General features: G+C 40.5%; 1 protein-coding gene across 22 annotated transcripts; it reads right to left on the minus strand.

Moving 5' to 3' along the window:
- Nucleotides 1-66,073: 66,073 nt before the first annotated feature.
- On the minus strand, nucleotides 66,074-118,394 carry Cpeb2 (cytoplasmic polyadenylation element binding protein 2). Of its 22 annotated transcripts, none has more exons than XR_015636713.1 (14): nucleotides 116,559-118,394; nucleotides 114,058-114,339; nucleotides 113,236-113,325; nucleotides 107,242-107,332; nucleotides 92,741-92,791; nucleotides 85,654-85,677; nucleotides 77,179-77,349; nucleotides 76,125-76,214; nucleotides 73,907-74,025; nucleotides 73,651-73,765; nucleotides 71,592-71,773; nucleotides 69,960-70,077; nucleotides 68,020-68,134; nucleotides 66,074-66,213 (listed from the first exon to the last, which is right to left on the minus strand). XR_015636713.1 is itself a non-coding variant. In XM_087583811.1 (13 exons), the coding sequence occupies exons 1-13, from the start codon at nucleotides 118,182-118,184 to the stop codon at nucleotides 66,206-66,208; spliced, it is 2,967 nt and encodes a 988-aa protein (XP_087439937.1). In that variant the 5' UTR covers nucleotides 118,185-118,394; the 3' UTR covers nucleotides 66,074-66,205. The 22 variants fall into 22 exon arrangements, 16 of the variants coding, with proteins under 16 accessions (XP_087439937.1, XP_087439939.1, NP_001433892.1 ...); XR_015636712.1 differs by having other exon boundaries at nucleotides 114,049-114,339; XR_015636714.1 differs by lacking the exon at nucleotides 85,654-85,677.
- Nucleotides 118,395-132,363: the final 13,969 nt, after the last annotated feature.

Below are 132,363 nucleotides of genomic sequence, written 5' to 3' on the forward strand. Positions count from 1 at the left end.
CACACCACCAAAGCATCTCCATTATTCTCTGCTTCTGTCCTCTGTAATTTTCCATTTCTCCACACCCTACTGCGTGACTCCGATGTCATCTACACATCTCCAGTCACGCTTTGTTCCTTCACTGTTCTCCCTTTAAAACTCTAGCCACTTTCGCCTTAACTACAGTTGGATTCAGCTTGCAGTGGGATTTCTCTCCTTTGCGGCAATAGGTAGAATCTTGCTGCCTTCAACAAATATCTGGCTCTGTTTCTCCCTGGCCATACTAAAAAATATGTGTCTACAGATTAAGTGGGATAATAGAAGTAAAAATAAGGTGACCCACTTCAGAGAGTATAGTCAAGGGCTGAGGAAAGAAAGCGAAGTAGCCTTCCCTGGAGTGTCACAAGTAGTTTGCAGGTAGAGGCAACGCGACTTTTTGGAGCTGCTGTTTTGAGAAACAACTAGGAGACTTGTGTGGAAAAGCACCGAAAGGGGAACAAATGGTGGAAAGCTTGAGCTGTGGCTCAGGAGGTAGCTGGGGGCTTACACTGGGCTATACTTAGCCATCCTTATCTCTACCTGGAACCCTGCAGTCATCCCGATAATTTATAATCGCTGTTCATGAGTATCTAACTCCCTTCCTAGGTATAACCTTGAAGAAGGCAAAGGCGGCCATACCACCACTATCTCCCTGTGTTCTCCACATAGCCCATTCTTAGTAAGCGCTCTCTAGGTAACTATTGTTATGAGTGTTTTCTTATTCGGTTTCTTCCACAAACTTGATGTTTAAGACATACCTGAGATGTAGCAGATGTCCTCCTGTAATTCTTTGAGGGTTCTTAGGTGGTATGGGAAGAAAGGCTGAAACTGCAGACAAGTTCACAACACAAGGCCAGGCTTTGGAGCGAAGGGTCTCCTGTTATCACATCCTCTGTCCCTAGCACCAGTGTTCCTCCACCTAAATGTTCAGAGAGCTTAGACTCAAGAACCTGGACGGAATGGCTCCTGAGCCTAAAACACCACAGACTCCTAGAACCCCAGGCCTATTTCAGAGATGAGCTCATACCATTGGTGCTGCTCAACATACTCACTGATAACCTTAAGTTTCTCATCCAAGCATAATTAGATGACATGGGAAAGAGGGGACAGAGGACAGTTTTTACCAGACTCCCTCTTCCCATCAATAAACAAAGTGGGATAAAACAACATTGAACTCAATAGGGATTTTACATTCTTAGAATGAGAAGAATGAGGCATGAGGGTCTGAAACTTGCTGTTTTTCCTACCATTGAATTAGTGTGCTGACCAGAATCACAAGACAGAGAACTGGGAATTAGGTTTCTCCCCAAGCACAGAAGATAAACTGAAGTCTTTGTCTATCTTAGCCCAGAAATTAGGTGTTGTGACAGATGTAGCTTTTCACTTTGTACATAAAGTAGAATATACATACATATATGCATTTTGTATATATGTATTTTGTATATAAAATAGCATACACACAAATTCAATATATATTTTATCAGATATCAATATATTTAAATTTATAAATAAATATATTTATAATATATTTGCTATATTAAACATATTTATAATATATTTGGTATATATTAATAACTGATAAGATATATTCAGTTTCAAGGATTGAACCCAGGCCTTGCACATCCTAGGCAAGTACTTTACCACTGGCCTATACCTCCCAACCTTGCTTTGGCAATTTTCCAAAGGAACAAAATTGTCCTTAGCAGACTGTTACTTCCCCATGGTTAAAACTATCATTTGAAAACAAACAGAATGTATGTTGATGATTTCTTTTTATTGTTTTCTTTTCTCTAAATACTGAAATAAATTGATTGACAAATGCCCAAACTCATCCATTTAAAAACTGGTTGGTTATGTCTGTCATGAAGCTTCTTCTGATTTATCCAAGAAGATTTAACCTTTCTTTCTTTTGACCTCACTGGGTTCAATCCTCAAAACTGAATATATCTTATCAGTTATCAATATATATATCAAATGGATTATAAATATACTTAATATATAAAATATTTGTTAAATCTCCTCAGTCAATAAAGACCTTTCTTATGGAGTGGCTTAGAGCACTTCTCTGTAAGTTCAACTAAGCCATTCATACTTGTTTGGTGATTAACTGATGTTGAATGGCCTGAGTAATCTTTCCCAAGGATCTCTGATATGTCATATAGAGGAAAGGATAGTAACTGGGATTCATAAGCAATGATGATCTTCATTAACATTAGTCAATACTGTGCATCTGCTCCCAAGAGTTTGGCTCTAGTTGGGAGAAATTTCTTCTTGCATCATAGTTATTGTCCCATTGATACTGATGCTGCTGTCAAATGAGACATCAATGGCTACCATGGAATCAACAATGAAACTATTAGTTGATAAGCTTTCTATAAGACAAAAATCATTGAAAATATTATGCCTTGTGTGGGAAATAAAAACAACAGTACAATTTAGATAGCTGGAATGATTATTTTCTCACTAACTTTGTAGCTGATTCCAAGACAGAACTGGTAGGAATACTTGGCTGTGTCATATAGAGTAAGCTGGGGGTGGGGAGAAGACCTCTCAGTTTAAAAAAATGAAATCTTCTGGATTCCAGTTTTATTCCGTACATTCTCAAAAGAAAATACATAGAATCATCCATAGAACAAAGAAACATACACGTGGTTGTTTTTGTGTTGCAGGAAACAGGGCTATCACAGCCTTTAATTTCGTTATAAGTAGGAGAAAGAGGAATTTCCTGCATAGCCCTCACCTATGCTTAAGACAGTGAAATAGAAGAGGCTCATGAGTCCTGGAGAAGAGAAGAGGGTGGCAGAAAACTTAGATAAAGTATAAGCATAAGAAACGCAGGACGAACAACCCAATACAGTGTAGGGGAAATGGTATCCTTCTCTTCAGTGGCAGAGGCACTGGTGAGTTGCCTCATGCTCATGCAAGCAACTAAAATTAAATTCAGTGAGTTTAAATACATTGAAATAGAAAGAGACTTGTTGGTAAGACAATGCTTAGTGCAAGAGAGAAGGAGATAAGAGAGAAAATGTTGGTAACTATGATCAAAAATTGTAACACACACACACACACACACACACACACACACACACACGGCACTGTTAAGGAGTGGACCTCCCAAAAATACCTAGCAAGAAAATCAATAAACAAGAACCAATTGGAAAGCAAATACAGCGCGGACAATATTGTATACATATTAAACACCAAACTATCAAGTACCCCTGAAAAGGGAATCAAATGAAAATTTAATGAAGATCACTGACAAAAACTATCAGAATTCAAAAGCTTTAAAATGACAGGAAGCACAAATTAAACAGGCTCAGAAGGAAAGTGATTGAAGTACAAAGCAACTGTCAAGCAAGGTCGAACACCCCTACAATTGTCATCCCTGAGGAAAAGTATTGAATGGACAGATAGTACTCTTCTTCAATTCTTTTCCCACCACGCTGATAATGTATTCTGATGAGAACAGCCTAAGAGAGGGAGGGTTTATTTGGCTCATTAAAGTCTATCATGGCAGGGAGGTCATAGCAATGGGAGCTTGGGACAGCTGGTCACATTGATCCCTAATCAAGAATAGGACCCAGGCCATGGGAAATGTGCCACTATAGTGAGTGGCTCTTTCTACCCAAATTAACACAATCAATATAATTCCTCATAGGAATGCCATGTTTTATGCAATTCTAGATTATGTCAAGTTGACGATTGATAACAACTCCACGGAATTAATATTGAAAAGCTCCAGAAGTAAAAAAATAAGTTTGAATGTAAACATGATGGGATCTGGAAGAAGAGTTCTACATCTTCTTCTGAAGGCAGCTAGTAGAAGACTGACTTCCAGGCGGTTAGGGTGAGTGAGGGTCTTTTTTTTAAGGTTTATTTATTATATGTAAGTAGCTGTTAGAGCAGGGCATCGGATCCTGTTACAGATAGTTGTGAGCCACCATGTGGTTGCTGGGATTTGAACTCAGGACCTCTAGAACAGTCAGTACTCTTAACCACGGAGCCATCTTTCCAGTCCCTAGGGTGAGGATCTTAAGTTCACACCCACAGTGACACACTTACTCCAACAAGGCCACACCTCCTAATAGGGCCACTCCCTGGGCCAAGCATATACAAACCATCACAGGTAGTGATGACTCTTTACAGCTCCCCACACTGAGGTCTCTTACTTAAACCCAGACCTCACAGATTCAGCTTGTCTAGCTACCAGCCTGCTCCAGGGATCTTGTGTCACTTCCTCCTGTGAGCTAGGATTACAGGTTGGCCTGGAGGCTTGCCAGACATTCACATGAGTGTTTGGGATCAGAATTTAGTCTTCACCCTTGTGTTGTAAGTGCTTTACTTGATGACATATCCCCCCAAGCACAGTAAAACAGGTCTCTCAAGAGTGAATATAGAAATGTCTTTCAAATCTGATATAGAAAAAAGTTAAGTAAAAAAAATAGAATATTAGTGAAAAAGGAAAATAATTAATGCTAGCAGAACTATTATGCTGTAACGTTTCCCCAATTTTTCAGAAAAAAGACATTGCTCATAGAGATGAAAGTATAATCAATATAATAATACAAATATATTTTAATTATGTAAATATATACACAATGTATAACAATAAGACAAAATTGAGCCCAAGAACATCACTCATGTCAATGGTATGAATGGACTTTTTATTTAAAGAGAAATATTTCAAATTGATTTATAAAGCCAAGCTCAACTCTATACTGTATGTGAGAGAAGCTTTTTAAATGAGTGTGTAAATAAAACCATACTTGTAAAGGTATAGGTAAGATTGATCAGGCCAAATGAAAGTACTCAAATACAGCCCCTCGTAGGAGAACCATTTAATGGGCGAGGCTCCAGCATAGGCTGATTTCATCTTTTGCTACTTTATCATTCACTCTGTTCTAGTCATGCCAGTTGTCTCCCTGTTGTTTTGAGATGTTTACTATTCCTTTATTGCTTTCTCCTCCAAGTACCTACTTGTTTTCTATTCCTCCCCTTAGAGAGACACGCCAACCATGTATAGTGAGATGGCCATCCCTATCACTGCAATATCTATGGCTCTTGTCACCATGTGTCATACATTGTGTATTGGTCAGTTCTGGTTGTAACAACATTCCTCAGACTGAGTGACATAAACAATAGAAACTTATCCATTGCGTTTTTGGAGGTTAGAAGTTTCAGATCATGGTCACCTAGTACTGGAATATTGAGAAATACTGTTGTCCTGCCGTGTGCACTGCCACCATCTTGTAGCTCATGTGACCTTTCCTTTGACTGTGCCTCAAAGGAATTTCTTCTCCTGTAAGGTCATCATTCCTTATCAGTTGAGGATTATGACCATGCCTATGACCTCGTTTAATCTTAATGTCCTAAGCGTCTGTGATAATTAATCTTAAATGCCAGCCTGATTGGAAGGAGGAATGCTTAGATGATTAGTAGAGCTCACCTCGAGGTGTATCTGTGAGGAATTTTCCAAGCATGACTAGGTCATGAGGACTCTGATCCAATATTAGGAGTTTAGCAATACGATGGTATTATTGGGAAATGGTGTACAAAACTGTCTGATGCTTGTACAAAAATGATATAAAGAACATGTTCCTATGGCCATATTATTCTTCCCAAATAATAAACAACCAGGATCTGAACCATCTGAAAACAGGAGCCCGAGTAAGCAATTATTCCCCCTAGTTCTTTCTGTTAGGCAATGTGGTCAAAGCTTTCAGAACTAACTTGCGCAAGACCTGTTTCCAGGTGCACTCACATCATGGGCTATGGCTTCCTCACTGGCCTTTTGGTAGAAAACAACTTGGTTTCTGTCATGACTTATTTGTTTACCATCTACCTGGTGTGGGCTCTACAGCTGCAAGACTCTTCATTCTGTTCACTGCTTTTGTCTCTGCTTCCTCAAACATAGCCCAACATAAAAAACGCTTCCTAAAAATGGTTCTATGTCAAAATTACTCCCCGAGTATTGTGTGTCCTTGTCCTTGATCCTTTCTCTCTTATCTCTAAAGCACAGACAATATATAAATCTGATTCACAACTTCGTTTGGGAATTAAATGCGACAATTCAGGTACAAGGCTCCATACTTAATCTGACATATTGTAAGGTCACAAGATACCCTTGGTATCATCACTAATATCACAATTATATTAGGGTTGATCCTTACCAACATTCTGCATTATGAGCAAGCTGGACAATTAATATAGTATAGATTTGAACTGGCTCCACATGATCTAAAGGGACAATCATTGGTTCTACAAGGTGCCACACACAACATTTTCGTTTTCCTTTGTCTGCACTTTTAAACACTTTTAAGTGAAATTTGAGATGCTTATGTGGCTTCAGAACAAAGCGATCCATGCCTTTTGTTTTATAGCTTGTGTGGGTAGTTAACATCCTGTTCTGACATCCTGTTTCAAGTTTTATAATGGGACTGCTTTCTGACCCACACACGGCTCAGTTTCCTTGTTATGTGGGAAAACTCTTAAGTTGACAAGGGAGGGAGATAGGACTTTTTGTTTAGTTCTCCACACAGACCCACCTCCTCTGGAATGACCTTGCAAGTTCTAGACTTAGCCATAGCTAGAGGTAGGCACCCCCTTGGGAACCCCTGAGAATAAGAAACCCACCAATCTACTTCTCAGAATTCTCTCTATTTCATTTTTACCTCCAGGAAAAGAAAGCATTAGACCACCATCCTCTTATCACCACTTCTCTGGTCTCCATCCTTACTAACACAACAATGCCTGCAGAATTCTTGGTCCAAATTGAAACTCCCATTGAATCTTGACTCTGTGAGCTTCCCTTTTGGGTAACAACTAATTGCCACATGAGACACAGTCAGGCCTGTAGACACTAGCATTCCAGCCAAGTTTGAGCTGAGTCACTCATTTGTGGTGGGGTCAGAAAGAGGAGGCTGTCCAACACCAGCTGACAAAACAACTTTATTGAACATTCAGGTCCATGGCATCTCTTCCAATCACCTAACCCAAGAGGGAGAGCCTACTTCTCTACAGAGAAGGCAGCTGCAGACGCATGGGCTGCCTACACAGATACACATGTAATATGCTTGACGAGAGAACTTGAAGCTTCTGGATCCCCATCTGATTTGTGTCTCTTGTTCTTCCTTTGAGAAACAAAGGAATCGAGAGCAATATAATTCTTATGACGAAAATCCAGAGAAAAGACAAACCTTGAGCTATATCTTTAAAAAGAAAAATGAATGAAGCATGCTTGGAAAACATCAGATAGGCACCGCTATTGCTTACGTCTGCCAGAAGATGGGGCCACGTGCACTTGTCTAAAGTCCTTTGCAAACTGCAGAGGTTGGAAGGGAAAAGGGACATATGTGAAATTCATACCACAGGATGCATTTATGGTAGGTTTTCTTTTTTTACTCTCTCTCTCTCTCTCTCTCTCTCTCTCTCTCTCCTTCCTTCCTTCCTTCCTTCCTCTCTCTTTTCTTTCTTCCAATCACTGTGCATTCTTGGGAAACTATCAGAGAGTCCCCACTTTCCTTTTATTTTTAAGTATATGTAATAACAACCTCTCAAGTTTGGCTTTGAAAATGAATAAAGCAAAAGCCATGGCCCTTCCTCTAGGCTGTCATTTCAGTTTTTTAATCCATAAAAATAGAAGTTTAATGACATCTACTATACGCATTTGGTGGAGCCTTATTTTAAGCCATAGAAAGCCTCAGAAGAAAGGTAAAACACCAGCCAACAAAGAGGTATTATCTATCTTCAGGGACTGGCTTGAGAGATTTCATTATCACATCACTCCCACATCAGGGAGGTAAAACAACAAAAGGCAGGAAGCAAGGACCATTTGTGAATGGGTAGAGGAGGGCTTTGAAAGGATGAGCTAGAGGCAGGGGGAAGTAAGGAGGAACAGGAAAATGGTACGCCTTATTTTCTCCAGCTTTGTAATTTACTGTATTCAACCTTTGATATGCTCTATTAAGTATCTGTTTTCTTCCTTTATTAAAGGACTAATTTCCCCCTCTTACTCAACTTCTCTGCTTTAGTCTAAAGAAAAAATTGATTGCAATAAAATACAACGATAATTTCCATGACAATATCGAGAGTTTCAAAATCAAGCTCACAACTTCTGAGCGCAATTATGTCACAGCTCCTGGAAAATTGGCCTCACAGAACAGATTGTGCTAAATCCTAAGCTTGTTCCTAATCAGGGCACAGCATACAGAGTGCCTTTGTCAGCAAAGGGGGTGATTTTGATGAGCTCCATTGAGGGTTGGACCATCTTCTCTCAGACATCTTGTCAGTCCTGAATACCAGGAATTTACAGATTTCTGTAGTACACTTTAGCATCTGGTTAAGGTTCAAAAGCAAGTGGTTTGACCATGACTAATCTTACTTATTTTAGAACCATTGTCTGGAGAGAATCTGATATACTGTCTCTGGTGGAAGTTGTCACCCAGTTCACATGCATGTACACACCAGACAGACAGACAGACAGACAGACAGACAGACAGACAGACAGACACACACACACACACACACACACACACACACAGAGAGAGAGAGAGAGAGAGAGAGAGAGAGAGAGAGAGAGAGAGAGAGAGAGATTTGTACAGTTGTATATAGGATATCTACTGGCTAGAGACACTTGTCTTTTGTCTTAGTATGTGGCTGCCTGAAAGAAGGATTTTTTGGGGGGCTCAATTCAATGCCAAGTTCTGAGTCATGCTGTAGTCTGGTGGTGAGAGCAGTAGTGTTGTCAAAGATGCTAAAGCCTGGGATGACCTAGTGAGGTCCCCATAAAGCCCAACATCCTGCTAGCTTACTGACAACATAGTCACAGTGATAAGAGCAGCCACTCAGCCAGGAATGTTTCAGATGAAATCCTTGCTCAAGATTTCAGATGAGATAAAGGTCAGCTGGCTTGCTGAGCCACTGTCACCAACCAGTTATAAAAAAGACTGCAATCGCTTTCATTGTCTTCTTTCTACCAAAGGGTACAGAAATGAAAAATGTTCCAGTTATTAACAATCGTCCCTCGAGAATGCAGGGCACGGTGCTATGTTGGTTATAAATAACCTCATCCCACCTTTTGGTTTCATTTGGGACATCCCGATGGGGTGTCATTAGTATAAGCCTGTATACTTTCCTAAAATGGCAGTGACCTGAGTACCTGTAGCTAGCACAGTGCCAAGCACAAGGCGAAGACACTCAATACAGGTGAATCATTATTATTCTCCTCATCTCCTTCAACAGATTAAAGCATGGAGAAGCTCCGGGACACAATGGAATCAATCAACTCCAGTAATTTTCAAGTGTTTTAAAGTCATGAATAACAATGAACAGAAACCAAAGTGTGATCAGAAGCCCAAACTTGTAGAATAGACGCAAGAGAGATGTTTCTGGATAACATAACAGGGACATAAAAGGTAAAGGATCTTTGCCTTCGAGGTCTTTGTTCCCTTTCTTTTGCCCTGGAATGCTGCTGAAGGGGTTTCTAGAACCTTAAAAATCCCAACATTGGCATTCTGATAACCATTCATTTTAAACCTAGCCCAGATCTTGAATCAACAGGCTCTGAGAAAGAAAGATTCATACAGGAAGGAAGAGGCCATCATCTGCTCTATTTTTGTGGTAACAACACCGAGGTGTATATGATCACAAGGCTTGGTCGCAGGCAATGTAAGTCCCTCAGAATGTATTAAGCCGGTAGCAGAGACAGACATCTTCATAGATATAATGACTAAGGCATTCTTGGCTTAGACTCAGATGTGTGGTCTAGAGAGTCTTACAGGGCTCAGAAAGTGCTAAGAATCTAGACAGGTTTGTGGGGCAGCTTGAGGGAGACATGGGAAATCATGACCTTTCACTCAGAGGGACCTCTTAGGGAAAAAGTGTAGATCCAAGAATTTGTAGAAAGATAAGAAAACTGTATCTCTACCAATTTGCCAAGGCATTATTAGTCTAGTAGAGACATCATGGGAAGAGCATTGACACTGCAGGGCAGGGGAAGAGATGGACTTCTTCAAATGAGATACTCTTGGAGACTTAGCATAGAGAAAGCAATGCTAAGAGCCATAGAGACAGGTTCTGGGAAGAGTAATCAAGTTCTAAGCATAAAATGAAGGGCCTAGTGCGAGGAAGCAATTGAGAGATGATTAATGTAGTTCAGCAGGACATGACAAAGCCTCAGGATAGATAGGTGTTGCAGCGGAGTGGGAAGGAAGGAAAAGCTGTGGAAGCAACAACAACTTGATTCAGAGAATAGAGTGGGAGAGACAGAAGACCTGAGGGTGAGGGCAAGATGAGAAGCTCACTCCGCAGGCCAGCAGGTATTACTGACATTCACAGAGAAGCATGGAGGTGGATTGGGTTTTGATCTGTATGAATGTGTGGGGATCTTGGGATACTAAGTAGGTAGATGCAGAAGATTCTAGCTTCAGGTTGATTCCAGGGTCTATCAATCCCGCCACTCCTAGCTTGGTGACTTTGAAAAGATCATTTAATTTTTCTTCCGACTCTTCTGACAGTTGTGCAGCTGAACTCAGCAAGATAAGACTTATCAAATGTTTAGGTCAGTGAGCAGTACGCAGCAACTGGATATTTTCTGTCTCATAGACCCACTAAGTTTGGAAGGATGGAATCATTCAAATTAAGGAGTTAAGATGAACATATTTAGGTCACCTTGCAGATGATAATTGATGGTATTATGTTGAAAAGGACAGAGATGACAAATCTTTAAATTATACAGAGCTGTTTATTGCTGCCAGCAGTTACCCATGGGACTCAGGAGAGATTCAGAGCCAAACCACACAGTTTACTAACGCAAGAGGTGTGAAGAACAATATGAAGAAAGAAATAGAAATAGAAAACTTCGGCGATTATATATCTGGGTTTCAATTCCCATGAGGACTCCACAGATGATGAAGCACGACAGGCAGGAGTTTGACTTCTCCTATATCAAAAACAAGGGAGTTGACAATTAAATCAGTTGAATGCTTTCCCTTTGATAGTATTCTATGATCCTGAGCCTCTGTTTCAGTCCTTATCTTACTACACAAATGGTAATTAATATAGAGTAAGGTAATTTGGACCTAAGAACAGAGCTGCCTGAAATACCCAACTCTGTACTGGAAGCTAATGGTCATGCTATCACCAATGTCATTAAGAATTCAGGGGATGGACAAATATGGAAGAAAGGAGAAATGGGGTCATTTATGTAGTTAAGATGCTGAGGCTTTAGTTGTTGTTGTTGTTGTTGTTGTTGAATGTCCTTGTATTCAAGTGATACTGACAAATTATGTCCTTGGAAAAAAATCATTTCCAACTTCATCTTGGCAAGGTGGGCAGCAGAAGTATCTTATAGTAGCTTAGGTCACTAGGCATTGGGTCACTGCTGCAGAAGAGCAAGCATACCATATAGCACAATGATAGACATGGGAAAGGAAGTGGCAAGAGGTGGCCAGCATGGACAGCATGAGAGGACTGTAAGAGACCCCAGGGAAATAAGAACAAAGAAATGGTTGTTGGAGAACAATCATTGTTACCAAGTGCCCCCACTTTGCACTTTTACATGTATTAGGGGTTATCACCCTTGGTTTTCTTTTTAAACCCTTGAGCTCTATTGTTCTAGGACTATGGCCTTGAAGGCAGATTCCTGTGACACCACCCCCACCACGCACCCCAAATTTGGATGTGAGCATTATATATCAAGTGTAACTGGAAGCCAATTTGAATCCTATCACCCTCTTAAAGCACTACACACCATTTCTGATTTTCTACTTACAGCCCATCATGGTTTTGACCATTTTAGTATTTCCCGGAAAATTTGAATAAAAATGCAATAATTATAACAAAAGAATTACAGCAAAAAAACTTATTGAGTTTTAGACAAACTTTTACTCAGCTTAATCATAATTTTACTTTATAGGTCATATGATTTAAAACATAATGTATCTGGAGATTTGGCCCAGGGGGAAGACTTCTAAGCTAGGATTCAGAAAATCAACTCTAGAGTCCTATACATCGTTCTTGCTTTGTGACCTTGAACAGGTAAGAACTTCTTTGGGTCAGAGATTTCTCCATGATCAGCGAAGTGGAGAATCTTTCTCCTGCATCTGGTCTGAAATGTGGTGAGGGACAAAAGAGATAAAAGCATTGAATATGATATAATGCAAAGATTTACTATTAGAAATATACAGAATGTAAACAGGGCTGTTTCTAAGTTATGATTAAACTTTGGGAGTTCTTGAGTTTGGGGAGATGGTATGGTGATTAAGAATACTGGCTATTCTTCTTGAGGACCCAGGTCCCATACTTAGCACCCACATAGCAGTTCATAGCTCTCTGTAACTCCATTTTGTTGGGAACCAACATCCTCTTCTGCTAGCACAGGCTCATATAAGGAAAACAGTCAAAATATATGCAACCAAAATAAAAATAAATGAATTAAATTAAATAAAAACGAAAATAAACATTGGTAGTCCTTACTAGTGTAAGCAGGCATTCAGTTTCTTGATAGATCACTTTTAGTAAAACTTAAAATACTAATTTCTGTGGTTAGCAACAGATCTACCAAAAATTATTTTAGATAGATTTTTCTAAGAAACAAATATAGGGTCTTCAAAAAAAAGTTGATTTCCTGTGGTGTTGGATGTTCATGGGTTCAACTCATCACTCAGGTGTCTAGACTGATAGAGTACTTAGAATTTATGATGTGTTGGTCAGAATATGCGAGTAAACATTACTCTGAGGCTCTTCACTTTTCAGTAGGATTCCCAATTTGAAATGACATTTCTTACTTCTATCCATAGAACCAGGGAATGCTGTTCTAGGGAGCTAGAGAACTGAAAACCTTTAGACATCTATAGCTAAAGGTGCCTTTCATTAACTTGGTGTAACGTTGGACTCCGATTATGTTGATGGAGTCATCCTGCTTTGTGTTGTAAAACTGACGTTCATTGAACACTGTCCTGGTATTAAGAATGATGACCAATGTAGATGCAAACAAAGTCTTAGCAAGCTCTTTGCTTTTGAATACCACCAGAAATATACACTTGATATTCTATGAGCTTCAACTGATGTGGGGGAAATAGATCCCTGGAAGTAGCATGATCTTTGGAGCTGTTGCCCGTGAAGAGCCAGAGGAGGAGAGATATGCTAGGCTATGAAGACAGGCCGGTATGCAGCAGAACTAGGCAAGAGCTAACCAGCTAAAGGTGTGTGCCCTCCCAGGCATTATTGACTATACTGCAGAACCAAATATGAGGTAAGATGGTTGGGAAGACAGCATCTAGGTAGACAGACAACCAGTTACAAAGTACTGGTAGGGAAGGTTGCTATTGGACAAAGAAGGCATCAGAGGAGAAGAGTTAGGCTCAGGAACTCTTCAATGCTGGCCTTCAGCTCTGAGATTCTCAGAGCAGTAGAGAACCAGAGAATAAGGGGGTCACCTACAGCTAGTGAGAAAGATCTGTTACTCTGTCTACCTGCTCAGGCCTGGATTCAGCCTAACCCCTACCCCACAATGACTGGGTCACCATGGACAAGGTTTTTACCTTCTGTGTACATGAGAAAAGCTTTGGCCAATCACCTTTGTCTACTTGATTGGATTTAGAATCACCTAGATGACGTATGTTTTCGTGTACCTAGAAGGATGTATACAGAGATTTAGCTGAGGAATGAAGACCTACCCTGAATGTGGGTGGCACTGTGCCATCCTCTCAAGTCCTGACCTGAGAAAAAGGAGAAAACCTTAATTACTCACATTAGCTGTCTGCTTCTTGACTAGTCCATTGTGACTGCTGCTTTGTGACCCTGGCTCTATGTCTTCCTAATGACAGATTTTAGTTTAAATTCTGAGTTCTCCAAAAAAAAAATTCTTTAAGTTGATTTTGTCATATAGTTTGCCACAGAACCTGAAAGGTTACTAGGAGGAGGAACAGCAATAGACAATTACTGTCTGAAGTACACGGAGTTAACTTGCACAGAGAACTTGATGCTGGGTCAGCGGTATCCTGCCAGGGCTACAGAATATGGGGCCATGCTGGATTCTGGGGTGTGGGGAGGGGCCTTCTGACCTTCCTAGTTCAGCCTAGCCTACCCTGCAATGTCACCTAGGCAGCCTCTGATAGAAGCTTTTGCAGACAAAGGACTCCGTGCACCCAGGGGACCTGAGCAGTGTCCTTTTTTTGTTTGCTTCACACAGCTTCCTTTTCTGGCCACAGCTGGCTGGAGGGTAGGCGGGCTCTGAGTAGTGAAGCTCCCCCAACCCCCACCTCTTTTTACTGCTGAGTCATCCTGCCAACCTCCCCTGGCTGGTGTGACTGAGTTCCAGGAGGAGGAGCCAGTTCGGCAGCAGTGGAAAGTTAGACTGGGTGCTGCCTTTTTATTTAGCAGGGGATCAAAACTCCTCTGATGTAACAATAGAGGTGGGTTTATGGGGAGGGTGGGCCTTTTGCCAAAGCTTGTTCTGACAGAGCATGCCGGGAGAGGAGGGGCTGTTGTCGCTGGGGCCTTTTGCCAAGAACTCACCTCAGCAGTTCTGAGCAGGAGGCAACAGACTAAGGAGGGCTGTGGTGGTGATTTTATAAGGATGACCCCCGTGGGTGGTTGAGATTCTGTCTCTCTGCCTCAACTCCCCAGCTCTGCAAGCTGATGCAAATAACTTCAGACTTCTCCAAACATTTGGTTCGATCCAGGCTCCATATAAACAAGCTTTCAAAATGCCCTGCCATTTGATGCCGACCAATTTAGACCCGGGTTTCTTTTTCTTCCTATTTAACCTGTGTGGACACTGAATCTCACTGAGGTCATAAGAGGGCACATTACAGAGTTGGGGGACAGTTAGCAACACAAGGGGTAGTTCTCTGGAGGTTGCCGTGACAGGGTTGTATCTGACAGTGAATCTCACAGGCAGTTGTGTGCAAAGTCACAGGGCTTACGTACCGCATCTCCCCATTGGTGCTATTCCTGTGATTTAGTCTTTCAAGTCAAATAGCACAGCAACACAATCTAACATTAGCCAACTGGACTGGTATAAGTGATCAGAGATTCCAGACATTATCCTGGCTGTTCTTGCTTCTGAACTTCCTTAGGCTGACCCTGTTTTGTAACAGAATGACCACCAGTCTCTGTTGCCTTATTTCGTGGTTTAGAAAGCCAGTGCAGCCAGTGCATAGGGCAGATGTTTCACAAATTCCAGAAAGGCTTACCTCATTTAAAGTAAGGCTTTCAAGTGTTTTAACACCTACAGTTTTTAACTCCATGTGGGTCAATCACTTGTAATTCCCGGAAAGAATCTTCTCTAAGGCAACCCAGAGCTGGGCCAATTTGCTTGCCCAACTGGTGCCCTGGTTCTGTGAATGTTCCTTGGTGTAGCAACTTAAGAGTTTCCAAAATGACCTTTTTCCTTCTCTCACTCATGAGAACCCGATCAAGCTGTGGAAACCCAGTGTGTGTGTGTGTGTGTGTGTATGTGTGTGTGTGTGTGTGTGTTTCCTTGCTCACCATCACAATCAAATTACAGGGAAAGCAGGTGTTGACAAACACTGGCACTATACAAAATTAATTATTTAAAAAAAAAAAGTGACCCAGTTTCCTGTGGCATGTCATTTCGGGACTCCCAGTCAGCCCTTCCCCCCTACAGAGTGAATCTGAGACTCCAGGGGTGATGTCAGTTCATTCTGCAAGCGACAGGGAGATGGGTTGGCAAGATCCGCAGTGTGCGGTCAGGTCTCCCGCTGCCATTTGGGCTCCTATCAGCGACACCGTCGAGACCATTAATCTTCAACTTGGAGCCTTCTTGGGGCTTTTGAGTTTTCTTGTTTTGTTTTGTTCGGGGTGTCATTCAAGATTCCTTCAGAGAAACCTGTGTTGGAGCAGGAAAATGCTACGTGAATTATGTCCTCGTGAAGTCACCATCTGGACAATATTCATCTTGCTTAACGAAATACCAAGGATATCTTGCAGACCAGCTGCTGCAGGGCCAGAATGCAGCACACTAGTGACCGCAGCCATAAACCAACATGCAATCAAGTGTAATTAACGCGCCTGGTGCCATTTCAGAGGCCAACCCCCACAGTCCACTCACACCTCAGCTGGCTTTTCTTTTTATCGGATGTGACTAGGCTTTCTGTTTTTGTTTTACTTTGTCTTCTCACTTTTCAGGTTGGGGGATCCTGCTCTTTGGCTTTTATCGGCCCAGCATCTAAGCCGTAAGTACTATCACGGGGCTGGTGGAAATGGGCGTGGTTGTGTGCTGAAGGCACACAAACAATACATCACTGAGCTGCATTCTGTGGCCAGAAAGGGCCTATTGTCCTGGACAACCGAGTCTGCTCTGCAGATGCCTCTCACTGGCTGGGCAAGGCCAGACCAAGGAACTGGACTGCATCGTGTCTTGTAGCAGATGAAAGAAATGGAGGGACCCCAGCACCAAGCCTAGTAAAAAATAGACCCCCCCCCAAACAACCTTGACATTTTCATCAGCAGAATTTCCCAGCTCTTGCTTCTCCTGGACACGCCCACCTGCCCTTGAAGTGGTGAGAGAGAGGGCATTAAAGACACCTGCCCCTGAAACTGAGATTCTGAGAGCTGTAAGTACTTCTTTGGACAACGGTCAGTTAGTGCTATGGGCTAGGAGGTGGAAGTGCTGATGAGCTAGAAGTAGCAGTGGTGGTTACCTGCCCCGCCCCAGAGCCTCCTTGGAGCTCAGTAAACCCTGGAGCCCTGTAAGGCATTGAGAAGAAGAAATAGAAAGCCTTACTTAGCCTGAGTTCAGGGACACCAGGGAAAGACACACCTACTCCTCCAGAGCTTTACAGCTATGTGCACGAGGGAAGCACATGCTGCCCTAGTGACCTTGCTGTGGTCACAGCAGCCTGAGGCATATGGCTGTGAGAGCTTATCCACTCTGTCACTTCTACTCAGAAGTAGATTGGAGGCAGCAGCAATTAAAGGTTTCCAAGGCCCCTGAGTGTCGTTAGGGGCTTGTCACTGCCTTTCTCCAGCTCCACGATGAATGGCTCCCAATTGTCTCCTATCAAATTAAAGCTCCTTATCATAGGCTGTAGCATCCTCTGCTAATTGGTTCCTTCTTCCCTAATTCATCTTTTATTCCAAAGCACCTTGTCCCTTCATCCAAGAGCTGGGTCTCCAAAGCCTTCTAATTGCTAACCCTCTTCAAATCAATTCTATTCAACAGATGTGCCTTGGATTTCCTCTGCAGAGTTAGGCCCTGAAAATGGGAAGGTAGTTAGGTAAGTGAGTCAGATGTCACAGGCTTTATAACCAAGACATTTTTATATTGATGGAAGCAGGAGACTTAGGTTTGAGTCGTGGTCTGTCTTTAGAAGCTGATTCCTGAATTTTTGTTCAGGAAGCTTGGGCCTAATGATGTAGACTTGCTGTAAAAATTCAAGATTTTATGTATGCATGTATGTATGTCTATATTTACCATCTCAACTGTGTTTTATACCAATTTTATGTTTCACCTGCATATTTTACTAATACATCATGAGTGAGTATGTGTGTGTGTCCCATAAGAGCCTATCATCACTTTAGGAAGGGCTAGTCATTACTATCTACAGAAATCGATTAAGCCTTCTTAGAGGAGGAGAGAGTGAGTGGACTTTTCCTGCTCCTTCGTGAACCAAGGAGGCAGAAAACAGACAGGCGGGCCAGTGAGCTGGCTCAGTGAGTAAAGGCACTTGCTGCGAAGCCTGAGAATCTGAGTTTAATACTGGCCTCGAAGTTGTAAGAGAGAAATAGCAAACTCCTGAAAGTTGTCCTGACCGCCATATACTTATTCCCAATAACTAAATGCAATATAATTCTTTTTGGGGGTGGGCCAAGGTCTCCTGTGTAGTCCTAGACAACCTGAAACTTGGTATGTAGATCAAGCTGGTCTTACCCTCACATAGAGCTGTCTGCCTCTGCCTCCCAAGTGCTGTGATTAAAGGCCTGCACTGCTAAGTGTTACCTGTCTCCTTGTCTTTGTTCAGCATGACCCAGGATTTGAACCTTTCCCTTTCAACAACCTTTCAGCAGCCCTTGGCCTGTGGAGCAAATTCTGTACAATTACTTGATGCCCAGTTGGATACATCATTAGCAGAGGATCTAGGGATGGGGACAGGAAGCAACAGTCTTAGAGCAGCTTAACACAGGCAGAAACCTGACACCTTTTTTCCAGGTGACCTCAAATGAGTCATCAGGACTTTTGATCCTCCTCATATATCACAGCACAAAGGCCTCCTGTTCCTTGGGAGATTCTGAGAACTAGGGAGGTGGAAACACAAGAACTTTCAGGGAAGGGTGCAGCCAAGAGAGAACCTTTACTTCTCCAACTGGAAGAGCCTGTCCCGTTTATATTGGCTTGTTTGCCTGGAAGGGTCTGGAGCCTCTAGAGCTGTACACCTTCCTTCTTCCTGAGCAAATAAAACCTAGCTAGGCCATTGCCACATGCCACATGCCACAAATGTCACCGTTCCCATTCTGGATAGCAAGAGGTGGTGTGGATAGCAGTCAGGAGCACAACTCTAATATAATGCCTGAGAGCTCCTGGGAGGACAGAAAATACACTCGGAACATGGACACCTGCCAAAATCCCCCTGACACTGGTAATTAGGATCGAAGTTGAGCTTGCCTGCTTGCTTGCTTTCTCTGTCTGTCTCTGTCTCTGCCTGTCTCTGTCTGTCTTTCTCAGTCTCTGTCTGTCTCTTTCTCTAAGCTCTAAGTCTCTGTCTTTCAGTCTCTCTCTCTCTCTCTCTCTCTCTCTCTCTCTCTCTCTCTCTCCCTCCCTCCCTCCCTCCCTCCCTCCCCCCTCCCTCCCTCCCTCCCTTTGCACTGAGTACACTTATCTCACCCAACTAAGATATGCTCTGCACTCCCAAGCCTGAAGCATTCTGGTGAGAGATGGGAACCAGACACAGCAGGGGAAAATTCATGGAGAACTGATTCTTGCAAGGCACCATAGGGAACAGAGAGAACTGAGATCACAGTGGTGACCCTTTGGGTGAGAGAAGACTGTGTGTGTAGTTCAGCACTGGGTGTTTCATGTTAAAATTGAGACTACTGTCAAGATGAAATTCAGGGACACTGGAGATGAAGGGAGGCTATGTTCAAGGCTATAAGTCATCAGAAAATAGGCGTAACCAGTGAGTATGTACATGAAAGGCATATATGGAGCGTGTAGTGTGTGAGAAGTAAGGAGGGAGGCAAAGCAAGAGGTCTTGGCTGTAGAGAATGTGCTCTCTCACTAAGGACTCTCATGTGTCTGGGAGGGACATGAGCTTGGAAGTCTGATTCTAGAATGTTTCGCAGGTCACACTCTCACCAGATCCAAGTGGCATGAGATGTCTTCATCTTCCATCCTGTGCCTGTCACCCATGAACAACTAACTGACCCAAGAAGGCTGCTGGATGTTGTCCCTTCTTTCAGCCTTCCTTTCCCCCTCCTCTTTCACCCCCTCTGTGTTCATATCCCAGAAGGGGCTGCAGCAGAGCCTGAATGCTTGCTCCTGTCTGCTCTCTAGCTGCTGCTGTGGTGTGCGGCATCTGAGGTGAGATCTTTTGGTTCATCACAGAGGAGCAAATACCACGGTCTGAGACTTCTCTTGAGTTCAGTCTTTCTCCTCTTCTTCCCCCTTCTCCTGTCCCCGCCTCCTCTGTATTGTCTCTCTAACTTCATCATGCTATTGCAGTCAAAGTCTCCTCCTGCCCGTTTAATTCCTCGATTTATTGAACACTTCTGCCCACAGGATAGGAAGAGGTCAAAGCATTTCAGAAGAAAAAGATGATTTAGAAAGTCAAATTTTGCAATGGAAGACATGTGACACCTCATTCATGAAGGGGCCTCTGACTTCTGACTTTCTGACCTCGTGACCATCAACTCTGCTTATGTGAACCTTCAGTTGGCTCCTGTTCGTTTTTCCCTCTCTTACCAAAGCAGCTCTATAAGATGAGCCCTAGCCTGGTTTGTGTTTGAACCTGTGCACACAGAACAAAGGATAGGGCTTTTAGAGTGCTTGCCATGTTAAATATGTTGTAGAAGGCAATCTAAGATAATTTGCTTTTCTGTTGCTGTGATAAAACACTATCTGAGAGCAACTTATGGAAGAGAAGGTTTATTTCTTTGTTTGACTTACAGTTCCTCATTAAGGAAAGTCGGGTCAGGAACTCAAGGCAGGAACCTGGAGGCAGAAAACTGGAGCAGAGACCATGGAGGAATGCAGCTCACTGGCTTGCGCCTCATGACTTACTCAGCCTGATTCTCCTGCCTGGGAGGTCATACCATCCCTGGGTTTCCACATCAGTCACTAACCAATAAAACACCCCACAGCTTTGCCTACAGGCCCATCTGATAGGGGCATTCTCATGACTGAGGTTTTCTTCTTCCAGTTGACTAACTTGTGTGAAGTAAACAAACAAAAAAAAAAAAGAAACAGGAAAACTAAGAATATTTAGTTGTTTTCAAAACTAACACAAATCTGGCACAATATTTCACAAAAATGTCCTGTCAGAATACAAACATTTCACATTTCACAACATGGACCTTTCAGCAAAGCTGAAAATACACACTCTCCCACTTAGCCACTTGACCCCATGGTGTCATCTCTAATCTTAATCTCTAAGTACAAAATATAGGGAATAAGCTTACTTCATAAGTTTGTGATTCATATTAGATCAAACTGTCTATGTTTATAGTATCAGGCCCATAGGAAATGCTCAATAACTCAACAATTATCTTGTTTCTATGAGGCAGAGTGGGAATACAGGGAAATAACGTCTACTCCTAATGGTTAGGGACATGAAAACAGCTAGTGTTGACTGACCTTAGCAGTTGTGGGAAAATAATACTAAACACTTGGTGTAAAAGTTTTCCATCACTGTAGCAAAGTCTCCAAGAGAATCATCTTATGAGCAAGAACAATTTCTGTTGACTTGCATTTTGGGGGATTTCTGTCAATGGTCAGTTGGTTCCACTGCTTTTGGAACTATGGTAGGGCAGCACACAATACTGGAGCACATGGAGTGAGGAAACTGCTCACTCCCTGGCAGCCAAGAAAGAACAAGGGAGAGGGGGAGGGGACTGGGGTCTCAAAATTACTTTTGAAGGCATATCAGCTATGACCTAACTTCTTACCACTGGAAAGGAAGGTTCTATCTAAATGCTCAAACTACCTCCTAAGGGTTCTAGTGCCATGTTCTGAGGACAGCATGGACCTTTAGGAGTTATTCGGACCATAACACTTGTCACATTCTAGTACACAGAATATGCCTTTTCTTTGAATTCTCAGCAGAAGTCTTCAAGGAAGTAATTGCTATTTCACATGTCAAGTTGAAGAGATCAAGGCTCAGGGAACTTACACAAATCTGACAAAGGACACATAACCAATAAGTCACAGAGCTTATTTTCCAAACCCAAATTTACTTGACTGATCAGTCTAGCACGGACAAAGGAACAGGAGCAGGAGTGTCGTGCAGCTCGAAATAGAATGAATGTGAAAGGTAACGTGGAAAATGATGGGAAGAAAAGGCAATGGCCTGGGAAGATTAGTGTAGGCTGAGGAATGAGGGTTTCTTCCCACAAATACTAGAATATTCCTTCTGGAATCAGTATAGAGAGGTGTGGGAAGATGCAAATTATATCCTGTTTCTTGTCCCAGGTAGTTAAATGCTCAATAGGGTCCCACTGCAGGGAGCAGGGATAAGCAAGAAAGGGACTGGTGCTGGCTGGCTGTTGTCTGTGATCATTGGTGTTGAGGTTTGGTCTTGCTGTATATTGTAATGTTAAGTGTGGACTCCTATGACCTGGAATATGATTGCAGACTCAAGTGACTCTGCCCCCTCCCCCAAGTTTCTGATTGGTAAATAAAGATGCCAACAGCTAATACTGGGAAGAAGACACATAGGTGAGGTTTAGGTTTCCAAGGTTTGGGGTCAGAAGAGAACCATGAAGAGAAGAAGAAGGGGCAGGAGGAAGGAGAAGCCACCAAGGCCTAGGTGAGTCATGAAATGTGGCCCTGAGGACTGGCAAATTGGAATTAAGAGCAGCCCAGATGAAACATAGTAGGTAGTACGTAATAATTCAGGGTTATCAATAGGAAGATAGATTCTAATAGCTTAGAGGTAGGTATCTGCCCAGCTCTTGTGCTGTTTAAGACTTATTGTAAATATAAAAGCTGTGTGTATCTTTTGTCCTGGAACTAAATGGTCAAAGGCAATGTAGAAACTCCAGGATGGGATTAAATAATTTCTACAAAATATTGGAAATATTTTTTTGTCTTTTGTTCATGACTGGTGTTTGTAGGATTCCCAGCTCAAATATTAGTGTCTGGGCTCTCTGCAAACAGTAGGTGGGCTCTGCTGGGAGGCAAATTCTGCCCAAGAGAATGGTACTGACAGTGTTTGATACTTCTCTGAGAGAGTGTCCTGGGCTTGCTTCAGACAGCTGCTCTGGGCTATGAACTACTGCTGGGCTTAGTACTCCCATCCTAAGAGTCTGTGTCCTGAGGTTCAGGGGGGCTCTCCCAGAGTTGAGATACCTTACACAATTATCTGGCCTTTCAGAACTTCCATTTCCCTTTGCAAAGTGGGAAGAATTCAGAGGGATTTGCACAAACTGTTTGGAAAGATTGAGGCAGCACCTGTTTGTGAACAGCTTGAGATGGCTTTCAAAGCCTTCCTCTTCACCATCTCAATAAACCTCTTCCTTCTACTGCTACCCCAAAGTAAACACAATTACAACAGTAATTAAGTTTAATTGGGGAAACACATGTAGGATACAGAAGTAGGCACCGGGCTTATGGAAGTAAGTTTTACTCTTATCTCTCTCTTTTCCGGAGAGGAATTCCAGATGAAAACTAAAACGACTACTAGCAATTCAGGTCCCTCCACGCATCCACCTCAATAAAGCTTCTATGGTGGCACGTTACGCATGCAGAGCACTGGTGTCTTCTACTCTTGTTATTTTTACTAATCTTTAGAACGATCCTGTGTCAGAAAAATGCTTCCAAGGCCGCCTAGTCACTGATGTGGAACAGGCAGAAGTCTACTTACAGCCCCCAACTTTGAAGTAGTCCCTCTGAGAGCTAATCTAATTGTTAAGTTCAGTATTCACTCCTTCCAGACATGCTGTTTATGCAAGGTCAACCCCATGTCAAGGCCTTTATCACGGTGACTTTTTTTAAGTAGTCAGTGTCCTGGGCTCCTGCAGCCGTCTTGCTGTTTCCTAACTCACAGCCATCCATCCTTTTATGGCCACCAGAGAAAATGTTCTTAATGTCCCCCTCCATTTTTATGCCCTACCTATACCGTTCGATTGAGAAAACAACAACGTTGGTAATGCCTTCCTTGGATCTCTGAATAAAGATTCTATTCTCTCTTTCATTAAGGGAAATTCATACTCATGCCTTGAAATCTGTGGCTCCTACATAAAGCCTCTTAAAGCCATTACAAACCCGTCATTAGTAGTGTCTTCTACAGCTGTAGTCACAGTAACAGAAAGAGAACATGGTGATCCATGACACCTAAGCGTTCCTGGCATGAAAAGGTGGATTTTTAGCCATGTGGTTAATACTGAGGTCATCTGAGCTGGATTTTAGAGGAAGAATTGAATGCGTACAGTTCACAGTACCCAAGATTCACAAATGTCACCAAGAGAATGCCAATACTAATATCTGACGAAGTAGAAGAAACATCGTCTGAATAAACAAGGCAAGGTGGTATCTTTTGTTTCTGCAGACTGGGTTGCTGTCTGCTAGTTCATCTGGCAGTGATCCAGGCATCCTTCTGCACAGTGACATTTACTTATTATGTTAAAAAAGCTTTTATTTTAAGTGTGTATGCCACAGGTATGTGCATGTGAGTGCAGGTGCTTTTGGATACCAGATGTACCTGTTCTCTCTGGAACTGAACTTATAGGTAACATGGATGCTGGGACGAAAGTGGGTCCTCTAGAAGAGCAACATATGCTCTTCCTGCTATTTCTCCAACCCCCATTTCTTTCTCCCTCTTCTCTTTCCCTTTGAAGAGTGCATTGATATTTTTAGAGACCTCGAGGCCTAATCAATGAACTCCAGGTTTCAGTGAGAGACTGAGAAAAACGACAAGGACAGCTCCTTAGGATTGACACCAGAGGCTGACCTCTGGCTTCCATGGACATCACACACATCATGCAGAAACACCCACTATCAGACCAAAACTAAACTATCCATTCCCTGTTTGTGCCTTGAGCAGCCCAGGGCTCCCAGAAAAAAGACATTATCAGGGCATTCCCGCTGGGCCACTACAGTTGAATTCTGTGAGCCTCTGCCAGTCAGAGCCAAGGAGAACAAAGGAGCCATCACTATCATGACTGGCACATTGTCTTCTAACAGCCTCTCTAAGGATACTGGACACCATCTTCTTTTTGGTCCTGTCCAACTTCTAATTGTGCCACCAGACAAGCTGTGTCAGGAATCAAGAGTCTCCATTTGTGCAATTCTTCCTTCAACCTCATTATTACCCTTCTTTGGACCTCACCCACCTGAAACCTTCCAGCACACACCTTTCATTCCAACCCTTTCCTTCAGATGAAGGACTACTAGCTTTGGGCACTCTTTCTGTAGTTTGCATATGTTGAGACTCTATTTGCTCTGCCTAAAACATGCCTTTGGGTCGGGGAGGTTTATTTCTTTTCATTAACCTGAGTTTTCTCATTTTATTCACAGTGCTCTGTCCTTTTTAGACTGTGGCTTTTGCTAGAAGGCTTATTAATTCCCCGCTGCTAAGAGTGGATTAGGCCATCTGTCATGGATGTTCACCTGATAGAGACAACACGAACAGCAGCAAGGGACACTCTTGATCTGCCTACTATTACTGTCCTGACACTAAATCCCATTCCAGACCCAAAGTGTCTGCTTCATTTCCTGTTGGAAAGATCCAGAAGGTTTAGTGGTTGCTATTGTTACCAGCTCACAGGTATGAGGAGGATGAGGCTCCAAGAGCCTGGAGGGCATATTCAAGGTCAGTTAATAAATGAGAGAACCTGCCTACCTCTGACCCAACATGCGGTATTCGTAGCAATAATTTACTTTTTTGCCAAAGGATTTTTTTTATTTTTCCTTCTTTATAAAAAGCACAATAAATTTTCATAAGCACAGGAAAAAAATGCGACCCCCCCACCTCAAAAAAAAAAAAAAGAACCGAAACAACTGAATAAACAAACAATAACAACCACCACAACCACCCTAGTTATTCTCTAGCTTTCCTAATACCTCTCAGGGATGTTTTCTTATTTGGATCCATTCACATTCATTTTTAGAAGCTACACTTTGACAGGCATCTCTACAACACATTTTCGTGGTTGGTTGGAACTGCAGCCGCCTACCAGGTCTGCCATGGCCTGACTCTGCTCCTCTCAGCTTTCCTGGCATGATTGTCCTTATAAAGCAGCCTCGTCTGGGAATGGTGTGCATTTGTTAATTACCTTTGCAGAGCCAGCAGATGGTGCAGAAAGCTCTGTATTGTCGAAGGACCCGAGCCAGAAAAAGAGACGAGGGAGCGAGGGTGGCATCTGTTTATTTGTTTAATTTCTTTGCAAGAAAATGGTGGGTATAAAAATAAAACCAGTCATCACCAGGCATTTCAAAATGAGGAACATTCCCTGGTGGTTCCAAGTAAACTTCTATTTCAGTCCCTGAAGTCTTGGTGACCCAAAGAAATATTTGAAACTGAGAACTGGCCATGCTGGAGTCAGCGTGGAGCTATTAGCCAGTCTTAGAAGCGGGCCAGGTTTACCTGTCAGATGGGAACAGAACTGCTCCATCACATTCCTGACCCTCCTTCCATGTGGAAACCACTCAGCAAAACAGGCCCACGGATAAGCCCCACTCCCAAGGCCAAGTTAGCTTCAAATGAAAAGAAGAGTGCCCTATCTTCTGTGAGTTTTTCAATGGACCAATCTGTAGTTTTAACTTTTTAATCACTGTCCCTTGAAACAGAAGATTCCAGGTGGAGGGATCCTTAAGATCATCTCCCTTAGACCATCTTCATTTTAGAGACTAGGAATCTGGGACCAAGAGCAGCAGGAAGTAGACTTTACTCAATTTATTGAGACTTTCAGTGACTAGTTCCCACCCCCAACCTTTTTAGCTGCTGTAATATCTGACATGAGGTAATGTATTTCTTTATTAAGAATATTTTTTATTTATTTTCCGATGATTGCATACATGTAGACAGTGTATTCTGATGATATCTACTCCAATTTCTTTCTCCTATTCCCATAGGAAAATCTTCAACATATCTTGCTATTCATGTCTTCCACTTTTTTTTCTTTTAAACCCCTGGAGTTTCAGTTAGTGCTGCTCACTGGAATGTTGGCTGATCTTGTTGATTTGACTTGTGGAGGTAACTATAGCTGTGAGGGACCCATGGGTGCTATGACCCTGCCATGTTCAGAAGACGTTTTATTTTACAACACTTTACCCCTAACATTTTGCCCTTATGTTCTTTCCTTTCTCTAGTCCAAATCGTACCCCAAACCTTGTGGGGATTGATAAAGATGTATCATTTAACACTAGCCATAAGTATAGTTATTTATTCCAGCCACTTTGACTGTATGATTCAGTCTTCCTGTCAGCTGTTACCCACTGCTGAGAGAAGCTTTTCTGGCCAAGGTTAAGAGCAGTATTAATCTATGGCCAGGAAATAGCATAATTTTTATTCTAAGACGGTTTCTTTGTGTAGCCTTGGCTGTCTTGGAACTTGCACTGTAGACCACTTGACCTTGAACTCATAGAGATCCACCTCCCTTTGCCTCTCAAATACTGGTATTGAAGGCATGCCATCACCACCCAACTGAGATAGGATAACCCATAAAGACATTTTGTAAAGAAAATTCTGGAGGCTGGAAAGCCTTAGAGTTTAGAACCCATGGCTGGAGAGAAGCTTTGTACTGTGTCTTAATATAGAAGGACAAGAGCACACTTGAGAGAGCTGGAGTGAATTTGGATAGTAATCCCACATGTGAGATCATGTTATCAGTCCACGAAGGGATATGGGGCCCAGGTAACATATGCATTTTTCAGGTAAAACCACCTCCAACACACTTGGGATGAAATTTCCAATGCATGAAAGGCGAGGGATACACTCAAACTTTACCAGTGGTAAACAGAACTAGAAAGGGCTTTCTCTGGTATAGATGTTATCCCAGACCCACAGTGCCAGGTAAGTGAAAAATAAAGAGATCCAGTACAGTTTCAGAAGATGCTAGCAACATGCAGGAATAAAATGTCTGAAAATCTGCCTGTTGGAGGAAAGAAAAAAATGACCCAGTACCTGGAGATGATAGCCCCATGACTTGAGAAAGTGGAGATAAGCTGGAGTGGAGTGGTAAGATCTGGGAATAGGAAAAAAGGTTGTTTGGGACTTGACTCAGAAGAACCTTGTCTTCAGAAGTGTGGCATCAACAGAACTAAGTGGGAAAGAGTTATGGCTAAGTCTTGTATTGATCACGACGGTGATGTAGGGTACAGTTGGCAAAGGACAGTAAGTTGGGTATGTCACAGATGAGAATCATTAGTCAAGGGAATAGTAGGCAATTCCATAGGATCTTCTTTAACTCAGTGTCACCAATGGTCTTGGGCTTGTCAAATCCAGCAATTATTTTTCGATCTCATCTTCTGTGGCACAGTTGTCATGACTGTCTTCATGACCTCTGTTCCCTTAGCTTCCAAGTTGCTGCTTTATTTTTCTGCTTTCATTCCTTCTTCCCTAGCCAATTACCCTCCATTGTTTCACTTTCCTCTGCTATCTCTAAACATTGGAGACCACAGGACTCTTGTTTTGGCTCCTGATCGTCATTTAAACTCATCCTAGAGCTTACACATCATCATTTTGGGGGCACCTCCAAAAGTCGAAATTTTATCTCTCTAACATTAGTATCTGCCATATAAATTTATAATATATACAATTATGTATAAAACTACACCTATAACTTAATACATATACAAGATGTATGTGCATTTATATCATTTGCACATATGCACATACACATGCATACATACATATGAACCCCTTTGGAAATGAAGTGGATCTCTAAAGCTTAGAGCTGAATGAGCTAGAAGACGAAGCTCATGCCACATGGCCACAGTTGACTGGTGTGATGAATACTTCAGGGATGATTCATTTGGTATGTTCTCTCCGGCAGAAAGGGCTGCCTTTCTGACATATCTCATTAAAGACATGAAATCCATCCATGAGGATGTGCTCTCATTTCCTAAGCAGACCCTAAAGTCTATTCTTCTAATGTCATCTCAATGGAGGTTAGGCTTAGCTATTAATTATATATTAATTGTATTACTCTGCTATGGCCACAGTCATTCAGGCAACAACAGTGGCTACACCACCTCCTACCTCTTCTAGCTGTGTACATGAATTCTCTTTGTTGCATGTCCTTGCCAATATTTGACATAGTTTGACTTTTAATAAACTGTACACCTAATTAAATATAAGAAGCACATGTACTTATGTGCTGTGTATAACCAACACATTATATTACAATGCATTAGATCTTCATTTGTACTTTCCTAATTAATGATGAAATTGACCAACACTTGAAAAGATTGATGATTTTGAGTGTTTTTCACTAGGCATACATTTTTATGTCTTTTACCTGTTTGTCTTTCGTTTTGCTTATCATAGTGTCATTACATTTCAAACATTTTGATTTTATATGTTAATTATTTGTTGCATATATGTATATATAGTTCAGTGCACAGCTGACATAATTTTCTTTAAGTATTCTTTGCATCAACAAAATTTAATTACAGCATACTTTGGGTTTATCAATATGCTATACCTAGTGGTTTTTGTGTCTTAAAAATATTCTAGCTTGCCTTAACATAAGAAATATATATTCTTTATTATATCACAAGAAGATGGAGAGCTTTTATTACAACCCTGGGTGTCAAATGCACCTGAAATTTATTCTTGGCCTTCTTCAGAGTCTGAGTAGTAGTTTTGTTGTCAATCCTTAATGAGTGCCTTTTCATTCTCCTCTAATTGCCCATGCCTTCTCATTCATGTATTAAGTTCAATGCATTTGTATCTCGTTCTGGGAGGTGGGGATGTCTCTGTACTGTCCAATTGGAAGTACACATTTAATTGTCTTGCCTTATCCGATCTACTTTTCCTTTCATTCTGGTGCCAGATTCTTTCTCTTCTCAGATGTTTCCTATCTTTCATTGCTGTAACTCAAATGTGTCTCGTGCACATATTGAAAAAAAACTTACTCTTCTTGGGTAGTACTAAGAGAAGGGCTCTTCTGGTAATGGTACCATTCTCATAGACAGAGGCATGCCTTATGAAAAGACTGTAGGAAACTATTCCTCAAACTTTTTCACATGTCTAACTTTCACCCAGTGAGGATACAGCATCTGTCCCTTCTGAAGCAACCAACAGCAGGGTGCCATCTTGGACATCCAAACTGCTCTCACCATTTCCTTGAACTTTCAGAGTCTATAGCTATGAGGAATATATTTCCTTTTCAGTGAATTACTCAGTCTCAGGTATTTTGGTATAGTAGCAGAAATGGATTACACGTCTGCCATAAGCTAGGCTCATTAGGGTGCATTCTTCATTCTTTCAATGAGGGGATGAATTGAGTTGAAAAGTGGTTACCTGGCCTTGAATAACCAGGAAGCCAATGGAAGATGCAACATGGCTGAATGGGAATAGAGGGTAATTCTTTGATGTGAACATTGGGTCCAGCCATACGTGGGGCAGATGATCCTTTGAACTGCTTAGTGACCTAAACCAGTGAATGGCCCTCTTTGTTAAGCATGCTGGGGAGGGCTTTAACCTTTTGCAGTGAACAAACACAGATGGTCAAGATAGGTCTAGCTGGCAGTGAATCAAGGGACTATCCATGGCCAGAGTCAATATTTTCCTCAGATAGTCGGTTTTTCTTTGCTCCCACCCAAGGACATGTGGCTGCCATGATACATAATCATAAGCTTGGAGACCTAAAGCAATACAAATGTATTCTTAGTTCAGTCACCCGGCATCAAGGTGCGGATGGGGAAATACTCTCTATGGAGAATCTTGAGAGCCTCTTTCAGCTCTTGTGGCTGTTGGAACTCCTTGACTTACGGCTCTGTTTTCTTCTTCAATTAACTTTCAGATCCATGTATCTTTTGTTATTGGATTTGAGGTCCATGAGGGATAATTTAAAAGTATATAAGACTTTAATTATATCTGCAAAGATTCTATCGAAAATAAGATAACATTTACAGATTCTAAGGGTCAAGGTATGTACATATCTTTTGGAATGCTACCATTTGACCTGTGATAGAGTCTAATTTTGCCTTCTTTATACTGAATCTCAGAAAGAATAAGATGAGCTTTAAACTCTTATAACCAATCATTAGTGAAGCTGGGATTCACATCCTGGTCAGCCTGCCTCAGTGCAAGCACATAGCCATCACTTTGTTGTTTTAAGACAAGGCCTTGCTATGCAGCCATGGCTAACCTGGAACTTGTTATATAGACTAGGTTGGCCTTGAACTCACACTAATATATTTGCCTCCCTATGTCTTTCAAGGGCTGGATCAAAGGCATGCTCCACCATACTTAGACAAATATATATATATATATATATATATATATATATATATATATATATATATATATATATAGAGAGAGAGAGAGAGAGAGAGAATTTCATACATGCGTTCAGTGTGTTTTAATTAAATCTATGCCTATTACTTCCCATCCAACTCTTCTCATTTCCTCCCGTCTCTCTCAACTTCATGTACTGTTTTTTCCTTAAACCACTGAGCACCATGTGGATTAAAGCTACTCACATTCTTGTTTCCCTCTTTTGTCTTCATTCATTTCTAAATAGTATTTTTAAATTTTATATTAATGCATTTATTGGGTGTGTACATATGCCCTCATGTATGCAGTCACATGTGCGACCACATGCTGACACCTAAATGCGGAGGCCAGAGGACAGCTCATGAATGCCACCTCTCTCCTTCCATTGTATGAGTCCTGAAGATCAAACTCAGGTCATCAGGCTTGGTAGGAAGTACCTTTACTTGCTGAACCACCTTGACAGCTGTGCCTGCATTCCTTACCATGACGTGGTGGGACCATTGGACTTACTGAGGTTAGACTTTGTCTTAACAGGTAGTCCAGTATTGAGTTAAAGGCTCTGTCGAGAATGTTTACCACAATCTCATCCTTTCTAAGACATGTATGTCTTCCACTTCTGCCTTTTGTTGTCCTTAAACCATCTATTCTTATCTCTAGGACCTTGCCTTGAGCCATTTGTGGTATCCATGATACTCTGGTCGCAAAAATCGAATGACGCTGACCTTAGAATTCACGATTTTACTGTAGATCAGTTTTCTACAAAATACTAGAATCATAGGCACCTCTCTCCCTCCTCTTCCTCTTTCTTCTACGGGATGGTGTCCTCAGTTTGCCTAGGTGGATCTCAATCGACTCTCCTGTCTCTTGAGGAGTGGCTATGATCAACACTGTTTTAGGCTGACATTGGCATGACTCTCCAAGTCAAACGAGCCCTAGCCAGGCCTGGTCCTACTTGATCCTTGGCTTGGGTGGCATTTCCTCTGTCACTTGTACCTGACTCTTCTTTCCACTTGGGATCTCTGTTTAAATTCTAACTCATCGGATTTGGGTGAACTAACGATTAACATTTTTGTTGAGAAGGTAAGATGAATTTTGGATACAGTTTTCAACTTTGAATAGTATTAAGGGATGCTTATTTTAAAGAGGTTTTGAGGAGATCATTACTTTGGATACTTTTTTCTTATTTTTTAAATAACGTAGTGCTGCCCATGTATAAACAAGTGTGACATCATCTGCTGGAGCATAGACAACTTACCAGGAACTGTATTTTAATATTTTTTTATTTTTTGTTAGACATACTGGTGATGACAGAAATAAAGTGATAGATTTTCTATAAAATAAACTAATGACAACATGAAATGTATAGGAAATATAAGAGAGGTAATAAAGCAAGGTTGCAAAATGTTAATGACTATGGAGGATGAGATACTTGAGGGGGATATACATGTATATGCATGTGCATGTACATGTATATTCCTGACTTTTGTGGGTTTATTTAAATATATGAGGATAAAGCCATGAGTGTGTATGAAAAACTAAATATTACATTCTCCAAACCATTTATAACCACTAAGTTTCAGGTGTGTACTTAGCCATTCATAAATACCTTTCTAAATTCTCCCAGAACCCTCCCTGCTCCATATTCCAGTGTTTTCCTACTGATCTGGGTAAATGTGTAAGTCAAACTGTAGTATTTTCTTACATTAGTGCTGCTGTAATGTAAGCACTGTCTTCTTCACGTGGAGGGTTCACATTATGAGCGCACAGACTATTTTAACTGCTACTCATGGATACAGAGAAGCAGCTCTAAGGAAGGAGCAGCGCATGCTCAAAGACCAGAGGTAACACTGAATCTACACCTTAAACACCCAGGGACCGAGCCCACATACCATACATCAGCATGATACTTAACATAGCCTAAGTGCCTTGAACTGTGTGTTTAGGAGCAGGTTATTAAGTGGCTTCTCATGTGCTCTGGGCTACACTTTATAGAAGGCTCACTCGTGTGTCCTGCTTAATAAATGCTGTATGTGAAAGCAATTTGGAAATCATGAAGGAAATCCTGGCATCAGGGTTGCACTGTAAAAACACTTTTAGGAATTCCTAAAGTATTCCTTAACTATTTTTCTTATTCGATTTTAGCTCCTACCCAAAGCAACGCATGCTTTTAAGGTTTTAAAGATTGAATTTCAACACAGTTGAGACCACCAATGAGTAACGCAGCCAGATTGGGTTACTTCAGAGGACTTCCAATAAAAATTTCCTGATATTTGATGTGTGTATTCAATTCTTTCTTAAAATGTACTTTGATGTGGAAGGCCTCCTTTTTTGTTTGATTTTTTTTTCCCAATTCAGGTGCACTCTGATCCTGTTGCATAGGATTGAATGTGCATATGTAATGCACACAGTGTTTATCATGAACCAGTTAGGGAAGGTTGACATGTAAGACATTATATCATGACAATAATCCCAACACAGCCAGTTTCTTAGCCAAGAGTATATTTTTTGAAGGGCCACCTATCTGACTTGGCTACTTAAGTTTATGGTAAGGAAAATGGAGGGGTAGTTAAATATTAAGAGCAAGCCAACTTTACAACATTTGGACTAGTTTTCCTAGGAACACGTGCATGTGCAGACTCTGAGATGAACTACTGAGGACCTGCCAATCCTTGGCAGCTATTTATCTGCATCAAAAATAAGTTTCAGTTCTGTGCAATAGTAACAAAATCCAAGAGCAGATACACAGCAAAGCCTAAGGAACGATGTCACCTTTGTTTGTGCCCTCAAGTCAATCAGAACTAACTCATTGTGTTTTCAGTTATCTTTACCTACCCGGCACAGATTCAGTGAGTTTATAGTAGCATACGAGTTATAATTTTAAACATAGTTTGCATATTTCTTCACTTTATAAGATTTCATCTGTGAATAATACCTCATGGCTGAACAAAGCAGGAAACAGGACGATGGAGCTAATACAGAGGTTAAAGGTAGATGGAAAGACAGTCTTGGGTAGAATTCAAGCTGTCCCGAGTATGGTCTGTGTGTCCCACAGCAGTACTTCCTCAGTGCTTCCTAACTGATCATGATTTTCGCATGTCCTTATCTCTGATAAATCGGCTGCAAAGCTCTCAACCCCCCGGGATCTTCTGAGCTCCTTTTGTTTCAGGAAATGTCTCATGTGGGAAGATACTACCTTGCAAATTAATATTCCAGTTATGCTCAAAGCCCAAAGGAATTGAGAGAACAAGGAACAGTGGCACACAAACCCTTGGTATCAGAACTACTGGGTTCTAAGCCCAAGTGGGCAGCACAGCTCTTTGAGGAGTTCTGTATCCTCACAAGGAGGTGGTGGGACAATGCTGGCCTAATACTAAGTCAACTGACCAGACCTTTCCTCCTGCCACCTCCAACCCTGTCCTCCACCCCCCAAGCTTTGGGCACTGCCTGGTAATCTACCAGGGACAAAATAACAAAGGCCAGTCTATTTCTTTCTGCCCTGGAGATGCCATCAGGGGGAAACAGAGCGTGTTTTCTTCAAAATCCAAAATAGTCAGCTTTCAGCCAGAAGGCCAAACTTGCTAAACTCGGAAGGGGTGGGTTGAGATGGGTTGGCAGGCAGGGAGGGTGTCTATAGGTTTTTCTGACTTTGGCTAGAGCTTGGGTTCCTGGAGCCAGTGGGGGTGGGGCTTCATCAGGGGAGGGAAGGGAACTTTGCCAGAGCTGGCTGCCTTAAATCAGGCACATTCTTAGCAAAAAACCCAAGAAGTTCTGGTGGGGGGGGGGATGTCTTTTCTGTCTATGTATTTGTAAAATGTGAAAGGTAATCACGTGCTTTATTAGATTTTGAGCTAGAATGCCGATGCTCTGCAAAAATGGAGCTGGACAGCAAAACTGAACTCTCTGACCCCAGCCATCAGGAGTGTCCCCTTGGCTTTAACAATCACATTTCTTCTTCACATTTTACTTGTAAACATGACATCTACCTTGCTGTCATGCTGGGGTTAGGCTCAGCCTCGCTGACCCCAGGATCATTCTCTGCATTTGCTCTGCCAAGAGTGGCCATCTTTGGTAGCATTTTTGAGGAATTATTTGCTGGATTTAGCTTTCTATTTCTCCCCGTTGATGAAAAGTAAGTGTAGGGTCTTGATCTTGCATTCTAAATATCCTACAATGTATTCGTAAAGTTCTTTCTCAAACTTAATTTTACTGTGATTTTATAAGCTTATTCAAATACAGATTGATTTGTTTCCCCTTCTCATGCTTCCTGCTTTATAAAGCCAGGTCTCACATCATGCTGGCCAGACCTCTCCCAATGGACTCCTTTCTTTTCATTTACCTTCCTTTGCATGTCCAAGATCGATCTGAACTAAACATTCACTTTCACCAGATCCACACTGCAGTGCTACAAAGGCTTCATAAGCAACATCTACTAAGAAACCTTTCTGTGGATTTGCCTTTCAACCAACTGTAGAACTCTGTGAGCCTCAGTTGACCAACCATTACGCAAGAAAGTTTACTGGATTCTGTGGAATGCACTTGAGAAAATCTTATGCAATTGCCTCTCACATAAGTCTGTCAAATGTTCCCTTCTTCTTCTTATTCCTTTCATTTATTTAATGGTGACCAAAACGCACGTATATCTTCATTCTGTCTCTGAGACCTTAGAAAGCCTATGAAAACTTCAAGTTATATATATATATATATATATATATATATATATATATATATATATATATATATACACACACACATATATATATGTATATGTATATATGTATATATATATGTATATATATATATATGTATATATATATATATCATTATATTCTACCTGATTCCAAAAGGATCTGGAAAAGTACCTCTAAAACTACTAAGAAAGTTTTGTTTTATTTTTGAATTTCTTTCCAAATCATACTATCTTGTGCTTACATAGATCTTCAGAGTTTTCAAACTATCAGCCTTATTTGGTGACCACATCACCTTGGATGTTAGAGAGAAAAGACTCATATAGTAATGAAGAGGGACCACTAGGCTGATGTCATGGTCATTGTGGAAACAATGCAAGTTATAGGGCCTAGGTTGATATTTAATAAGAACATACAAAGTGAATGGATGAGAGAAGGGAGATATAGTCCCTTTAAGCTGGGTCCTTAATTCATAAGAAGTTATAAGAGACTAATATTTTTGTACAAACCTCTTCAAATTTTTTTCTGGAGGGAGGAAGAGGAACATTCCAATTTTGAGAGAGGTACTATGTAAATTTGCAGAGAGAGAGATGTACTGGCTTCTATAAATAGGAAACACAGAGACTGAATTCCATTCTAAGAGGTGATTTAAGGTGCAGGTCAGGTCAGCCCCCCATTTCCCTGCTACTGTCCAGCATTTCTCCAAGGCAGTCTCCCAACGCCAATAGGAAAACAGAGCCAGTTTCCTTATGAAGGTCCCAATAATAACAGCTAACAACGGCATAGAACTATGCTGGGCTTCATCAAAAAATCTCTCACCACTCCGTCTTAAAACAGCACTACAGCCATTTGGAGAAAAGTCCAAGTACCTGTGAGTATTCTGCAGTGGCAGAGACTATTGTCCTCTTATTCCAGCTCTGCAGTACCGGGGGACTCTAGTAGCTAACTCAGATTAAGTACTTATCAACCATCAGCACCCGATTAGATCTTTAAACCTATGTATCGGCTCACTGAGTTCCAGAAGCAGCTATGTAATGGGGCTCTTGTTCCTCTGGAATTGCAATCCAAAGTAAACTCTCTCTCCTCCAAGTTACCTTGGGTGTGGTGTTTTATCACAACAACAGAAAAAAAAATGTAAACCAGATGTAGTTTTACAAAGTGTTTTAAGGTCTTTTGGAAGAGAGAGTAATGTGATCAGAAGGAATAAAGAGCTAAGCTGTTTGAGTTTCATGCCAAGACACTTGGGAATGCTTATAAATCAGAGGAGAGTTCATTGACTGCTTTAAGTAAAAAAGAGCCTAAGCTTTCCACTTGAGAAGGATGTAGAAAAGTTTGCAAGACAGAAAGATGGTGGGTTGCCTTTCCCTTAATGGCGAGGTTGGTTTAGCTTCAAATGCTCTGTGTTGATTAATTTTTATTGTCAACTTAATACAATCTAGAATCAAATGGGAACAGGGAACCTTAAATTAAAAGATTACCTCCATCAGATGGGGCTGTGACCATGTGAGAATGTGTCTTGACTGGCAGCTGATATGGTAGGGTCCAGCCCATTGTGGGTGGCACCATTCCTAGTAAGTATAAGAATTTTAACTGAGAATGTGCCAAAGAGTAAGCCAGGAAGCAGCATTCCTTCATGATTCTTACTTCAGTTCCTGCTTGCACTCTTGCCTTTGTTTCCCTTAGTGATGAGCTGTGACCTGGAAATGTAAGGTGAAATAAACCTTTTCCTCTCCACGTTGCCTTCAGCCATGGTGTTTATCACAGCAGAGAGCAAACTAGGACATCCTCCCAATTTCCTCTTCACTAATCTTCACAAAGTGGTTGGTGCGAGAGGATTTACTGTCAAAACTGGTTAATGGACCAAGCAAGCTACCTAAGCAGCGATCCAGCCACTGCAGATGCCACAGCTGCAGAGACCACACTGACATCTGGTTTGTATTCACCTAATCACAGGGTTGTGATGGGTTCCCCAAACATGACTCCGAAGGCTGAAACATGAAAGAAACCAGGGCTAAATGGCTGCATCACACAAACTGGGTTCTGAGTGGTGAAAATAATACAGCCAAATTAAAATATCAAAGACAAGCTGGAGCCTTTACTTCTTTTTCAATTAAAAGGACCAAAGCCTGTCTTTACAAAATAATTTTTATCAGTGAAAAAGAAAGACATAACCTCACAGGGGCAGACAGAGAGTATAAGCTGGTGATTTTCAAATGAAAAATATGTGCCCTTGATAATATATTAATATTATAAACATATTAATATCAGTAATGAAAAGATAGGTTACTATGAAGCAATAATGAGATACCTCTGTTTGCTTACTATACTGGGAGAGAAAGGGGAAGCATGGCTTCCTGGTGTTAGCCCAGTGATGGATAAATGAGCAGTCTCACAAAGTGCTTTCCACAACATCCTGGAACAATGTCCATATGTATACGTCTATTTTCAATTAAAAATTCACTTCTTTGGACTAATCCTTAAGAAATGTCTAGGCAAGTGTTACCTCTATGGGTACAGAAACATCTACTCTAGTTTATTTACAAAGGAAAGAATTAGAAACACCCCAAAATTCGAAGCCCACAGGTTGGTTACAAGAACTATGTTGTAAAATTTCAACTAGCCACCAAAAGTTATGATCTGAATAGGTATGTGTAGAAGTGCAAGGACATGCTCAATGTAGGTGCCAGGGAGGCAAAACCATGACAGGAAGTGAGTCACATGTTACGAATCTCATTTTAGCAATATGCAGGCTCATAATGTCCACACAGAAAAAATTTCCCAAAGAGTGTCAGCCAGATGTTTTACAGAGTTAATTTTGGATGCTTGGTTTTCAGGTGCTTCTTATTTGTTTGTGATACTATAACAGAGGGCCACAGACTGGGAACTTTATGAAGTACAGAAATTTATTATTCACAGTTCTGGAGGTGAAATAGCTCAAGATCAAGGTTTTGAAAGTTTATAAGGAGGACTGCTTCCTGCCTCTCAAAGACTGGCTCTTCGCAAACCTCGTTCATACCCTTGATTATTGGAAAGAAGACTCTCAAACCAGGGCCAGGTGGTTTTGTTTTTTAAGGACAACTTCAAGTCATATCATTTGCAAATATACTTTGACTTTTGGTTTTGTTTTGAGGTGTTTGTCTCAGTTTATTTTTGATCTTTTGGTTTGAGTTTCATTATTAGTTTGTTTTTTGAACTTTCAGGGGTGGGGAAAGAATAAGGTTGGGTAGATAGGGTAGTAGGGAAGACCTAGGAAGTGTTAGGGGTGGGGAATAGCATGATCAAAATATGTTGTATGAAAAACAAATTTTAAAGAAAAAATAAAATGTAAAAGTTCATCTTCATATTAGAACTCCTTTAAAAATGTTAAGAAGATGGTGCCATCTGTAGTTTTGCCACACAGAACTGAGATTTCATTTTAGATCCCCAGTGCCCATGTAATTGTGACATTGTGACAGCACATGTCTGTAATGCCAGGGCTGGGGAGGCAGAGATAGGAGGCTGTGGGGCTTGCTGAACAATACTAAGGTTGAATCAGGGAACTCCACATTGAGAGACACTGCCTCAAATGATACAGTGGAGAACAAGTGAAGAAAACACCCAGTGCTGACCTCTGTTCTCCACCCCACCACACATGTGCCCAAGTATCCACACACATATGAATTACTCACATCAATGGATACACATAACATACACTAATTCCATGCAGATACATTAAAAACAAGCATACATTTTAACACAGTCGATTCTGATATGAACAAACGGTGATGACTCTTGGGCCAGAGATGTAAGGTTAAGCTAAGGAAAGCTTATAAACAACGTGTTGCTATAACACAGGGAAACTGCAGAGAAACTGACAAGTGCAGTATGAGCCATTCTCCTTTGCTGTTCCCCTTCCTCTAGCCACTCAAGTGTTCTCTTACTACAGTTTGTCAGCGCTAGACTGGATCGTTTTTCCCATCTAACTCTGACTCTAGAATATTTACAGTGATCTGGACTGTTCTGGATTCTTAGGCTGCATCAAAACTTCCCCATCCCCTGGCTCCAGCCCTGGAGGTCTTGTGAACTCCAGTTCTTGCAACTAATGCATATACGGCTCTCTTCCTCAGCAAAGGCATCCTTCTAGTCTTTGCCCAGTGGTTCCTTAGAGATTGAATTATCCACCAACATTCTCTAGGCAGGTAGACTAAATCAGTCTTCTTGAACTCTGGTTTTATTTCCATTCTAGTTTGTCTGAACTCTGCTGTGTGGATGCTGTGATTCCCTATGCCTTCCTGACATAGGGAATGACATGTGGCCTTCTTGCACTGGCATTCTGCCCTTTGAGCTGCGATTTGACACTGTGACTTTGCTATCGCATGAGCCCAAACTCAGTTAAAATTCTAATCTTCATTGCTCATGAAAACAATCAGTTCAAAGAAGGCTTTGCTGCTTCAGCATTTGGATAAAGCCCCACACTTTGATTAGAACTCCTGGTTCTTCTACACCTGACACTGCTTTATAACCCTGCTAACTCCCTCGACTTCTGTAACCTTGCTTCTAGGATACGGTGATGATGGAAGAATATGAGTTGTATGGGAAAGGAGAATGGGAAAATGATTGGCTCCAAGTAAGCAGAGAGGAGCCTTGTGCCTGAGCAAGGGTCTATTGTTCAGCACAGTTCTGGTGTGGGGAAATGTGCAAACTGAACTTGACTGGGCTCATCCACCTGCAGCAGTTAAAACAAAAAGAAAGAAAGAAAAGAAAGGACTTCTTTTAATGTTGCTAGTTGTCAAGTTTATGTTCCATGAGGGATTTAAAAATACTGCTTAGAGGATTTCTTAGCCTATATAAAACTTTTTCAGGAAATCGCCCCTCCAATCAGAAAGGTACGTGTCATGACAAACTGTGTGTCAAATAGGCAAAAGTTTAATGAGATCTGGCTTTAAGGAGATCCCTTCGACTATGTAGATGTGAGAGCAGTCGGGGGCCTGCTGGTCTGGACAATAGTGACAGAAGTAAAGAAAGAGAAGTAGGTCTACTGCAGGTGCATTTTGGAGGTAAAATTCGCAGGAGTTGATGATATATGTAATATAGTGAACAAAAATTTAAAAAGAAAAATATGTGGATTTTTGTTGTAGATTTGGTTCTTAGACTTGGCAATTGTGCATAGGTAAAGTGTGTTAAAATGCCAACAGTAAGGTGGCATATTTACTGGAAGGCAAGGGATTATGGTGGATCAGTTAACTGCTGTGAATCAATTTATAGCAGGTTGAGAGCAAAAAGGAGTATCACATAATATTTGAGATGTTTGAGGGATCCCAGTGAAGACTAATTATGTGCTTGCTTATAGTAAAATACAAGGTCTTTGTTAGAAATAGGAGTCTTTCAATTATCAATGTTGGAGTGGAATTTAAAATCATCTGACTTTATGAGCACAGAGAAGGGAGTGTAGACAGCACTGACAACAACCAGAATAAAGCTACACCATGCATGGACTCCTGCATCTCTGTTCATGTAAAGTATGGATCTTGAGAAGTGTGAATTCATATTTCATCACCAGTATTGATAAAGGCAAGTAATAAACATGAAATAACAACGAAGATTCGAAGGAAGAGTTTGTGATATCTGAGGAAATTTTAGACCACACAGTCCCTTCAAATGAGTGCTGGTACCCATACACAAATAAGCTTATATGTGAGTTTGTGTGTACATGCATACAAGTTTATGTGCATGCATGAATGTGTCCATGTATATTTGAGTCTTTATTATTCCTGAGGAGCCTATTGTGTACATGCATATACATAAATATGATGTAAAATGTGTGCATAGGTGTATACATGTTTGTACAGATGTCATTAATCTTTACAGTCAACTTGGCTGGATTTAAAACCATCTATAGCAATAGGTGATTCTCAGCCTTCCTAATGCTGTGGCCCTTTAGTACAGTTCCTCATGTTGTATGATAACCTCTATAAAATTATTTCATTGCTACTTCCTTACTGTAGCTTTGCTACTGTTATGACTCATAATGTTAAAATCTGTGTTTTCTGGTGTTTTTAGGTGACCCCTGTGAAAGGGTCATTTATCCCCAAATGAGTTGCAACCCACAGGTTGAGAACTTCTAATCTATATGATGGGTTGACATACCCCTGAGTGTGTGAAACAAAGGGGAAAACCTAACCTTAAGATGAGTGGCACATCTTATGTGCTGAGAGCCCAGAGAAAATAAACGTGGGACAGAAAGAACCAGAAGAAAACCACCATTTACATTTTCCCTACATTCTAGCTGCCATAACCCAACCTATTCTGCTCAGACATTCCTTTCCTACTGTCTTAATAAGAGTTTTTACTGCTGTGAAGACACAGTATGACCATGGCAGCTCTTATAAAGGATAACATTTAATTGGGTCTGGTTTATACTTTCAGAGGTTCAGTCTATTATCATGGTGGGAAGCATGGCTGTGTACAGACAGGCATAGTGCAGGAGGAGCTGCGAGCTCTGCACCTTGTTCTGAAGGCAAATAGAAGTCTGGCTTCTAGACAGCTAGGAGGAGAGTCTCAAAGCCACCCCCCACAGTGATACACTTCCTCCAACAAGGCCATACCTCTCAATACTACCATTCCCTGGTCCAAGTGGATTCAAACCACCACAGCTACTGTAAGAGACTAAATTCTCTGAAAACCTGACTCAAAATCAAACCTTCCTCCATTAAGTTGCTTCTCTCAGGAATTTTTTTCCTCACAGGAATGAGAAAGATCACAAAAACAGAAAACCAACTCCAGAGACCACTGGTGTATCAGATCAATAACCATTTGGTTCATAAGCCTTTTAATTTGAATTTTTAAGGGAATTTGAATAAATTTGAAGAAATGAACTATAGAAAAGCCATAATCCTGAAGACTAAAATTTGAACGGGTGATTCTGATGGGCTCTTAGAAGACCAAAACATTTTTCATTCATTCATTCATTCATTCATTCATTCATTCATTCATTCATTCATCCACCCATTCATTCATTTAAATACATAACAAAATAAAATGTAATACGGTAAAAGAAAAGGATAAGGCAAACTAACAGAAGGAACAAAGCAGAAGAGAAGGAGGCGTGAAGGTCAGAGACCCACTCATTTATACTGTCAGATTTGAACTTGCTGCATCATTTTCTGTGTTCATATGAGCTCTGCTCATGCTGATTAAGAGGGCCTTATTTTCTTGGGGTCCCCCATCTCCTCGGGCTCTTACAGTCTGTTTGCATCCCCTTCCAGGAGTTCTCTGAACTCTTGGGGAGGGATTTGATTGAGACAACTGTTGAATTACTTAATTGATAAATCTTGGCAGCACGGTTTATTCTACCCTCCCCAATGGTTTGTGTTACCGAAAGGCTGATACCCACACAGCCTTTAATTTTAATATGCCTTATACAGCTCAATAGCTGGGCCACTGCCTAATCTCCACAAGGTTAATCCCGAGTTATTACTTACTAAATCTGTGTTCTGTCTTGGCTGCTCTGGCCCAGAGGGCTGTCCAACTGGGCTGTGCTCTGGGCTGTGCTCTCCTGGCTACTTCACATGGTGGCCATGGCTCTCTGTCCTTCACTACTCTCAGGCATGGTGTCTCTTCTCTCTTACCATGGGATCTTCCTCTCTTCCTCCCAGGTTCAAGCCAGGGAATCCTAAAGTCCTGCTTCTGTCTGTCCTGCCCAGCTATTGGGCATTTTTACTTACCAATCAGAACTATCTGGGGGCAGGTGCCCAGAAGCTACACATAGACACTTATAAGCAGTTTTGGTAACCCAAATTAACATTAGAATACAATCAGCATTGGGCCAGACCCACTCCATTTCCCTCTTTTTGTCTGATTAAAAGGCTCTTTTCTCTCAGATATAAATTGAGCATAATTATAACAATTATGTAAATTATAAGATATGATATACATTTATAACGACTAGTCTATCATATTTGTCAATTTAGATAATGTAGGCACCAAGTCGACATCTCCGTGTTCAGCTAGTTGTGTAAGTGTGGCAGAAGACCAGGATATTGATAAATGTATAGATGACAAAGGCTGTTCTGATGGGAAACACAGACTCTACTGGGACCTGAATGAGAAATTAGTCTTGGTACATTCTGCAAAGATTTTGCTTACGTTTTCTTCACATCCTGAAACATTGTGGAAGGCTGAATTTAACAGTGACAGACTGATTACATTGATGAAGGACATTTTAAGTGAGCATAGCATGCAGGCTATAACATAGTCATGTCTACGTGTGTTTAGCAAGATTGACAATGCAATTCAGGGGCAAAAGGCAAAGCAGAAGGATGTGAGAAGCAGCAAAGCTGGCAAGAAAAGGAACGGATTGTAAGCAGCAGACAAGGAGAGTGTGGTTGTCAGAGAGGTTTCCACCATCAAATCCAAACAGTGCACTGGGACAGGAAGAAGCTGGCTGTGTTATTTACTTTGTCTTGGTATGATAAAACAACATAACCCAAAGTGACTAATCAGAGAAAGTTTATTTGGCTTACATCTACAGAGGGAGCATCTGTAATGGTGGGGGAAAGCGTGGCACCAAGAGACTAAAGCAAGAATTTTGACATCAAATCACAGTCATACACAGAAAGCAGAGAGAGCAAACAGCAGGTGAAGCAAGGCTGTAAATCATCAAAGCCCACCCCCAGAAACTACTTCATCCACAAGGCTGCATTCCTTCATGGGTTCATAATCTTCCTAATCAGCCCCACCAGATGGAAAACAAGCATTCCCATGCTCAAGCTCATGGAGGACAGTGTTTCTTTCAAACCACCACACTGACTACGCTCTACCTCGCACAGGTACAAGAGGGTCAGTACTCACTTAAAAGATTTTCTGTAAAGGCGAGAGTATAGCCAGAGCGCTCTGCCTGCACTGTGCCACCTATGGAAGTACTTTTCCGGATGCAGCCACAAAGAAAGTGAGAAGCCATTGCAGGCATGGTCTAGGAGATCCATCTGTTGCTTGGGTGGGTGGCACACTTTGGCATTATATACACAGTTGTGGTTTTGCAGTCATACAGAGTACAAGAGTTACGAGGTCATAGAAACATCCACCAAGATATTAACAGACTGCCTTATTTGGCAGGAAAAATGTAGCAGAATAAGATTCCCTGCGAGAAGCCTCTGAGAGGCCAAGTCACGAGTTATAAGGGGAAATCCTAAGCTCTAATAGAGACACCAGGATGTTAGAGATGCCAGCAACATAGTCTATGGACTCAAAGCCATGAGCCGTGATGGGAGCCAGTCCAAAAGAGACACCATGTAGTCTGCAAATGGCAAGACCAGAGAAAAGGCTGCCCATATTATTAGCAGCTCAGACATTCTCACTTTTCAACCCTTAGGGGTTGGGGAGGGAAGTAATGAAGCCATACAATGTCACAAGTATAAAAGCTGGAATAGGATTTAATTTGATTTCATTAAACACTCATCAAACTTCTGAAAAAGAAGTCTTTCAGGGTAACAGCTTAACCACCAAATACTATGATCAACAGCTTCATGGGCTTCGGACAACTGGTTTTCTAGAACACAATGAAAATAAATAGAACCCTTGAATGAGATGGACAAATGACTTTGGGGTTGACAGTTTCTTTGACCCCCTAAATGCCTGAGCTGCCCTTGAACATGAGAGCCTGTGGTTGTTAACCCTGTCCAGCTGTTCAGCAAAGTCAGCAAAGTCTGAGCCAAGGTCATCGTCATCTCCCAGGTAACAATTCAGGCTCTCTGCCATGAAAGGCACATTCCAGAGGCTAGGGAACGGCTGGTGGGGAGTTAGCACAGAAAGCAGCAGTTCTCAGAAAGCAGCCCCAAAGACATGCACAAAGGCCACATTTGCCTCTGTCTAATATTTGCAGTTCCAGGATTTCCCTGACTGCAAACCTCAGGGCTGAGCCTACCGCACAGCCCGAACCAAATGCTACGGTGACTTGTTGTGTTTCACAGAGACTTCAGGAGTCTGCCTTTCAAGACTGTTCCCATCCTTCTTGTCCCCAGACTCTCAACCCCCAAACATATCTCAAAGATGTTTAGCGGCTGAATACGGATTGAGCACTCAGTGTCTTTTAGGCATCATGCTGGGAATATGATGTACTTCATTTGTGGCTCATGCAGTCTCAACAAAAGGAGGCCAGGACCTCAATGGCGGGCAAGAATCATTAAGTTCAGAATAGCTAAGTTACATGACTGAAGCAGTACTGCGATTGGAGCTTGGATCCGGATGTTCTCAGATTCCACTCTCAAACTTCCCAATGGAAAGATAAAGCAATAATAATAATAATAAATAAAAAACAAAAAACAACAACCATTAGTAAGTATTTATTTCAAGACCAGAACCTGAGGTGAAAGCTTATCTCCCTAATGCCTGCCTGGGACCAGCTGTGCAGGATATCTCAGGGGCATATTGGGGCAGGTTGGGGTAGATTGGGGCAGGTTGGGGCAAGTTGATGACTTTCCACTTTACTCATTCCTGAATGTAGACTTTTTCTGAGGTCTTAAGGACCACACAAGGACAAAGTACTAAAATCAGTATTAAGAGACATGTAACCTCAATCATTTTTACCAATGCCAATCATGCTGCGTCCACTATTCTGTTGATGAAAATAAAACAATGAATTAAGTGGAAGATTTTACTCTCTTTACTTAATTCTAAACTGCCAATTACTTATGTTGTTTTAGCATACCAACATAACCCAATGTGACTTATTGAAGGAAGAGTGTATTTAGCTTCTATCCCCAGAGGGGAGTCTATAACGGTCTCTAGCATTATACACTTAGCATGTGTACCTTGCAGGAGAAATAGCAGGAGTCATAGAGCAGGTAGTTGTCCAGGGACTCAACCACTGTCCAGAGCTGTAGAAGTTGGACAGGTCCAGTGAGCACTAAGTTCTTACCAACAGTGAGAGGTGGATTGAGAAAACAGAATGAAACATATCCAAGGTCATCAAATGTAAATTGTACATTGAAAGTGTGAAGTATTTTATTATTATTTCTGCCTCATGTCGTAACAGTGAGACCAAATATTCTATGGTGCAACCAAACTGTCCAAAATAACTCCAGTTAGGAGTTTTAGTATGTACACAGAAACTTTAAATTAGCACGTTTGAATTGCATTTGCTTTGTAAATGACATATTCGCCACAGAAATTAGCTCTGAGCTTTCCTGTATGTAACTGGTCTTCAATTTCCAAGGGCTGGCTTAGCTACATGTCTCGGATTTGAGTGAATTCACAATCATTGAGTTTGCAGCAGAGGCAGCTGCCACCTTCCCTCTCCTACACTGTAGTTGTTAGTGATCGCTGAGTATCACTGAGCCAGGTACTGTGCCAGGCATGGAGTGCTTATCTTCTAGGAGGCGCGATGATTAATTTTAGGTGTCAACTTGACTGTGTTTCGTGGTTGCCCAGAGAGCTGATTAAAGACTTCTGGGTGAGTCTGTGAAGTGTTTCCTGAGGTTGGTGTTTGAGTCAGGAGACTGAGCAAATGAGAGCTGTTCACACCAACATGGGCAGGCATTACCCACCTCAGGGCCCAGGCAGTGGGGAGAAAGATGCAGTTCAGATTCTCTTGGTGAATTTCTTCAGCACCGTTTCTTGCTCTTAGACACAAGAGTTCCAGGCCTGTGGGCTTCTAGACTCGGACTGGATAGTAGTCCCTCGCTTCCGAGATTTTCCAGATTGCAGGTGCTCCGTGTGGGACTTCTGGGATTCCATAAATATATTATCCATTTCCCATAAGAAATCTTTCATATGCCCATACACACAGCCTTTGCGGCTCTGGGAAAATGTGGCTAGTGTAGGAGACAGTCAATAGGGAATAAAATCAAGCACAAAATGATTTCAAATACTGATAAAACACTCAAGAAGAAGCAGCAGCAGGTTAGGAGGAAGGAGAGGGAGAGTGCATGTATTGGGATGAAAGGAGTGCATTTTCCATTAGATAGCAATGGGTCTTTTACAGGCAGACATCTTAGAACAAAAATGAATGACAGTTAACTGAGAACCATGTCCCAAGCGACAGGAGAGAAGGATCCTATGGGGGTAGGAAGAGGCAGTGGAGAGACTTTAGAGAAGGAAGATGGCTTTTTCCTGTGCACAAAAACTTGAGGGGACATTTAGATTGTTGGGATGGTACTTTACTCTCAGTCAGACTTTTAAAATGGGAAGGGATATGGTCAGATTACATTTTTTCATAGATTTTTTCCTTTCTGCCATTTTAGAAAGCTAGTGATCAGAAAAGATTATTGTAATGTCTTTGAAAATGCTAAGAAGCAATTACCAGATATAGTTGGTTATTATGCTTTACCAGCACAGTCCTACTGGCAAGATTTATGAGTTGGGACCAGGGGTCGGGGGAGAAAAGAAAGCATTTCCTAGTTGTCTGCTGTTTTGAATAGGTGGGGAAATATTTGCTAAGTTAGGGAGAAATATAGTTGAGAAATATTAAAGATGGAGTTTTTGTGTTTGTGTATGTGTATGTGTGTTTAGGGATGTGTATATGTGATGCCTTTGCATTATAATATATATATGTATATATGTATGTGTGTATATCTGCATGTGTGAGCATATGTGTACATGTATCTGTGTGTATATTTATGTATATGCATGCATGTATATGTATGTGAGCATGTGAGTTCATAAATATGTGTATACATATATGTGTGTTTCTGTGTGTGTGTAAATACATTGTATTGGAGCAATGTAACATTTTTATGTAAGATAAATTTTTAAAATGACATAGTAAAAATCATCGCTCCTTCTCTCATGGCCCAGCAATGTCATGGGAACATTCCTTATATTTTTGGTTATGAGCCTAGCCTTTAACAGCTGAGCTATCTCTCCTGCCCTTGGGAACATTCCTATCCTTCCCTCTTTTCTCTTGATACTTACGTTTTCACTGAATAATGGTATACAGTTATGTACAACTCAATGTACCTTAGTACTTATGATATAGACAAGCTGAAATTTCTTCTTACTGACCCTTCTGTGTAGCTTTGGCAATATAAACCTTGATCTTTTCAACCATCGTTCCTCATCGGTAAAATAAAGAGAAGACAGCTGTGTGATTCCAGGCCTCACCGTGGGCATTCAGGAGATGCCTTCAGTTTAAATCCTTAAACCCAGGCACGGAAACTAATTATTTTCATAGCTATAGGATTTATATAACAGTTTCTCTAGAACAAATTTTTTGAGGTGGAATTGCTACTCTCAATTACTATGCAACTAACAAAAAAGAATTTAAAAAGAAAATAATTTTCCAAACTCTAGAATGATTCCCCAAACATTTTTTCCCTGAAATTCCCTGAATTTTTGGTCTGGCTCAAAAAGATTTAGGGAGGTTTTTTTTTTTTTTTTTTTTTTTTTTTTTTTTTTTTTTTTTTGAGAAAAAGGACAATAAAACATTTATGTACTAAAACCATCATAAGCCCAAAGGACAGGTCTGCATTTTTTAGAATCTCCAATGGGAGAAGTTGTGTGTCAGGATTATCTTCCGTTCTTAAGATAATCTAGTATTTCATTCTAATTTTATCAGAAGGCTGTTTTGTTATTATTGCTTTTTTGCCATAAATTTATGTCATGTTATTGCTCCATGAAGGGATGTTTTACCTGAAAGAGATGGGCCAATTGTCTCACGTTGGTTGGGATGCTTACTGCCAATAACAAACAGATGCAGTGGCAAATCAGGCCTGAGGGCATTGCAGGGGTTGTCGTTCTATGTCCGACATACCACGGTGATGCTTTTAAACACCCCGCAGCTATTTGAAGGACAGACATCCAACCACAGAAGAGGTTGCTACTGTCCCAGGCAGTGGGCAGGGAATAAATGAAATTTTCAGACCTGAACAGTAGTTAACTCATTCATGAACTCTAGTAAAGCCTCAAGGTGAGCAGTGGAGTCTGCATCACAGACTGAAGTGGCTTCTGAGAAGTCCTTGCTAGGAAAAATACGGAAAAATGAATGTGAGACAAAGAACCCGGAAGGTGCTAGCAATGACTTAGGAACCGGTGCTAGCAATGACTTAGGAACCGGTGCTAGCAATGACTTAGGAACCTAGCTAACACTAATTACTGTCCTCATCCAGCAAATTAACTAACCTGGGAGCCAAATCAGTTGCAGCATTTATTTGGTAATAAAATAAATAGTATCTAACAAGGCCATCCTCTGAGGACACTGAAAGTGACTGGAAAATCAGGAACTGATAGTTCAGAGAACTAGAATAGAAAAAAATAATAATAAAATGATTTTAAAGGATATTCTGCTATACTCAGATCTGAGCATAGTCCAGTTGCCATCAGAGAGGAAATGTTTTTAAAGGGGCCAAACAGTAAATATTTAATGTGGACCAGTTACTTTACTTTGCCATATAGCACAAGAACTCCTGATATCCCATAAATGAATATACATGCCTGCTTCCAGTAAAACACAACTCACAAAAACAGGTGGAAAATGGGAGGATTTGGGTTCCCCAGGCCTCAGATTACCAATCCCTGATTAACAAATGTCTTTTGTCACAAAACATTTTAGATGTTGGGCATTGTGTTGTATCTGTAGATTGTTTACAAACTTTACGAGCATTACACCCCGCTTGTTTCGTTTCTCTTACTGTAGGCATCATAATCTTGGTTTGAATCGTGAGATGAGCCCATAAAGACAAGAGGTTGCATAAAGAGCTGGAAGATGATTTTAAGTGATATTTGGTAAGGATGGTGGAATTGTCAGTTACAGATAAGAACTCTAGGTTGTGGCTCAACAGAAGAACCCTAATGTCTCTGGAGTACAGTAAGCCCTGGATTCATTTCCTGCACCATGAATATAGAAATAAAAAAGTGAATTAGAGGCTGCTATTAGCTTCTCAAAAATAAACACATGCGAAGAATTAATGGTGTTAAAGAAGAATAAATAAAATAAAATTGTTTACCCGATACAATCCACAGACCACCTGAAGCTCAAGAAGGATGACCAGAGTGCGGATGCTTCAGTCCTTCTTAAAAGGAGGGACAAAAATATTCATAGGAAGAAATACAGAGACAAAGTTTGGAGCAGAGACTGAAGGAATGGCCATTCAGAGCCTGCCTCACCTAGGGATACAGCCATCAAACCTAGACAATATTGATGAAGCCAAGAAGTGCATGCTGACAGGAGCCTGATATAGCTGTCTCCTGAAAGGTTTAGCCAGAGCATGACAAATACAGAGGCGAATGCTAGCAGCAAACCATTGAACTGAGAATAGGGTCCCCAATGGAGGAGTTAGAGAAAGGATTGAAGATGCTGAAGGGGTTTGCAACGCCATAAGAACAACAATACCAACCAACCAGAGCTCCCAGGGACTAAACTACTACCCTAAGAGTACACATGAACAGAACCATGGCTCCAGCTGCATCTGTAGCAGAGGATGGCCTTGTTGGGCACCAATGGGAGGAGAAGCCCTTGGTCCTGCCAAGCCTGGACCCCCCCAGTGTAGGGGAATGTTAGGGCGGGGAAGGAGTGGGTGGGAGGGGAACACCTTTATAGAAGAAGGGAGAGGAGGATAGGATGAGGGCTTATGGACGGGAAACCAGGAAAGGGAATAAGATTTGAAATGTAAATAAAATATATCCAATAAAAAATCAAATTGTATTAATAATAGAAATGCTAATGCACACAAGGTCTTGGAGTCTTTGTGGTTAGCATGACACAGTCCATTCCAAAATAGCTAACATTATCTCATAAATAGAACACCAGAACTTACTGCATTGAATTTGAGGACAATGCCAAGCTCCTTACATTGCTTAATTATTTAAGTGTGTGTGCACATGTGCCAAAGTTCAATGCTGGACTTCCGGAGTCTTTCTCTTCTCTATGTTGTTTTGTTGTTCTTGTTTTTGTTTGTTTGGTTTGATTTGGTTGCAATAGGGCCTTTCTATGGGATGAGTTTGGAATTCAATGATTCTGCTGGTCGGGCTGGCCAGGGAGCTCTTCTGTCTTCACATGCCAAGCACTGAGGTTATGGGATTATACTACTGTGCTTGACCTTTTCTGCGGGCTCTGGGGATGTGGAGTCAGGCTCTTTTGCCCTTCATGACTGAACTGTCTCCCCGTCACCAAAGAACTTTCAACTAAAGAAGTTTATATTATTGTGTCTTCCCCATCAGTTAGAGCTCAAGAAGAAGCTATCCTGCCCCTATGCAGGAGCTAACATTAACTGTTAACCTGATGAGGAAACTGGGGATGTCTTTTTTTCTCCTATCAGGTATCAGTATCAACAGTTGCACAGTGATCAGGAACTGAGCCATGAATCTGTTTGTGGGTGCTAAGTGATGTTAACTCAAGCAATATCGCTGAATCCCAGAGAACCAGACTGTTTTTTCTGTAGTCCAAGGTACAGACACCATGTAATTTTCTGCATGTCCCTTGACAACATAGCAATGAGCTAATTCAAGGTCAGCTCCTTGACAGATCCACAATGGGGCCTGATCATAAAAGAGACCAGCCACATGATTAGAAGGCTGAGATTCCTTGTGGTACATTTATACAATGGAGTACTACTTAGATATTAAAAACAATGACTTCATGAAATTCATAGGCAAATGGATGGAACTAGAAAATATCATCCTGAGTGAGGTGACCCAATCACAAAAAACAAACAACAAACAACAACAACAACAACAACAACAACAAAAACCCCTCACACATGGCATGCACTCACTGATAAGTGGATATTAGCCGAAAAGCTTGGATTACCCAAGATACAATCCACAGACCACATGAAGCTCAAGAAAAGACAACCAAAGTGTGGATGCTTCAGTCCTTCTTAGAAGGGGGAACAAAAATATTCATAGGAGGAAATACAGAGACAAAGTTTAGAGCAGAGACTGAAGGAATGGCCATCCAGAGCCTGCCCCACCTGGGGATCCAGCCCACATACATCCAACTACCAAACCCAGACAATACTGCTGATGCCAAGGAGTGCACCCTGACAGGAGCCTGATTTAGCTGTCTCCTAAGAGGTCTGCCAGAACTTGACAAATACAGAGGTGGATGCTTGCAGCCAACCATTGGATTGAGAACGGGGTCCCCAATGCAGGAGTTAGAGAAAGGATTGAAGGAGCTCAAAGGGTTTGCAATTCCATAAGAACAACAATGCCAACCAACCAGAGCTCTCAGGGACTAAACCACCATCTAAAGAGTATACATTAAAAAAAAAAAAAAAAAAGAGTACACATGGACAGACCCATGGTTCTAGCTGTATATGTAGCAGAGGATGGCCAAGGCTGGATCCCCCAGTGTAGGGGAATGTTAGTGTGGGAAGGTGGGAAGAGGGGTATTTGGGGAGGGGGAACACTGATAGAAGAAGAGGAAGGGGAATGGGATAGGGGGCTTATGAACGGGAAACTGGGAAAGGGAATAACATTTGAAATGTAAATAAAAAATCCAATAAACAACAACAACAACAAAAGCTGGCATTCTAAGCCAGTCTGAATCCCAGGTGTAACTGAGAGTAAGGAAAGTTTTTTAATGATATAATCAATTGTACATATTCAATGAACCCTGATGAAAATGCTAGGCATCGCAGCTTGAGGCACGTTGCAGTTTTCCAGCTAACGAATATGTTAAGGCTCAGGGAGGGGTTGCATCCTGACTCCATGGGGTAAAGGTACCCAACACCTCTCCTAGAAATCACGTTGTGAACTTCTCTGGTTCTTCCTGAGACGGATCATAACAGCCACCCCTGTAATAAATATAGCATTTCCCTGAATTCTAGAACTCATTTAGAAGTGATTGGACTAGAAAGGTTGCAGAAAAATTTTAATTGTAATCAATTTATCTGAAGTGCAAGTGGTTGAGATAACTCACTTTTAGCTGCTATCTAAACTGAGAATAATGGTGTTAAGTGAGGCTGTGCCCTTTAACTTGAAGGTCTGCATTAACATTGGTGATAAATACCACAACTGATTAGTTGGTGTCAGGCTTCATATAAAACAACTTCCTCTGCATAAATAATAAGGTTTATTTGTTTTTTAAACAGTTTTACAGTACAATGTCACTCTTTAATTAATTGTTCACACTCTCTGACACTTTTTTTATTATAATTTTTACCAATGCGGACACAAAAACCCATAACAACATAAATAATATCTCATAGTTGGTCCCAAATATATTTTACGCTAATACATATTTTAAAATAATACTAAGATCAATAATAGCCTGGCAGCTTCACTTCAATCCAACTTAAAGGTTGCATATAAAAGCAGGCTGTTTGTCTGCTAGAAGGTTCTAGAATGCAGCCTAACCTTACTAAGCCATAGAACCTACCTTTCTTTTTGTTGTTATTATTATTGCTGTTGCTGTTGTTTGGGGTGCCAGTCCACCACACCCCCAGGAGAATAGACAACAGTAATCAAGACAAAACAAAATATGGAATGTATTGAGCCAGAGTCAATGTTTGGAGAGATCTGTCCATTTAATCATATAAAATTAGCAACTGATGGATTCATCATCCATCAGTGCCACCTCAAAAAAATTTAATGAATAAATTTGCCACCATCAAAGAAATTCAGCAGGACAGGTTCCTGGGCTCTTAAAAGCAAAGAACATAGATAGGAGCGAGGAGCAGAAAATTAGACAAATGGGATACAGCTTATGGAGACTTTCGCAGGTGTCAGTGAGGGATGCATAGTTAGGCACACACCCAGGGAAGCAGGCCCGGTGACACAGTGTTTTTAAAGGAAACAGAAATGAAGGAGGCAGTGTGTTATGTAGGAGCCAGAATCTGAGTCTGCACAGGCACAGAGAAGTGAGCAGAATGAAAAGTCTCCATTTGTGCCACTGCCTTGTCACTTAACTTCTCGGGAACTTGGTAAATATGCAGCAGAATGTGACTGACAGTCGCAAGATGTGAATAGCTGAACACAAATCACCCATTGACAAAACATGAGCCAGACGAGTTTCTGCACCTCTCTGGGCCTCTGTTATAGAATTCCCCGAGTGGAAAGAGAGCCTCAAAGCAGGAGAGACTAAGGTTGAAAATGGTAGGCCGAGGGTTCCAGGCATCAGAATTTCTGCACACAAACACGAGTGTAGTGTGGGGGCATAGAATGCTGTGTATCTCTCTCTCTCTCTCTCTCTCTCTCTCTCTCTCTCTCTCTCTCTCTCGCTCTCTCTCTCTCTCTCTCTGTGTGTGTGTGTGTGTGTGTGTGTGTGTGTGTGTGTGTGTGTGTGTTAGGAAGAGGTAATGTTAAGAAAAAAAATAAAAGAGAAAGTAATGGATTGCGTATAACATGATGGTAAAGGAGGCACTATTGGGACGAGAAAATCAGCAAGAGGCCCAGAGGGATGGGAAGGGGGCTGAGGTAAGAAGACAAATGAGAATTTTCTTGGTGGATGAGGGTAAAAGAGGGAATATAAACAGAGACAGGTAATATAAAAGGTTCTTAACCCATAAGTTGCAACGCCCTTGAGGTCATTTATCAGATATCCTACATAACATATATTTAATTATGACTCATAACAGTAGCAATATTACCGTTTTGAAGTAGCAATGAAATAATTTTATGGTCAGAATCACCATAACATGAGGATTTGTATTGAAGGGTCGCAGCACTATGGAGGTTGAGAACCACTGCATTAAAAGCTATTTAAAAAGCGATATGGAAACCCATTATTGTAGAAGCTTCCTATTATGTGAAAGAAGTTTAAATGGAGTCAGCATCTAATGGGGAAGACAATACCCCAACTAGATATCTTATGCCACCAAGTAAAAGCCCAGTGCCAGAGATTGGTCCCGTTGTATTGAATCAGCTAAAAGGGTCCATGGATACTTCCAAAGCATCCCAGGCTACAGCGGAGGTTATTTGTTATGTCCCACCATCTGACAGGATGGTCCTAAGGAGCAGGACACCACTTACTTATGTACCCAAACATGACAAAATTGAACTTGCATCAAACTAGAAGTTTCACCTTTACTGGCCAGCATTCACGGTGACGGAAAGTACTATGTATACTGCCCAAAAAGAAAAGTAATCATTCATTCATAAGACCCAACTAAAAATCCTGTGATTAACAACAGCGACTTGCCTGAAAGATATAATGATATGATATCAACAAATGGTACAGGAGTAACCAATGACTTTTAAAAGTAGACTTAGAGTCTATTCTGTAACAACAAACCCATACTTGGCATGGTTAAAATGACCAAAAGCTAAAGAGAAGATAGGTCAGGGGCCCAAGGAAAAACTTACTATGATTATTTTCCTAAAGAAATATAAGCAATAAAATGACTCCTAGAGACATATTGCTATATCTAGAGATCAACAAATTGTTTAACTCTCATCAAATTGTTTAAGCTCTTCTTGAAGTATCTGGTAATTATCATGGACACCCATAACTGAACAAAACGTGTTGAGAGTGAGAAACTTCATTCTGCCTTGATCAAACTCTACCAATCAGGGCTTAGAGATTTATGCAGAAGAGGGGTTAAGCAGTTTCTAAGAGTCAGAGATGGTGGGTGAGCTCCAGACACAACAGAGATGACATATGTGCAAACTCAGAGGCTATGACAGCATGCACAAAACCAACACCAGCTCAAACCAAACAAAAATCCCACAAAAATTAGACAAAGGAAGCCATTTTCAGTTGATATCTGCTGTAAAGGGGAAATTCTGCTTTTTTCCCCCAGTAGAATGACACTGGGTACATCAACTCCAATCCTGGACAGGCACCATGCCTAAGGGGAATTGGCCAGTATGAACTGGACTCCATGTTTTATTTGTGTACTTCCTGTTTTGTTTTTGGTGACTTTGTTTTGATTTTCATTTTGGGATTTTGATTTTGAGAGAGAAAGAGAAAAAAACCATGTTGGGTGAGTATGGAGGTGGGACATTCTGGGAGATACATTGTATGAAAAAAATAGAAAAATGTAAATACATTAGGTTCCTCAAATAGCACAAGGTCCAGTGCCTTTAAAACACAGACATTTAAGCACTGATAAACTGTATAACATGAGCTCATTAAAGGATAATTTGAGGCTATCTTAGAGCAGCAACTATTTTACTCAACTGCCAATTCCCTCTGTATGGCTACCCATGGTTCAGACTTTGTCACCTCTCAGGGCTCTGCAAAGATGCCAGTGTCTCAATCATTCAAAATTAACTGCTAATTCTGAAAAAGCCATCAGCAGTTCCTTCCCTTGACCACTGTTTACGGAGGCATCATCACGTGACATCAATCTGGCTAAGGAGATGCATAGGAAAATCTACCGGACAGCATCCAGGAAAGGTTTTCCTACTCAACCATTCTCATCCTCACTAGTATCATCTGGGGAAGGAGTTGACCTCTGGAAACTATTAACAATGTGGTAGGATAACAGGGTGGCATGGTCTAGGCTGAAGCAGTTATCTGCTCGGCTCTCTGAGAATGTATCTAGAAAATGGAAGGTCGCAATGCCTATGAAATGCTGTGAAGCCTCTGTAGTCATCACACAAAGGTCCTGCTTCAGAGTTTACTGTTGGCAATGGTGCCAGTCGCCACTCCGAGTTATGCTTTATTGGTGGATATCCTATGACTCAAAGAAGAAGGTTGTAGGGCACAACAGGGATCTTCTCACCACTTCCACAAGTGGGAAGATAATGTATATTGTCATCTGTCCTTTTCCCAAGTTTCCTGGTCTGAATAAGAAAACCTATTATCTACAAATCCATCACAATAGTCCTAAGGAGATATTGAAAAGTAAAATCAACGAGATCGTGGAACGAATTTTGCAATTCAACTAGCAAAAGCAATAATATTTTCTGAAATATTATGAACGAAAGTTGCATGCCTATGAAGGGCATTATAAAATATTCAGCTACATAATTGTACTAGAGAGATGACATACATGTTCAATCATGTGTAACAAAAATAGCATCAAGGGAGAAGAATGACTAAATCCCATTGACTGCTACCAATGGAAGGATACAAATTAAAATATGTAGTTAATTTTAATTGTGAAATTAAAAAATAATTGAATTCATAGTGCTGGTCAGTATACGTTTGATGGATCCTCATAGTTTGTGGGTGGTATGTAGGTTGGATGGGCTTTGAGAGACAACTCGACTTTTGTGAGTTTAGATAAACATGTACTTTTTGATATTATTATTCTGCTTTTGACAAAATTCCCTATGGAAATAATTCCAAATATGTAAAATCCTTTATGTGGGTAGATAAAGAGTGGAAAAATGAAAACAAATTAAGTTTGTCACATTTAAGAGGCAGTTAAGTCAGTTATGACAACTTTGCTCTCCTGTAGTGCAAGTATGTAAAAGAAAAGTTTGAAGTGTAAATTAGTCATGAGAAATGTCTATAATTTAGTGTGAATGGATGATATGGAATCAGATACAGAATAATAATATCCTTGAAAAGTAGCAAATGGTGACAGTGGCATTTGTTAAGCAAATGTTAAAATTTCTGTCCAGTGGAATACTAATGATGTTGGAGCTGAACATTGCTCTATTTTCTGTTCTAAAAATTTCCAAATACAGCTATGGTATAGTGAATAGTTTTTAAAATACTAAATTTTGCTTAAAGATGTAAAAGGCTTCATGTCATATTAATTTTCTTTCAGGTAATAGAATCAGACAGGGTCAACCACAAGCAAAGGGTTGTTGATAACAATTTTCTGGAGATAGGGAGGTGGCTTGGTGGGTAAAAGCTTTTGTTATACAAGCCTTATAGCTGGAGTTTGATCTCCTAAATCCACATCAAACTTGGGAGCTTCTAGAATTTACCTGTAATCCCAGAACTCCTGCAGAGAGATGGGAGGCCCAGACAGGAGAAACAGCTGGAGATTTATGCAATGAACTACAGAAACAAGAGACCCCCTGCGTTCTAAGGAATATCTGAATCCATGGAAGTCTCTAAGTTAATAGAGCACGAGGACTGAAGTCTGACAGGCAGTTTTCTTAAGCCCAAATTTGTCATTTATCAGTTTTTCAGCCTTGGGAATGTTTTCTGACTGGTTTGAGACTTCTCTGTACAATCTGTGGGACAGGGCTACCAATAGCAGCTGCCTTGTGGAGTTGCTTAAGACTTGCCTGGCATTTGAAAGGGACTGTTTTCTCACAACTCTCTTGCATACTCAGGGGACTGTCTGTCTATCACTACCTACTGTCAGGAATGGTCCCTTTCCTATACTTTTGTCTCATAGACACATCCTGGTGGACACACTGAGTAGCCTTGGGAAACGAAAGAGCAGCCGTGGCTCTATTTCTCCTCCCTCACTAGTCCTTGTTTTTCTTCCAAGACTGGCTGCTCTAAGAGTCTCCTCTGTCCAGAGCGAGCTACTGTCACCTTAGAAAACCATGTGCCAAATCCTGAACATAGGCTCTGTTTTGGCTTTACCATGAAAAGCCAAACCAGAGGTTAACGGGTTTCTGCATCACTTTTCACGTTAACCTGTACTTTTGGATCATGAAGCACCAAGAAGCTGCTTGGAAGCTAGCGTCTCTCTGTCACTGTGTGGGAGAGATTCCTTTTGGTTGAGAAATCTTCTCTGTCAGCGATGCTACCTTTAGTCAGTCAACACATTTCTTATATACTCAGTGCTGACTTTCATGTGACCTCGTGAAGGCAAGGGTTGTGACTCTATCAGTAGAAACTGACTTTCTGACTCAGACTCAGAAGGTTCATGAAAGACTCTCATGCATATTCCCACAATGCCTCAGTGCTCTCAACAGTCCCATCGCTAAACTGGTAGCCTTCTGTAGTCTCGCTTGTGACTATTGCCCTTGCTAAAGTCAAATAATTTGATGTTGCTGTTGCTGGAAACTCGAACCTCGACTAGCCTTAACACCTTTTTCTTCTACCGGACTCAATAGGTCACAGAAGGATGAGTAGGACCAGTGCAAGCGTTTGTTTCTCTCTCAGAAGAGAATGTCATACAAACTAGTCCTCAGCGAGGAGGTCACAGACTCTGTGGATGATCTAGTACTTATAGATCCTTTCGCAACATTCCTCTATTCCCTATGACCAAAGTGGTGACTATAAATTGTGTTAGCACTTCTCCTTGCTGCCTTTTGTGTGGTTTCACTGACACCAGACCATGTTTTAAACAAGACCCACCCCCCCTCCAGCAAGTGCACTCTTGTGCCATGACCTTGAGCTGTTATCTGTTATCTGGCAGTGAGAATAGGAAGTCTAGGCTTTTGGAGAAGAATGTTGAGTTTTGGAGTTTGCCTGAGCACTTTAGACCCGGAAGTGAAAGAAACGTGTGATGAACCATCGCCTCCAGTTCTTGTTTGAGGGTTGCTTTCAGGGCCCACATGTCCTGTATTCCTTAGATGGAGGTTGAGTGGGCTGCCATGGGCATTAGAGAAGGTCTGTGGAGGGTGAAGGAGCAGAGAGAGGAGATCATGGATAGTGGGAATACTCTCAGTACTGAACAGGTAAAGACCTGCATAGGATGGTCCATCATGCTACAGCAAGTTAGAAGGACGCTGAATGTCACCGCCAGAGACGCTTGTGCTATGTGTTGATTCCCTTGCGTTTCCTCCTTGCAAGGTCACTGAAGTTTATTTATATCATCCCGCCTGAGGCTCCAGCTTCTATCAAGCGGCTTCTAAAACTGGGACTGGAGCCAGCTAACTTCTGGCTCGGATAAGAGATGCAGGTACTCAAATAAAATCTGGTCTGGACTGGAAAATTCAATACCACAGCGAGAAGCAACTGGACAGGCACCAGCCTCGGAAGATTAAGCATCCTAGGACTGAGAGATCATGGGGCAGCTCCACTTAGACGTCTGTGACAGCCAACACTACAGACAATGCAACCAAAACGATCACCAGAGAGGACAGTCTACGAAGGATGACGTGAGCAGTGACTACAGATAAACCGGTGCGCACGTCACACGTAGTCTGAAGAGAACTTTAAGTGCCGAGTATAAGCATTTAGAAACAAGAAAGGGCTATGCATATCCATATGGAGGGATTAAGGAAAAAAGTTATAAATGGGAAACAAGCAACTGCAAGCTAAGAACAGAAGCATCATCAAGGGCAGTTGACTTTTAAGTCATGTATTTATTTTAAAGGAGATTTAAGAAATCATTACGAACAAAAAGAAAATTAACTGAGAAAGGTAAAAAAGATATCATTGGGAAAAAAGTAGAGAGACCTCATGTGCCTTACTTTTGTTTTCGGTCACTACACCATTGTGATTGAAAGTCTTGGTCTAAAGGGTGCCATACTGGGAGAGGGTAGAAGCTTTAGGTCGGTGGTTCTCAATCTGTGGGTTGTGAACCCTCTGGGAGTTGCATATCAGATAATCTGCCTATCAGATACATTACAGTTCATAACAGTAGAAAAATAAGTTATGAAGTAGCAACAAAATAACTTTATAGCGTGTGTGGGATGCTCACCACACCATGAGGAACTGTATCAAGAGGGCTGAGAATCACTGCTTCGGAGGGCTTTAGGTCATGGATAGTATGTGTACCTTGAGGGGATTTTGGGACCCCCCACCCCACCTCTCATTATCTGTGTGTTTCACTTTGAGACACAGCTGTCTACTTCTACTCCTACGAGCCAGTGTGCTTATCTGGCTGTTGTCTTTCAAAAGCCAGCTTCAAAGCCATGAGCTAAATAGACCCATTTCCTTTATGAAATTAGTGGCCTTAAAGGTTGCTCCCGGGGATGCAGAGGGAGCTTTTGAATTGGTTAATGGAAGCAATGGAGGAACATGCTAGTAAAAGGAGAACGTTGTATGTAGAGTGTACAGGTTGTCTGGTTGGGGGATGGGCAGATCAGATGCTAGTAAAGCAGACAGTAGTGAACAGTATGTTGAGGTCCCAGATGGCAGTGAAGATTTTATCGGGAGTTAACTCAGGGCCTACCCTAAGTTGCACCATCGCAAGAAACCCGCACACATGGTTTCTATGACTCGATACTTTGTGGATGGCTGAGTAAAGTTTTCTTTTTTATTTAAATTAAGATAAATGTATTTGGATGAAATCATTCCAGAACCACAGATCATTGAGACTGTGGCGTGAGTATTACTGGATGCTCTTACACACCTGTGTAATGATTGCTGGTAACAAGGAAAACATGGAATGGGTTAAAAGATGGATGGAAGGCCAAAGGCTTAGCGAGAGGACAAAGAGAAGGGGCCAGTAGAGTATCTCAGAAGTCTCACAGCTTCCCCTTTCATCATAGATACGTGTGTGGATGCATTTGGGTCTACAGCCTGCCTGTGAAGAACCTTTTCAGGAAAGAGACCCAGAATGCCTAATGTGCCCATTCATCCCAAAGACTGAAATGAATATTAATGCCCACATCCTCTGGAAAACTCCACTGGTCTCTGCAAAGTTTACTACTCTTGGTACCTTGTGCTATGAAAGATTTTTGCTCTTGAGCAACTGGGTTATTTTTCTTAGTGTACTTTCTTCAAAGTTCATCCATGTGGCTGTAGAAAGGGTCAGAAGGTCCTTTGGAGAGGAGTAAAGTCCTTGCACCTTTGTATCCCTAGTGGCTTGGCGATTATCCACTGACAGACATGGGTAGCTTCCTTTTGTCTATTGTGACTAGGCTACCTGCTAGCATCATAAACACAGACATAGAAAGGTGTCTGGATTCTTTTAAGAATCTTCCATTTCCTGACAAGACTTTAAAAATAGTGTGGACTGATGTTGAATGATATCACACAATTACAAAAAAACAAAAGAGGAACAAGTTTTGAAGATCTGGAATTCAGTTGCCATGGGAAATCTGAGACCCAGGTCTATAATTCTTGTGATAGTGTCCCTCTCTCTTGTCTTTCTGGTGGAGCAAGCATTTGCTTTTCCAATTTCCTTAAAATACACTTCATTAGCTATCGAGATAGAAAACAAGTGGGCGAGTGGGTGGGTAGAAACACATTAGGTTATTCACATAATGAGCATCGTTTGTTTGATGTTGCGTCTGTTCGTGCCTGGTACATCAGGAAGGAAAACATGCTTATTTTAGAAAGTCAATAATAGCTGAGGGGCTGGTGAGCTAGCTCAGGTGACCACATAATCCTGATAATCTCTGACCTCAAGAACTCACATAAGCAGAAGTGCACTGTGACACATGCATTCCCCTAAAACCTCATACACACACACACACACACATACACACACACACACACACACACACACACACACAATCTTAAATTTGAAAATAAGAAACAAAGTTAGTTCCTTAGCTATGAAGAAATAAACCATATAACAATGTAAAAGTGCTAGAACCTTAAAGTGGTCACTTAACTGGAATAGAAATTGTATTACTTAATGACACATTAGCCTGACATCTTTATCCATGACTGTTACCTAGGACCATCTTCTACTTCTTGTCCATATGTCCCTCTCACAGCCATACTGGAAATCCTTCTTGGTGGAATTTTTCATCACATAACTTTTCTTTTAAAACATATATTTGTGTGTGTGTGTGTGTGTGTGTGTGTGTGACAGAGACAGAGACACAGAGACAGAGACAGAGAGAGCAGAATGTGTTTTTAACTGCTAAGTCATCTTTCTAGTCTCAATCTTTTAGAAGGTTTTGCTGTTGCTGTTGTTGTTAAACTTCTGTCGATCTTCCTTTCCCTCCCTTGATGTTGTATGTTCATGTATGCTTGTAAGCCAGGGGTCAATCTCAGGTATCTCGGTTAACAGGTCTCCAGCTAATATTTTGGTACTATCTCCCAGTGAGCCCAGAGCTCAGACTGAGTGACTAGCCTTTCTGGCCAGTAAGTTCCAGAGAGCCTCTCTATTTCCATACATGGCAGTCCCCCAGTACCGTGGTTACTGATTCCCTTGTGGCTGGCTTTCTGTGTGGATGCTAAAGGTCCCAGCTTATGTCTTGATGCTTATGCAGCAGGCACTTTACCCATTGACCCACCTTGTGTGCCCCCAAATGTATTTTCTAGTGCAGAAATTTAAAACATCTATTATCTTCCATATGAAATTCTTAATGAAATCAAGTTGTTTTAAGAAATTATTACAGCAGCAACTTCCCCCCACAATCCTATTTGCTAGCCTGTTTTACCTTCTGTAGTCTACTGTGTTTGAACTGAACTCACTTTCCACAAAGAGGCCTGGTGGCAAGGACGCTGCTGAGTCAGTGTCCAGTGCTCAGACTGTATCCAAAATTTATTCTTTTGCAGCTGAGTGTGGTGGTGGCTCATGTTTGTTACTGCAGCTCTCTGGAGGTTGACGTCTAGGCTAGTCTGGTTTAGAGGACTATTGCAAAACAAAACAAAACAAAACACAAACAAAAACAACAGCCACAACAAAAGTCCTTTATTCTTTTTTTTTTTTAATTTTTTAAAATTTTTTTGTTAAGTGAAAGAGGAGGCTGGCAAGTTAAAGGATGTGTTAGCACCAGAGAAACCAAGACAATTTTTTTTTTTTGGTTATAATTTAAAGTAGGTCAGAATACAGATGAGCATCTTTGGATTTAGTAAAATTCCAAATATAAAATTAGTATCCTGTGCTGAGATCAAGCTGAGTGCAAGCCATGATTTCTTTGGGAGGCTATGGGTGACGGTGATGATGTAGGGGGTCACCGTGTTGACTAACCCCACTTAAGGAGTTCTGATCATATAATAGAATATGGGAATATTTATTTTTTACTTCTTAAAATGTTGTTTAAAGAAAGTTTAAATGTATGGGTGTTTTGCATGCATGTACATTTGGGCATCTACTGCATGCCTACTGCCTTGGGAAGCCAAAAGAGGATGAACCCCACAACCAGTTACAAATGTTTGTGAGATTCTAGGACTGAAACGTGGGTCTTCTGGTAGAGCAGCCAAGCACTCTTAACCACTGAGTCAATTCTCCAGTCCAAATTTTCCTTTTTGAATACAGCATTGTTTTTGAGTATTTTATCCATGTATTCAATGGATTTTGGATCATATTCACCCCGCACCCTCCCCTCCAACTCATGTGGGTTCTCCTTCCATCGAATTCCCACTGGCTGGCTTGATCCTATGCCTGCAACAGCCTTTCCTATGCGTTTATAAGTACAGTGGCCCTATTCTGTGCAGAAGACAGTTTCTCCTCAGTCCTCTCAAACTCCCAGCTTTTACACTCATCTTTAAAATGTATTTTTATTTTTATCCATGTTCTGCCATTCTGTCTGTCTGTCTGTCTCGGTGTGTGTGTGCATGTGTGTGCGTGTGTATTCCATATATGTTAAGATAGGATCCCCTAGAAGGGTAGTTACAGCCAGGGAGTTGTGAGCTGCTCAATATGGTTATTGGAAACCAAACTTGGGTTTTCTGAAAGCACAGTCAACTTCTCTAAACCACTGAGCCACCTCTCCAGTCCCTCGTTATAGTTTTGCTGCTCCCTTCTGTGATACCCCTGAGCCTGGGTGGGAGGCATGGTCATGGTGTAGATGCCTTAAAAATATAAAGTTTTATTTTCAAATACCTATTATTCTCTCTGGGAGCCTGGATGCTTACAGACAAGCACAAATCTTGACTATGATGGATTACTGCTCACACTTTCTAACAAAAACCAATTAATTCTTCCTTTCACCTATCCTAGAATCGTATGTTGGCTTCATGATGGAAATTCACCTTCAGGATAAGGGAAGCAGGCCTCGCGTTGCTCAGTCTGCGTCTCTTCCTTGTTCCTCCTCTAAACCCATGAGATGTGCAGAGAAGGAGAAAATGGCAAGCGGATGCTAGCACTATGAATCGGAAGCACCATCACTAGACCTGTTTAACAGCATAGTTAACTTCATTTTTAAAGGTTTACTTATATGTCAGCTTACAAGGGCATGCGTATGCCATTGGCCCAGTTCCCCTGAGCTCTAGGCAATTTTTAGCTGCCCAACAGTGAAGTCCCTTGAAGAGCATCAGTACCCTCAATGTCAGCACCATCTAGCAATCACTTGGAGTAAAAGTAACACTTCAGGGGTACTGAGAGAGATTTCTAAGGTATGTGAGTATAGGTTGACGTCATTATGCAGGTGAAGGCAGGTACAGGATAGAATGAGGCCTGTCACTGGATGAGAAGGAAGGATGGTTGGGAGAAAAGTTTTAGAGAGGAAGAAACTGGGCCAGAGGAGGAGGAGGAGGAGCAGCCAAGAGAACGTGGAGGCAGATGCTAAGATTTCTCTCTGTACATTTACAGGTTGTTATGACTATTCTTAAGGGATTGATGTGTACAGGATTTTATATGAACAAATTATATCTTATTTAGGTGGGCGGTTTATATCCTTATCAATTGGTTGTAAATTAATTGTGTGGATGTATTGTATATTGAGCTTTTAACATATAAATCTGGTTGCTGGGTCGCAGTCTGTTATGTCTTTACTAGATTGTTGGGAGTGTGAACAGAGTTTGAGACAAGCTATGCAAGGCTATAGAATGCTTGGGGCTAGTGTGGCATGGGGCCACGATAGCATGGCCCACAGGACGTGATAACAACCGACAAGGGGACAGTGTGTGAAAGCGGTAACAGAGAAACAGCAAGAGTGAACGGATCTGTGCAAAGTGAGAATTCACTGGAACCGGGACGTGCACCCTTTTTAATTGTACCGCAACATGTGAGAGCTAGGTGCAGAAAGGGGCATGCGTACAAGCATGGATGATACAAAGGGTTCCCAAGCTGAAATACTGAGGAATTCTGCGCTTGTTCCTAGAGTGTCTCCCACCCTCACCCTACACTGTGGAGTGGTTTGAGCTTCTTAAGACATCGATGCCTCTGAGTAAATTATAATTTCCACTGCTCCCACTAGTGTGAATGGTGTGAATTGTAGAATAAGAATTCACAGCTATGCCAATAACTTAATAGTTTATTAGTCAGTCAACAATATTACAAATATTTAAAAATGACTTAATATAAATAGTTGGCAGCAAACTATTCCATTACAGAGTTAAATTACCAGTACAACAGACAGACTGGAGATTTAGACACCTGGAAGATAACAATAAAATAAACTAAATTATTTAACAAAAATTTTAAGCTGAAGGCGTTTTACCTAGTGTCCATAAAAGCATGGGTTCTCTTTTTATTTAGAAAAAAATAAAAAACGGCTTTAACACCCCATTAGGAATATAAAATAAAATCAACTGAAAATATTAATTTGCATATCAAAGAACCATTTATAGTTACAATCCAAACACTCCATAAACCACTTGTGCGATTCTATACAGAAACTGGGAATTAGAAACTAGTTGCTTTAATATTACAAAGATTTCAGCTCCAAAAATAATTCAACATAAAATAAACTTTAGCAATTAGTGTCATAAAATTATATATTTTCACATAAAAATACAAAATAATATTAATGACAAGAATATGAAAAATTATTCCAAGTATTTTACTACTATTAAAATAAAATAAAACCCAAAAAAACAAAATAGAAATATGCATGAAAAAAGTCTCTCCTTTTGTTAGCAAAACACTATCCAAAATAACTACAATCATTTACATCAGTACAAAGATTTCTGGGTTTAAAAAATAGTTGCAATGACAAAAGGGGCATCTTTTCTGACAGTAAAAAATGACACTGTGGATAAAGTCTGCAAAATATGCAATGAAAAAAATAAATTTGCATTAAAAAGGTTTACACTGTATCTTTATACAAACATTAGAAACAGTATTGCACATCACAACACAGAATCGAGGTTAGTCAGCCTTCCAAAATGTGTTATATTCAAGTTTTGTGGCATCTTTGAGGAGAGGCTCGTGCAGCCAGATGCAACAGGGATAAAATATCAAGTGTTTTCCATACACAAATATATAAATGCTAAATGTTTCCTTCTTAACAAAAAGTGTGGATTTTTAAAGTACTTTTTCCTCCACAGTCATTCATACTTTTGGGCAGCAATATGAACATTTAGGGAACACAAATGAAAAAGCTTTGAAAATACAAAAATACAATCAAAATTAATAATTTTCTACAAAAATAGTAAAATAAATATGATCTGTAAATTAAAAAAACTCTAATACAGTGTTTAACAGTTAGAAAATAAGAATGTAGTACATAAAAGGAAAAGGAATCCCCAAACAAACAGAAAACGAAACAAATCAGAGGTAGGGGAGAGGCAGGGAGGGACACAGTATTAGACCAATGAGCTTTGCCCTAACAGGAACGAAGGTGACACAAACCAGCATTTCCGTCACGTTCACCCTGGTAGGAGAAGGTGTTTCTCTTGCATTTCCCTTCATTTCAAATATTTACTTCTGTTTAAGAAGGGAAAATGATTTTCGGCATCTCCAATTATTTTATCATATAATTTATTTTAGAGTTCATTATTTAATACATGAAAAGGCTCTTCAATTTTAAACATTAAGCAGAAATTATGAAAATAAAGTTAAAAATCTGCGAAATTAAATATCTAAATAATTAACATTGCAAAACTACTGATTTCTTTTCTAAATTCCAAAAATTGAGGTATAGCAAAGGAGATGTCATCAGTCAAAAAAAGTGTGCCATAAAATAGCTGACTGTTGGAAAAATCTCTCACAGAGATATAAAAGTAGTGCATAACAAATGTCAAAATGGATCAAGGTCTGGCAGGGTGAGGGTAGAAAAGAATGCTCCAGAAACTCTGGAGGGTCGTGGGGAGTAACAGGTTGGGACACGGACAAATAAATTAGTAAAGAGCTCCTCTGAAAACAGCGTCAACGTCAAACACTAAAAACTTGAGCCACAACCACAATAAAACAGCAGAGTTAGACATGAACCACGCGTTTTTACAGTACAAAAAAGCATACCATCGACAACCAATGTTGAGATCAGCACTTTGCTCATGTGAAGGATTGTCCCAAGGGTTTGCTGCACAGGCCATACCCTTGCAATTTTCTCTCTTTAGAGTCAAAAATCTTAGTTCTGCATTAAAAAAATAAAAAACAACAACAACAACAACAAAAAACAACATTTACCATGTGGGGTGCTTTGCTTAGACTGCAGGGTAACTCCTACATTATTAACACAGCGGCTAGCTGCTGTTAGGATGCTCTAAAGAGGAAAGCCACCACAACGAACCATGTTCTAGGTCAGAACCGTGCATTTTTCCACGCAACTCCCTCAATAAAGAAAGAAGAAAAAAATGCAAGCAAAGTCATTACTGAAATTCCTTCATCAAAGTTAAAAAAGCAATTCTTAACCATTAAGAATAACAGTGCTCCATGCAACAGTGACCCCAGTTTAGACAGAAGACCCCAGGTACATAGGTCAAACATGTAAGCAAATTTAAGCCAGATTTCACCATTGTCGTAAAGGTAAATTTTATGCAACTAGCCATCTGTTATATTTTCCCATCTCCATTTTGACTTCACTAAAGTTCTGTGTTCTTCTATAAAACCCTCTCTTTATGTATGGGCTTTCCATGGGTCTCACATTCGGTGACTGGTTAGCAGTGTGCTGGCCATCTTTGGTTTTTAAAGGATGTCTTAACCATGAACTATCAAAGGGGCTAAAATCAACTTTCTTTAAAATTCCTGTGTTTTTCTTTTATTCAATCTTTTATCTATACTATATCACTGCACATGAATTAGAACCGCACATCACAAAATTGCACAGGGATTACAAATATTACATCCAGTCTGCATAAAATCGAATTCCACTACTGACCAGATCACAAAATGGCTGCACTCTCTAATCTAAAACTAATTTGCATATTGTACACATGTAGGACAACATTTTTAACTTGAAGTCACAATAATGCATGCAAGTTTGCTTTTTTGTAAAGAAACAAATTTTCTAATTTGTTCATGCTACCTAGAATTCAAGAGAGCTTTTTGAACATCTGCAATACCTCACCTCATTAGTTAATGTCCGAGTGCATGCATATGGTGGACACAGGTAAGTAAACATGCATTGTTTCACATTCTAAACTATGGCAGTATCGGCCATATTGTGCTGCCTGCATTTCATCCGCAATGCAGTGTGTCTCTAACGTTTTCAATCCCGTATTAATAGGTGACATTTACACATAACATCTATATAGCAGCAAAGCTAATACAGCTTGTGATTAAAAATGTTTAAAAATAGCTAATAAATCAGATTATCTTGAGGTATTATTTCTTGCAAGTCAAAATGGAGAGCAACAAAATCAACCCTAATTTTTAGTTTATGTACACACTGAAAACAGCAACAATAAAAATAAGCATTTGTAGCAGACATATTCCATCTTCACTATTATTTTGCTACCTTTGGTAAAGTACTGGGGCAGATCTTGAAGTTAAAAACCCATGTTAAGAAATAAGTGCACGCTTCACCCACTGTATAGCAGCAGACTGTTGCCCCTACGCAAAACATTCTCATATCTAATTTTAACTTTACATATAAAAATAACTTGGAGAAAATACAAAAAAACATTTTATTTTAACATGAAAATATCACAAAAATTAGTAAGCCTGAGATGTAGGGTTTTGGTGAAAAACAAGAGGCTTGTAGTGTTTTGGCTGCTGATAACGATGCATGTCTCGGAGCTGGGTGAGAAGCAGAAGAATGCACTTATTTCTCCTGCACGCAGTGTCTGCAGCACAGTAAGCCACATGCACCCTTTCCTTCCTTGTCAGACGGAGGCCGGTTTGCTAAACTTAGTTCCAGCGGAAGTGGATCTGACGCGGGCGATCAGCACCTTCCTTCACCAATGGCTTATGGAACTCGCGTCCCGCACGAGAGTGGATATTTGCCCAACAAAACTCACAGTAATACTGCAGGCAGGTGACATTGGCACAGAAAAAGGGGGCAAATTTCCCACCGCAGCGCGCACCCTGGCACTCGTCACACATCTGGTCATCTAGCACATATGGCTTCACCTCCACCTAGAAACAGACAAGAAACAAAGCCCCTGTCGAGTCAGCTTCAGAAATAAATATTTGGAATGATTTTAAATGCTCACAGTGTTCTAGAGAACAAGAGACAGTAGGCAGTGTCATGTGAAAACAGCTTCCCCAAGAACGAGGCTAAATGCCAGCCAGTCTGCCTTTGTGCTGACGGCATTGTGAATCAGGTTTCACATTTATAACCGGCTGTGAGCTTGAGTGGTTAAACACTAATTCATTTATTTCAACATGTTTCCTTCAGGGGTGGCTAAGTGCTATTTTACTCTATTTTCCAAAGAGAAAAGCCACTTTAAAGATGTACGACATTCTCTCACTTTTGTAGCATCTTTGAAACACCTGCGTGCTAGCATTAATATTTCCAAATTGTGAACAAAACTCATAGGGGATTATCAGCCCGTTATGATTATCTCCTCATATTTTTCCTTTATCCTAGGATCATCTGTAAGGTGGTAAAACCCAACAGGCTAGGATCGCAGCAGCCTCTCACCGCAGGCCAGAGCGGTACCTTGCTTGCAACACCTGCTGCAAACACGTCAGAGCTGTGGCTAATGTGATTCCGGAAATGCCCAGACTTCTTTACAAACTCTTAAGAAATAAAGCCTCACTGGGAAGGACTGATCCAGCAAACCATGTTTGATTTAAGTGGGCTCCAGACAACAGACTCTTGACCTGTCTCCACATCTTCAAACTGAGAAGGATACTGGTGGGTGGTGTTGGGAGGGTTAAATTCCACACAGAAGTAAGCACAGGACTGGGGGTCACCGTGGGAAACGAACCTCCTAGGCTGTTGTGCCTGGCTGACTGGATGGCATCAGTGTTTTAGAATAATTATGTACAATTCACAGATTTTAGTGTGAAACAGGTACGTAAACAGGTACGTAATAGCTTGTTCTCTTGTTTGAGGTGGTAACCAGTGTTCAGTTATTCAGTAGGACAGCCTTTCTGCTCTCGTTCGCAAGACTTCGCAGTGTTTTGCGGATGACCCAATCTATGCTACTAATGGACTAATGTTTTCAATTTTAGGTTAAATGACTTACAGGAATGAATGCAGTATCTGAACTTTAGTTTTTATAAATGAAAATTAGCTCTTAACTAGCACTTCCCATGGGCCAATTTCTCTAAGCACCTGTGGACACTTGAAGTCCTTAACCCAAAGACTAAGCTGCCTTCCTCCCCACGTATAAACTGGCACACAGAGAGGTTTGCCTGAGATTAAGGCAGACATGTTGGTCCCAAGCACTTGGTCTTGGGCACAGGCTTATATAAATTGCCTCCACAGGTAGTTGGGACTTACAGGCTGATAAAAATTTTTGACATGGCTTTAGAATCATATCTACACTTTTATGTAATGCCTTAAAGTTCACCAAGAAATTTATATTTTACAGATATAACCCTAGGAGTCAGAGGGAAATACAAGTGTTTGAGCCATATTATTAACTCCAGCACCTACTAAGTAATAACTAAGCACAGATGACTTCTGGTGTGTCACTTACGCGTTTATCAATGTCACCATGCTGAAGCTGAACAAACCGAGCACTGATGGCAGCAATGTAGCTCTGCTGATTGGAGAAAGCCACTCGCCCAGCACCTTTCGGGTATTTGAGTTCTGGATCTGTATCGATTCCTGCGTAACACACACCACCATACAGCCGGTCCATGATCATAGCAAGTTCCACTTCAAAAGAAAAGACATTCACATTGCAGGTGAGAAGGCAGTAAATCAACGACTGCAAACAAGAGACTGCTAACGCACAGCAGCTGGTACGAGAGCCAGAGCTCTGCACACGACCGGCCAGCAGGCATTCTGTCACTGATACACTCTCAGCCTTAAAAACACAAAACGAGGGACCGCCAAACCACTCACACTGTCCTATCCTCTGGCGTAGTAGAACAGTGTCACCACCTTTTTTAAAGCCCAACTCTTTGGCTACCTACCTCTCATTCACTCTCTTTCTAGAAGGGCACAGCTTTGCCTACCCCCTCCTTTCTACACTGCAGCTTTTCTCTCACATTCTTTTCTACCCGCACAGGTTAAGTTCCTGAATTAAGTACAAATTTGTGGAGTTTGAGTTTCACACTCATAAACGCAACTGTCTACCAGACAACTTCTTGTGATCTCATAACACTTAGCAGGCTGAAAAGGACCACTCATAACACTATCTTCCTCTATTTCATGAAACATGTTCCAATGAGTTTTTGTTGACTCGATTGTGAAAGAGACAGAGAGAGGATCAGGTTACTTAGTCAAGATTTCTGACTTCATCATTTTATCTCCACTATACAGATAATGCCATAGAGCTGCTTTTCAGAATACAGTGAGAATCCAATCTGCTCACTTCTATCAGTCATACTCTGGTTAAAAGCTAGTATCATTTTTCGTTTGGTTTATGGAAACAAGCTTATCTGCTTGTCTTTGATCCCTCCTTTCCCATTTATTTTCAAACCATTAGAAATAATTATTTTTTTAAAACATCATACTAGACACCACACGGTTTAACTGAAATTTCAACTTCAGATTTCTGAATGGCGCCAGGAACTTCTATTGAGAACCCAGACCCCATCTCCTTTTAACCTGCCTTCCTTGCTGTTTCTCACAGCTACCTACAAGGTAAGCAGCCACCCTGTAGCATCAGACCGAAGATGGGTTCAGCCTTCTATTTTCTGCCCAAACATCAATTATCTGCTGTTCACCTGGTTCTTCCTGCCACACAAGAGCCCTTCCCATACTTACTAAAAGCCTGCTTCCCTCAAAAATAATCCGGTCATGTGACCTTTCAAAAAATATGTGTGATTCTGGCTTAAAAACTCCTCTTATTCTGGGGACAAATATCAATTAGTCTATTAGACTTGCATGATCTAACTTCTATTGATTTTTCTAATATATTTTTGTATCTCTCTTATCGTTCTGTGAATTCCAGGTCAGCCACTCTGCTTTATAAACAGTCCTTCCATGAATGCACTCTGCTCTGCACTCAAGACTGTCACCACGATGTTTGAAGGCTTTGAGACATTTGTCTGCAACACACTCTTCATAATGGTCCTACTGCGACACTCTAGACAATCTTTTTTCCTTAGCTCAGATATCTTCTAGATACCACATCAAAGCATATTCTAAACATGAACATATATAAACACACACACACACACACACACACACACACACACACACACACACACACACACACACACTTCTATTCCCAATCATCATTCTTTGCATCAGCCATCAAGTTCTTTAAGCATTTATGTATGTGAATGGTTAATTCCTATCTCCCTGATTTAAAGGCTGCTTTCAGAGATAGAGATCACTAGCCTTTCAGATGGTATGATACTATATAGAATATATACACAGTAAATCTACACATCTGTAATTATATCCTACGGGATATCCTTCAAATCTTTGGTTCCTGGTTACTGAGAAACAGACCTTTATAATTCATTCATCTAAAATACTAATTAAGTTAATAATTCAAATGCAGAAAAATACATACTTCCATAGATTCCAAAGTCAAGAACTGAGAATTCAAATATTTCTGATTTAGAGATCCTACTTACCAGCCCTTAATGGCCTAGGAACACCTCCAACAAAAATTGTTTTTCGGGGATCCAAAGGCTGAGAACCATCCATGACAAAATCACTATCACTTAAATTCCAAGGACGGATTTGAACCTACAGAGAAAATTATATTTGATCTTACTCCTTTTACTGTTTAATTTTTAAAAATGGAATCTTAAATTTTTAAACAGTAACTTAAAATACTGTTTTGGAAACCTGCCTTTATGGGGCACGGCTCCGGTGGTGTTTACTTACAGGTTTGTCTTTGATAGTAGGGCTGGAGACACACAGGTAGAGCTTCCCATCTTCTTCAATGCAAGCGTCAATGAGTGCCTGAACCGAGCTCTCCTCTTGAAAGAGGAGGAAGGCGTAGCCTGGAAGAACCATGAGAAATGATGTGCATGCCCCACAAGTCACTTTACCTCAGTTTACATACTGCCCATCAAATGGGTTTGAATCATCTTCTACAGGAGGACACAATATCCCATGGGACATACACAGGCTTTGGGGACGGGAGAGGAAAGAGAGAGAAGGAGAAAGACTGACAGCAGCCCTGACAAGGTCCTATGGCAGTCAGTGAGTGTACCGTACCACAGTCCAGCCCAAAAAAACAACAATCCCTCTGGTTCCATGATACAACGGTGACTATGAGGCCAATGTAGCCTCATAGCTCTGATGCAGTACGAAAGTGCATCATTTGATAAAGTATTTGATTGCATTAAAAAAGTCATTAAACATATCTGCATCAAGAGAGACATCCATAGATAAGACTATGCAAGTTTAAAACTATAGTCATTCACAATTGGTAGGAAAACTATACATATTCTTAAAAACAATGACAAGTTTTTTTATGGAGTTAATTTTGATATAAATAAGTTTCAAAGGACTATAAATATTCTATAATAAACAACCGCTATTCCAAATACTAAAATAGTACTTAAAAGTAAAATTTTTAAATTTTGTGATGTTTAATATTTTAGTATTATTTAATTTTAAAATATCTTAAATTTTATATTTTAAGTTTTTAATATTTTGTTATTAGGAAAGATATAGCCATCATCATAATTAAATGATTATAAGTAAACACAAACATAGAACAAAACAAAAAGCATTAGGCAATATTCCAGGACAGAGGCACCAGAAGCTCATGACAAGAATCTGCTCCAGTGAGAAGTACCAGACAGACCATAGGGCTTGGAAGAGGACGAGAAATAACAGAAGCAGCTAGAGAGGTGAGATCTGGGTACACGCCAGAGGGTGGTGGAACCAACTGGAATGGCAACGTCACTGCACTGACTCTCCTAATGGCTGCACTGGTTTTGCTGGTCCCCAACAGTGAGTGAATAGGTGAAGAGAGATCTTCCTCCCCATATCCCCACAAGCATTTGCTGTCTTTGGTTTTCTTGATAATCATTCTATTAGGGTGAGATGGAATCTCAAAGTAGTTGTAATTTGCATTTCTCTGATGACTAAACTGTCACATCCTTTTAAAGTGATTTATTGGCCCTTTGTAGTTTTATTTGTAGAAATAAATCTATGCCTTCAGTTCCTAAGTTCATTTTTGGTTAGGTCACATGGTTTCTTTCTTGTTGGTCTGTTATTTTGAGTTCTCTGTATATTCTAGATATTAACCCATGTCACATGTCTAGTTTGAAGCTTTCTCTCCCCTTCAGTAGGCTGCGCCTTCATCTGCCGCTTTCCTTCCCTGTGCAGCTTGTTCATTTCATTAGGGAGGGGCCTATCTCCAGGGCGCCTGGAGTCCCATTGAGGCAGTCCTTCACATGCCCTGCCTGGGAGGGTTTTCCTACCTGTTCTGGCAGTAAAGCGGGAAGTTTAAAAACAGTACTTGACAGTGAATCATGCTACCATGGGTGCCATGCTACCATCTGAACACTTGGGTAATATGTAGAGTACTTCGGTAGTTTTATTTGTATAAAATATAAGGGAGTCATTTCATGTGCATCTAGACTCAGCACTGAAAATACTTTTCTGTAAGTTTGAATCTGCATTCCTTATAAAATAATGTTTTAGGCAAAGAAATATTCAAAGACACATTCATTCAAACTTATTAGATCATTAGAAAATTGTGAGGAAACTGTCAATCTTCTTAACTCTTAAATGGCTGCAAGTAAAACAGGAGTAGTTCTTAAAATCACTCTGCCTTGTTCAACTCAGGCTAATAGTCCCTACAAAGTATGAACTTTTTAAAAGTTCATTTCATTACTTGTGTATATGTGCATGTCAGAGAAGACCTTTGAGGAATCAGTTCTCTCTCTATATTTATGCACACCCTGGGGCAGAACTCAGGTTTGTGTGGCAAGAGCCTTTACTGCATAATCCATCTTCCAGGTTCAAAAGTCACAGCATTTATATTCAAGTCCTTACAATCAGTTCTAAAAGTAAGCCCCAAATTATTAATACTATTCCTTTTGCTCTCAGTCAACCTAGAAAATATTAATAATGCACTTCTTACCTTTTGGTGGGAAATAGGACTTGCTTTCTGCTTTATGGGGCCAATCTACTACCAAAGGTCCAAATCTCCGGAAGCTGGCAGTGATCTCATCTTAGGAGAGGACAGAATGTGCACCACACATTAGTTCCAATGATTCATCCCAAGAAATTCCATACTTCTTAGTACTTAGAAACTTTAACAACTAAAGTGTCTAATAGCTTAAGGATAATGTCAACAGGAAATATATCAAATGCTCTTATTAAAACACTATATAAAATTTATCCATTTCAATCAAAATGAATTCATTTTGAAGCAGCACACTAGACTAATGTAGTCAATGTGAATCCTAATATTTCATAGTTCACTTGAATATTAATATCTTTTAGTATATTCAATCATAACTAGCATTAGATTGAAACAAGTCATTATTATCAAGTTAACTAAAACAGCTATTGGTGTTCACAAGTAAAAGCATGTTTTTTGTTGGGATAAGGCAAGGTATACTAAAACAAGACTAGCTGTACTGTCAGTAAAGTATACCAAGGTTAACGTAAGCCAGATGGTTTCACCGACATTCAATACCATATGGTCAGTTTCAATGATCTACTCTAATATATGTTAGAATTTGCAGAATACATTTGCAGATGCATAAACCACACTGAAAATTATCTCCAAATTTAGCAAGACCTCTCTGTAGGCTCCTAACAAATGGGTAGATTTTCCATAACACTACAGAAATAGCTTAAATATTTAACGTTTACCTTAAATTACTTTTCTTTATTGTATTTTTATATATTTACTATCATTTGCATAATATTAATTTCCTATTTTATATTGTTTCTACTTCTTTATTGGATTTTGTACTGTTTCTGTATCTAAGTAAACTGCTATGACTAGAACATTGTGTCCGTTATAAAAATACTCACAGTGACATTATATATATGATAAAACTACTAAACCTTAAAAGTACTTGTTCGATTATTTTCATATTTCAACAGCTCAAAGCTGTATTTTACTCTGGTGGGGTTTTTTTTTTGTTTTTTTTTTTGCCTGTTTTTAAAGAAGGTAAACTTACCTTCATCAATATCTGGAGGAAGCCCTCCAACAAAAACTTTTCGAGAGAAGCGTTCTATTCGTTCTCCATTTTGATGAGCTGAATAACATGTTGGTGAATTTAACACACCAACTTGATCACTGTGACCATCATCCAACAAGCTATCATCTATTGGAAATAGGGAAGATCGACCTAAAATATAAGAACAAATACAAACTGACTCTCAAGGTAAAAAACAAGACAAACATAGCGATGTCAAGCTTAAAGGGTTAGACACTAAGATGACGCTGGCGTAAAAATGAATGGAAACACAGACAGTTCAGAGAGGGGACTTCAGTATGACTTAGAAATAAAGTTGCTGAGCTGCAGAAGTGGTTCAGGAGCAGATGCTTGCCTAGCATAGATGAGGCCCCAAGCCCAATCCCCAGTAACAAAAGAGTCACATGACAATAACTACAGCACACAAGAAACAGTCAATCTACAGCCCATTTCAAAGTTTTATGGATTGCAGCAGGAAGCTAACGTACAGGAAGCACTTAGGCCTGAATGCACAGCAGGAATCTTTAGAAATTGGTGGTAGAAAGGAAACAGCGGTAAGTCAAATAGATTAGAGGACACTGTGAACAAAACAAAACAAAAACACCAAGAAAGCAAGATGCTACAGTAAGCTGCAAGCTATACTTGTCTATAGTCTTTAAGTAAGTTATCATCCGTGACAATCATGACGGTGTAGAGGGGACTTATGTCCAAGTATAGCACAGTGTCTTAGGATTCTAGTTCCTATCTGAGCCCTCTTCACAGGGCACATCTAGTTCAAGCTTGTGAAGAAATGCTGATGTTAGATGTCCTGTATGCTCACACAAAATAAAATGATCTGGCAAAATATAGTACCTTTATCCTCAAGAAATTCACACACACACACAAGGTAAGCGCTATACATGTAAGGATGACACATACCTATAAGAAAGCCCCAAAATGCTTGAAGTAGAGTAGAGGAAAGCGATTGTGTACTGAATACCAAGGGAAGTTCTGAATCTCCACAATAGACTGGTACTGTTGGTAGGGATACTAGGTAACACCTGACTGCAACATGCAGAGCCAGGATAAAAGAAAAGACCTTTGAAGATAAAAGAATTTACCCTGAAGAGAATGTATTTTACTTAGTAGGGGGGTGGGTGGACAACACAACAAAATAAATAAGCAAACGACAACCACTCCCAAACAACTGTCTGGGTTCAGGAGCCCCAGGAAAAAATGTAACTTTCTATGAGGGAGGAAGTCAAACGAGCAGCTGAGATTAAGAGAGGATCCAAACTTCAAGGAAATGGAGTATGGGAAAAGAAAGAGAAGCAACAGTGGAGAGGAAAGAGAAAGAAATCCACATGTTGGTTGAATATAAAGGCGTAAATGTCAAACCCTGGTACAAAAGGGCATGCGTTAAAACTACACAAAAGCTTCAAGGGCTGACTGGGTGCTGAGAAACAAATGCCAAGAAAAGGTAGAAGCAGAGCACAGAAAAGTGATCTTTTCAGGAAAACAGATTTCCAAGAAAAGAATGTGTGCTATAACTGATGAAAATTCCAGAGCCAGGAGCAAGACAGATCCTCTGCATGCATGTAAAGCGTGGGACTTTCATCATGGAAGGGAAGACAGGAGAGGGAGGAAGCAAAACAGCACCAGGACAGAAACATCCATGAAAGATTAGGAGGGAAGAAGGAAAAAACAATCAGGGAAAATGAACTGATAATTTCAAGAAATGAACGTTGTGTTTGAGATTATCTGTGTATTTGATGGCAGCAGTTTTCACCAAAGTGTTTGGGTGTCATGCAGTGATATGCTGTATTGTGCATGTTTAGTACAATATACAGATCGGAGGAAGCCTAGTCTTCAGAAACGTATTATAGAAGGAACAAAGTTAACGATGCAGACAAGCTGTTCTTTGGAGATTAAATGAAGGATATATTTTTAGGACAAAGAGACAAGCATACATTCTATATAACATGCACCATAAGCTAGAACTACTTAAATATTAACATGCTACTATTTTGAAATATGTGACCCATGGTGATGTAATATAAATAAAGGAAATTCGGAACATGGTGTTCTGTGTAGACCTGGCTGGGGAAGGAAAGATGTGCTACACACCTGTGGCAATGAGCAAGCCAGTCTAAAATGGAGTCCCCAGGGAAAACGCCATGCTATGCTAAAGATTCTACAAAGCTGACTGAATGAGAGCGGAAAGTTGGAATAGCCTCCATGAGCCCTAAGCTAATACTATCCGTCAGACAGCATCTGAGAACTACAGCAGACACCTCTCGTTTTGCTGTAACATGCCTGTCAACACAGCAACAGAACCAGTCTATTGTGGAAAACTGGTTTCTTTTGGTCAAGCAGATGGAATCTGATTTGTGTGGATAGCGAACTCTCTAAGCTACCCAAAACATAACCAAGTTAACCTAGTTGTCAATCACCTAGCTGAAGTCCACCCTCAGGAGTACTACAATCCATTAAATCCATAAAGACATCTCCTTTAATGAGATGATATACTTCTCCTTCCCAGAAACCTTGCCCTCCTGCACAGTCTTTATGGGATGTCGTCATGTTTGGCTGGGTCTATGTACTGGTCTCAGAAAGGTGTAACTACTTCCTTTTCCTTCCTTTTCCAATGCTCACCAGACCCTCAGTACGCATTTTCTGGTACTTCAGGCTTCCTTACTCTTCCTCTAAATCATCTTTCCCCACCACGTGCTTATCTACGTTGTACTTGATGTTATGCTGCGTTAACTAGAGGTTCTCTCCTCTCATCTACTTCTCTTCCTCTAGGCAGCTGCTGAAATTAAGGCTTGGCTTCTCTGAGGGTTCTCTTTTAAACTCTAATGAAATTGTCCTCTTTGAGTAAAATTTGGTTTTGCTTGACTTTCAAATTTTTCTTGTCTTTTAATTCTTTAATCTGCAAAGAAAACAAACCTACACTCCTGAACCCCTGCATGGTACCCTAGCTGATTACTACTAGCAGTTTACTTGACTTTCTTTAGTTCTGTGACTATGAAAGCCACATAAAGTCTTCCACACTGGAACCCACCAGTAAAGAAATCTGAAGCACTGTTCTTTGGCCATTGCCATTCATATTTGATTCCCAAATAAACAATCTCTTCTTCCTTTCTAGATGAGAACTGTATTCATTGCTGTGTATATACATACATATACTTCCATATATACATTTACACATATATACATACATAATATGTATGTGTGGATACATATATATGTTGGATATAAGTGTGTAAAATTTATAGGCTACAACAGAAAAAAGATCCTACAGGAAACAGGAGTTATTCAGATAATATCATTTGAAATCAAATTTCAATTGTTCTGAAAGACACCCTTTCTGAGTAACAATTTAAATTCCTTTGTTATCAGAAATAAGGGTCAATGAGAAATACATGTTTATATTTTCTTTGAGATTAATAGAAAAAAATCTCCAACTTTAAATGTTTAGGTCAAATATCCTGTCTCTAAAACACTTGGGCCAGGGATGGTTCTTATTTTGCTATGGTTTTTAAATTTGGATTTTCAGATTAGGGTTACTCAACTGGTTCTCCCTCCCTCCCTCCCTCCCTCCCTCCCTCCCTCCCTCCCTTCCTCCCATCATTCATTCTTTCCCCTTCCTTCCTTTGATAAAAGCAACACTATCAATATCTATTAAAATTAATATTAATTGTGCATTAATTGCCCAACTTACCTTATTTAATTGAATAAATCTATATTTTAAAGAGAGTGAGATGAGTAGGGAAGCAATTGTTTAGATTTAGGGGAATTAAAATGATTATTCTAAATACTGGACTGAATTTAGATATACTAATAGTGCTAATATTTTGCACATAGTTTCAAGTATTTTTATGTGAACTTAACAGACAAATACAATAAACAAAAGTCTAAATGACTTTTATTTTGATAGAAGATATCGAATACTTAAAATCTAAAGAGGAATAAGAGTTAACCTAAAGCAACTTAAGCTCTTTGTGAACTACATGATGTGTATACTTACAACAAAGGCACTGTGACAATACTAGCGTCAATCCGTAACTGAGTACTATGCTTGCTATAACCAGACCCAGAGTGTATGACCCACTAACCACAGCTCAGCCGCACAGAGGATGCAACGCAATGCTAAGAACGCTTCCCACAGCAGCCACACATCACAACCTTCAGCTCTAGGAAACAGTCAACGGTGTGTTTCAAAAAGTAAAAACCAAACCAAACCAAACCAAACCAAACCAAAAAAACTCCAATACATTTTAATACTCATTTGAAAGAGGAAGTACAGAATATAGAGGTCAGTTGATTAAAAAATAAGTATATACAAAGATACTCTAAGTTCATCATTTTAGTCATTAGGGAAATCAAGCTGGATGCCTAATGATGTTGTATTATGGTTTCTTCTGGCAATCGTCAATAAAAATAACTGATAGAATCTATAATCGGTAATTTGGATACTTTCAGTAGGCAACTCTTAAGCCTCCTTGCAACAACTGTAATTCAGCTTACACATTTCAAGCTGAGTGGATTTTGTCGCTGCCGCTGTTGCTGTACATGTAACACCACGGCAGCACGGGATCTGAGCTCGGTTCCTGCCCTGCCCCATCTTATGGACCTGTGTGGACAGTGTGTGTGCAGTACATATGTGTGCATGTTGGAGAAGCCGATGCGGATGCTTTGCTGACATACTCAGACACTGTTGCACTTGAGTTTTCAGAGTTTGAACTTATTCTGGAACTTCAGAACAAACATTTCTCAACATGACAATGTGGGAGTATGGGAAGAAAAACGTTTGCATAAGTTAATCATTTTATACATTGATTCTAAGCAGGATTCTTCAATTTTTATGAATTATTCCATATTTTACTTATAGAATATTATTGTAAAAGTTTTAAAATATGAAAGCACATGTTTAAAGTTAGAGGGAATCTGAATATTCTTCCTATTTTCTAGGAGGAAAGCTGTAAACGGCCTCCAGTGTGAAGATGCAGGGATTTATTGTTTGATCATCATGGCAGTAGCGGTCGGTTCGGGATCGGCTTCTCTTCAGTACCACCAGTTAGAACAAGCAGTCGCTTACCTGGTACGTTCCTCCAAAGGGAAAGAGCTGCTACTTAATGTACAATTCTTTGAAGGTAGTTTGCCCCAGTAATAATTTTCCCCTTTTCTTACAAGACAAAGAGCTAAGGAAATGAATTCTAGGCTAGCAGTTTAGGTCTTTGAAAACTTAATTACCAGGTATATTTCCCTTAAAATTAAATTTATTGCAATTTTATTTTCTTTAAAATTCATATGGCAGGGTATGGTTTGTGTAACAGCCTCTTTGGGGCTGTAAATTAAGTTTACAAGCAGTACATTCTGTGCTATAACTACTCAACTCTACTAGTATGTGGCTCCAAGGTGACCAAGTGGGAACAAACAAACAGTAGATAATGCTAGTGCAGCTCCCAAAGCCGACACTGCTCGACTCAGCAGACTGTGCCCAGAGGCCATGGCCAGCTCCCTATGTAGAGCTACTACACTGATGGATTTTGTCATGCTTCAGGGATTTTGTCCTTTCTCAGATGACTATTACAATTATCAAAGATGTGGAAGGTATAACATCAATACACTCCACGAGATTATTAGAAAATCCTGGAAATAAATAATATATTCTATATTAAACTGCTGCTAATTCTTTGTATATAGTGGCAATATACCAACTTTTGGATTAACTGCCCCCCCCAACCCCAATGCTTCCTTAGTACATTAATTAAAATAAGTTCTTTATTTCTATTACTCAAATATTCCTATAGCATTTTTATGTTTTCTAGAAAATAGCTGTTCACTCCTCTATCAGAAGGACAGATTGTGACATAGAAATAGAACATTCTGAGTGGCAGGGCTTAAATAAGTCTATAGACCTACTAGTACAATCCTGACCCTTTTCCAACCCAGAGCAGGATGTTCATCCTCAGAACAGGATGGAAGAAACACTAAGCAACACAGCAACTACAAGGGAAAGGCCGTTTTCCCCATGTGAGGAGGGGCAACGTGCCCTCCTCTCCTAGCACTGCACAACTTCCGGGGCCCCAGGCTCCTGACATTCACAGATAGATAGATACCTCTGGTTTTGCTCATTACTTTTCTATAATTACACTTTGATCATCCCTAAAGTATATTTCATAAATCAATACCTAGAACCAGCTTGAGTTAAAGTTCTTGTTGACATTATTAAGGAACTGAAAATATAACAAAGACATTTATTTTGGCAGTTCTTTGGTTTAACTACAGCCAAGTAAGAAGCCTTTAAAACAGAAGGTGCTGCTCATTGCTGCAGAAAGGTCAGGCAAAGGTGGGAAGGAAGAAGACACTTCTAAAACCCACTGGTCAAGGGAGTCAGGCTGCCTTCTGACACTTGCTGCTGCCCCACCTCCACGGCATCAGAGCAGCACCAGTAACGCCAGCTCGACTTTGACACATCCCCCATGAGCAGCTGTATATATTCTAACAAAAAGGAATGACCAAAGGGACACACATCATTTCACTAACCTATCAAACCTGGAGCACAGGTTCATATTAGGGAACTCCTGGAGGCTAGAAGGGTTGGAGACTGCTAATATGTCAGTGTGAAGGGAAAATGGAGAGACAGCAGAAAGATAGCTGGGCCACCGTCTCTATTCCTTTTGAACTGTTTTCCTGGTGTGCAGGGCTTTTCTTTCTTTCTTTCTTTCTTTTTTTTTAATAAAATATTTCTTTTACTTACCAAGCCAAGGCACTTCCAAATTCAAATGAAATCTCATAGCAGCTAGTTTCAATGGTAAACCTCTCATCTGACCATCCAAACTGGAAGTGCAGCATGGATTTATATATAACTCTAGAGGACTACAACTCTATGATAGCCATGGTGTACAAACCTGAGGAAAAAGAGGCCACAGCTCCCAGCTGTCATGAAGAAGCTCCCAGCTCAGGACAAGAGAATATGGAGGCTTATACCTAGTGCTGAGGTAGCTCTGAAGTGGAGCACCTCTCTTTACAGCTCCCAAGGGGAGACATAGCTAGGAAGATAGCAAGTCCCTATCTGAGCAGCAAGGAATTAAATGTCTGTTTTTCTTCCTGTATCATCGTCTGCAGTTACTGAGCTGAGCTATAATAAGAAAACCACTGAGTCTGATACCTTGCTCTTAAAAATTTAGCACAGTCTTTATATCAGAATATGCTCAATTGACTTAACACAAGAAACTAGAAATAAAACATAAACAGTGTCTGACATGAAAAGAATTCTGCTCTATTATTTTTAAATCACCTGAAAAAATCAGATTGGTAAATATTTTCAAGAGAATCAAAGTTCCACACTTTACTGTCGAGTTATCTGGAACACAGATCTGAAAACAGAGCAACCTCCCCTCTGATCCAGCTCACTAACAGTATCCTTTAGAAAATTACTCAGCCTTACTCTTCCAGGTTTTTAGAAACTTAAAGGACCCAAAGATTCAGTCAAGTATCTGCAGAGCCAAGATTCAGCAATGAAGTTAAACTGATATATGAAATGGGAGCTACCACTTAAGAACATGAAATACCAAGCACAGGCTGTCAGTGCTCATAACTGGCTTCGCCTGTGTTGGAGAAGGCATTATCAACAGAGGGATACAACCACATGTGTGTCAGGTACAGCCAAGGGCACAGGCATTACTGTCTCTCTTCCATGGCTTCAGGGAGATTCAGGGGGAAGAGCGAACACTTGAGGTCGGGCTCACTGTTCCACTCAAGTGGGTTTGCTTCTTCCATGTTCCCTTCCCTTCCTTTCACGTCTACACATGGTAAAGGCAGAGGAGAGGTTCAGCGACAGAAGGTGCCCCTGCTCTTCTGTGGTGCTTGTTCAGCAGTAGCCCCATACCACAAAGCCTGGTCCCTTGGTCCTAGTAAGCACGCTCAAGAAATTCCTGTTGTAAGGAGGAGGTGGGAAGGGAAAGGGACATAGGTAGGAGTAGAGAAAGGGGCTGAACGGAATCTCAGCATCACAGATTCAATGACAGAACATGTCTGTCAATGACAACAGTAATCTACTTACACAGGTGTCACTTCCAACCGAGTCAGACAGAAACCGGGGTCGTTGATAAGACAATTGGTTATTGAGTAGAAAATCACATCACATGTCACTCTTGTTAATACTAACAACTTATTTAAGGATATATGCAATAGCCTTATTTTAGAAGATAGAGACATAATTTTTAATAAGAGTTAAAAATTCGGACAGTTTAAGAAGGACAGATTTTATTTAATAACTATTAGTATGAAAATACACCCTTATAGGTTAAGAGTTAAAATTTGAAAAGTTGGTAAGTGCTCACATCAACATGTGATTCTTCTTTGAGTTTTCAGACATTGTATGAAAAATTTCTGAGATCAGTAATTATGACATTGATCAACACAGCCCAATTAGAAACAGATGAACTATAGCAAACAGAAAGGAATTACCTCGTCTTCGCCCATAACTCCTTGCTGCATGTAAACAAAGGACAAATTGTAAAATGTTAGAACTAAAAATAAGCCCACACACACAAATATCCGCGATATGAAAAGCTATGTGGGCATTTAGAAAATGTTACTCTAAGACCGATGATAATGTCAGCACTTAAACTTGGCTTATTTTACCATTTACAAAGCACTTATATATATATACACATATATACAGATATACACGTGATATATGTCAGATATATTCTTTAAAAATATTTTATACATATGCCATCTGAGTCTAAAGCTGTAAAATCAGACAGAAACAGCTATATAAAACTCACAGATACTAGTTTCACCTAATCATGATAGAAACACTTAACAATTTACAGTTAAATGGTTCCCAAAATAGTTTTCTCAATCAATGAAACTAATTAGAACTAAATTCCTGTTTTTCTTCTTTTGATAAAATAGTATGGTATATATTGTTTGCTAGCTATGTAGAATAATTAATCTATGTTGCAGACAGAGCTGACAAGGTAGTACTAGAAAATGTAAATGGTCAAGAAAGTTCACTGTTACTGAGTTGTAAAACTAAATCCTGTATTCAAAGCTGAGTTCAAAGCCACTTAGGGAAACAGTCAGTGACTGCAGCAAATGACATAAATGACACTTTCCAGTCTTCTGACATATAAGAGCTGCTGACTATGTGTCTGCCTTTAGGTAAGAGGCATTCTAGCACAAATTAAAATGACTACTCTCACGAATGATAAATGCTAGCAAGATAAGCTAGAAAGGAGCTGGCAGTTTACACCATTCCTGAGGATAATGTATGAATGTGAAGTCTTCACAGAAAGTAAGCAGTGTTGAGAAATCTCTCCTTCAATCAGCACACTAAATGAGTGTTTTAGCCTGATAATTTTTATGACACAAGCAATAAACAAAAAGCAAATGCTAGAAGACTAAGGTCTTAATTCATGTTTACATTGGGGAAGCAAGAAACATTCAATGTTGAATAAATCTCAATTCAAATTTGTATTAGAAATGTCCTCTCTGTAAAGTATAAAAAACTTAAAAGGTCAAATGATATATTTCACATACGAAGTATGTTTTGCATTATGTAAGGCTATGTAATATATCTTGAAATGTACAGTAAGGCTGTTCTCTTAAGAAATGCTACTCTATGCTAATATGACATTAATTTTCCTATAATAATGAGTTGGGAAGAAAAAACATGTCATGTCTCAGTCATTTCAACTTCCCAGAAATAAGTGGGTAAGCATAAGTCCATCAGTCTTTTAAGCAGCTACCAACTAGCACCATCCCTGTCACTACAGTACACGCTCAGTCTGCTCTTGGGCGCCAACAGATGCACAGTCTATTTACACCTTACTTGACACGTGTTAGTGTTGCTTTTAGAATTCTGTTTAATTCGTCTAAGACTTAAAGAGACTTTAAAAATAGTTTCACCTCAAGGGGAAACTAATTGTAGAAGATCAAATCAGATTGATGAAATTAACTTAAACAGAGCTATTTAATGAAATTCCCTTAAGTCTTAACAGGTACAATAAATCTTCAAGTAGTTAACAGGTCCCACTGCATGGCAACACCTCAGGAGTTAAGTCTCTTGCTTTTCCTAGAGGTATCCCAATAATATTCAAATTAAACTTAAATTAAAATTAAATTAAATTAAAATTAAAATTTCAACCATGGTTCAAGAGATCAAAGATTGATAAAACAAATGAAAACTATCTTTAACAAATTTGAAATCCAAACATCAATTGTGACGAGGTTAGAATGTGGAGACTAATTCCTGACCTAATACACACCACCAGTCCTGCTGCTGTTCTTAACTGTTATACGGTAGATGGGACTACTCAGTACCAAAATGGTGAACACATGGGTAAATATGCACATCATCGCAAGTCTAGTGCCATCCCTAGTGTTGACATAATTGTTTAGGAAATTCTCTTAACTATCTCATGCTAGAAGAATTTCAGAAACCTGTTAAGAGACATTCTACTTATTTTTTGGACAAATTTCAGATTCAAAGCTTCTACATTATCGAAACTAGAAATGTGGCCACTATGATATTCAGTGGGTAAAAGTACTTGCCATGCAAGCCACAGGACTTGAGTTCAGCCCCAGGAACCCAACCTGGAACGAGAGAACAGACTCCTGACAGCCGCTCTCTGACTTCCACAGGGGCATATGGTACAGACACAGCCACACCCGACTCATGAAAGCATGCTAGGGGGGGGGGGGTGGGGGGGTTAATAAGTAAAACAGACTTGTCTACAAATGAAGCTAAACTATGGGAAACATGTCCTACCCTGTCATAGAAATCATCATTTTGGCACCACTGCACTACAAATGATGAGTCTAATACCTATTTCTATTACGTTTTTTTATGTGGAGTTCTGGGGTCTGAACTTCTAAATAAAAATACGATTTCAAGTGATTTATTCTTCAAAATATGTTTTATAAAGCATTTATAAAGAAATAACTAACTCTTCATAGATTGCTGGTACTCTTTATGTACAAAGGAGGCTCTGAAGCAGTTTGAAGACTTATACAACAGCCTATCGCGTTTGGGGCAGGTTACCAACGATGTTATTCAGGTTCTAACCAGACAGCAACACGGAACAGAACAGCTCTTTAGGGACTTGGTGCTCTTAACTACTGGTTCTCAGCTCAGCATAGCTAATTACTTCAGCATAGGAAGAAAAATACAAAATCAGCTAGAAATAAAGGTTAAAATTCTGTGGGTGAGAAGCTAAAACAACTATTATTTCTCTAACATTAACAGGGCAAAACTAAAAAGAAAAATACCCATGCTCCAAGTGACAGTCCTTTTCAAAATCCCACATCACCATCCACCGCACTCACTGTCCCTGGTGTGCGCAGCCTCCATATGAGGGTTACCCATGATTCCTCACTTCATAAAGGCTACCCATGATTCCTCACTTCATAAAGGCTACCCATGATTCCTCACTTCATAAACTGACATGGTAGGTTTAGAGCACCCACCTTGAGAAGCACAGTATCAACAGTGGGCTTGTTCTCGGCACAGGGCCTCATCAAGCCAAGCTGGCCTCAAGCTCACTACGCTGTTGAGGACTGCCGTGCACTCCCGATTCTCTTGCTTCTACCTCCCAAGTGCTAGGATGACACGCATCCACCACCATGCCAGCTTCGGTAAATTTCCTTAATTAAAAGATCCCTATGATTCATTTCAGCCCAAAATAAGGCAAGCTCTTGATCACATAAATGGTGTATTATACGGATAATAAATGCAAATTTAAACTCCAAAGTAGGTCCCTCATCTCATACTTTGTTCTGTCTGTTCCCCTTTTGTTTTTTGGTTTTGTTTTGTTTTTTTCTTTTCTATTTTTCGGAGCTGGGGACCGAACCCAGGGCCAAGCGCTCTACCACTGAGCTAAATCCCCAACCCTGTTCCCCTTTTGTATAAATGTATCTAATTTTCTTTTGGGAAAGTGGGGGGAATGCACACAAATATTTGACACACATACATTTTTCCTTACTATTGCAAGAAATGCAGATTTCTGGCATTGGTGTTATTTTTTTCCTGATATTACATACACTCAAAATATAAACATTTTAACTGTCATTCTAAATAATCAAAACTGCTAATTTAAACAGGCTATATCTGCATGCAATGTGACTTTTTAAAAAAACTGATGAAAACTAAATATAGCATATAACTGTGACTTACAATAATAGTAGTCGTTAGCCATCAAGTCAACGTTATTTCCAACTTATGTGAGGAACATGGTCGCTTCAGAAACGGGAGCCTCTCTGTGGTTCTATTTGTCTTTTGACTAGATAGATGGAAGGTACCGTGCACACCCCCGTGCACACCCCCGTGCACACCCCCGTGCACACCCCCTAGTCTGCAGCTGACACACCTGCTAGCCTCTGCCTCCTGAGTCCACAATTAAGGGTTCCAGGCTCCGGTTATACAACTCCATGAGCTATGTGGGTGCCAGGCTTTCTCTCATGCCTGGACATCGGAGTAGCAGTAGCTCAGAGTTATGAGTCTGGCAAAGGCTCTTCCTAGGGCAATGCTGCATGGTCAGCATTGATTAACTTTCTATTCCCCAAGATTTATTTAAGCCTTGCCTGAAAGTTTTAACCACAACACATAATTAACTCCTAAGGAGTTATAAGGCCTTTCTAATTTTAGTATATTTAATTTGTATTGTTTTCACTCTTACTTATATTGTAATATGTTTAATTAAAGAATTCAGATGCACTGTAATCACTGATTTCTGTCAGCTACATGTATTTTCTTAAAAATACTACTTAATTTAAATAGCCATACATTTGTTTAAAAATATATCTGTGTACCATTGAATTTTATCCCATCCACCCCATGGAACAAGTGTCCTACACTGCAGCAAACTTAACGGACCCAAACTTTGTCCTTACATACAACTTCTAATATAGCTTCTTCCTATTGGTTTTCCTGCAATAATAAAAACAAGTTTTCTGCTTTTATATACAATATCCTTGCAATAGCTGCAAACACCAGTTATGTTATCTCTTCATCATATGACATGTGAAGTAACCTCCCAGCTCGTCGTGTGCTCATATGACTCCAGTTCCATTCCTCTGCGATCTTTCCAACTGATTTCCATCATTTACTCTCCCCGGCTAATGTGTACTCATAGAAGCTGTTCTAAATATGTGCACTCAGTCCTCACACCAGTCCCCCGAGGCAAGCAGTGTGCTCTGGCTTACATATTAAGGAATAAAGTCAAGGTCAAGTCAAGTATGCCGCTCCAGGTTGTACAGGAAGGTGAGCTGGTGTCAGAGTCTATGATGCTGTCCACATACCTCCACCAAGCACGGTGCTGCGAAACGTCCTACTAAGTACTTATCTTTAAAGTGAGCAGGGTTAGCTATGCTTACAGTAACAAGGAGTAATGGCTCTGCAACTGAGCCAGCTTCTCCACAGCGAATGAAATCTAGACAACGAGACGCTCTACTTTCTTCACCAGTCAGGAGTATTTAGCAGCTATTTAATATAGAAGGAGCCTTGTGCTAACATTGCTTAATCCCCTGGTTTCCTGGGAACATAGCATGCTTATATTCTTAGAATATAGCTAAACTGCATTTGTTAAAGAAAAAATTTCCCCTTACTTCCGAGCGCTGTTACTTCCCTTTATTTGGTGACTTCCATTTCTTGTTCCTTAAGACTTCCTCACCCCAATTAAGAGACTCTTGTTTAACCTCTCAACTCTGCATTCCCAAGGAACAAACTATCATTGTCCTGACTTGAATACATATTGATATCCTAAAGTCTTTACCTTCTTTTCCTTCCCCAGTCCTTGCCAAAACAGCTCAAGTTTCCAAGTCGTCTTTCTTCACTGAGTAAGCATTATGGCCTCAAATGGCGACTACTAAGAGTGCTCATATTTAGAAGACAATAAAATAAAATAAGCATACTTTGTACTAGATATAACTTGCCTGAAATAAAATATTCTCATATTCTTTATGAAGAATAATAATTCAGTCAAGATTCATAGGGCTTTAAGCAATTTAAAAAAGCAATTAACAGTTTAGTGTAACAACAAGAAAACAAACCAAAAAGCCGAAACACACTGCGACACCATTGTGCCTGTCATTGTCCTTCTTAGGTGACTGACAGTCCGCTGTAAGCATCTGGGTTACTCCTCAGGCAACACCGGAAGTTTGCTGAGTAATGCAACTCAGACACCTTTGAAGGCTACCAGACTACCTTCTTTCAAATGTACTCTGACACATGAAAATGGACAATTTCAGTGACTTTTTCAGAGGTAAAAATAAAAGTGATTTATTTTTATTTCCCACACAGACTATTTAAGGGAAATGAATCTATATATAGTTTATTGTTCCAAAGCCTATCATACTTCACAAACTGAATGGACAGAACATTAACAGTAAGCTAGCTTGCTATTTTAAATTCAGTTTCAATAGCACCATGTTAGCTACAGAGAGAAACAGACAAGATGGATATCGAGGGAAAAGAGGAATAAAGAGGTCCCTGAATAACGTTTCAGGCATCCGCCTTCTATGGAAGTCCCAGCACTTGGGACTAGGTTACACTAGGCTGCTATGTGTTAGAGACTTAGTGCCTCCCAGATTGAACCACACCAGTGTCCCCATCACTCTACACTCTCCAGCAGACAGCTGAGTTCTCCTGTCAGTCACTACCGTCATCATCCACACGTCTAATTTTGCCGTGGCCTCACTTTCAGATTTGCTTCCACAACTTCATTACATCTTATTCCAACAAAGCTTTAATTAAATAAGAGCCAAGCCAGCATAATAATGTGATTTGAAACAAATAGTTCTCCCTCCTCTTTGTCCTTCCTCGCCTGCATCTAATTCAAAATTACTCCTAGAAGTCATGCCCATTCCCACTCCCACGCTCATGTGTAAGTTACATCCTGTGACTATAAATATATTTGTCCAATATAGGAAAAGAAACTTCAAAGGTTTTCTTTTCTGGCTGGTAAACTTCTAACTTCTAGTTAGAATATGTTAAATCAGTGTGATTACTATATTTATAAATTCACCACTATATTCCTTAAAACAAACATAAGGGTTTTACTAAGTACTAGGGGTCTATGCACTTTGCAAGTTTTTATCTCACTTAATTTTTATAAACCATGAGATTCTATCTCCAGTTTACAGAGTGAAAAATAGCAAAGTAAAAACAATATTACTTGTCCTAGGTCAAAGCTTGAAATAGAACCCCAACATTCAAACAGGAATTGCTGAATTATAGTGCTACAAATATACTTCCCAATGACTTTGGGGGAGACACACAAATGCCTAATTCCCACAGCATTTTCTCAGTTTTGTAAAAGTTGAGTTTCATTATGTTGCCCAGAATGGTGTGTATCTGATGGGTTGCACAATGCTCAGTCCAGCATCCTGCTGAGCCGGGACTATAGGTGAGCACGGCCATGCCTGCCCACAGGCTTATTTTATAAACTGACTAAAGTGTCTGTGCAGAGGAATGTTCAGGAGAATGCACATACAACCATCTTCACTTGTAGGAACCAAATGGAAACATCAAATCTTTGGGAAAACTTACCATTTAACATTAACAGATTGTCGGTTCCTGGATGAGGATAGCTCAAACGACCTTGAAAAAAAAAAACAGGAAAAGAAGAATTTGAAGTTTATGAAGCTCTTTGAAAAGAAAAAAAAGGTGAGGTGGGGGTAAGTAGGGTTAAGAAAATAATATTAATCACTGTATTTTTAAAACTAAAAAGTTAATCTAGAAGTCATCATATATCAACTTTGAAATGTGAAAACAAAAGGAGAAAGGTAATCTTGGTTGCCAAGGCGTAAGATCACAATGTGATTTGAGATCAAATGAAAACACAGCAGTGCTTATCTCTATCTGAAGTTTAAAAGCAGCAAGGGTGCCCTAGTCCTGCAAACATAAGCACACGTTTTTTAAATGGACCCAAACGGTTTGAAATTTTCTTTAGGTTTTTTTTCTTTGCCAAAAATAAAGCTTCAAGGAAATGTATCAATAACTACAATATGAAAAATGAGAACACCTTTTAATTTTTTACTTAATGTAGTTTTATACTGTCATATTTAAATAAATTCAAAGAAGACATCCTAGGCTATTAATACATAGAGGTGTGTCCCTCATTTAGAGTTTAAAAATTTTTTTATGAAGAAAAATAGAAAATACTAAGGTTTGTAAGAACAGCAACAAAGTGTCTGCTCTAAGTCACTCTTCTTGAAGACTCTCTATAAAATTTGGAGACAACAGTTTGCCTCAACGATGGTATACAGAAAACATACTATATATCAGTGAGCATCTGCACAATCGAATATTCTGTTGGATAATGCCAACACCGAGGATGACCATTATTGAAGCTCATTAAAATGCAGAGTCTTTTCCTGGTATCTAATTCTGATGTTTCATTTTTAAGGCTACATTAAAATTTAGTGCTAGGATTGCATTCTAGTCACCTCGGCATAGCTCTCCTTTAAAAGGACAGTGATTCAACATGAAATCACTGCCATCAGAGGAGTGAGTGTAAACTTTTGATTTTGAAATGATTAATTAGAGTACTCTATGCACCCTTACTCCCCTAGCCAAAAACTCTGACAAGACTTGACATATCCAAATGTACTCTACGAGCCACAGACTGTAGCTTTTGTCGTATTTAAAGCAGTGAATTGATTACCTACTAATATTAAGAATTGGCAGATATTCCAATTTTGAACATAAATATATACACATGCACATATTAATGATGTAGAGATTCACATATAAACATGCATAAAATAATCTCTTGAACATTTTGAGTTCTGATTCCAAACAGTGAAGAAAACTAAGCCATTTTCCCTTAAAAGGTTATTTTACCATCTCTTATTTACTCCCACATTTCATGAAAGAAGATATTAGTTCACTAAATGGACTGTTAAATAAAGCTTTCATACTCTAGAAACATATGATTATGTCTCCTGTTCTGAAACCTTGGTATAGAGTGAGAATCAGAAAAATTCACAGAGAACGTTCAAAATAGAAAGATCTAGGAATACAGTTTCATTGAACTGAGTTTTAGTAACATGTCACAAAACTTTAAAGGACTCACAGTTTATTTTAGACATCAAGACTTTCTTAACATGTTGTATTTAATCAAATTTAGAGAACTATTTAAAGCTATCAAAATTGCTCTTTTCTGACTGTTGATTTAAAATAGTAAATTTCTTCAAAAGTGGCAACCTATATGGTTGTTGTGTACAATTCTGTCCTGATAAAATGTAACACACAAAAAGTAAAAATGTAAGATGCATCTTTCCTACAGTATAGTCAAAGAGACAGAAACACAAACTTCAGTAACATTTACTCACTGCTGCAAGAATTATGCATGTATAGCACATCATAAAACAAAACCCAAAGGGGTGTTTATCTAAACCCAGAAATGCAGCGCCGTGTGCTGCAACATTATATTAAGTAAGTGGAGCCTTTTCCTGAGGTTTTGCTCTACCTAAAGACAGGTGACTATGTGTTGACACAAATTTATTCTCTAATAGGTTCACTATTCCCTTGGACTGTAAAAAAGAAGTCTTGACATTTGAATGGATTTTAAAAGGCACAGAAAACAAGTTCAACAGAAAAAAAACTATTTGCAAATGAGTATATATATGTATACTTGTTCTAAAGTATTAGAAATCACAATGTAATAACTCTTCACAATTGAATGAGCAAATATAAACTCAAATTATCATCCTCTACTACATGTAATATACATTTTAAAGTTAACTTTCATAGTTATTTTTATTTATGTGATCAAAACCAGAAGGTACCTGCCAATTGAAATAATGACCAACATCTGTGGGCTTATTATATGCAAGGAGCTTCTACAGATCTCAACTGCCAATTAGTCTTGCTAAGAATCCCTTGGATTTCACACTATTTTCTTTCTATTCTAATATGAAGACATTATCACAAGAAAGATTGGGTCACTTTGCTGAGGTTTCACCACTGGTGGAATGTTTGCTAGGATAGGAACCTATCCGGCTTGATTCTCTTATTGACTGCCTTGATCCTGACTTCCTATTGATAAAACAATATAGGAAAGGCATGCATAGAGGGTTGTAGGCCATGTAAGCTTCAGTACAAAATAAAACAAAATGATGCTGCTTTGAAATAATCCCTTGTGATGAGGCTACATGGCTGGTGGTACACAAACTGACACTGGTGCCTACCTAGCAACAACGATTTCTTTTCTGAAAAGAAAGGCCCAAAGCATAAAAACTATACTTCTCAGCTTTTGCCACACTGTGTAAGATCTCGACAGAGAATAAAAGATAAAAGTGGGATGTATAATTTTTGGAAAATATCCTTTAGCAGGGAAAGATGTTTGTTCTTTTGTTCTGTTTGCTGAGACGCAGACAGATGGCTAAACTACAGGAGTCCTAGGCCAGGAGCCAGATAACAGAAAAAGTGAAAAGGAACTTAGATATGTTTTAGCCACTATCCTATTGATGTGAAATGACACCATAACCAAGGAAGGTACTTCTAATAAAAGACAGCATTTAATCAGGGGTTTGCTTACAGTTTCAGGAGGTCAGTTCTTTATCATCATGGTGGGGAGCATAGAAAAATGCAAGCATACGCTGGAGAAGTATCTAAGAGCTACACCCTGATGGACAGAACAGAGCAGTGGGTAGGCACCAGGCGGGGTCCCGGTGACACCTCCTCCACGGCCACGCCTGCTCCAACAAGGTAACTTCTCTTCATACTTCCCAGTCCACCAAGGGATGATGAAGTATTCAAATGAGTCTGAGTCTACGGGGTTATTCTCATTCGCCTGCCATATTCTGTATGTTCCACTTTACAAAAAGACCCTCCATCTCATTGAAACGATTCTAGTTTCCTGAAAACCCACAGGATCTGAGCTTACAAAATCTTGAGGAAAGTCACTCCTTATAATTATAAGCAAGCTTGTAGAATGACCATTTCACAAGGGTTTTAATACATCCATAAATAATGAATATGTGCTATTTCTATGCAATTTCCTTTTAGCATTAACGTGGGCTTGGTGGGGAGGCTTAATGGGTAAAGGTACTTGTTACCAAGCCTGAAGGCCTGTGACCAATTTGGTGGAAGGAGGGAACCAACTCCCACAAGTTGTTCTCTGACTTTGAAATGTGTACTGAGCTATGGATACACGCCCATGTGAGCGCGCACGTGCACACACACATTACATACACACACACACACACACACACACGCGCGCGCGCATGCCTTAGCTCATGTTGGCCATTTAAATGTATATTCAGCAAGTGGTTGTACTGTCAATTACAAACAGGCTACATCTTGCTTGGACAAAGTAGCAGAATCCAGTCTAGTAAGCAGCTGGCACCTCATCCTCTAGAGGGATTATGCTGGCCTTCTTGCTGCTTCTCTACTGTGTCAGGAATCCTCCCGTTGGAGGGTATTTCTACCTCTGATTTCTGCCAAGGGTCTCACCGTCAGTCAGATCTCTAAGTGCTAGGTGCACCATCTACCATCCTGTTCCTGACAGCAGCTTCTTGCTTCCTCTATCCCCACATCCCATTTAAAAAAATAATCTAACAGCTTTTCACCACTGCTCTTAAAAAGAGATGAAAGATTTACTAAGAGCAGGGCTCCCGTTTCTGTTACTGTCTTTCTAGCACTACAACAGAATGACATATAATGAGCTCTCAGATATTTGTTGAATGAATATATCATTTTATTCTATGATGTGAAATAAAAATTTGACTAAAAGCAGTTATCTAAAGACATGCTGTATGTTGATAGCAGAAACAAAGTTAATGGGAATAAGAAAACAGAGACTTAAAGTGGTGCTTTTTAATCTTTGCTGAGGTAATTTTTCCCTGTCTTCAAGGCAATTTTCTTTAATGAAAGCCTGAGTATTATCTTATTATTGGTTTTCTCTCTGTATTTTCAGTTCTAATTAACCACGGCCCTCTTCTAAACAGCATCATGAATTCCCCCACACTCCCATTCTTTTCTGCCCAGCACATGCATTAACTCCTTGGTCTCATGCATCCTGCGTTATCTGCTATTCACCACTCATACTCGGTAGACATCTAGCCACTTCCCTCTGGATGACGGTCATAACTGCTCCTCACTACTGATGGGAAAATTGTCATGCACTTTGCCCGCATTCTTTATGAAATGACATCACACCCTACAGTCATAAAGATCCTAGGTTACAATTAATATTAGACCAAATTAAAAAAAAAAGGGCACAAAAGCACAGTGGTTAAAAGCACCAACTCAAGACCTACCACGTTCTACCACCACTTTTTAGCAGCTGACACTTAGCAGTTATTGATAATAAGCTACTGCATCCAAACATGTGTTACATGCTAGCTGGAGGAAAACATGTGTTTGATATGTGTTCAATGTAGAGGTATTTTAATACCCACACCTATGAATGCCTACCTCAAGATAACTAGCACTCCTTCTTATGAACTTTCAATAAAGCTCTGTGTTTGCTTTAACTAATCCAATATTATTTCCACGATCTACACTTCACCTTTACTTCTAGGTCTACACAACTTATATAAAGTTCCAAAACACCTCTTAGAATGAGTGTAGACCTTACCAACCTTGAATAATTCAAACTTCTAATCAGTTCCAGTGTGCTTGACGATAATTTCTATATCCCCTTCCCAGAAATCTTTATGCATACCCCTAAAGCCTTAGAAAGAAGATTATAAAAATGCAAAAGATGCAAAGACCAGACCCCAAGGAAACAAGAACAACACTCTGATTTCTAACTAATAAAAGCCAATGTTTGCTAGAGCAAGTGCTCACTCTTAAATCAAGTGCTATTATAACTCTCATCTACCCATTGGATGCTTACCTCTCTGTCCTAGCATCACTGTATACTATACCTATACAAAGAACACCAAGAATTGTGACTCTAACTGCTCCAAGCACAGTGTAACTAAGAGAAAACAAGAAAGAAAACACTAAACTCAAGTCTTTAGTTATCTAGTAAGATAATGTGTTAGTCATTCCATTAAAACTAATATAAAACTAATATTAAAATCAAGTTGAGGTAATGGCTAAACCTTCTACCATGAAAGCATTTGTGAAAATGAAAATAATGCTGACAGCTACCAAAAACAATGAATAAAAAATCTACCATATCACCATCCCAGTTTTTGCTTTCAGTTTAGCATTGAACAAGAGATACTCAACAGTTCATGTTTCCACCATGCGGGGGATGAGTTCACGACCTTGGGAGTGCTGGGCAATACTGGACCCCTGAGCTGCATCCCTGAGCCCTAACACTTTATACCACACTGTGGGAAAGGCTCTGTGCGAATGTAAAGTAGGCCGGGCTCATATTGGGTAGATTAGGGATGGTAAATACAGTTTGGACTGACAATATTTTTGATTATAGATCTAAATATACACGTAGTCATAAAATCAAACATATTTAGTGTATCCTGTGGACGTACAGATTAAAAACTCATGAGATTTTCATTTAAAAGGTACAAATATATAAAATACTAACTGTAATGATACATGCTATTATACAAGCATGAATACCACATGTTATGATTCTGAAAGTGCTAAACAGATATCTGTAAAGAATAGAATTATAATGTTTACTTATAAAAATAGATACTGTACCTCTATTTGCTTGGCATTTCCATAGATGTGAAGGCAAAGTAAAAATAGATACATGGCTAGTGTTCTGATGACATAGTCTCATTTGATACTTGAAAACAAAGAAGCTATTATAGTTGAAATAAATGAGATAGTCTGAAGGAAATCTGGCTCTCTAAGGCTTTCACACCATATAATCTAACCACGTAGGGATGCCCCAGCTTCCTCAGTATGGAAGTACAAGCTGCCCAGGAACTACGGCCTCCCACTTAAGACATGGAGGAAGCAGTGCTCTTTATTTGCCTCTTCAACTTTGTCAATCGACTAAAATGGTGCACCAGGGCAAAGATAAATGGAATGGATCACAGGAGAACCACGTGAACATTTGTTCTGGAAGCTGTAAGTTTCAGAAGCATAACTGACTCCAGAAGCCATAAATCACTGAAGACACAACCCCAAGTGACTCTGTGCATGGGGAACGTCATCAGGAAGAAAGCGGTCAACTGGCCAGAATCTGCTCTAAGAAACTCTGGCTAACCCTGAAGGCAGAGGAGAAAGCAGGAACACCAATGAATGCCTGTTAACTTTTAAAATCACCAGACAGATACTCTGCCACCTTCTTGGTTCTTCACAGAGGACTACAGAGCTAGACTGACACCCAGGTCTGTTCCCTAGATCACATGAAAGATCAAGATACAGACGTTGTTTGTACCATGGGCTTACTGCAGTTACACCCAGCCGCATGCACAGAGCTTCCGTCCCACTTCAGCAGTTTACTTCAATGTATGGATCATAAAGGAGTTCTGTATCAGGACAGCTTCCAGTGTGAGAGGAAAACAAAGGAAAAACTACATAGAGAAAGCAGAGAAAGCACTGTAAACTTAAAAAGCTCTCCACATAAGAGTATCCACCAGGCAACTAAGATCAAATAAGGTTAAAGGCATATTAGCAAAGTTCTGAAAATTATTCTAAGAGGATCATAAAACTGCAGTCACATGGCACGAGAGCATCTCTCCCAGTGCTCAGTAGTGAACCAGTGACATCACACAGCTCTGTACTCCTTCCCAGCACCACAGAAACACAAATCAAAACAATAGCAAAGTATTTTTTAAAAAGACAACTATTTGTGGAGCCAAACAAATATGTAATTCATAAAGTAAGCAGAACGGAGGAAAGCACATGTGCAACATGTGACCTATTAATTGTTATGAAACTTCCGGTCTGCAGGCATGGAAAAAATCAGAGCTCCAGAACTTAAAAAAAGAAGAGACAATCATGCAACAGGCTTCAGAATAGCATCACACTTGACAGGAACCCGGGATAAAAGATTAAGTCATAATACTGTGACATTCCAAGCTGAGAAAGTGTAACTCTATACTGCTCTGCCTTCTTCTACAAAGAAAATCAGTGTGCTTGTATTTATGAAGGTTCAAAATTTACGTCCTATCGGTAGGAAGAAACTGTACCACAGGCCCAGCCAAACAACGTCAAGGTATCTTTAGACAAGGACATGGGGTAAACCGCACCCATACCTTGGGCTATTTCCTGTCACACAACTCAAAAGGAGGAGGAGGAGGAGGAGGAGTTGATGGTGGTGGTGGTGGTGGTGGTGATAAGGGTATGATTTCTGTGGATCTATTATGGCTGCCAGCTTAGGGTTTTTACGGATTCCCAAGTGTATGTACAAGCGGGTCTCTGACTCTTCTGCCTTCTCTTGGGCTCTTTTCCTTCTGTTCTTTTGTCTTGTCCAACTCCAATGTGTTAGTTTTTTTGTTTTATCAAATTATATTGTGTTATATTTATTAATTATATTCCCTTAGGAGCCCGTTTGTTTTCTAATGAGACAGAAATGGGGTGGATCTGGCTGGGTGGGGAGGTAGGGAGAAACTGGGAGAGTGGAAGGAAGGAAAACCATAATCAGGATATACTTTATGTGAGAAAGGAATCTATTTGTAATAAAAGGAAAAAAATTAAAAAAATAGTCAAGATTACAAAAAGAAAAGGGCATGGAGATCACAGGACATGGCTTCCCAGGATGAAGGAGATTGCAGAGCTATTATGGGTCACAGTGACAGCTACACAGGGCTATGGGGACATCTCCAGACACATGCAGTCAAGTCATGTGCATCCTTACCTGATGTGTTTGCACATTTTCAAAAATGCTGTACAGTTACACAGAGGAATCGTGGGATATATCAGTGATAAATGTTTAATATATTTTATAATAACCATGAAGACAGAATAGTGAAAATGCTAAGGATAGGTAAGCTACAGGACATCAAAACATAATACTAAAAGCTTTTAAAAAATTAAGGAATCCACTAAAAAATGCAAAAGTCTCCAAGGATGAAGGGCGAGGGAGTGTAAGTGTGTGGCCATACCTGACTTTAACCGCTGGCCATATACATCCTAATTTTAAAAACACTTCCAAGCTTGGGAGGAGAGATAGTGAAGATTACAAATTATATACAGAAAAGTAAGACTGAAAAACTATACAGTAAAATGCCAATATTTTTGCATTACTATTAGTAGTATTAAATTTTATGTGTTTCTAGTTTTCCATTAATGAGTAAATGCTTTCTGTGATGGGAAATATTTTAAGAGATTAAATATTATGCTGTTGAAGGAAAACAAATTCTAAGATACTGCTTCTCATATAGGAAGCCAAAATTTATATATACCAAATCATCCCAAGTACTTCATCTTAGCATTATACAGTATGAGCATATGCTATATATAAGAATTCATTAACTTGTTCATTTAAAGAGATATAAACTTCTATCTTAAAATCACAAGAATGATGTGAAGTGACTTTCAAAAGAGTATTGTATATCTGCATTGGCCCAAGGCACTGTAGTTTCTGTATGATAAGGCTTTGGTTTTGAAAAATGAAGTTCTATAGTGTTGTAATTCAGACATTCGTTTACAGTCAAAGATGCTGAGAGGAAGTAAGCGCACCCACACTGAAGTACTGCTGCTGACAGAGACAGTTCCCTGCGAAGAAAGAAGGCTTTAAGATCTGTGCCCTGCTGTGCTCCAACTAAGGTTTCTCAGACAAGAACTTTCACTGAGTTTTAGCATTCCCCATTGAGACTATAGATACTCTCACTGATGCCAGAAGTCTAGATGCTTGTAAGTTGTACTTTCATAAGATAAACTCAATTCTGAGTAGTTATATGATAAAATATTAAATTTCCACGAATATTATGAGAATGATTATTTTAACGTCAGGATGTATTTAGGAAAATGCATGTGCTGCATGTTTCTTTTTTCTTACCAAAAGCCAATAGTCATAAGAAAAAGTCAATAGAATAAGTGAAAATATCATGTGCTCTTTCATAAAACAACTGAATGCATTTCAAAAATCACACCACTTAAAAGCATAGAAAACACGTCTTTCCTGCCTCTCCTTTTATAGATTTGGTTTTCCATTTTGAGACAGGGATTTGTGTATAATTCAAAGGTGGCCTCAAATTCCTAAGGTCTTCCAGGAGGTAGGATTTACAGATCAGCCTCTTTTGCTTTTTGTTTTTTTAAAAAAGTCATTCTAGTATAGAACCTAAAATGTTTGAAGCCAGAAGTATTTTAGATATTGGATTTATTGTTTAATTTTGAAATATTTAATATTATAGTCATACAATATATTCTTGGGATATGAGATAAATCTAAATAAGAAATTCATTATGATTTACATATAGAGTCTAAAGATAATTTTGTATATTATTTCTATTGTAACCGTGTTTTCATTGTGACATGAGGAAATAATAAAAATTTCTACATAAAGCATCATTTTATATTTTGCAATTTTGGATTTTTGGACTTTTAATCTTCTGATTCAGTCTACACACATTTGATAACTGTAAAACTTTTGGCACCAGGAATCATACATAGGTGACTGCAGGAAACCACAGTCACTTTTGAGGTGGTACCCTCTGTCAGAGGGAATTAAGTAGAGCCTTCCAGCATGAATTCATAAAACTGTTTCACAAGTTTATCACTGATCTGTATCAATTTATTTTGCTTTATTAAATAAAGGTACTAAGCATTCCCAGTGTTTTGTAATTGTTTTTGCCTTGTTCTCCTATACCAGAGTTTCTAGGAATGGGTTTTTAATAAAATACACAACTGTGGGGAGTGGACCCGACATAAGCTTGAGATCCTCTGTGCACTTGAAAGTTCCCAAGTTCCAGAACATAATTTCTCACACTGAAGGCTTCAAATTCATCTAAGTCATTTGCACCTTTGCACTTTACTCTCTTTCATAAAAATCAATGGGAAACAAACAGGGCAAAATGGGAAGAGCACGAGAATCTGGTATTCCACACTTAAGAGAATCTGGTATTCCACACTTAAGAGGTTCATATCCTCAGGAGCAGGCTCCCTAACGTCAGCAGGGCTTCTTGCTTCCAGAGTCGTAAACATGGCAGTTTATCAGTAAGTAATAAAGCCAACAGTAGGTAATAAAATCTCAGGTTTTTTAAATCCTTTGAAAAGCATGTACTTCAAAATATTTGTTGGCATACAATCACATTCGGAGTCCTTGTTTGTGAATTTTCTAGAACTATTCAGGGAACAGTAGAAAAGTCATTATTACCAGCTGAGACTGATCATCTCAAGAACTGTTACACAAACTGTATTTCTCCCTATAGTCTTTAAGTCAATTTTTATGAGCTGAAATTCAATTTTTTATTTTTACAGTTTGAGGGAGAGCACTGTGTTTAAATGCTTGCACAGCAAGACCCTTCTTTTTTTTCCCACAAATTGTTAGGGGCGGGAGGAGGGAAGGTTTAACAATGATCTGCCTTGTTCTGTTGTTTAAAGGGGAATGCACTGACTCACACAAACATGAAAAGATCACAGACTATTTTAAGTAAATATGCAAATATAAAATGGTAAAATGATGAAACTATACTTGGCAAGCGTGATTTTCTCTAGGCACTTAAAATTCCACACTTATTCTTCCTTTGGAAAGAAAGCAGTTTGCCCAGAACCAAAACCGTCATTAGAAATAGTGTGTCAGCAGAGAGAACACGCTGCAGATAAATAAAGCAGTTGGGTCAGAAGCATTCAGGCTCAGGAAAGCACATCACAGTGTGGTAGTGTTTCTGATTCCCCAGCAAAGGACAGCACATGCCTGACAACAGTGCATGAGCCAACAGTGTCATGTGGCCCTCAACAGCAAGCTCAGACCAGTTTTTCAGTTCTTCAAAAGTTACAATCTCACATATGCTTTTCATGCAATGATACTACTTCCTCCCGATAATTCTTCATTTTTCTACTCTAGCTGCGTATCAGGATTTCCTTTATTCCACACATACGTTAGAAATAACTTTCCACTTACCATCTCTACACATCTTCTCCATGGTATTTCCAACCTCTATAGATTTATGTATATAGTTATAGTTTGGTATACGGTCTCTATCTTTCCCTAGAAGGCTATACTTCCCACAGGGATAGAGAACATGGCTTTCTTCACAGTGCAGTAGGCCAAGGACAAAGTTGGCACAGTCAGTTCCATCTCTGGCTGCCACCACTTGCTGTCTGTACATCTCCAACAAGCTGAGAGAGCTATCCATTTGCTATACTAGACCATAAAACCCTCTGTCTTCACTTTTGAAGCGGGTGCTGGAAAAGGGAAATGGCTAGAGCAAAGAATTGTCGGAACAGGGGGCTAAGAGGTTGCTTCTGTGATTGTAGTCACTTAGTTCTAAGTGAGATCAGTACTGTTCACACTCTACTCTGACTCAACTATTTGCCCCCTGCTCATAACCACTTTGAATAGTTTGTTTTCCTTTAAACTTATGAATAGAAGTAAATGAGAATTTATAGATTTGCCTTTGACTCCTCAAGAATTCAGCTTCCACAATGCTTCCCACCAGTTCTTGCCTCTTTACATCTTGAGCCATATCTGGTCAGTTGTTAGGATATCATGGAAATGATGGAGAGACATCTGAGGCTAGGCTCTAGGACACAGACATTTATACTTATCTGTACCATTTACTCTGGGTAGCAGGGGATTGGGGATAGGATGAGGTACACCAGCATCCATGCTGTGGCAAGAATAAAGCAGGCCTGTGGAGAGGTCCACATGGCAAGGAACTGAGGTTTGTTATCCCAGTAGCTTCACACTAACTTCCTAATCACAGAGAGGAATCCTTCAGCCTGACTGAGGGTCTAGACTGTAGGGTCAACGAGCCTCTCGACTGCTACCTCATGAGACCATTAGCCGAAAATATCAAGTTGCTCCCCAATTTTAACCTTTAGAAATTATATAAGATAGGTGATTATTGTTCACGTTTTAAGTTAATTTTGAGCTGTTTTGCAGCATTAGACAAGTAATATAATCTCTTGTTACAACAGAAAGAAAATGAGGAGCTCATTTCAAATTTTGCATTCTCCATATCCTGTCTATTGGTAGATCTCTTGAGGAAGACAAAGCAAAAAAACGGTCTCAGGAGATATTTTATGAGAAACACATTTGCAGTCTGTCTGTGTCTGAGGCAGGGGAAATGATTTTCTGAGATGAAAAGACAAGAGAAGACAAGGTGCTGCCCTGAATCTGAGGAAGGGAAAGATGGGGAGACAATGATCACCCTGGATACCCTGGCTGCTTTCTCTATTTGCTATCGCTGTGCTTAGACAGACTGTGTGGGTCTAGCATCGCTATCCCGTACAAATGCTATGGTCCTAAAGTGTGGAGAAAGAAAATACTTAAGGCCGGAAACATGGCATGAGCCAGCAGGTGGAAGAAGAAAACATCAAGTAGGAGTGTTCAGCTGACGGTGTTGATAGCAGCACAACGGCAGCACGGGCAGCCGTACGTCTTTGCACTATGTGCAGATGTTTTCCCAAAGCTTTCCCCTTTTTTGACATAATACATATGAAAAATAAAATATTCCAGCTAGAAACAGAAACTGGCAAACATGGTGAGCCATAAACCTTGCAGAAGGACTATAATCCTGCTTTTCTGGAGCCTGAGATGGTTTTTCTAACAAATTGTCTGAATTCCTTGTAATTTTTAACCATTACTCTCAGCATCGTTCTGTCACTGCATTTCCCTTCTGGGCCTCTTTAGATGCCCTTCTACTATGTAAGATGCCTAGGCTAGAAAAAGAGATGATGAATAGTGTGGCAATGAACATTTTCTCTATTGTCTTCCGGAAGCCATGTCAAGAAAGGCCAAGAGAAATAAAGAAAAGCTTTTCGTCATCCATGGTAACAGTGAACTATCTTGACTTTGTGCTAGGAGTTTTTCTCTCTAGAGAAAACAGAATTTTAATGAAGAAATTCATAACTGTAAGCTGTTGTGTTTTCTTGTAAGCATTGTGTTTACTTCTGAGACCATCTTGCTACCTAGCTCAGGCCAGCACGGAACTGACATCTTCCAGCCTCAGTCTCCTGAGTGCTAGTGCTATAGTCCCGTGCCACCACACCTAGTGTGAATTCTGTTTTGAAATGGACGATGCAAGGGAAAAATACTCACTGTGAAAAAGAACAAGATCTCATACAGAGGGCCTAAAAATGTATGAGAGGCAAAGATCAACAGCAAAACCCATGAGGAAACAATGAAAAAATCCAAAGCATAACCTTATTAGTTTGAGGAACTGCCAGTAGTGTAAGTCAACAAACAGCCCGGCCCTTAAAATGAAAGGGCTGGAAAGACAAAGGGACCTGAAGACTCTTAGACATCTGATCACTGTTATCAACTTACTTGACAAGAAAATGTTGTCTGTGGGGCAAACAGTTCTAAGAAAATTACCTTTGTAGATTAAAACTGCAGATTTAAAAAAAAAAAACCATGACTCTGAGTCAATGAGGAGTTCTGAACTAGAAACAACAGTTAGTATTCTAGTGAATTCACAATACACTAACTCTGCTGGCTCCATACTGATTTGTCACCTTGACACAAGCTAGAGTCATTTGGCAATAGGGAATCAATTGAGAAAATGCCTCCATAAATTTGCTAATTGTTTGATTGATTGGGAGAACCCAGCCTATTACTGATGATGTCATCCTTTGGCAGGGGGATTGAACAAGCAGTGAGAAGCAAGCAAACAGTGCTACTCCAAGGTCTCTCTTCTGCTCCTGCCTTCGCCACCGCTGGGTTCTTGTCCTGAGTTCCTGCCCCGACTCCCCACTGATGGACTAAAAGCTCTAAGATGAAATAAACCCTTTCCTCCCCAAGTTGTGTTGGTTATGGTATTTTATAGCAATAGAAACCCTAACTAAAACATAGACAACTAAAACCTCTCTTTCCTCAGGGTGATACAATTACAAAATTTTCGCCAGTAATAAAACAGACAATAAGAAACAGACAATAACACATATGAAGCAAGAATGTTATGAAGTTTCTTCATTTATCAGTTAGTTTTTATATGAGTGCTAGTTTTCCGTAAGCAGACAAACCAATATATGATATAAAATCGATGCTAGAAAATGCTACCTACCCTTGAGAGGATCGTGCTCTGCTCTCATGATATCAATAAGGGAATTTTCCAGAGAGTGCATATTCAAGCTATCATACATCCTACTTCGATCCTGGAAGACAGAAAAAGAAAAGATATAAGATCTATGTAATTTTAAAGTCAAAAACATAATCTTTCTCACATAAAACAGGACAATTTATTAATACATTATTACTTAACTTATATCCCAAGAAAATACTGATACTTAAGGATCTTGTTAACTAAAATGTCTCTTATTGAGGGAAACAGTTTTAACACATTCACCTCTAAAATATTTAAAAATTAATGTAATTTCATTGGCAGTATAAATGAATGCAGTAAAATAATCTCTGATCATTTTTGCAAACATACAGAAAAATCATTTTCAGTTGCTTCATGTTTTTCTCATATATTTAGGAAGGCAGATATAGGCACTTAGAAAATAATTATCTTGGAAGAATTTAAGAATAGCACCACACTTTAAACATCTATCAGGTACTTAAAAATTGATTTAGTCATCCAAATTGTAAAACAATGAATGTGTAAACATCCTATACACTAAACTCAAATGCAGGATGCTAATATCAGAAAAAGGATGGATGCCTAGAGTATTTACATTCAAATCTCTCTCCAAAGTGCTTCCACAGCTTACAGTTCTTCCTCTCCTAACTCCGCTGCAAAAGGCAGGCAGGCAGGCAGGCGGGCGGAAGCAGAGACAGGAAAGGCAGTCTTTGCTCACATTCCCACTTCCCCAACTCTGAGAACTTCCTTCTGTGTTGTCAGTAGCCTTGTTTGCTCAAAGTACAATCCCCTTGTTTGCTTAGCAGAAGTTCTTTGGTGCCTATATATTTAATACTATGTTTTGTTCAATACAGACTCAATGATTATGCAATGGAATATGTGGGAAACTGGCCTAACAAGTACGGCCCATACCCTCCAAAGAGTCTGGAAGTCTTTTCCTAAAATATGTCAGTGCCATCCCATCAACAATGTTATTTGCATAAATGTACAAATTCATATATACGTGGGGGAAGACCACACTCAACTCTCAAAATGATCAGCACAGGAAACAAGAAAAGAATCAGAAAAGTAAGCCCACAGTTTTCATGGAAACAGAAGTACAACACTGTTTAAGCTGGATCCACATGCTACAAGTGATACTGTAAGTCTTTAGGATTATATGTACCCATAGGTAGATTAACATATATCATTTTCTTTAAAAAAGGTTTATAGCTTTCATCATTTTCCGAAGGGCCCAACAATCCAGAAAATATTCAGAACTAGGTCTTTGGAGAACTGAAGAAAAACATAAGGTTTGTCTGTTTATTCCCCTTTTAGGTTTACTTAGGATTGTGTGCTTTTTAAAGCTAGGGAGCCAGAATCAGCACTGTAGACTAAACAAGGTGCGGTCAAGGCATTAGGAAGGGTGAGTAGTAACACGGAATGATGCGAAGATGCTGGAGAGGAGGCTCATGTCCTAACTCAGCCAACTACCACCCAATTAGTGACCTTCAACTGGAAGATCCTAAACACACAACATACCCATCCATCTGGAATGTTCTCCACCAGAACAAGTGAGCTTGGAAAGGGGGGCAAAGGGAATCAACGAAATGTTGCAGTGCTTTTCTAAACTGAACATGCGTCAGAACTACATGGAAGGTAGTTACTACACACTGAGTCTTATTCAGCACTTCGTAGGGGAGAGTGAACCCACTGGCCAGACCACATTATAGACAGCATTAAGCTTTGTGATCTTCTACACCACAGAACCTCTTTATACTCTGGCTCCATCTTGTAGAAAATAACCATGTCAGAGTAAATGGTGCCTATAGGTCACTTAACATCATAGAAGAAAATTAAAAGTATTGTAACAATAAATGACATAAAATGGAAGACAGAAGATGACCTCTGTGCAAACAAGACCAACATAGTTACTGATGTCTTCATTTTCACTGACTCTGTTTCTATTCTACAATGTGTACAAGGAATGTGTTTATGCTTCTCCCACTAAACTTCTAAAGTAATTAAAGCTAGGGTCCTTCTAATCACATATCTAGCTCTCAAATGTCTTTTAAATACTTCTTTATCTCTGCCATAAAATCTCTATAAAATATATAAGTTGAGCTATTTGAGTAAAAGGCTACTATTAAAATAGTAATTATAAAGGACTCAATCCAATCCTCTCTAGAATCTGCTAATTGATTAAACTGGGCCAAGTATCAAATACCAAAATAGCTTTGCTAGCAAATGAATTTCTTGCTACCGAATGGAAGACATGTTATAGCTGAGAACTATCTTTTCAAGACAACAGTTTAAAACAAACCACATTTGATGATTTATATGAGGCTATAAAACAAAGGATAAGATAAGGATACCAGCAAAAGATTTATTCATCAAAATTGTCATCAGTTTAAAACTATAAGGAAAATTTGAGGCAGTTTAGAAATAAAGGACTGTACTCAGCAATCCTGACATGCTAACGAATACAGAAAATCATGGCAGTGTATCTTCAAGTTATCGTTGCCTGGCTATTTAAGTGTTACTAAGGCATTTCAGAAAAGTCAGATTCTGAGAAACAGCTCACAGAGAACCTGTTCTACAGTGTGATGAGGTAAGTGGAGTGTTACAGAACTAAGAGGAAAGTGCCGTACAGTGACAAGAGAAACAGTGACTGAAAAGCACACGTGCTCTGAAAGTGTACTCTCTCTGTTACTACCTTTCTTTGCCCATATATTAGCCACAGGCTCCTGTGGGGATAGAAAGGCAGACAGATTAAAGAACTGAAGTTGAGACAGTAAGTACCCTGGGAAAGCACCCCCTACTGCTTTTCACCTTTGGCCCTGTGTGGGTTTAAGGCTCTGTGATCCTGAAGTTCAGGGTCCCTGAAGCAAGGCCACTGTATCACAACCTGCTGGCCTTGCTCTCCTACCACATACCGATCCTCAGGAAACCTACAAAAGAGTCAAGTGACACATTTCCCTAAAACAAGATATCCAGATTGTGATTTATTACTTTATATCAGTTTGGATGTTTGATCAGTAGAAAATATCTCCAGTTAATTCAAGGTAGTTTCCAGGATATACAGCAAATATCCAGCACTGGATTTCTGAAAACTGCCCACCAAGTTACAGACCAACATATTTAATAGGTTTCTCAGGACGTACTGCAGAAGTGACACACATAAAAAATAAGCAATAAACAACCTTAGTTCAAACGAAGGGTACTTTGATTTAAAATGTATAAGAATTCACAAATGAACATACTTTAAAAAAATCTTACTGAAAATTCTATTTAAAGGAAATTAATAAGTAACAGTTTTAAGCATGATTTCTTACTAAATGCTAAAAGCATGCTCAAATTAATGAATTTTGGACACATCTAATATACTAGAAGCATTAGCTATAGCTTCAGTTCTCAGGAGATAGAGGCAGGGACATCTCAAAGTTAAGATCAGCTTGAGGTATATAAAGTAGTAGCATCTTATTCTCAGAAACAAAGAGAAAAGCAAAAAAGAAAACCTAGCTTAAGAGAAATCAGCAGAAATATCTAACAGGGGCACGGGGCAGGGAGCTCAGTGGGTAAGGTGCTGGCCTCACAAGCAAGACCCATGCAAACTATGGCATGGTGGAGAGTTCTCGGAATCCCGAGACTGGGCAGGAGGAGAAAGGAGGGTGCCTGGGGTTCACTGGCCAGGTGTCCTTGCCTAATTGGTCACCAATTCCACGGGATGACACCTCTCCAGCCTCATGTCCATATGCACACATACCTGCGTACACACCTGCACTAAAAACACTGAGAGTTTTTAAAGTCAGGAATGTACATAATTTACATATACTTTAAAAATATTTTAAATTTGAAAATTTTTCCATAAAAAATATTTTAAAAAATCAACCCATAAAACTTAACTTGAAACAAATGACATAAATTAATCTATGAAAATATTTTTTCCATTTACTAAACTTAATTACATGTTCAGATCTTGTTGTAAGTCATGGCTGAAGTTTCATGAATTAAGGTATTAGGTCTGTAATTTATTATAGTGTAGATCTCATTCATTTCAGACTAAAGGAAATAAGTTAAGTGGTTTAATGTAATCATACAAAAAGCGTATGATCACAAAAATAAAAGCCCAAGATATTAAATTAATCATTCTAAATATTTAATCTTTCTGAACGCTGAGGAATTACTCCACATTTTATGCTGCCAGTGTCAGTTTACCTAGCTTCTGTTGTGTTTTTAAGAACTCCAAATGCCACACAGTTTTATGGAAAAATAGAAACAGAATAGAATGTATAAAAATGACTGAGTACTTAAAGAAGGCAAAAAGGTTATATATACTTATTTTATTTGAAAACAATATAGGCTGGGGATCAGGAAAACTGGGAGACCAGGGAGGAAAAGAAATGGCCAAACAGACCAGAGTCTGTATAGGAGCAGGCCTGCAAAGGTTCTCCTTTACAGACAAGGCTATGACCTAGAGACGAAAGCCCAGAGCCAGTGGTAAGGATACAAGATGATGATTCAGGTTTGGACTGCCTTGCCTTCCAGTTCAGTTCAATTTGCATCACCTATTTTCATCCACCACTGAACTCACCATCACGCCATCACAGCACTTCTGGACAAATACTAATTGCTCTCAGTTTACCAGAAAGTCTATCTTTAAGTGTCAAAACGGGGGAAAAAAACCTATCTAAAATCCCAAGTTATAAAGAGGTGTGGCTTTGAAGCCTAAGTAGGAAGGCTAGAGTATTGTACTCGCATCAGTTCCAGAAGTGAGTCTGACAAGCGCTCAGCGGACACTTCAAGCCTTTCCCAGCACCTCCATACTTGTGAATGCTGCTTGCACCATATACAGAGCCCATTGCTTTTGTACTTAACACTTCACTCTGAACACTTTCCCTTTCCACCTTGAAAATCATTACAGTCGCTTTCCTCTCCCAACGTAACTTCTTTACAGCAATCACGGATTCAGTTCGAACAGCATGACCGTGCTATCAGAACACAAGTGAACTGGGGCTGAGTGCAAGGGAGAGAAGCAGCAGCAGAGTGGCAAGTTTACATTAACAAGATAACATGCTGGAAACCACAAGATAACTACTGTTTTTATGCTGAGATCCTAGCAGGACAACTTTGATAACTAGGCAGGGCTGGTCTACAACAGCAGCTGGTGACTGATTACTCAAGTTACTTCTAGCCCTCCAGATTGAAAGGCTAGCTATAAAATGTTATCAATCTGCCTATACAGTCTTCGTAAAACTCAGTTCACTATGATACTGGAGGCAGAGCCTGAGCTATGGATTACACAGCTTCACTCACTTAACTTACAAAATCTCAACTGAAGGTCAAACTTGGGATCTCTGAGAAAAGCTGCTCATATGTAAGAACTGAGGTTTCTATGTCCTCAGTAATAATCCTCATCACCTGGTACCACTATACATTCAAATTCAGTCTGCAGAAAGATAGCATTTTAAAATCACAAAGATATTGAAGATAATGTGTAGGATAAAACCTATAATGCAGAATAAGAATACTATAAGGTTGTTTTTATAAAGATAAAAAAACTGAATTAAAAAAGAGCTGTTCTGAGATATATCACTAAACAAACAAATACATCAAACATTTACCAGATTTCCTAGAATATGAAACGTAAAGAATGGATGTTGAATAAACATGAGACTACATTGTGATTGCAGATAATTCTGAAAGAAGCATTTGTTTAGTTTGACTGATGTTTAAAGTCAGGTGCTCTTGGATACATAATTAACTCATTGTAATAAAAACAAATTTGTTATGGTTTCGAGACTACCAATCTTTTAAATTTGAAAATAAATGTTTCAAAGAATTTAAATCAAATGACATTGAAAAACTAAATTGCTTTAATAATTTCTGGCAATATGCTTAAATGGGATAAGTGAAATGCAATTGATCACTCCTATTCATAATGTAAATGCTAGACTCCTAGCCACGATCCTGAGAAACACACACTGTGCAGCCTACCTGGTCTATTCTGGATGTTCCGGCTGCAGTGCACCAACTATCTTGGAGTGAATCTGAGCCCCAAGCTGGCAACTGCAAACTAGATCTCACCTTCAATAGCATAGAAGTTTGCATCAGAAATGAGCAGTTCTCTTCCCCATCCCACCCAAGAAAAAAAAAAATAGAAACGAAAAACAATCACACTATCTTAAATTTTTGTTTCATCCTCTAACAGTTTTGAGAAAAATTGAATTTCATTTGAAAGAATCACAAAATATTAGCAGGCCTGACAAAATGATTTCCATTAATATTATTAGGCCATCATTAGTTGGAAAAACAATCCCATACACACACGTCTGTACTTATAGTCACTGAACCAGTGAGGTAATTTAAATTAGATTCAGTCTTAATATTATTGGGCCACAATCACAGCTATATTAAGAACACTGTAACATGTACACAGCTGACCACAGAAAAACCTATGCACAACTGCAGTTACAGTTTTTTTTAATCTTAGCTATATAATCAGAAAGACAAATTTTGTTTGTCTGTTTAGAAATAACAAGCATTTTTAAGAAACTGCCTGCCAGTTAAAGGCTTCAATCTGTATGAAAGAAACAGATTTTAAAATTTTTGGAAGCTTATTTCAATTCATTGTGTATTTACAGAGAAATTCTTTGTTTTCTCTGTGTATTTTACCCTTTAATAATTAAGTGATACTCTTAAAACTTAGAACGTTAATTTTGTTAATCTTCCTACACGGCTACTGATGCCTCCAACCACCCCACGTTCTATACTGAAAGATAAACATTAGAAATGATGACATTTACATACCATTCTTACCTGTAAGGGTAAGAGTGTGTTACTATTGTTGTCTGTCCTGAACACATTATCTTCAATCCAAGATTTTGGAGTCAGTGATGGAGTAGAGCGAGTGAATTTCGGTGGTGCTATAACATTACCCGAAAACGGTTTCTTCAACGGAGATATCTGATTCATAGTCCCTGGAATTCCCATGTTTCCGCTTCTACGGTGATCTCTGCCATGCATTGCTCCCCAGGACATGCTTGCAGTGCCCCAACCACTGCTCTGATGGTTGCTCCAAGGAGATTGTTTCAGAAGAGGCTGAGGAAAAGACATCTATTTAAATTACAGGCCTTCGAGAGCAAATAATTCAAGTTTTTAGAACTACGAATTTAATAAGACCATAAAGAAAGAAACACAAAGCCAACAGAATATTTCTTAAGGAGCTTACAAAAAGAAGTCTTCGAATTTTGCTATTTGACAGCCTATTTACTTAGAGTTAGGGAAATTTTTACCCTCCTATCTACTATAAGCAGTGACGTCTCCTGATAGTTACTAAAAATACTCTTTAAAGCTGAAGTTAGCTTTGAAGATCCTTAAAACAACCAATATTCTACTAATTCAATCAGTATTAGTTAAATGGTCTTACCGCTGTGGAAGCAAAATTTTTAGACCTTAGGCTTCCTAAACAGCTTGGGCTACTCTGGGAAAACCAAACCAACCAAACAAACAACAACAACAACAACAAAAAAAAAACAGTGGTAACATTCAGAATGAATTGAAGATGCCTTTAAGGGACAGGCCAGTACAGGGAAGGGGAAGGACAAACCTCATTTTCCTGAATTGTTAATTTAACTTTCAAGATATTTTATTCCAGTTTTCTTTTAATTTTCTTTTTCACTTAATTATCCTTGAACTGCTAAGCAATTATCTGATGCTACCCATAGGTGGATCCACTGAGATAGACAAATAACCACAGGCTTTGCTTATTTTTAGTAATCTTAATGCAAGTCTGGCAAGTTCACTGACATTTAAAAGCAAATTATATTCCAATCTAGAGCAAGAAAAGTTAAGTCCTCAAAACATGGACAATTCACAATACCTTTTTACAAAGGAACAGGAAATTGCTAGCCTTTCTACTGTCAAGAAGCGTAGACTGAATTTTTCCGAGAAGATTCAGACAGTGGAACTATAGACCACGACTTTTCTAAAACCCAATAGATATGGTAATCATAAAATTAAACGTTCCCTATAAGAAAAATTCAAAATTTTGACATCCGTACCTATGGATGCTACTGCAGGGTTTTCAGCGCTCTTTTAATCATGCACGGACACAACCTCCTCCTTCCACATAGCTGAAAAGCACAGCCCAGGAGCCAAGGCACAATTACCTCATGCACTACGGCCTTATTTTGCCTACTAAATGACTCACAGTTCAAAGTTCTTTTTCCAATGACCTAAAATTCCATATGAAAGCCATGTGATCTCTTCCACTACAAGGTAAGCCCCATTTATTTTTGTTTATGGGAGCATACTGCAGTTAAATAAGAAATCACGGCAGTATGTCCTGCTAATGTTCTATTTTGATTTGGGGAATTCAAAATTATCTATCAATTTCAATGGCAAACTTGTATTAAAAGAAGAAGAGCCTGACACACAAAAGACAGTTGCTCATAAAAACCATGGGAAATGGTGTATTACTTCAAAAGTTGCTATTTCCCCATTCTTGGGGCACAAGCTGCAATCCAACAAAACTGCCAACTTTTAATTGGGTTGATTTCGATAAACTGTTCATTGTTACTGTGGTTAATTTAAACAGCATCCATTCTTGAAAACTTTGGTCAACAGAAAAGTTATGAGAAGGACCAGTTAAGGTCAAGTTTTAGTTCCATGACAATCTTTCATCTTGACATTGGACTTTGAGTGATCACCATAGTAAATGCTATCTCCACTAAACAACAACGAAACTCTCAACATCAGCGAACTCGGCGGCCACCCAAAATCTACCCTGGGCGGGGTTGAAGTGGGGGGCAATAACAGAAAACATCCGGAGTCAGAGAGGGCACGGGCTAGCCAAGAGCCTGCTTGATGTCCTTTCCTAATACCACGTACCCCGATTCCGGTACACACCCATGTGGAGACATCCAAGAGGAAACACATTTATCCTAGATTCAAGGGTGCCTTGGCCTTCAACCTTTCAAGATGTGACCAAACATTAAAAAGAGCAGAAGTCGAGAGCACTCCAGCCCGCGGCCGACAGCCGCGCGCAGCCTGACAGTTCCTCCCGGCCTGTGACAGCCCGCGGGTGCCGCTGCAGGTGCCGCCGCTTCGGCTTCCCTAGCCCAGTGCAGAACAAACTCCAGAAGGGAACAACCCCTGCTCCGGTCCCCTCGGGGTACCCTGGGGAAGGACCGGCCCCAGCCGCTCACTCTCCGCCCGCCCTCCGGAGCGCGCTGCCCGGGCCCCGGGTCCGCCGCCATGCCCGGAGCAGGGCGTTCGAGGGGGCGGCCCGCTCCAGTCCCCACCGCCGCCCGCCGTACCTGGTGGTGGTTGTACGAGTTCCTCTGCTGCAGGAAGGCGGCTGCGGCTGCCTGGTGCTGCTGCTGCAGCTGCGGGCTGACGGGTGACCTCCGGCTCTGCGGCTGCTGCGGCGCTGCCGGCGGCGGCTGCTGTTGAGGTAAATTCATGGCGGGCGGCGCGGGCACCGCGGGAGCAGAGAACGGGCCGCCGAAGCCGCCGCCACCGCCGCCACCGCCGGCCGGCACGCTGAGCCCCGCGCAGCCGTGCGGCGACACCGGCGAGAAGCTCGGGAAGAAGGCCGGGTTCATGGACGACGGCAGCCCGGGGTAGAAGCCGTTCTCCGAGTCCGGGCTGGGCGGCGGCATGGCGCTCAGAGAGCCGCCCGCGCCGCCGCCGCCGCCCGGGGTGGCAGCGGAGGAGCCCGGGGGCTGTGGCTGCGGCGGCTGCTGAGGCGGCTGCTGCTGCTGGGATGGCTGCTGCTGGGGCGCCGGCGGAGGCTGGGGCGGCGGCGGCGACGCGGTCTGCACGGACCAGGGGGTGCCGAAGCCGGGCAGCGGTGGCGGAGACGCGGAGCCGCCTCCCCCTCCGCCTCCGGGGGGTCCCCCGCCCCCGCCGCCGCCGGGGTGCGGCAGGTCCGGGCTCTGCAGGCTGCTGAAGGCGCTGGTGCCGAGCGCCGCGCCGGGCAGGAGGGTGCTGGGACTGTTGAGCAGAGGGTGGTTGGGCGACTCCATGGAGCCCGGCGCGGGGTTCACCGGCGGCGTCGAGGGGGGCAAGCCCGCATTGGGGGGCTCGGCGGCGCTGCCCTCGCCCGCGACCGGGGTCTGGCGAGGGCTTCCCGCGCCTCCGTGGCGGCGCCGCGGAGCTGCGGGCGGCGAGGGCGGGAGCTGCGGGAGCTGGGGCAGGTCGGCCGGGCGCTGCCGCGGGGCGAAGTCCTGCGGCGGGAGGTGCTGCGTGTGCGGGAGGCTGAACGGCTGCGGGCGCTGGGCGAGCGGCGCCGACTGCAGGAGCGGCCCGGGTGGTGGCGGCGGCGTTGGCGGCGGCGGGCTGAAGCGGCCGGGGCAGTGGAGCGGCGGCGGCGTCGGCTTCGCGTCCGGAGGGTGGGGACGGTGTGGCGGACTCAACTCTTTCCTCTTCTGGCTGCTCAGCTGCTGCTGCTGCCGCTTACTGAAGTCCTGCGGGGAGGAGGTGCGGCAGCAGCAGCAGGAGGAGGCGGAGGAGGAGGAGGGGTGGTGCAGACTCGGTTTGAAGTCCTGGGAGGGGAGGAGGTGGGTCACACCCGCGTTCGTGCCGCCGCCGGGGTGGTGGCTGGGGAGCTGCTCTGCGGCCGCCGCCCCCGAGAGCGGCCTCGCCGGCTGCTGTGTCAGCCCGAGCAGCAGCTCATCCTGCACGGCCTGCTGATGCGCCACGAGCGGGGAGGAAGAGGAAGCTGCGGCTGAGCTGGCCGCGCCGCCGCCCGAGGGGATGGCGAAGGGGGAGGCGGCCTCGGAGAAGCCGGTGACAGGCAACGGCGGCGGCGACAGCGGGCCGAAGGGCGTGGCGGACGGCCCGGCGGCGAAGGGCCGGTAGGCGCTGCCGCCGGGCGAGGACCGGGGGCTGCCGCTGCGCAGCAGGGCAGTGTGCAGCACCCCGAACCCGAAGTCCCGCATTTATCAGGTCGGCGGCCGCGGCAGGAGACGCACCCCGTCCCCTGCCCCGCCTAGAAAGCCCCGGGAGCCGTGGCGGCGAGGCCGTGGTGGAAGGATGGGGTCAATGGGAAAGGGACACTGTGACTGAGCCGGGGCACCGACTTGGGCCCCCGCTGCCCCTCACGGAGGCCACCGCCACCTCCCGGAACCGGCTCCGGCACCACCGCCGCTGCCTCGGCCGCCGCCGCCCTCGCCGCTTAAGAACCCCGGAACGTGCGTCAGCAGCCACCTCACAATCGCACCGCCCCTTGTCGCGCGCCCCGGCACGCGCGAGCGCGCCGCCGCCAGCCTTGCCCCGCCCCGCCCCTCATTAGCATGCGTTGTGGACCCTGCGAGCCAGGCGGGAGCGCGCGGCGCGTCCTTCGGTCCAGGACCTTGTACGGAGCCGAATTGGGGAAAGCCGGTTGAAGTTGGGGGAGACGGCTAGTGGGTCTCGAGCACCGTGCGCGTGCGTACGAAGGCGAGCACGCGCGGGCGTTGCGGACGGTTCCTGGGCAACCGCCCCTCCTGTCCGGGTCGCACGCGCCCCCTCCTCAGTCCCCGCCCTTGCCCAGCCCCTGGGGTCACGTGAGGTGCGGCTGTCCCAGACCTGCTCCCAGGACTAGGGCGCTAAGCTGCAGGAATCTTGGAAGGTCCCATGCTCTGTGTTCAGGTGCAAGCCGCGCGCGTGCTGTCACCCACCCTTGCCACAGCGGGGTTTTTCTTTTTAGTTTGTTTTTCAGAGTAAAATGCGAAACACCGGCGCCTTTTAAAGCAAACATTTTAAGTTCAGCAAGGAGAACAAGGTCTGGGAACTGACAAGGCTTTGCGAGGTTATTCGCACAGGCAAGCGCTGAGTAGGTTCTGGGACCAACCAGCTCCTCCTAGCCTGGCTGCTGCAAGCCCTGGGTGCGCAGTCACCAGGACCCAGGAGTGCGGGACTCCTCCTCTACAAGTCCTTTCTGGTGTCCCCTCCCTCCTTCCTCCTGGGAGACTCTAATCGGAACATTTCCGAAGCTTTATTAATTTTCAAGGGAGAAAGATTTCTCACATCAGGGGAAAAGGAGGTAGTGACTCAGCAGCGGACTTGTTGAGGCTTGCAAAATGGAAGGGAAAAGGTTTTCCATGTAGAGCCCTGAGGAGCGCTGGAGGGGGACTTAATCCCATGTAATTCCTTCCCACAGGAACATTTTACAAAGAGAAAGGCAGACTTAACTATGTAGTTCAATAATAACTGATCCACATGACACAAAGTAAGAATTGTATGTTCTTATTTTTTTAATTTTAAGTTTTCCTAGTGCTTAGAAAAGTGAAATTCCTGAATGGATTCCAGAGATACCGACTGAAATCTCAAGTTTACAGAAAGTTGGTTCAGACTGGACAAATGATGTTCTAACTTACTATCCTCTTAAGGAAGTACGTGAATGTACCTATTTCTGAAGCCCCATTCTCTGTCATTTGAATGTGGTTACTCACATCTTATTTCTAAAGTATGCAAGTCAAATAAGCAGTAAAAAAAAAAAAAGAGAACAGCATTTCTAAGAGAAAATACTTTATAAGGTTTATGTGTGATAAACTAATAAGCTGTTTCCCAAAAACATATGTTGTAGAATCCATAAGTACTTCAGAAATTAGCCTGATAAGCCGAACGCTGTTTAAAAGTTAATCTCAAGATCATATTTAACAATCAAGGTAAATATTGATCTGGAGAAGTGCCTCCTTTAAATTACAGAATGTAAAAGGCAGCATACATCAGAATAAAAAGTATATCAATAATGGCAGTGAGGTCCGTGCCTGTGATCGAAGCATTTGAGAGGATGGGGCAGGAGAATTACAGAGGTCAAAGTGAGTTTCCTGCCAGTCTGTCTCAACCTTTGCCCAAAGATCTATTTCTAGCTCATCTATTGAAAATTTTTACGTAGTATTACTATATTTCTACACGGATAAAGCATAAAGTAAGGAACTAAGGCCAATTAAGTCTTAAGGGCAGATATAGTTTTTTCTTAAGTAAGAGTATATTTGATTGGTAAACAGAAGCCTTCAAAAGAAACATAAGCATTCCTTAGCTCAGTCTACGCTCAGTACAGAGTAGAGAGAGAGGACTTATTTAAATTCTGCCCCATCCCCTTCTGCACCAGTATTTGAACACAAACAAGACTGCTTAGTGCTCTAAGTGCAAGGTTTTGTTTCAAAGCATTGACAGCTCTCTGAACTGGACAAGGGCCTTCACGTTTGTTATTCGTGAGGTCAAACTTCATTTTTAGTACAACAGATCCCAAATCCTATGTGCCGGGCGTCCTCCACTCAATAGTTAAACACTTCAGAGAGTGTTGTGAAGGCCCCATTTTTCATAGGAGGGAACGTTCTTTTCTAACATCTAAAGCTTTGGAATTGCTGAGCTTGTCATGTATAAAAGTGTCCAGAGAGAAAGGTTTCCTGTAATGTGTAGGTGGGTGATGGTGGTGGCAGTGAAGGGCCTGTGGTCTTACAGTAGGTTCCAAACTCAGAGTTTAGGAGTCTATATTATGATCTTGTTTTCATTTGAAAAATATGTTTACCCCAGGACCATTAATTAAGGTTGATTCAGACTAGACTAAGATTAGATGCTATAAGCACCATCCTCTTATACATGTAGATAACTCCTCATTCTCTGTTAGCTAAATATGGTTTGTGTTCTTGGCACCACAAATGTACCTAAATCAAAATAAGCAGTTCATTCATTCACTCCCACCATCATGGGCAAGCACTAAAATGTATATTTTTGCTTCCACTTTATATGCACCCAAACCCACATATGTTTGTGCAACTAAAAGACATTATTAAGCAATCCTTATTCTTGGTGAGTGCAAAGAATTCTGGTTTTAGTTTAAATTTATCCAAATGATCTCAAATCACAAATCTTTTTTTTTTTTTTTTTTTCGGAGCTGAGGATCGAACCCAGGGCCTTGAGCTTGCTAGGCAAGCGCTCTACCACTGAGCTAAATCCCCAACCCCTCAAATCACAAATCTTAAGATTCATAAATATATATTGAGACAAAAATCCAAAGCTATAGTCCTTAAAGACCTTATCGTACTTTCTGCTCTATCTTAAAACCTCTCATCAGAACTCTCCTAGTCTTACCTTCAGCTGCTAACCTGACTTCTTATTTCACTGAGAAAGGAAGGCAGTCACCTGAGGTCTGCCTCTGTCCATAGATGTTTGACTTTCCTACTTGCTACAATTGATGGCCTGTGCAGATCTTACACTGACACACCCACCCCCTCCTACTCAGGCCCTAGCACCAATAGTTCTTTCCCCCTCACTTTTATCATCATCACTCTCCTCACTCAGAAACACTCCCAAGTGTACACACTTGAGTGAGCTGCAGTGTGTAATAGTCTCAATCCTATAATCCACAGAAAACATAAGAATCATGATGCCCTTTTCAAAATGAAAGACATCATGTCAGTCACATTACGTATACTTTCTCAGAGTAAGTGAATGCTCTTAATAACCAAAGGTTTCCCCTGATTCCCCTTACCTCCTTCTGATCTAGAATGGGGTTTTAAACCAGGACAAGTCAGCTTAGCTCATTGCCCTTGCAGGCTCTACTGTCTAGAGTATCAGTCCCCTAATAACAACAGACTCACTCCATTTTTTTCTAAGCTTCTCTTTCACTTATCTTAGGTCTTTGCTGGTGATGATTAATCTTGGTTGTGAACTTTATTGGACCTGGAATCAACTAAGAGACCGAACTCTGGACAAGCCTAGGAGAATATTTCCTAGAAGGCTTAAATGAGGGCAAAGGCCCTTTCCAAGAGTAGGCAGCACCTTCTAGAAGTGTCCTAGACATAAAGAGTTCTAGAGAAATGCGGGGTGCTTTTCACCTGCCCCTTACACTTGTGCATATATCTGACCTGATCCCACCATGGCTGTTCTATCTTTCACAAATCCCAACTCAGCTTCTTTAGCCTTCCCACAAGCACAGGAGACTAGGAACACTCTAGGATTTTCCAACCTTCAGCAAGTAGATAGGCCTGCTGAGGCATTGTCTCACCTTGTGTACCAAACAGCTAACTACTAGGTTCTCAGCATCTCCAGAAGGCAAACAGCCATTAATGCACTAACCATCCCATATCAGATAAGCCAATCTAATCATCCCCTTTGTAAACTATATTTACTCCATCCTTCCCATCCCTCTAGAGGCTTCTGACTACTGCTCATGTTCATTACTCACGCAGTTCATTACTCTCTTCCCCCCCCCAAACACACTGTAAAATCACACCCCCTTTCAGGCTCCCTATTCCTCATAGGTTGTGTGGTTTTTCTTCTCTGTCTGAGAGACTACTTACTAACATATAGTTAGGAGCTTTAGATTAGACCTGAAACCACGGGGAAAATACATTCTCAGGTATGCTCACTGCAGCATCCTCATTCCCTACAGGGCCTGATCCATATGCAGAAGTCATTGAGCACATGCACTGAATAAAGAGTCTCTTGCTTTGATGAAGACCCACGTAGGAAATAGCAGCTGTCAATAGACAGCGGACTATGTACCTGTCAATTACTCATTTGCTTGCACGAGCTTCCCAAATGCCGCACTAATGCTACTTAGGATCCAGAAGCAACCCAAGATAATTCTAGGCACCAGTAGGATCAAGAACAAATAGATAAGAAATCCTAGGATTGTAAGCAGAGAAAGGATAACCCTGAATCCTAGCAGCCTAGAGCTGGAACATCAGCCTTCCGTTGTAGGAATGTTGAGAAGCTTGAGCAAAAGGAGGAGTTGACACTAGCTCCCAGAATCAGTGAGCCAGATCAGGAAGAATAGCACATGCCTACTCAGTGCCTAGTCTCTCAGATGCTTGTTTCTCATTCTAAAAGTGTCCAGCAACAAGGTTGATTCTTGGATGAGGCTGATTACTTCTGTTTTGGGGTTAAGAGGGAAAGGTTAAATAAGCTTCAGATGGTCTCAGCTTCCGCTCTACTGACGGTCTCCAGACTTTCTCTCTCCTACTGTAGTTTCTGATCTCCTCTTACATTTTAGCCCTTTCTCTAATTTCTGCTGCCTTTTTCTCTGTGCATCTTTTCAGGCTAGAATTCCTTGCTTTTCTTACCTCTACGTACTCTAAATGATCTCATCAATGTTCCTGTTTAAAAATATCTACAGGCTAATATTTTCCAAATCTGTTTAGCCTTGAGATTAAAGACATTTTCACCTTCCTCTTTTAATTTTAGTTTACCGTGACATTTATGTTCTGGGACATAGAAACGCAATGTGTGTTCCTGCCTGCACTAACGTCTTCCTTCAACCCTGCCTCTCCTCAGTTGGTCTGGGAGGTCTCAGAGTATGCCATCACCACAGCACCAGTTTCCCAAGGTGGAAACATGACTCATCCTCTCCCCCAACCCCTCTTGCCCTGGAGGTCAGTTCTGTTGCAGACATGTTTCTCAGACAAGTCTGTCACAGTTCATCTCCACTCTTTGCCTGCACTTTTTTCCTCTGCCCTGCCATCAGCCTTTCGTTCCACTTCCTCTCCTCAACCATTTCTCTTCAGTGCTCTAGAAAACTAACTACCTTCCTGCCATCGGTAACCACCTGTCTAGGCATCTGAACAATAGTTACTTCTTAGACCTTTGTGATTCTTTCCAGTACCACATTCAAATTTGTAAAGCGGGGTAGAGCGTTAAGAACATATTTGCAATTTGCGTCTTTACTCTAAAGACTTGTCCCTGCCCATCCTTTGTGTCTTTCCACAGCTCTGCTTCTACACATGGTTGGTATGCTCTGAAATGCCTCTCCTTCCTTACCTAGCTAACAGTGTCTTACCTTCTAGGACTGGCGCAGATGCCTTACTGCTTCTTGAATCCCTGTGGTAGGGTTGGGCCTCTTTCTATGTTTTCATATTGTGTAGCAATTATTTTTCTAACAGTTGTCACATGGACAATAATATTAGCTGCATTTCTCACACTTGTCACAGTACTTGAATCGTGAGTGCTTAATAAATCCTTGCTGGTTAGTAATTACCTAATGAAATCTAATGAAGGAAGGATGAAAGTAAGCAAAGGAAGATAACAAGGGAGGGAGGAAAGAATCCCAAAGCACACTTGCAGAATGATGTAGGGCATTACTAACATTCCTCTGATGGAGAAAAACAAAATCTTCAGTAGTCCATACAAGCCAGAAGAACAACCAAGGATTACTAGAATATGTTTCCTTCCTGATCTAAAACAAATGTTTTATTCTAATTGTTACTGTAATTGAATATAATAAGCTCATTGACAGAATCATCTAGAATCTTTCCCAGATGAGAATGTGTAACTCACAAACATGATACAAGATCCTTAAGGAGAGATTTGTTATTTAGCTCTGATGCTCACACCCAGGCAACAGGCATTCAACCCTTGCAGCAGTCCTGCCAGATCTTGGCTTGACCCTCCTCCTCTGTTATGAGCAGTTTTCTTGCTATAGTCTTCTCTCTCTAAGTAAGGCCTGGCCAACTAGATTAGGTTGTAAACAGTTGAGTTGGTGGCCATGCTTTACATAGTCCTTTGTTTTCATAATCTTACTGGTTCATCTTTGTGTTCAGAAACTAGTAACTTAGTTTAGTCTATAGCAAACATCCTAGTCCCAGAAGTTACAATAGAACTGAAAACACAAACATTATTCTGTTTATACTCACAGAAGCTGTACATAAATGTTGTCATTGAAAGAATTATGATAATCCCCATCCTAATTGTATGTGTAGAGTCATTAACAGCGCGATTCTAGACTGAAACTGGCCAATAAACTGGAATAGGCTTGATGCAACATAGTCCTGCTTGGCTGGTCATGGGCGGAGTCCGTGGTGAGTGCAGAATACTGAGTAGAGCAGAGTTGCAGGAAGACAGTGTACCCAGATACATCTCAATCCTAACCTAAATGAAATGCGATTTCCATCTTTATTCCCTTCTCTTTTGGTAATATCTTTTGAGTAGATGGAACAAATAACAGTTCTGTCATACAGCATTGAACAGCCAAAGCTCTGAAACAGATTTGGGAAGTTTTCATAAACCAGTTTTATTCCACCTTCTTCCCCTTTGTCCTGCTCCCTTAAGTGGTTCTTCAGCTGGAACTCTGGTAGAGTCGAAGAAAGGGCTATTTTTTAGCAAGAATGAGCCACAGTAACAGGCCTGCCCTTGGAAACAATGGGATGTTTTATTTTGGTTTGCTTTGGTTTTGTGTGGTGCTGGAGATCAAAGTCAGAACCTTGTGCCCTGGGCAAGCATTCTACACCTGAGCTATGGAGGTGTATTCCTCACTATTCAAAGGACTTAAACTCAGAGTGTTGAGGAGTTAGCCACACTCTTAACATTCATTGCAGCTTTATTTACAATGCTAAGTCAGGGAATCATCCCAAGAGTCCATCAATGGACAAGTGGATGAAGAGAAAGAAATATTGTTATATATTCACAGTGGTATGCTCTTGGGCCTTTAAAAGAGATTATCCTAGGTGAGACAACAAGACACATAAAAGTTAGACACCACATGCCCTCAATTGTACCTGTCATCTAAATCAGTTGAACTCATAAAAACAGAGAACAGAGTGTGGGTGCAAGAGGCTAGGTGCCAGGGGAAGATGAGGAGCTGATGGGCAAAGGGAAAAAGGTGCTGCAGGTAAACTTGCAATGATAAGCAACCCAAGGGACCGCATGCAGTGTTCATTGTCTTGATCCACTCATTCTATTGCGTACATGTTATTGTGTTTGATAGCCTGCTCAGTGTAATGAAAACACCTGTTATAAACAAGGGAGGAAGGACTTATTTCGGCTCATGTTTTCAGACAGTTCAGGCCATAATCACTTGGCCCCATGTGCTTGGCAGGGAATATCAGAATGGCATGAGTATGTGGTGAGGAAGCCCCTTTCAGTTCTCAGCAAATACGAAGTGGAGGGCAGGCATACTGTCATTCAGCTGTCTTCCTCTTCTGGGCTCCCAGCTTGTGGGAAGGCACCATCTGCATTCCGAGTGGGTCTTTCACCCTCGATTACTCTTTTCTAGAAATGACCACATAGACGTACCCAAAGGTATGGCCTCTCTCCCAGATAAATCTAAATCTAGTCAACTTGACAATGATTAACTAATGCAATAACATCACTGTGTGCCCATAAATATTACATGCTTATAATTGTAAAGTAGCAAATGCTTTCAAAACCTTAAAAGAAGAAAATAAAACAAGTCATTTCTACAATAAAATAAGGATGAAGGAATAATACTTTAAGCCTTTGCAGTAACAGATGAATGAAGAACAGGTGGCCCTAGTGAGTTGAGAGAGAAAGCATTTTATTTTCAAAATATGTATCACACAATAACTCAGAAATACTCATCAAATGTGCCTTTCTATTTCTCTCTTGTCTTATTAGAAGAATGAGCCCTGTCAGTGTATGTTAGATAAATTTCATTTCGTTCTCATTTCTCCCCACATTCTGTGAAGCATTCTCCTTCAATTGTTAAATTATTCTATGCAGAGAAAAATAAAGGTTCATTTTTACTAAATACTCAATATTTGGACTCTATATGAATGAAAGTATTGCATCTATTAGATTTGATCTTAGTATCTGAGGAAACCCAAAAGACAAATTCCTGTTTATTTTGGAAGCTATGAATATTCAATAAAAAGGAATGTGTTTAGCAGAGGGCATCACTACCTGGCATTTGTACAAAGATTGATTATACACAGTACAGAGAAAACATTCTGAGCAAAGAGTGACGTTGGACCTTGTCCTGGTGAAATCGTGTCCTCATTGCTGTCAACTCCATTTTACTCTCCACTTCTCCTGTGTAATCCTAGAGGGGCCTTCAGGAATGTATCTATGTGACATCTAAAATTCATTTATACTGTGTATCATTCTAAATCTGAAGAATATAACCTATAACAATAAGAACTTGCCTATTTTTAAAAAGAGTAACAGCAAGCTTATATAGAAAAAAAATTTAAAATATTTTCATAATGACATAAATTGTATATAGGAGCGTTTTGATGTTTCTGAAGTCCATGCTTAGTCTGTATCAAAGCAGTGTTGTGGTGCATCCAGTAGGATGTAGAGTCAAAGATAGTCTAGTGCCACACACCTTTGTACCTTTGGTAGTAAATGGCAAACCTAGGGGTTGTAATCATCTGGGTAGTGACAATCTCAACTGAAATGAGGATATTTATGGACATTTAAGTAAAGAATGGTCTGTAGTATCTGACAAGTCTAAATGTTCACATAAGCGAACCAAAGAAAACAACTTATGCATCATCTGCCATGCTTATGGGGGAAAACTAGGCTAGAAACCCACTTGGGTGAGCACAGCGGTAGGGAACTAAAAAATAAAAATGAAGTCAGTCACTAAACAGCATACGGATGGATGGCTGTCTTGGTAGCAGTGTACCTACTGCAAATAGTAGAAGGATGAATCCAAATGAAAACTGACTCTAAACTCCTCAGATGTTCTAAAATCAAGGAAAACAATTTAGAAAGTTAAATAAACCATTGGAATGCTTAACCCATGTAAGGAAGATCAGTGATGTAAGTAGGGAAAATATTACCTATAAAGACAGATGCAGTTCAGAGACAGTAGTGTCCCCTACGTGGTGTTATTTGTTAATCTAGGCAGGTTATCCATTATCATCAGACTCTCATAAATAACAGAGGAAAACCTGTGAAAATGCTTCATACAGGTGGAACATAGGTCCTCAAAGCAGGAAACTTCTAGACCATCATAGTTCACTAGGCATGTAATACAAACACAAGCTGGACCACCTATGTAATGAGACATTTTCTCATAGCAGCACTTTAAATGTTGTGCTATGTTTTGTTAGCCTTATATATAAAATATTATTATTCAGTGGCTATGCAAGTTATCACTTCATTGCTCCTTCTGAGTCTATTGGATGAATGTGGGCTGTCAAATCACCATGTGCTGTTTTACACCACAGTAAGCTATATTACATTGAGTTTTAGATTTGAAACCAACTGTGCCTTCCTGGGATAAATCCCATTTGGTCATTAGATTTATACTGGTATTATTTCGTTGGGGATAATTTTGAGAGTTCTTCTGATAAAAGCATTGTTAAGTGGTTGTATCGTTAGGCAGCGAGCTGTATCACCATCGTGGCATCTCTACACAAACCGAAGACATCCGCAATGCTGCTGTGTGACACAGCCTTCCTGGATCTCTGTGGTCCAGAAAGTCTACAGATGGCTGAATTATCATTACAGGTCGCATGGATGTACACGCATAGGGACACTGAATAGTAGATGTTTCTTTCTTGTGATATTTTTGTCTGATTGTAGTATTAGGGTAAATAATGCTAACCTCAAAGATTGAGAAATATTTCATTTTTGTCATAAGAATTTTGAAAGATTAATAAACCTTAAAGTTTGTGGTAAGATTCAGAGCAACATGGGACAGGGCTCTTCTCAGCAAAATATTTTAATTGCTTTATTTCATCTCTTTGTCTTTTTATTGTACTCAATTGTGGAAAATGAACCACGAAGTTTACAAATATTATCAAATACCTGTTTGTACCTTAAGATTTGAATTTCAGTTCACATTTTTGAAGACTACTGTTGAGTCCACGGGAGTCATTGCTTTGGCTTCTCAGTGTACTGACCTATTTGTTCTTAGGTCTTTGGTCTGTAGTAACAACATTTGTCTCAATGCTAACAGGGCCAGTTTAGCTCTTTTGGATTCTATTTTATATGGATTCTGTTTTCTGTTCCTTAATTCTCTACTTATGTCTTTGAGGTCAAAGTGTCCATTGAAGATGTCATATAAGTGAAGTATTGTTGCTCTATTTTGGCATTTTCTACCTTCTAAATAAAAGGATTTTTTCAATGAGAGGAATGATAATAACCATCATTCATAGATTATACATACATTATTATTCACAAATTAGTGAGGTCTTCCATAATAACATCTTACTTTCTTTGTATAATCAGTAAAATGTAGTATTTCATTAGATCTGTATTAATTTAATTTTTGTCCTCTACAGTCTGTCAGAATTTGTTTTGTATTCTATTTGTCAATATTTTATGTTCCTTGCAATAGAGATTAACATGTTTCTTTGAATTGAAATTCCAGAAGTTTTCTGGAAGAAAGTGTGATCTCTCTGGTTTTATAATCATATATTTGGTGTTCATCCTTCATGAAGTATCCTAAATATGAACCTATTAGTTTTATGTAGTATATAATATGTAACTAAATTTTATATAATTTATATAGATATATAATACATATTATATATATGTATAATCAAGGGGAAAATAAAATACAGGTTTGAGTGAGGTCAAGGAGAAAAATAAGGAATATTTAAAATTTCCAAGTTTTATAAAGGAACAGATTCTGATTTTTAACAGGTACTTGTGGATGCAGATACCAAATAGTTATGTGTCACTGGATACCTTTCTAAAGATCCATTAAATTCATTTAATGTAACAATGTCATACATAAACAGAAAATTATATCTTTTGCAGCACTTTCAACTTATATTTTTAGATGACATAGAATGCATGATATGTTTGAAAATATTTAACTGCACAACTGTTTTTAAAATATGTAAAGTTTCCTCAGGTGATTTGTAAGGAAAATAATCAAAAGTCATAGGAAATAAAGACAATCCAAATATCTGCCTTCTCTTTGTTTTATTTTCAATTCTAATCTTTCTTCCATGATTGAGCAAATGAACGAATGAATCAGATGCTCTAAATGGTGTCAAAATATTATGTACTTGATAGCTAAGGGAAGAACACCCCTGGAGCCATGTTTTCCCCTGGCTTGGCTAGCTCATTATTGGTTGGTTGGTAGAGAAAGCTGGGTCTTGGTGGCTACGGGGAAGGGAAAAGGAATACTTCATATCTATAGTTCTTCCGAGAGAAGACCATCAGAGCTAGCTAGTTTTAATAACATAAGACCTCAAAAATAGACTAAACCAAGAGTACCTAAGTTGGCTCCACATTGTGTTAAGGCTCATTCATAGCAATAATTAAATTCTACAAGCATTTCTTCACTGTCTTCTTGCATGGGACTCTGTTAGGCACTGATTGTACAAAAGCTAAGGAATGGTGTATGTCCTAATTAGTTAGTTGTTATTTTTCTTGTCACAAGCTAGAGTCACCTGAGAGGAGGGGATCTGAATTGAGAAAATACTTCAATAAGATTGGCTTTTTGGAAAGCCTGTGGTACATTTTCTTGATCAATGATTGACGCAGGGAGAGCCTAGCCCACTGTGGGTGTTGTCACTCCTGGGTAGGTGATCTCCCACAAATTACTTTGATTCTGGTGTTTATCCAACAGATAAAATCCCTAACACAGTGTTTAAGAAATACACTTCAAAAAGTATCTTTAGTGAATATTTTCCTGAGCTTAAATTATTTGAAATTGCTACTATTTGTTTATTTTTGATTTTGGTTTGCTTTGTTTTGATTTTTTTGAGACTGTCTCTCTACATAGCCATGACTGTCCTGGAACTCGCTATATAGAGCAGGCTGCCCTTGAACTCAGAGATCACCAGTCTCTGCCTCCAGAGTGCAGCGGATTAAGGCGTGTGCCACCATATTTGGCTATTTGTTCATTTTGACCTCACCAAAAAAATCGTATTCATATGGCTTTACCTAAGTAAATGTTAATACAGGTAAGAGATAATAATTCTGGAGAGATTAATTAACCAATGAAAATGACAAAGAGCCAGCAACCCCTGAGCCCAGTTGGGAAGGACAAGGCAAGGTGAGTGGGTAGATAATGAGAGATAAGGACTGTGTAAGTAACTATCAACAGGAGTGAGAATAGGGAGAAAGGCAAGGTGCGACTCTGGAAAGAAACAAGCTTTTTTTGTGTGTGTGGATGACTATGAAGTGTGGATGTGTGTAGAAAGGGGCCTGGGGCTTCTGTGAAATATTCTGGGGAATCAAACAGACATAGTTGAGCAGGCAGGGTAGGCTGCTGGAGGTTTTCTGAGACTGGGGGCACTGTTGATGCACGCACACAGGATGGGGAATGGAGTAAAATATTCCACAGAATGATTCTGTTTAGGCAAAGGACTACATTTGAGGGGTTAGTGGACAGACACACAGGTTAGAGAGAGGGAGAAAAGAGCTTGCTATGTGGATGCATCCTAGAATCAAGAGTTCTGGTCCATGGGTCACAGCTCTTATCTGTGTGTACTTGATAACTAAAGCCAGGAAAATGTATGTGATTATTAGGGAAAGTCACCACAGAACAAAAAGTCAACAGGGTAAGGCGGAAAATACAAAACAAGGGGTTGAATGAAGCACTTTGTATGCTTGTGGTCAAAGCTTTTGCTTGTCTCTACCATCGACCTAACTGAGCTACAAGGCAGGAACTAGAATGCATCCTTTGGCATGCTCAATGGTCCTTGGCTGGATCATACCCCAGATTTCATGGAGGGTTTCTGAGGTTCTAGACTTCGTGCTCAGTGCCACACAGGTACACGTCTACTCTGTCCTTCATAATAGCTCAAAGTGTGGATGATGCCGTTGTCTGGATCCTGAACCTGTTCAAGGTCATAACGGAACCTAAATCTAAGTGTAGGTCATGGGATGCCAAAGACTACCAGGCAACTATGCACTAAGTTTAATGTAATGGATGAGTCAGAGTGACTTCTACTTGGCACTCTGAAGCATTGAAATACTTTCTTAAAGACTTTGATATCTTCAAAGTGACTTCATTAGTTGGAACAAGAGGTTATATTACTAATGTTTGGTTAATGACAACTGAAATTAAGTAAACTCATAAAGACACATGGCCAATCCACTATCTTTGGAGTTATAGCTTTGTGACCCTGTGACTATTCAGTCTGGTCACTTCTGTTGCATCTTGTTTGGGCCACAGCCCAGGGAGAATCTCCTGAGAAGAGCTATGGAAAAGCTCTGGCCCAGCAAACATCTTTCCTCAGTTCTTAACTTTATTCTGGTAGGACTCCAAGTGTCTTGTCAAACTCACTTGTGAATTCTAACATGGCCTTTTTTATTAATAATCAAGAGCACTCAAAATTCAGGCCCAGCCCACATGGAAAGAAATGATTGTTTTTTTTTTTATTGTACCTATAGACAGAAGATAGTGTGTTGACTGATCATTCATTCATTCTTGCTGGGGACATAGCCTGGAATGCCTCTCTAGGCACAATGCCAAGGGTC

This window comes from Rattus norvegicus, chromosome 14 (assembly GCF_021556685.1).
Source record: "Rattus norvegicus strain SHRSP/BbbUtx chromosome 14, alternate assembly SHRSP_T2T, whole genome shotgun sequence".
In the NCBI taxonomy this organism is placed as follows: Eukaryota; Metazoa; Chordata; class Mammalia; order Rodentia; family Muridae; genus Rattus; species Rattus norvegicus.

Excerpts from the sequence above, each read along its gene's own strand:
- Cpeb2 (XM_087583808.1), bottom strand. The coding sequence starts at position 118,184 with ATGCGGGACTTCGGGTTCGGGGTGCTGCACACTGCCCTGCTGCGCAGC. Across the intron at positions 76,215-77,178 it reads TCCTCCAGATATTGATGAAG|ATGAGATCACTGCCAGCTTC; the intron begins GTAAGTTTACCT and ends TCCTCTCCTAAG. Across the intron at positions 73,766-73,906 it reads CTACTATCAAAGACAAACCT|GTTCAAATCCGTCCTTGGAA; the intron begins GTAAGTAAACAC and ends TTTTCTCTGTAG.